This window comes from Carcharodon carcharias, assembly GCF_017639515.1.
Source record: "Carcharodon carcharias isolate sCarCar2 chromosome 35 unlocalized genomic scaffold, sCarCar2.pri SUPER_35_unloc_2, whole genome shotgun sequence".
Lineage (NCBI taxonomy): Eukaryota > Metazoa > Chordata > Chondrichthyes > Lamniformes > Lamnidae > Carcharodon > Carcharodon carcharias.
In genome coordinates this window covers 763247-904977 of record NW_024470712.1, presented here as the reverse complement: position 1 = coordinate 904977, position 141731 = coordinate 763247, and the positions used below count along the sequence as shown (strand labels likewise).

Sequence of the window (141731 nt, the reverse complement as noted above, 5' to 3'; positions counted from 1 at the left end):
GGATCCAACAAGGGATGGCGCATTGCTGGACCTAATTCTGGGGAATGAAGCCAGACAGGCGGCTGGGGTGGTGGTGGGGGAGCATTTTAGCAATAGTGACCACAACATGGCAGAATTTGAACTTGTTATGGACAAAGAAATAGACAAATTGCATTAAAATGTTTTGGATTGGAGGAGACCGGATTTTAGTAAAATAAGGCAGTCAAGGTAGACTGGGAACTGCTGCTTGTGGGGAAATCTACAGAGGAGCAGTGGGGGGTGTTCAAAAAGGAAATGAGGAGGGTACAGGCTCAACATGTTCCCTCTAGGGTGACAGGAATAAGTAACAAGCCCAGAGAACCATGGATGGCCAGGGATATTCAGGATAAGATGATAAAGAAAATAGAGGCTTTTAGCAGGTACAAGGGAAGCAAATCAGCAGAGGCATTAGTGGGGTACAGACAGTGCAGGGTGAAGCTTAAGAAAGAAATTAGGAGAGCAAAGAGGGGACAGGAGAAAGCTCTGGCTGGTAAAAGTAGGGAAGATCCCAAGATATTCTGTAAGTATATCAATGGGAAGAGGATAACCAGGGAAAGAGCAGGGCCCATTAGGGACCAAGGGGGCAACCTATGGGTGGAGCCAGAAGACATCGCTAGAGTGTTGAACGAATACTTCTTATCCATCTTCACCCAAGAGAATGGGGATGAAGGTGTCAAACTCAGGTTCTTGATATAGGGACTGACAAGGTATTGAAGGTGTTGGCAGGCTTAAAAGTGGACAAACGTCCAGGTCCAGATGATTTGTGTCCCAGACTGCTGAGGGAAGCAAGGGAGGAGGTCGCAGGGGCTCTGACCCAAATTTTAAATTCCTCTCTGGCCACGGGGGAGGTGCCAGAGGACTGGAGAACAGCTAATCTGGTTCTGTTATTTAAGAAGGGTTGTAGAGATAAGCCAGGGAACTACAGGCCAGTGACTCTCACGTCAGTTGTACGGAAACTATTGGAGAAAATCCTGAAGGAGAGAACCTACCTCCACTTGGAGAGGCAAGGTTTGATCAGGGATAGTCAGCATGGCTTTGTCAGAGGGAGGTCATGCCTAACAAATTTGATTGAATTTTTTGAGGAGGTGACGAGATATGTAGATGAGGGTAGTGCAGTTGATGTAGTTTATATGGATTTCAGCAAAGTCTTTGACAAGGTCCCACATGGGAGACTTATAAAGAAGGCAAATGCACATGGGATACAGGGTAACTTGATAAGGTGGATTCAAAATTGGCTTAGTTGTAGGAGACAGAGGTTGATGACAGAAGGATGCTTTTGTGTCTGGAAGCCAGTGTCCAGTGGTGTATCACAGGGATCTGTGCTGGGTCCCCTATTATTTGTCATTTATATAAACAACATAGATGACAATGTGAGGGGTAGGATTAGTTAGTTTGCAGATGACACAAAGATTGGTCGGGTGGTTAACAGTGAGGTTGAGTGTACAAAAGTAGGGAGGTCATGTTGGAGTTGTATAGAACCTTGGTGAGGCCACAGCTGGAGTACTGTGTGGAGTTCTGGTCGCCACATTATAGGAAGGATGTGATTGCACTGGGGTTGGGGTGGGGGGGGGGTGCGAGGGGGGTTTGCAGAGGAGATTGACCAGGATGTTGCCTGGGATGAAACATTTAAGTTATGAAGAGAGGTTGGATAGACTTGGATTGTTTTGGTTGGAACAGAGAAGGCTCAGGAGTGACCTGATGGAGGTGTACAAGATTATGAGGGGCATGGACAGGGTGGATAGGGAGCAGCTGTTCCCCTTAGTTGAAGGGCCAGTCACGAGGGGACATAAATTCAAGGTGGGGGCAGGAGGTTTAGGGGGGTGTAAGGAAAATCTTTTCACCCAGATGGTGGTGAGGGTCTGGAATGTGCTGCCTGGGAGGGTGGTGGAGGCGGGTTGCCTCACATCCTTTAAAAAGTACCTGGATGAGCACTTGGCACATCATAACATTCAAGGCTATGAGCCAAGTGCTGGTAAATGGGATTAGGTAGGTAGGTCAGGTGTTTTTCATGGGTCGGTGCAGACTCAATGGGCCGAAGGGCCTCTTCTGCACCGTGATTCAGTGTGGTGTGAAATCGGCAAGATGTGTAGTGAAATCAGTGCTGTGCTTTGTGAAGTCAGAGCAGTGTATAGTGAACTCAGAGCAGTATGATGTGAAACCAGAGTCTTGCTGTGTGAAATCTTGGTGTGGTCATGTGAAATCAAGGAAATGTGTGAAATCAGAGTAGTATGGTGCAAAACCAAAGCTGTTTGTTGTGAAATCAGAGCAGTGTGGTGTGAAGTCAGATTGGTGTGGTGTCTAATAACAGCAGAGTGGTGTGAAATCAGTGCAGCATGGTGTAAAATTGAGCAGTGTGGTGTAAAATCAAGCAGTGTAGTGTAAAATCAGAGCAGTGTGGTGTGAAATTGGCATGGTGTGTTGTGAAATCAGAGCAGTGTGTACTGAACTCAAAGCAGTATAATGTGAAATCAGAGTGGCGTGATGTGCAATCATAGTGGGGTGATGTGAAATCAGAGCACTGCAGTGTGAAATCAGGGCAATGCTTAGTGTATTCAAACAATGTGGTGTGAACTCAGAATAGTGTGGTGTGAAATCAGTGTGGTGTGAAACCAGAGTGGTGTGGTGTGAAATCAGAGTGGTGTGGTATGAAACCAGAGCGGTGTGGTGTGAAATCAGAGCAGTGTATTGTGAAATCAGAGCAGCATGGTATGAAATCAGAGCAGTGTGGTGTGAACTTGGTATGGTGTGTTGTGAAATCAGAGCAGTGTGTACTGAACTCAGAGCAGTATAATGTGAAATCAGAGTGGCGTGATGTGCAATCATAGTGGGGTGATGTGAAATCAGAGCACTGCAGTGTGAAATCAGGGCAATGCTTAGTGTATTCAAACAATGTGTTGTGAACTCAGAATAGTGTGGTGTGAAATCAGTGTGGTGTGAAATCAGAGTGGTGTGGTTTGAAATCAGAGTGGTGTGGTATGAAATCAGAGCGGTGTGGTGTGAAATCAGAGCAGTGTATTGTGAAATCAGAGCAGCATGGTATGAAATCAGAGCAGTGTGGTGTCAATTCAGAGCAGTGTGGTGTGAAATTGGCATGGTGTGCAGTGAAATCAGTGTAGTGTGTTGTGAAAGCAGAGCAGTGCGTAGCAAGCTCAGAGCAGTATGATGTGAAATCAGAGTGGTCTGGTGTGAAATTAGAGCAGATTGAAGTGAAATCAGAGCCATGCGGTGTGAAATCAGAGCAGTGGTTAGGTAAAGCAAACAATGTGGTGTGAAATCAGTGATGTGATATGACTTCAGCAGTGTGTAGTAAAATCAGAGTGGTGTGGTGTGAAATTAGAGCAGTGTGTATTGAAATCAAAGTGATTTAGTGTAAAAATCAGAGTCATCTGGTGTGAAATCAGAGGGGAGTGTACTTAAATCAGTATGGTGTGTTGGGAAATCAGAGCAGTGTGCATATAAATCAGTGCAGTAAGTAGTGAATTCACAGCAGTATTGTGTGAAATCAGAATGGTGTCATGTGAAATCAGACTGGGGTGATAGGAAATCAAAGCAGTTTTGTGTGAAATCAGAGCAGTTTTGTGTGAAATCAGAGCAGTGTGGTGTGAAATCAGAGCAATGTGGGTGAAATCAGTGCATTGTGGTATGAAATCATGGTGGTGGGTAGTGAAACCCGAGTGGTGTGAATTGAAAGCAGAGTGAAGTGTAGTGAAATCAGAGTTATGTGTAGTGAAACCAGAGTGGTGTATAGTGAAAGCAGAGAGGTATGGATTGAAATCAGAGTGGTCATGTGTGAAATGAGAACAGTGTGATATGAAATCAGAGTGGTATGTAGTGAAACCAGAGCAGAGCAGTATGAAATCAGAGAAAAGTGATGTGAAATCATAGTGCTGTGATGTGGAATCAAATTTAGGTCATGTGAAATCAGAGTGGTGTGCTGTGAAATCAGAGTGCTGTGGTGTGATATCAGAGCAGTGTGGCTTGAAATCAAAGCAGTGTGTTGTGTAATGAGAGCAGTGTGACGTGAAATCAGAGTGGTGTATAATGAAATCTGATTAGTGTGCTGTGAAATCAGAGGTGTATGGCGTGGCATCAGAATGGTGTGGTGTGAAATCACAGTGCTCTGATATGAAATCAGAGTGATGTGGTGTGAAATCAGAGAGGTAAATATTAGAATTCAGTGCTTCCAAAGTACAGTGCATTCTCGATTGTGGGAAGTCATGAGCACAGAGTCCATGTGTTACACAAGTTCCCGTTCCTCAGTTATGTTCTCTGTATACCCCGCTTCTGTGACCCACCTTGGATCTTATGCCTCTGGAACCATTGCCTCCTTTAACAACTCTATCCTTCTTGTCTCCCCTTTAAACTTCTCTTTCAGTGCCTCAGCCCAGCTTTCTCACTGTGGGGCCCTCCTTCTCCAACCCACCACATTGCCGATCCTCCATTTCTCCCTGATTCCGTTCCCCACCACCATTGCCATTACCCACTCTCCTCTGAGTTCAGTGTTGCCCCTAAGTACCTGTGACATCTCCCTGCACAGAAACCTCTCCTATTCTAGATAAAGAATCTCCAGTGATTCCTTCTCTCTACAAATGCAGCTGAGAGCGCCAGTCACTGAGGCCATGACTGAGACTTGGCTACAAGCTAGTCGGAATTGGGGATGAAATATCCCAGCTTACAATATCTTTAGAAAGGATGGAAAGAGAAGGTAATGAGGCAGCATTGCTGAGAGGTTAGCCTCATTGATTAAAGATACTGAAACAGCATTAGTGAGAAGGGGGAGAGGTGGGATAGGTAATGGAAAGTAGTGGAAAGATGCCATGGTTAGAACTGGGGAACGAGACTGGACTTAAAGCAGGAATGGGAATTGCTATCCTTCCCTCTGTTTGGAGCAATGGAGAGGCAGAATACAGAGATCGTAGCAAGAACAGAGATTCATGGCAGACTTTAATTGGGAAGGACAGAGTGGCAAGGGCTGGAGTGAAATCAGAGCAGTGTGGTGTGAAATTAAAATGGTGTGTAGTGAAATCAAGGCAATGTGGTGTGAAATCAAAGTGGCATGGTGTGAAAACAAAGCAGCGTGGTGTGAAATCAGAGAAGCATGGTGTGAAATCAGAGTGGTGTGCAGTGAAATCAGCAGTATAGTGTGAAATCAAAGTGGTGTGGTATGAAATAAATGCAGTGTGGTGTCAAATAAGAGCAGTGTGGTATGAAATCAGCAGTGTGTAGTGGAATCAGCACAGCATGCTGTGAAATCAGAGTGCTGTGTTGCGAAATCAGAGGTTCCAGGTGTCACTAAACGGCTGCATGGCATCCTGAAGGGGGAGGGTGATAAGGCCGAGTTCATGGTACATAACTAGAAAGAGGAATGAGATCTTGCATTAAGAATTCAGGGAGTTAAGCACATAGACTAAAAAGCAAGACCACTTGGGTTGTAATCTCTGGATTACTCCCAGTGCCACGTGCTAGTGAGCTCAGAAATAGGAGAAGAGCGCAGATGAATACATGGCTTAAGAGTTGGTGCAGGAGGGAGGGTTTTAGATTTCTGGATCACTGGAATCGTTTCTGGGGAAGGTGGGGCCTGTACAAGCGGAATGGTCTACATCTGAACAAGACCAGGACCAACATCCTTACGGACATATTTGCTAGTGCTGCTGAGAGGAGTTTTAATTAACTAATTCAGTGGGGGAGGGGGCACAGAATGTTAGCAGAATAGGGGCACATCACAATACAGTAAAACAATCAAGTCAGAGGGAGTACAGCTGCATCAAGTTTCAAGGGAGTAAGGCAAGGCTGGATGGCCTCTATTTTAATGCCAGGGGTATTACACATCAAATGGATGAGTTAAGGTTCAGGATTGACATGTGGAATTGTGATATAGTAGCCATCACTGAGACATGGTTGAGGGAGGGGCAGGATTGGCAGCTCAACATTCGGGATATAGAATCTTCAGGTGAGACAGGGGAGGGGGTAAAAGAGGAGGAGGCGTTGCATTATTAGTTAAAGAGTCAGTTACTACATTAAGGAGAGATGATATCGGAGGGGGCATCGAATGAAGATTTGTGGGTAGAGATTAGGAATAAAAAAGGGGCAGCCATATTGTTAGGTGTTTATTATAAACCCCCAGATAGTCAGCAGGAAATTGAGGAGCAAATATGTGCACAATTTGTGGAGGTGTGTAAAAACAATAACAATGGGGTAATTATATTAGGTGATTTAAACTTTCCCAACATTAATTGGGATGGACATAGTGTTAAGCGCTTGGATGGAGTGGATTTCTTGAAATGTGTACAGGAGAACATTTTATGTCAATATGTAGAGGATCCAACAAGGGATGGCGCATTGCTGGACCTAATTCTGGGGAATGAAGCCAGACAGGCGGCTGGGGTGGTGGTGGGGGAGCATTTTAGCAATAGTGACCACAACATGGCAGAATTTGAACTTGTTATGGACAAAGAAATAGACAAATTGCATTAAAATGTTTTGGATTGGAGGAGACCGGATTTTAGTAAAATAAGGCAGTCAAGGTAGACTGGGAACTGCTGCTTGTGGGGAAATCTACAGAGGAGCAGTGGGGGGTGTTCAAAAAGGAAATGAGGAGGGTACAGGCTCAACATGTTCCCTCTAGGGTGACAGGAATAAGTAACAAGCCCAGAGAACCATGGATGGCCAGGGATATTCAGGATAAGATGATAAAGAAAATAGAGGCTTTTAGCAGGTACAAGGGAAGCAAATCAGCAGAGGCATTAGTGGGGTACAGACAGTGCAGGGTGAAGCTTAAGAAAGAAATTAGGAGAGCAAAGAGGGGACAGGAGAAAGCTCTGGCTGGTAAAAGTAGGGAAGATCCCAAGATATTCTGTAAGTATATCAATGGGAAGAGGATAACCAGGGAAAGAGCAGGGCCCATTAGGGACCAAGGGGGCAACCTATGGGTGGAGCCAGAAGACATCGCTAGAGTGTTGAACGAATACTTCTTATCCATCTTCACCCAAGAGAATGGGGATGAAGGTGTCAAACTCAGGTTCTTGATATAGGGACTGACAAGGTATTGAAGGTGTTGGCAGGCTTAAAAGTGGACAAACGTCCAGGTCCAGATGATTTGTGTCCCAGACTGCTGAGGGAAGCAAGGGAGGAGGTCGCAGGGGCTCTGACCCAAATTTTAAATTCCTCTCTGGCCACGGGGGAGGTGCCAGAGGACTGGAGAACAGCTAATCTGGTTCTGTTATTTAAGAAGGGTTGTAGAGATAAGCCAGGGAACTACAGGCCAGTGACTCTCACGTCAGTTGTACGGAAACTATTGGAGAAAATCCTGAAGGAGAGAACCTACCTCCACTTGGAGAGGCAAGGTTTGATCAGGGATAGTCAGCATGGCTTTGTCAGAGGGAGGTCATGCCTAACAAATTTGATTGAATTTTTTGAGGAGGTGACGAGATATGTAGATGAGGGTAGTGCAGTTGATGTAGTTTATATGGATTTCAGCAAAGTCTTTGACAAGGTCCCACATGGGAGACTTATAAAGAAGGCAAATGCACATGGGATACAGGGTAACTTGATAAGGTGGATTCAAAATTGGCTTAGTTGTAGGAGACAGAGGTTGATGACAGAAGGATGCTTTTGTGTCTGGAAGCCAGTGTCCAGTGGTGTATCACAGGGATCTGTGCTGGGTCCCCTATTATTTGTCATTTATATAAACAACATAGATGACAATGTGAGGGGTAGGATTAGTTAGTTTGCAGATGACACAAAGATTGGTCGGGTGGTTAACAGTGAGGTTGAGTGTACAAAAGTAGGGAGGTCATGTTGGAGTTGTATAGAACCTTGGTGAGGCCACAGCTGGAGTACTGTGTGGAGTTCTGGTCGCCACATTATAGGAAGGATGTGATTGCACTGGGGTTGGGGTGGGGGGGGGGGTGCGAGGGGGGTTTGCAGAGGAGATTGACCAGGATGTTGCCTGGATGAAACATTTAAGTTATGAAGAGAGGTTGGATAGACTTGGATTGTTTTGGTTGGAACAGAGAAGGCTCAGGAGTGACCTGATGGAGGTGTACAAGATTATGAGGGGCATGGACAGGGTGGATAGGGAGCAGCTGTTCCCCTTAGTTGAAGGGCCAGTCACGAGGGGACATAAATTCAAGGTGGGGGCAGGAGGTTTAGGGGGGTGTAAGGAAAATCTTTTCACCCAGATGGTGGTGAGGGTCTGGAATGTGCTGCCTGGGAGGGTGGTGGAGGCGGGTTGCCTCACATCCTTTAAAAAGTACCTGGATGAGCACTTGGCACATCATAACATTCAAGGCTATGAGCCAAGTGCTGGTAAATGGGATTAGGTAGGTAGGTCAGGTGTTTTTCATGGGTCGGTGCAGACTCAATGGGCCGAAGGGCCTCTTCTGCACCGTGATTCAGTGTGGTGTGAAATCGGCAAGATGTGTAGTGAAATCAGTGCTGTGCTTTGTGAAGTCAGAGCAGTGTATAGTGAACTCAGAGCAGTATGATGTGAAACCAGAGTCTTGCTGTGTGAAATCTTGGTGTGGTCATGTGAAATCAAGGAAATGTGTGAAATCAGAGTAGTATGGTGCAAAACCAAAGCTGTTTGTTGTGAAATCAGAGCAGTGTGGTGTGAAGTCAGATTGGTGTGGTGTCTAATAACAGCAGAGTGGTGTGAAATCAGTGCAGCATGGTGTAAAATTGAGCAGTGTGGTGTAAAATCAAGCAGTGTAGTGTAAAATCAGAGCAGTGTGGTGTGAAATTGGCATGGTGTGTTGTGAAATCAGAGCAGTGTGTACTGAACTCAAAGCAGTATAATGTGAAATCAGAGTGGCGTGATGTGCAATCATAGTGGGGTGATGTGAAATCAGAGCACTGCAGTGTGAAATCAGGGCAATGCTTAGTGTATTCAAACAATGTGGTGTGAACTCAGAATAGTGTGGTGTGAAATCAGTGTGGTGTGAAACCAGAGTGGTGTGGTGTGAAATCAGAGTGGTGTGGTATGAAACCAGAGCGGTGTGGTGTGAAATCAGAGCAGTGTATTGTGAAATCAGAGCAGCATGGTATGAAATCAGAGCAGTGTGGTGTGAACTTGGTATGGTGTGTTGTGAAATCAGAGCAGTGTGTACTGAACTCAGAGCAGTATAATGTGAAATCAGAGTGGCGTGATGTGCAATCATAGTGGGGTGATGTGAAATCAGAGCACTGCAGTGTGAAATCAGGGCAATGCTTAGTGTATTCAAACAATGTGTTGTGAACTCAGAATAGTGTGGTGTGAAATCAGTGTGGTGTGAAATCAGAGTGGTGTGGTTTGAAATCAGAGTGGTGTGGTATGAAATCAGAGCGGTGTGGTGTGAAATCAGAGCAGTGTATTGTGAAATCAGAGCAGCATGGTATGAAATCAGAGCAGTGTGGTGTCAATTCAGAGCAGTGTGGTGTGAAATTGGCATGGTGTGCAGTGAAATCAGTGTAGTGTGTTGTGAAAGCAGAGCAGTGCGTAGCAAGCTCAGAGCAGTATGATGTGAAATCAGAGTGGTCTGGTGTGAAATTAGAGCAGATTGAAGTGAAATCAGAGCCATGCGGTGTGAAATCAGAGCAGTGGTTAGGTAAAGCAAACAATGTGGTGTGAAATCAGTGATGTGATATGACTTCAGCAGTGTGTAGTAAAATCAGAGTGGTGTGGTGTGAAATTAGAGCAGTGTGTATTGAAATCAAAGTGATTTAGTGTAAAAATCAGAGTCATCTGGTGTGAAATCAGAGGGGAGTGTACTTAAATCAGTATGGTGTGTTGGGAAATCAGAGCAGTGTGCATATAAATCAGTGCAGTAAGTAGTGAATTCACAGCAGTATTGTGTGAAATCAGAATGGTGTCATGTGAAATCAGACTGGGGTGATAGGAAATCAAAGCAGTTTTGTGTGAAATCAGAGCAGTTTTGTGTGAAATCAGAGCAGTGTGGTGTGAAATCAGAGCAATGTGGGTGAAATCAGTGCATTGTGGTATGAAATCATGGTGGTGGGTAGTGAAACCCGAGTGGTGTGAATTGAAAGCAGAGTGAAGTGTAGTGAAATCAGAGTTATGTGTAGTGAAACCAGAGTGGTGTATAGTGAAAGCAGAGAGGTATGGATTGAAATCAGAGTGGTCATGTGTGAAATGAGAACAGTGTGATATGAAATCAGAGTGGTATGTAGTGAAACCAGAGCAGAGCAGTATGAAATCAGAGAAAAGTGATGTGAAATCATAGTGCTGTGATGTGGAATCAAATTTAGGTCATGTGAAATCAGAGTGGTGTGCTGTGAAATCAGAGTGCTGTGGTGTGATATCAGAGCAGTGTGGCTTGAAATCAAAGCAGTGTGTTGTGTAATGAGAGCAGTGTGACGTGAAATCAGAGTGGTGTATAATGAAATCTGATTAGTGTGCTGTGAAATCAGAGGTGTATGGCGTGGCATCAGAATGGTGTGGTGTGAAATCACAGTGCTCTGATATGAAATCAGAGTGATGTGGTGTGAAATCAGAGAGGTAAATATTAGAATTCAGTGCTTCCAAAGTACAGTGCATTCTCGATTGTGGGAAGTCATGAGCACAGAGTCCATGTGTTACACAAGTTCCCGTTCCTCAGTTATGTTCTCTGTATACCCCGCTTCTGTGACCCACCTTGGATCTTATGCCTCTGGAACCATTGCCTCCTTTAACAACTCTATCCTTCTTGTCTCCCCTTTAAACTTCTCTTTCAGTGCCTCAGCCCAGCTTTCTCACTGTGGGGCCCTCCTTCTCCAACCCACCACATTGCCGATCCTCCATTTCTCCCTGATTCCGTTCCCCACCACCATTGCCATTACCCACTCTCCTCTGAGTTCAGTGTTGCCCCTAAGTACCTGTGACATCTCCCTGCACAGAAACCTCTCCTATTCTAGATAAAGAATCTCCAGTGATTCCTTCTCTCTACAAATGCAGCTGAGAGCGCCAGTCACTGAGGCCATGACTGAGACTTGGCTACAAGCTAGTCGGAATTGGGGATGAAATATCCCAGCTTACAATATCTTTAGAAAGGATGGAAAGAGAAGGTAATGAGGCAGCATTGCTGAGAGGTTAGCCTCATTGATTAAAGATACTGAAACAGCATTAGTGAGAAGGGGGAGAGGTGGGATAGGTAATGGAAAGTAGTGGAAAGATGCCATGGTTAGAACTGGGGAACGAGACTGGACTTAAAGCAGGAATGGGAATTGCTATCCTTCCCTCTGTTTGGAGCAATGGAGAGGCAGAATACAGAGATCGTAGCAAGAACAGAGATTCATGGCAGACTTTAATTGGGAAGGACAGAGTGGCAAGGCCAGGAAAATAATAAATTTCTTGAGTCAGGCCTTAGCAGATTTAGTAATGAGCTAGACTGAGCTAATAACTAACACTCTGGGAACATGTACCTATTGGTAATAAAAACACAATCAAATGCGAAGCTGGCTTTCAAAAGGAGAACCTAAACATTGACTAAGATTCTAGATTTTGGTGAGGCTAACTTTGATGGGATGAGATAAAGCACTAGATAACAAACTGGTCAAAATTTTAATGAGAAAAAATACAAAGGGTGACCCATCCCCTGAACCAAATGGTTTCTCACCCAGGGTTTTGAAGGGAGTAAGTGGGGAAATGGCAGATGCCCACACTATAATCTCCTAAAGTCCTTTTGGTTCCGGAATTGTCCATTCAGATTCAAAAATTGCATGTGTCACTCCATTACTGAAGGAAGGTGAGTCAGAAAAGTGGAGTATTTTCGACCTGTTAGTTTAACAACTATGAGGATGTTATTGAAATCTATCATAAAGGACAAAGTGACTGGCCACTTATTGAGCTGATTGGAGAGAGTCAACCTGGATTTGTAAAGGAAAGGTTATCCCTTGCAACCTAATTCAATCATTCAGGGAAGTAACCAGGTAGGGGAATGTCTAGCAATGTGGCTTAACAGAAAGCATCTGATAGGTTTGTGGGATAACTGCTCCCAGGGGCATTCTCCATGGCAAGGCCTTGACCAATCAGAGTCCAACTGCCAATCAGTCAGCATGCTTTTACTCATACAGTATAGAACATTGCTGCCTTTGAAATTCTGTGTTCTTGCATCTGTCCTGATGAGTGTGAGATGGAGAGTGTTGACAACGTTCCCCTTTGCTCACCAACACTCAAGCTCTGTATTACCAAAAGGCATTCAAGAAAGTTCCACATGAAAGTCTGTTAGCTAAAATTAACAAAGATTGAGGAACTGAAGGCTAATTGTTCATGTGCTTAAGAGATGAGTTAAGCTGATACTTGAACTGGATAATTTGCTCCATTTATACAACAGCCTAGTTAGATCACATCAGCAGTACTGTGTATAGTCCTGGGCTCCACAATTTAGAGATATCAGCCTTGGAAGGCGTGCAGTGATGTTTCCCAGAATTTTACCAAGGTTTCAAAGGTTACATCAAGTGGTGAGATTGCATAACCTGGGTTTGCCTTCCCCAGAGAACAGACAATTAAAGGGTGATTTGATTGGAGTTTTTACAATTTTGAAAGGAATTGACAGGGTAAATATAGGGAAGCTTAAACAGTTGGTGCAGGAAGTCTAGAATAAGAGGACATGCTCACTACAACTGTCCAGGGCATTGTCGAGACCACACCTAGAATACTGTGTACAGTACACTCTTGGTCACCTTACTTAAAGAGGGACATACTTGAACTGGAAGCAGTTCAGAGAAGGTTGACTCAGCTGATTCCTGGAATGAAGAGTTTGTCTAATGAGGAAAGGTTGAGTAGTTTGGGCCCATATCCATTGGAGATTAGAAGAATGAGAGGGGAGCTTATTGAAACATATCAGGTTCTGAGGGGGGTTGACATTTGGATGCTGAGAGGATGTTTCCCCTCATGGGGGAATCTAGAACTGGGGGCACAGTTTCAAAGTTAGGAGTCTCCCATCTGAGACAGAGACAAGGAGGAATTTCTACTTTCAGAGGGTCATTAGTCTGTGGAATTCTCTCCCTCAGAAAGCAGTGAAGACTGAGCTATTGAATATATTCAAGGCTGAGTTAGACAGAATTTTGATCAAAAATGGAGTCATGGGTTATGATGGACAAAGAGGGAAGTGGAGTTGAGACCACAACCTGATCGACCATGATCTTACTGACTGGTGGAGCGGGCTCGAGGGGCTGAAGGGCCTTCTCCTGTTACTGTGTAATAGGCTGGAGGGGCTGAATGACCACCTCCTGTTACTGTAACAGGCTCAAAGGGCTGAATGGCCTCCTCCTGTTCCTGTGTAAATGGCTCGAAAGGCTGAATGTCCACCTATTGGTGCTGTTTAACAAGCTCGAGGCATTGAATGGCCTCCTCCTGTTCCTGTATAACAGGCCCAAGGGGCTGAATGGCCTCCTCCTGTTCCTGTGTAACAGGCCCAAGGGGCTGAGTGGCCTCCTCCTGTTCCTGTGTAACAGGCCCAAGGGGCTGAATGGCCTCCTCCTTTTCCCATGTAGCAGACGCAAGAGGATGAATGGCTTCCACTTGTTCCTGTGCAATAGGCTTGAGAGAAGCTGAATGACCTCCTGCTGTTCCTGTGAAATAGGCTCAGGAGGGGCTGAATGGCCTCCTCCTGTTCCAGTGCATAGCAGGGGCTTGACCACACCATGTATAAACATAGTGACTGGGGGAAAGGATTCAATCATCTCTCAAAGTTGGACATTGAGTGCAGTGGCCACAGTGAGCTCCTGTTCCCTTGCTCCGTGTGGGAGAAGGGATTCACTTGCCCATGGCAGCTGTAAATTCATGCCGGAGAGAAGCCTGTCTTGTGAGTGCGAAGCAATCCATTCAGCCTTGCGAGCTGCTGAAGCATCTGCAGCTGCACAGCACAGAGAAGCTGTTTCATTGTCCTGTGCGTAGGGAGCGACTCATTCAGCATCCTAACCTCCTGAAGTATTGGTGAGCACAGAGAAGCTGTTTCATTGTCCTGTGTCTAGGGAGCAACTCATTCAGCATCCTAACCTCCTGAAGTGTTGGTGAGCACAGAGAAGCTGTTTCATTGTCCTGTGCCTAGGGAGCGACTCATTCAGCATCCTAACCTCCTGAAGTATTGGTGAGCACAGAGAAGCTGTTTCATTGTCCTGTGCCTCGGGAGCGACTCATTCAGCATCCTAACCTCCTGAAGTGTTGGTGAGCACAGAGAAGCTGTTTCATTGTCCTGTGCCTAGGGAGCGACTCATTCAGCATCCTAACTTCCTGAAGTGTTGGTGAGCACACAATGGAGAGCAGCCATTCACCTGCTCCGTGTATGTGGGAAGGGTCTTGATCATCCTTGTTAACCTGCTCAGGCATGAATGGGATGAAACCATTTCATTGTTCTGTGTATGAGGAAGGAGATTCGCTCAGTCTTGCCTTGTTCAAAAGAACAACCTGAGACAGGATTTGAGCCCGAGTCACTGCAGGAGACATGAGGGACGGGTGGTTGAAAGCTTGGTCAAAGAGGTTGGCCATCAGGAGCGGCTTAAAGCAGGAAATCAGGCTGGAGAAGATTGGGAGTGGGATCCCAGACCTTAGGTCCCAGCCAGCCAATGGAGGAGTAATAGGAATCGGGGGATGCTCTATAGGCCAGTATTGGAGGAGCGCAGAGATCTCAGAGGGTGGTAGGTGCTGCAGGAGTTTGCAGAGATAGGGAGGGTTGTAGGTGTTGGAGCATGTTACAGGGATAGACAGAGTAGTAGGGTCAAGGAAGTTAAAGGGATAGGGAGGGGTGTAGGGGCTGGAGCGGTTACAAAGATAGGGAGGGTTGTAGGGGCTAGTATAGGATACAGAGATAGTGTGAGTTGTAGGGGCTGGAGAAGGTTACCGAGACAGGGAGGAGTGTAGGGGCTGCAAAAATTTACAGAGATAGGGAGTGTTTTAGGTGCTGGAGGAGGTTACAGAAATCAGGGGTTTTATAGGGGCTGGAGGAGGTTACAGAGATAGGGAGGGTTGTAGGAACTGGAGGAGGTTACAGAGATAGGGAGTGGTGTAGGGACTGGAGGAGGTTACAGAGATGGGGAGGGTTGTAGGGGTTGGATGAGGTTACAGAGATAGGGAGTGGTGTAGGGGCTAGAGGAGGTTACAGAGATAGGGAGGGTAGTAAGGGCTGGAGGAGGTTACAGAGATAGGGAGGGTTGTAGGGGCTGGAGGAGGTTACAGAGATAGGGAGGGTTGTAGGGACTGGAGGAGGTTACAGAGATAGGGAGGGTTGTAGGAATTGGAGGAGGTTACAGAGATACAGAGAGGTGGAGGGGCTGGATGAGGTTACAGAGATAGGGAGGGTTGTAGGGGCTGGGGAAGGTTACAGAGATAGGGAGGGTTGTAGGGACTGGAGGAGGTTACAGAGATAGGGGGGGTTGTAGGGACTGGAGGAGGTTACAGAGATAGGGAGGGGTGTAGGGACTGGAGGAGGTTACAGAGATAGGGAGGGTTGTAGGGACTGGAGGAGGTTACAGAGATAGGGAGGGGTGTAGGGACTGGAGGAAGTTACAGAGATAGGGAGGGGTGTAGGGGCTGGAGGAGGTTACAGAGATAGGGAGGGTTGTAGGGATTGGAGGAGGTTACAGGGATAGGGAGGGTTGTAGGGATTGGAGGAGGTTACTCAGATACAGAGAGGTGGAGGGGCTGGAGGAAATTCCACGTTGTTTTTGCACTTGCAAAGTCGGGTTTGATTTTGTCAGTGAGATTGTGCTGCAGTCAGATCCAGAGAAACCATCCCCTCAATCTGCAATGTATCGGGATTTTAACTGCTCCACCTCAATGTCTTTGAATCTACCTGATATTGTTATTTAAATAGCAGTGCACAGTTCTTCAGGTCTCTGGGGTAAACTGGCTAATTCTTGACCTCAAATTTCAAAGCCATACAGTCATAGAGGTCTACAACACAGAAGAAGGCCCTTCGGCCCATCGAGTCTGCGCTGGTCAAACAAGTACCTAACTATTCTAATCCCGTTTTCCAGCACAAGACCTATAGTCTTGTATGCCAATGGCATCGCAAGTGCACATCCAAATACTTCTTAAATGTTATGACGGTTTCTGCCTCTATCACCCTTTCAGGCGGTAGGTTCCAGATTCCCACCACCCTCTGGGTGAAAAAATTCTCCCTCACGTCCCCTCTAAACCTTCTGCCCCTTACCTTAAATCTATGTCCCCTGGTTATTGATCCCTCCACCAAGGGGAAAAATTCCTTTCTGTCTACCCTATCTATGCCCATCATAATTTTATACACCTCAATCATGTCTCCCCCAATCTCCTCTGCTCCAGGGAAAATAACCCCAGTCTATCCAATCTCTCCTCATAACTAAAACTCTCCAGCCCCAGGCAACATCCTGGTAAATCTTCTCTGCACTCTCTCTAGTGCAATCACATCCTTCCTATAATGTGGATTCCAGAACTGCATGCAATACTCAAGCTGTGGCCTAACCAGCGTTTTATACAGTTCCAGCGTAACCTCCCTGCCCTTATATTCTATGCCTCGGCTAATAAAAGTAAGTATCCCATATGCCTTCTTAACCACCTTATCTACCTGTCTGACTACTTTAAGTGACCGGTGGACATGCACACCAAGGTCCCTCTGATCCTCGGTACTTCCCAGGGTCCGACCATCCATCATGTAGTCCCATGCCTTGCTTGTCCTGCCTAGTGCTTCACCTCACACTTATCTGGATTAAATTCCATTTGCCACTGATCAGCCCATCTGACCAGCCTGTCTATATCCTCCTGCAATCTAAGGCTAACATCCTCATTATTTACCACCCCACCAATTTTCGTGTTATCCACGAGCTCATTGATTAACCCTCCTACATTCAAGTCTAAATCATTTATATATACCACAAACAGCAAGGGACCCAACACCGATCCCTGTGGAACCCCACTGGACACAGGCTTCCAGTCACAAAAACACCCCTTGACCATCACCCTCTGCTTTCTGCCACTCAGCTAATTCTGGATCCAATTTGCCAAATTGCCTTGGATCCCATGGGCTCTTACCTTTGTTATCAGTGTCCCATGTGGGACCTTATCAAAAGCCTTGCTGAAGTCCAAGTAGACTACTTCAAATGTGTTGCCCTCATCTACACATCTGGTCACCTCTTTGAAAAATTCAATCAAATTGGTCAGCCATGCCCTCCCTTTAACAAAACCATGCTGACTGTCCTTGATTAACCCCTGCCTCTCCAAGTGTGGATTAATTCTGTCCCTCAGGATTGCTTCCAATAGCTTCCCCACCACTGAGGTCAGACTGACTGACCTGTAGTTCCCTGGTTCATCCCTTCCTCCCTTTGTGAATAAGGTGAAGATATATTAGAATTCGCAGCGCTTCCAATTTAAAATTATCATCTTTGCTTTAAAACCTTCCCTGGCCTCGTCCATTCCCTGTCTCTGTAACTTGCGAAACCGTCCAAGATCCCTGCGCTTCTCAAATTCCGGCATTCCTAATATCCACCAGATTCCATCGCTCCGCCAATTGTGGCCGTGCTTCCAGCTGCCTGAGCTCTGAGCTGAGGAATTCCATCCCTAACTCTCTCCACCGCTCTACAATTCTGCTCATAGGGCAGGATTTTATATCCCACCGGCCGGCGGGCGGGCGAGCACCTGACCCGATCGGGTGTAAAATAGCGCCCGATGATGTAGGGTGAGGGTCCTGGTGTCTTCGTGCACCCACACAATATTTCAGTCGGTGGGTGCTACGCGGGTGTGGGAGCTGCACCCACCATTAATTAAGAGGCCACTTAAAGCCCTCAAAAATCCAATTGACAGCGAGTTTGCGTTGCCCGTGTGATTTCACACTCGTCACACGGGCAAGACGGGCAGGCAGACAGTCAACAACCTCACAAACCTCACCCACAGTTAGATAAGGAAGGTCAGCAACATTGCCAGTGTCAGTAGTGGGGAGTTTGGTACATAGTTTGCTGCTGGTGACTTGTTAGTACTTGGCACCTTCATCTGTTTGCGAGACTTCATTGTTAGCTTTTCCAGGCTTCATTTCAATATTCATTGGTGTCTCCAAGGCCCACTAAAGACTTAGACCATGTGGACCCTTCCAGGTACCAGACAGCCCTTTGCTAGCCTGGTAATGGGGGTTGTGGTCTCCGCTGGTGGCACCTTCTCTGAGGAGGAAGAGGGGGCAGAAGGGACAGGAGGCCAGGTCTACCCATGCAGCTTCTAGGAGAGGGACCTGTGGGAGGTGAGGCGCAGGCACAAGGGGCGCAGGGTCAGCAGGTAGTCCAAGGCAGAAGGGGCTGCAGAAGACGCCACTACCCTGCTGCCAGGGTTTACAGGCGGTGATGTAGCTGCCTCAATATGTCTGAGGGGCAATGCCGAAGGAGACTCCGCCTCTCAAAGGAGACCATGACCTCCATTTTCCAGATGATTGGGCCTGAGATCAGCTCCGGCTGTATGGGTGGACACCCCATGTCAGTGGCTCTGAAGGTCACAGCGACCCTCAACTTCTATGCCTCCAGCTCCTTCCAGGGTTCAGTGGGGGATCTGTGTTGAGCCTCCCAATCAGCTGTCCACAGTTGCATCAAGCTGGTGACAGAAGCTCTGTTCAGGCAGGTATTGACTTTCATTCATTATCATATGGATGAGGCCAGCCAGGCTGAGCTATCCAGGGGCTTTGCAACGATAGCTGGCTTCCCCCGCATCCAGGGTGCAGTCAACTGCGCACATGTGGCCATCAAGGCACCAGCAGGTGAGCCCGGTGCCTTTGTCAACAGGAAGGGCTTCCATTCCATGAACGTGCAGATAGTGTGTGACCACAGGACGCTGATTCTACAAGTCTGTGCAAGGTACCCAGGCAGCTCCCACGATGCCTACATCATCAGACTCTCCCAGGGGCTTGGGCTCTTCAGTGCTCCAGCCCAGCTGAATGGATGGCTGCTGGGTGACAAGGGCTATCCCCTCAGAAGGTGTCTCATGGCGCCTCTCCCCCATCCAAGAACAGAGGCAGAGAGGCGTTATAATAGGAGTCATCCCTCCACAAGGGTGGTGGTAGAGAGGGCGATAGGTCTTCTCAAGATGCACTTCTGATGCTTGGATCATTCAGTGGGAGAATTACAATAACCCCCCCCCAGGCCGCAGAGAGAGTGTCACTGATCGCGCTTGCACGCTGCGCTCTCCAGAATCAGGCACGGGCGGGGGATGGGGACCCACTGGAGGAAGAGGATCTTGAAGCAGCTGCACAGACCACAGATGACGAATCCAGTAGTGAGTCCAAAGAGGAGCAGGATGAGGAGAATTCTGAGGGCTTGGAGGCACAGCTCAGTAACCCCCAGGGAGGCAGGGAAACCAGGGATGCCTTGATCCAACGATCCTTCAGCTAGGCTGCCAAAGATCAGCTTCAACCCTATGCCAGGGCTACACCTCCATCCGGAATGTCTGAAATGACCCTTTCATTTGCATCCAAAGTCCACTCAGTGATAAAGTATCCAGTCACTATTGTCCAGCATTACAGACTGGCATACCCTCCACCAGAAAGAAACAACGTGAAGCATACTCAGGCCATAAGAACCAAAGCAAATTTAATGTTATTGCCACATTGAAATCATGATGACATTACCATTAGTGGTGTTGATGTCCTCGCCAGCAGACATATAAACCAAACATAAATGAACAGAAAATCACCTGTGAACTGGCCCTCTCACACTCATGATGCCTTAAAATCACATTTGCAAGTCCTAGCTTTTGGTTAAAGTCACCACACTGTCAGTGCGCATGCCAGGCAGCCTGGTGAGACAAGGGAGATCAGCCATCGTCTTTCAGTGATCAATGGGGACTCTAGATTCGAGGCTCCCATCAGTGAAGGATATCTGTGCAATCCAAAGCTCTCACCTCTGTCACGCCCCGCCTCTCCACGCCCACTTGCAGGGCGAGCATGCCAGCTCTCCACGCCCACTTGCAGGGGGAGCATGCCGGCTCTCCACGCCCACTTGCAGGGGGAGCATGCCGGCTCTCCACGCCCACTTGCAGGGGGAGCATGCCGGCTCTCCACGCCCACTTGCAGGGCGAGCATGCCGGCTCTCCACGCCCACTTGCAGGGGGAGCATGCCGGCTCTCCACGCCCACTTGCAGGGGGAGCATGCCGGCTCTCCACGCCCACTTGCAGGGGGAGCATGCCGGCTCTCCACGCCCACTTGCAGGGGGAGCATGCCGGCTCTCCACGCCCACTTGCAGGGGGAGCATGCCGGCTCTCCACGCCCACTTGCAGGGCGAGCATGCCGGCTCTACACGCCCACTTGCAGGGCGAGCATGCCGGCTCTCCACGCCCACTTGCAGGGGGAGCATGCCGGCTCTCCACGCCCACTTGCAGGGGGAGCATGCCGGCTCTCCACGCCCACTTGCAGGGGGAGCATGCCGGCTCTCCACACCCACTTGCAGGGCGAGCATGCCGGCTCTCCACGCCCACTTGCAGGGGGAGCATGCCGGCTCTCCACGCCCACTTGCAGGGGGAGCATGCCGGCTCTCCACGCCCACTTGCAGGAGGAGCATGCCGGCTCTCCACGCCCACTTGCAGGGCGAGCATGCCGGCTCTCCACGCCCACTTGCAGGGCGAGCATGCCGGCTCTCCATGCCCACTTGCAGGGCGAGCATGCCGGCTCTCCAGCTCAAGGACATCTTGCTCGAACCCGCTGAGCGGCAAGAAGTTGGGCGGTCCCCTGCCTATTTGTGCCCTCTCTGCTTGGCTGTGGCTTGTCTTCTCCTGAAAGGACAGACTAGCATTGATTAGTGCACTTACTGTGTGCACCACTGCAGCCTGGTCAACCACATCTGAGCCACAAGGCACTCAGTCCAAGCAGCCAAAGCTCGGGCAGCTCCGGTGTCATTTACAGTTGGCACTCAGACTCTAACACCCCTGAGGTTCACAGGGGGGCAGCCACATCTTAAAACGTCAGCACACCGACCCATGCCAACCCTTCCTGAGTGCAGCAGGTCGTTGAGCTGCTTCCGGCACTGCTCCCAGGGGTGCCGCACCATGTCACATCTGCTCACCAAAGCTGCCACCTCTGCCCCCTGCTGTCTTTGTGAGGTGCGGCAGCCTCCTGCTCCCATCTCCGGGGACAAGGGTGTCCCTCCTGACAGCCACTTCCTCCAGCAGGAGCGCAAGGCACACATCCAAAAAGCGGATGACCGAGTGTCCACCGGACCTGCCCTCCCACTTGGCCTCTCCAGCTGCACTCGAATCAGTCAGGGCAGAGAGGAGCAGACGCCCCACCATGGCAGCCTTCCCGGGGGGGCTGCCTGGGCCATTATTAAACCAGCCGCCGGGTTGCCATTGGACCCAGCGGCCGGACAGTCCCCCACCCCTGCCCAGCCCTTCCTGACCAGTGAAGAGCCGTGTTTCATGCTGGGCAGCCATAATTGACCACCAGCGTGAAATCGCGGTCAGGGGCTGATCGCTGGTGGCCAGCTACTTCCCAGCCGCATCCGTTCCCCCATCCGTGCCCACCAGCCAACCTCAAAATTCAGCCCACAGGGTCTTTTCGCGTTACCCATTCAGTATCCCAAGGAGGGTGGTGACGTTTAGTGTAGAGAGGAAGGCATTCACTTTACTGTGTCCTCCTTCAAGACACTCCTTAAAAGCTACTTCATTGACCGAGATTTTGATCGCTTGGCCTAATATTTTATTACTGGGACTTAAGAAGTGGCTGTCCCCCTGTGAACCTCAGGGCTGTTAGAGTCTGAGTGCCAACTGTAAATGACCAGAGCTGCCCAAGGGGGTGAGCTTTGGCTGCTTGGACTGAGTGCCTTGTGGATCAGGGACCAGGACTCAGACGTGGTTGATCAGCTTGGAATGGTGCTGCATGTGTCAGGTTTTCTTTGATTTACAATCCTGAGAACAGAGGCATCTGGACTGTTTGTGCATTAAGCCTTTGTAAGTGGCAGGACAGCCAAATAAAGCAGTTAGTAGAGCATCTTGCCCTTTGCATCTTTCCAACAGGTGTGTGGCTGTGGCTGCCTAAGTGGGTGAGAGCTATTCAGGTAGGGGTGACTGAAAAGGAATGTAGTAATGATAGTGGGAAGTACAGTCAGGGGATCAATACTGTTCTCCGTATCCACAACAGGGAGCTCCAGAGGCCCTGTTGCCTGGCCGGTACCAGGGTTGGATACATCTCCTCACGGCTGAAGATAAATTTGGAGGAGGAGGAGGAGGAGGAGGTGGGGAGCCAGAACCACCCGTCACAGTCCATATAGAAACCAGCAATTTAGGTGGGTCCGGGAATGACATTCTACTGAGAGCGTTTGAGGGACTCGGGCCCAAGTCAAAAAGCAAATCACAATGGCAACCATCTCTGGATTGTTATCTGGGCCACGTACCAATTGGCATGGGCACCAACAGATCAGAGAGTTGAATGCATGGCTGAAGGAGCAGTGTGGGAATAAGAAATGGCAAGGATAAGAAAAGGCTAGTGGCATTAGGTTATAGACCCCTAACAATAGCTGCACCATTGGACAGAGCAGGAACCAAGAAACAAGAGGAGCTTGTAACAAGGGTAATTCAATAAGCATGTGGGGCTGTAATCTACACACAGATTGGGCAAATCAACTTGACAAAATTAGTTGGTACAATGCCTCACAACGGATTTGTGAGAGAAGTTAGAGCTCATAGAATAAAAGGGACAGCAGCAACATGGATACAGAATTGGCTGAGTGACAGGAAACAGACAGTAGTGGCTAATGGATGTTTTTCAGACTGGAGGAAGTTTCGTAGTGGAGTTTCCCTGGGGTCAGTGTTGTGACCCTTGCTCTCGAGTTTTGCTGAAAAATGGCGTGTTGAAGTTTTTTGTCTTGCACTCATCAGGACACTTTTCAAGAATACCAATATAGTGGAAAACATCAATTTATACCATATGTGAGGAGAGTATTAATTGGTTGGTGAGTGGACTCTGATTGGTGGAGGTATTGCCATGGATAATGCACCAATTGATGGTGACTGACAGTTAACTGCCAAGCATTGTCTCATCATTATGGAGACGCCCAAGGAGGTTCCCCCACAGCTGCTGCATGTGTGTCATATGAAGAGCCTTGTGACAGAAATTGTTTCTCAGTCATAGGTGCCAAGAAGGTGAAGGACAAAACCTGTGCAACCTTATTGGTGGCAGCCTCAGCAGCACCCTTGACTGTTGAAGCTGAGTTGGGGAATCTGAGCAGTGTGTAGCGTGAGCAGTGTGATGTCAAATTGGTGTGAAATCAGAGTGCAGTGTGAAATCAGAGTGGTGTGTAGTGAAATCAATGTGATGTGGTGTGAAATCAGAGCAGTGTATAGTGAAATCAAAGTGACGCGGTCTGAAATCGGAGCATTCTGGTGTGAAATCATAGCAGTGTGTAGTGAAATCAGTGTGTTGCGTTGTGAAATCAGAGCAGTGTGCAGAAAAATCAGAGCAGTGAGTAATGACATCAGAGCAGTGTGGTGTGAAATTAGCCCCGTGTGTTGAGAAATCAGAGCAGTGTGTAGTGAAATCAAAGCAATTTGGCATTAAATCGAGCATGTGGTGTGAAATCAAAGTGGTACGGTGTGAACTCAGTGCCATGTGGTGTGAAGTCAGAGGGGTGTGTACTGAAATCAGCATGGTATGTTGGGAAATCAAAGAAGTGTGCATGTAAGGCAGAGTGGTAAGTAGCAAATTCACAGCGGTATGGTGTGAAATTAGAGCAGTGTTGTGTGAAATCAGAGCAGTCTGGTGTGAAAGCAAAGCAGTGTGTAGGGAAGTCAGAGAGGTGTGATAGGAAATCAGAGCAATCTGGGTGAAATCAGCGCTTTATGGTGTGAAATGAGGGTGGTGTGTAGTGAAACCCCAGTGGTGTGTTGTGAAAGCTGAGTGGTGTGTAGTGAAATCAGTGCAGTGTGATGTGAAATCAGAATGGTGTGTAGTGAAATCAGAGAAATGTGATGTAAAATCAGAGCGATGTGATGTGAAATCTAGTTGTGGGGTGTGGTGTGAAATCAAAGCGGTGTATTGTATAATGAGAGCAGTGTGAGCAGTGTGAAATCAGAGTGGTTTATAATGAAACTGAGTGATGTGGTGTGAAATCAAAGAGGTGTGGTGTGAAATCAGGGTGTTGTGGTGTGAAGTCAGAGCAGTATGGTGTGAAATCAGAGTGGTGTGTGAAATCGGAGCACTGTAATATGTAATCAGTATGGTGTGATGTGAAATCAGAGTACTGTAATATGAAATCAGCATGGTGTGGTGTGTGAAATCAGAGCACTGTAATATGAAATCAGCGTGGTGTGGTGTGTGAAATCAGAGCGCTGTAATATGAAATCAGCGTGGTGTGGTGTGAAATCAGAGCACTGTAATATGAAATCAGCGTGGTGTGGTGTGAAATCAGAGCACTGTAATATGAAATCAGCGTGGTGTGGTGTGTGAAATCAGAGCACTGTAATATGAAATCAGCATGATGTGGTGTGTGAAATCAGAACACTGTAATATGCAATCAGCGTAGTGTGGTGTATGAAATCAGAGCACTGTAATATGAAATCAGCGTGGTGTGGTGTATGAAATCTGGGCACTGTAATATGCAATCAGCGTGGTGTGGTGTGTGAAATCAGAGCACTGTAATATGAAATCAGCACGGTGTGATGTGTGAAATCAGAGCACTGTAATATGAAATCAGCATGGTGTGGTGTGTGAAATCAGAGCACCGTAATATGAAATCAGCATGGTGTGGTGTGAAATCAGAGCACTGTAATATGAAATCAGCATGATGTGGTGTGTGAAATCAGAGCACTGTAATATGCAATCAGCGTGGTGTGGTGTATGAAGTCAGAGCACTGTAATATGAAATCAGCATGGTGTGGTGTGAAATCAGAGCACTGTAATATGAAATCAGCGTGGTGTGGTGTGTGAAATCAGAGCACTGTAATATGCAATCAGCGTGGTGTGGTGTATGAAATCTGGGCACTGTAATATGCAATCAGCGTGGTGTGGTGTGAAATCAGAGCACTGTAATATGAAATCAGCATGATGTGGTGTGTGAAATCAGAACACTGTAATATGCAATCAGCGTAGTGTGGTGTATGAAATCAGAGCACTGTAATATGAAATCAGCGTGGTGTGGTGTGAAATCAGAGCACTGTAATATGAAATCAGCGTGGTGTGGTGTGTGAAATCAGAGCACTGTAATATGAAATCAGCATGATGTGGTGTGTGAAATCAGAACACTGTAATATGCAATCAGCGTAGTGTGGTGTATGAAATCAGAGCACTGTAATATGAAATCAGCGTGGTGTGGTGTGAAATCAGAGCACTGTAATATGAAATCAGCGTGGTGTGGTGTGTGAAATCAGAGCACTGTAATATGCAATCAGCGTGGTGTGGTGTATGAAATCTGGGCACTGTAATATGCAATCAGCGTGGTGTGGTGTGTGAAATCAGAGCACTGTAATATGAAATCAGCGTGGTGTGGTGTGTGAAATCAGAGCACCGTAATATGAAATCAGCATGGTGTGGTGTGAAATCAGAGCACTGTAATATGAAATCAGCATGATGTGGTGTGTGAAATCAGAGGACTGTAATATGCAATCAGCGTGGTGTGGTGTATGAAGTCAGAGCACTGTAATATGAAATCAGCATGGTGTGGTGTGAAATCAGAGCACTGTAATATGAAATCAGCGTGGTGTGGTGTGTGAAATCAGAGCACTGTAATATGCAATCAGCGTGGTGTGGTGTATGAAATCTGGGCACTGTAATATGCAATCAGCGTGGTGTGGTGTGTGAAATCAGAGCACTGTAATATGAAATCAGCATGGTGTGGTGTGTGAAATCAGAGCACTGTAATATGAAATCAGCGTGATGTGATGTGTGAAATCAGAACACTGTAATATGCAATCAGCGTGGTGTGGTGTGTGAAATCAGAGCACTGTAATATGAAATCAGCATGGTGTGGTGTGTGAAATCAGAGCACTGTAATATGAAATCAGCGTGGTGTGGTGTGTGAAATCAGAGAGGTGGATGTGAGAATTATGTGCTTCCAAAGTAAAATGCATTCCCAATTGCAGGAAGTCATGAACACATTGTATATGTGTTACACAAGATCCCGTTCCTCAATTATATTCTCTGCATACTCCACTTGTATCCCACCTTGAGTCTTATGCCTCTGGAACCATCGCCTCCTTTAACAACCTCACTTTGTTCTATCCTTCTTGTCTCCCCTTTAAAACTCTCATCAGTGCCTCAGCCCAGCTTTCTCACTGTGGGGCCCTCCTTCTCCAACCCACTGCATTGCAAGTCTCCATTTCTCCCTGATTCCATTCCCCACCACCATTGCCATTACCCACTCTCCTCTCAGTTCAGTGTTGCCCCTAAGTACCCGTGACATCTCCCTGCACAGAAACCTCTCCTATTCTAGATAAAGAATCTCCAGTGATTCCTTCTCTCTGTAAATGCAGCTGAGAGTGCCAGTCACTGAGGCCATGACTGAGACTTGGCTACAAGCTAGTCAGGATTGGGGATGAAATATCCCAGTTTATAATATCTTTAGACAGGATAGAGAAGAGAAGGTAATGGGGCAGCATGGCTGAGAGGTTAGCCTCATTGATTAAAGCTGGTAAAATTAGGGAAGATCCCAAGATATTCTATAAGTATATCAATGGGAAGAGGATAACCAGGGAAATAGCAGGGCCCATAAGGGACCAAGGGGGAAATCTATGGGTGGAGCCAAAGGACATCGCTAGAGTGTTGAACAAATTCTTCACATCTGTCTTCACCCAGAGGATGTGGATGAAAGTATCAAACTCGGGGAGAGAGACTGTGAGGTTCTTGAGCAAATTGATATAGGGAGTGACAAGGTATTGGAGGTGTTGGCTTAAAAGTGGACAAATCTCCAGGTTCAGATGATTTGTTCCAGACTGTTGAGGGAGGCAAGGGAGGAGATCGCAAAGGGTCTAATCCAAATTTTTAATTCCTCTCTGGCAACGGGGAAAGTGCCAGAGGACTGGAGAACAGCTAATGTGGTTCCACTATTTAAGAAGGTTTGTAGAGATAAGCCGGGGAAATACAGGTCTGTGCGTCTCAAGTCAGTGGTAGGGAAACTTTGGAGAAATTTCTGAAGGAGAGAATGTATCTCCACTTGGAGAGGCAAGGTTTGATCAGGGATAGTCAGCATGGCTTTGTCAGAGGGAGGTCATGCCTAACACATTTGATTGAATTTTTTGAGGAGGTGACCAGCTGTGTAGATGAGGGTAGTGCAGTTGATGTAGTTTATATGGATTTCAGCAAAGCCTTTGACAAGGTCCCACATGGGAGACTTATAAAGAAGGCAAATGCACATGGGATACAGGGTAATTTGATAAGGTGGATTGAAAATGGGCTTAGTTGTAGGAGACAGAGGTTGATGACAGAAGGATGCTTTTGTGTCTGGAAGCCAGTGTCCAGTGGCGTACCACAGGGATCTGTGCTGGGTCCCCTATTATTTGTCATTTATATAAACAACATAGATGGCAGTGTGGGGGGTAGGATTAGTAAGTTTGCAGATGACACAAAGATTGGCCGGGTGGTTAACAGTGAGGTTGAGTGTCTTGGGCTACAGAAAGATATTAACAGGATGGTCAAATGGGCAGATAAGTGGCAGATGGAATTTAACCCTGAAAAGTGTGAGGTGATACACTTTGGAAGGAGTAATTTGACAAGGAAGTATTCAATGAACGGCATGACACTGGGAAGTTCTGAGGAACAAAGGGACCTTGGCGTGTGTGTCCATAGATCTCTGAAGGCAGAGGGGCATATTAGTGAGGTGGTGAAAAAGGCATATGGGACACTTGCCTTTATCAATCGAGGCATAGATTACAAAAGTAGGGAGGTCATGTTGGAGTTGTAGAGAACTTTGGTGAGGCCACAGCTGGAGTACTGTGTGCAGTTCTGGTCGCCACATTATAGGAAGGATGTGATTGCACTGGAGGGGGTGCAGAGGAGATTGACCAGGATGCTGCCTGGGATGAAATATTTAAGTTATGAAGAGAGGTTGGATAGACTTGGGTTGTTTTCGTTGGAGCAGAGAAGACTGAGGGGTGACCTGATCGAGGTGTACAAGATTATGAGGGTCATGGACAGGGTGGATAGGGAGCAGCTGTTCCCCTTAGTTGAAGGGTCAGTCACGAGGGGGCATAAGTTCAAGGTGAGGGGCAGGAGGTTTAGGGGGGATGTGAGGAAAAACCTGTTTACCCAGAGGATGGTGAGGGTCTGGAATGCGCTGCCTGGGAGGGTGGTGGAGGCGGGTTGCCTCACATCCTTTAAAAAGTACCTGGATGAGCACTTGGCACATCATAACATTCAAGGCTATGGGCCAAGTGCTGGTAAATGGGATTAGGTAGGTAGGTCAGGTGTTTCTCACGTGTCGGTGCAGACTCGATGGGCCGAAGAGCCTCTTCTGCACTGTGGGATTCTGTGATCTCGCAGCTGCCACACACTCACCCAGACAGGTCTGACCCTCCACCTTCCCCATTGCCCAATTGCTGCCTCCTGTACATGTGGCACCACAAAGTTATCACTTTGCTATGCAAGGAGGCACCAGCATGTGGATTGGTGCCCCACCAACTAGGAGCTCCCCTCCCAGCAAGTTAACACGCTGACTTCGACATGCCTCACAGCTCCAGCACTCTGCCTAGGTGCAGACCCTTGACTTTCAACCCCATTCTCTGGCTGTCAGTGTCACACATGCTGCGGATGCAGAACCCATCTTAGCGCAACCCTCTCAGGGTGAACTAGGCACGGGCAATCCCTGCTGGCCCACCCAGTGAGGGATACCTGCCGTGAGGGATTCAATGCCATTACTGTACTCAGAGTTGCTCGTGGGTGATGGGGGGGTTGGGGGGAAAGGGTAATGGCTGCATTAAGTGACTTGAGGCAACGTGGTACTCACCCTTCCCGAGCGCCGGAGATCATTGAACCCTTTGCGGCGCTGGAGCCATGTGCGCACCACCACACCGTGGGAGCTCTCACTCTCGGCCACCACCTCGCACACCGCCTCCCGTCGCTTGGAAGAAGGACCTCTCACCACGCTGCCTCCTCCTCCTCCAGGAGGGCAGCTAGGCACTCATCGGAAAAACCAGGGGCACCCTGCCCCACTGGCCTACCCTCCAGCCTGGCCTCTCCCAATGGCCCACCCACAGGACGTGCATCAGGCACATTGCCCATCTGATGTGCTTTTCTCCCAGCCATCGTGAGAAGCCTTTCCCAGGCTGCCGGGTCATCATTGGACCCGGTGGTGTGAGTGCGCCCGCCGTCTCCCGCCCACTCCCACTCCCACTCCGCAAGGGAGTCGTGAACCACACTGGGCAGGCCTTAATTGGCCCATCTGTGTAAAATGGCAGCACAGACCCAATCATGGGGGGGCGATCGGGTCCGCGCCTACTCCCACCCAACATGGGGAGAATTCTCTTCTGGATCCCTGGCTGCAACATACATTAGGGGAAATCAGCTTCAGGCTTCCGGGAAATGCCTCTGGTTGATATGGAAACGGAAACTAATTGGGACGTTGAATTTCAGCCTGTGGAGAGATACAGGAAGTGTGGAAAGTTCCATTGCTTCTCAGCAGAAAATAGAGCAACTCAGACACGCTCTATGTTAAGGCACAGCAGATGGTAAATGCTGAGCTGCTCAAACCCCAGAGGGAACCTTGAAACAGCTGCCACAACTGTTTTTGCAATTTGTATTTTTATTTCGAGTTGCGTGCCTTGAATTCAGTAGTAACAAGTCCACCGAATCTGAGAGATAGTTTACAAAACTAAATTAAACATTTATTAATAAAAGAAATGACTTTAAACACATACATAGGAATACAAATTACTACAAAGATAACTCCTAGCTCCCCTAATTAATCTAACCCCCTGTCACACCCCTGTTAAGGCAACAGAAAAAACAAATACATTTCAACAGATTTGGGCAAAGCACACAATACCCTGGAAAGTGATATTCACCATGAGTTTCCTTAGCTTTGATTCCTGTGGACAGCAACTTGATTGCTAAAGGCTGGAGTGCCTGGGGAGCCACTCATTCAGCATCCTAACCTCCTGAAGTGTTGGTGAGCACAGAGAAGCTGTTTCATTGTCCTGTGCCTCGGGAGCGACTCATTCAGCATCCTAACCTCCTGAAGTGTTGGTGAGCACAGAGAAGCTGTTTCATTGTCCTGTGCCTAGGGAGCGACTCATTCAGCATCCTAACCTCCTGAAGTGTTGGTGAGCACACAATGGAGAGCAGCCATTCACCTGCTCCGTGTATGTGGGAAGGGTCTTGATCATCCTTGTTAACCTGCTCAGGCATGAATGGGATGAAACCATTTCATTGTTCTGTGTATGAGGAAGGAGATTCGCTCAGTCTTGCCTTGTTCAAAAGAACAACCTGAGACAGGATTTGAGCCCGAGTCACTGCAGGAGACATGAGGGACGGGTGGTTGAAAGCTTGGTCAAAGAGGTTGGCCATCAGGAGCGGCTTAAAGCAGGAAATCAGGCTGGAGAAGATTGGGAGTGGGATCCCAGACCTTAGGTCCCAGCCAGCCAATGGAGGAGTAATAGGAATCGGGGGATGCTCTATAGGCCAGTATTGGAGGAGCGCAGAGATCTCAGAGGGTGGTAGGTGCTGCAGGAGTTTGCAGAGATAGGGAGGGTTGTAGGTGTTGGAGCATATTACAGGGATAGACAGAGTAGCAGGGTCAAGGAAGTTAAAGGGATAGGGAGGGTTGTAGGGACTGGAAGAGGTTACAGGGATAGGGAGGGTTGTAGGAACTGGAGGAGGTTATGGAGATATGGAGTGTTGTAGAGACTGGAGGAGGTTACTCAGATACAGAGAGGTGGAGGGACTGGAGGAGGTTACAGAGATAGGGAAGGGTGTAGGGGCTGGAGGAGGTTACAGAGATATGGAGGGTGTAGGGACTGGAGGAGGTTACTCAGATAGGGAGGGGTGTAGGGGTTGGAGGAGGTTACAGAGATTGGGAGGGGTGTAGGGGCTGGAGGAGGTTACAGAGATATGGAGGGTGTAGGGACTGGAGGAGGTTACTGAGATACAGAGAGGTGGAGGGACTGGAGGAGGTTACAGAGATAGGGAGGGTTGTAGGGGCTGGAGGAGGTTACATGGATAGGGAGGGTTGTAGGGACTGGAGGAGGTTACTGAGATACAGAGAGGTGGAGGGGCTGGAGGAAATTCCAAGTTGTTTTTGCACTTGCAAAGTCAGATTTGATTTTGTAGGTGAGATTGTGTTGCAGTCAGATCCAGCGCGATCATCCCCTCAATCTGCAATCTATCGGGACTTTAACTGCCCCACCTCAGTGTCTTTGAAGCTACCTGATATTGTTAATTAAATAGCAGTGCACAGTTCTTCAGGTCTCTTGGGTAAACTGGCTAATTCTTGGCCTCCAATTTTAAAGGTGAAGGTATATTAGAATTCGCAGCGCCTCCGATTTAAAATTATCATCTTTGCTTTAAAACCTTCCCTGGCCTCGTCCATTCCCTGTCTCTGTAACTTGCGAAACCGTCCAAGATCCCTGCGCTTCTCAAATTCCGGCATTCCTAATATCCACCAGATTCCATCGCTCCGCCAATTGTGGCCGTGCTTCCAGCTGCCTGAGCTCTGAGCTGAGGAATTCCATCCCTAACTCTCTCCACCACTCTACAATTCTGCTCATAGGGCAGGATTTTATATCCCACCGACGGGCGGGCGAGCACCTGACCCGATCGGGTGTAAAATAGCGCCCGATGATGTAGGGTGAAGGTCCTGGTGTCATTGCGCACCCACACAATATTTCAGTCGGTGGGTGCTACGCAGGTGTGGGAGCTGCACCCACCATTAATTAAGAGGCCACTTAAGGCCCTCAAAAATCCAATTGACAGCGAGGTTGCGTTGCCCGTGTGATTTCACACTCGTCGCACGGGCAAGACGGGCAGGCAGACAGTCAACAACCTCACAAACCTCACCCACGGGTGGGATAGAAAGGGTCAGCAACATTGCCAGCGCGAGGAGTGAGGAGTTAGGTAGATTTGGTACTTGGCAGCTTCACCTCTATTCGGGGCTTTATTGTTGGCGTTCCCAGGCTTCGTTTCACGACCCCTTGGTGTCTCCAGAGGATTCAGAGAGGGTGGACCCTTCCATGGTTTCACACAGCCTTCTGTTACCCTGGTAATGGGAATTGTGGTCTCCGCTGGTGGCACCTCCTCCTCAGAGGAGGAGGAAGAGAGGGGCAGAAGGGAGAGAAGGACAGGAGACCCTATGCAGTTTCTGAAGAGGAGCGTGGACACCAGGGATGCCTTGATCCAACGATCCTTCAGCTAGGCTACCAAAGATCAGCTTCAACCCCATGCCAGGGCTACACCTCCATCCCAAATGTCTGAAATGACCCTTTCATTTGCATCCAAAGTCCACTCAATGCCTGTGTGATAAAGTATCCAGTCACTATTGTCCAGCATTACAGACTGGCGTACCCTCCACCAGAAAGAAACAACGTGAAGCATACTCAGGCCATAAGAACCAAAGCAAATTTAATGTTATTGCCACATTGAAATCATGATGACATTACCATTAGTGGTGTTGATGTCCTCACCAGCAGACATATAAACCAAACATAAATGAACAGAAAATCACCTGTGAACTGGCCCTCTCACGCTCATGATGCCTCAAAATCACATTTGCGAGTGCTCTGTCTTGGTCCTGCCCTCACCCCAGCTGGCACCAGCACTAGAGGCAGCCCGCTGGCTCTGCGGCTTTGTTGGTCTTGATGACCACTGTCCAGTGGAGCCTGTGCTGGTCCCGCCTGGGAGGGAGCAGCCAATGCCACTGCTGGCATCTCCCCAGTCATTGCAGCTTCATCACATGCCACGGTCACTGACAGAGAGGCAAAGGAGCTGCTCCTGTCATCCAGATGCCCACTGAGGAGCCCGCAGTTCATGTGCCAAAGTGAGGTCACTCTGGACCTCTCTGCTCAGCATTGATGAGCGGGCACCTAGCTGGGATACTGGGCGCCTCATCCATCTCCCACACTGGCACTGACCACCTGAGGTCAGCGCCTGTGTGAGGTCTTGCAGGTTCGAGCACAACTCCAGGAACCCCTGATTCTGTCCTTGGAGCTGCCTCTCTATGAGAATCGCCACTCTCTCAATGGAGGAGACACTGCGCTCGGTCATGAGGGTCAATGCGGTGGTCATGTTCCGCATCATCTCCTCCATCATGGACACCATGGCACACAGGCCCTCCTGAATCTCCACCAGATCCTCCCGCCCATCTTGCTGGACATCCAGCAAATGCTGCCTAACGGACCACTCCAGAGGCCCATCCTCTGCCTTCAGCCAAGCATTGTCCTGGTCCTTTCCACCTCCACCTGCACCTCAAGCATGTGTGAGGTGCCGACACTCTAGCCACCAATCTAATGCCCACCAAAGTGCTGGCATCTGCGCTGGCGCCTGCTTCAGAGAGCAGGTGTGATGCAGGTGCCCAGAGAGCCTCCGGCATCAGGGGTGGCCCTCCGGGGTCCAGACAGCGAGCACGCGCTGGCGAACCTAAAGGGGAGAACACGGAGATGTCATTTAGTTTAAGTGTACACCCGTGTCACTGTGCGTGCCGGGCACCCTGGTGAGACAATGGAGATCTGCGTCACGGTGCCATCTCTCAACAATCAATGGGGACTCTCGATTCAAGGCTCCCGTCAATGAAGAGACTACACTAAGACGGTTGCCCAATCCGAGAGTCTCGCCTCTGTGCGCTGCGCTCTTACCTCTGTCTGGCACCCCCGCCTCTCCACGCCTGGTTGCATGGAGGCCATGCCAGCTCACCAGCTCCGGCATCTTGCTGCACCCGGTTGAGCAGCAGCAGGGTGGGCGGGCCTCTGCCTGTGTGTGACCTCTCTGCTGCTTTATGGCTCACCTTCTCCTCAGAGGACAGAGGACCATCGATTAGTCGGCCTGAGGAACACCTCCACAGGGCACCTCCGAGTTGTGGCCCTCGAACTGCAAAGCACTCAGTCCAAGCAACGAGGGCTCACCCCCTTGGCCAGCTTCAGCTGGTTCCCCCATCCGTGCCCACCAGCCAACCTCAAAATTCAGCCCACAAGGTCTTTTCACGTTACCCATTCAGTATCCCAAGGAGGGTGGTGACGTTTAGTGTAGAGAGGAAGGCATTCACTTTATTGTGACCTCCTTTAAGACGCTCCTTAAAAGCTACTTCATTGACCAAGCTTTTGGTCATCTGGCCTAATATTTTCTTACTTGGATTGGTGTCAGGTTTTCTTTGATTTACAATCCTGAGAACAGAGGCATCTGGACTGTTTGTGCATTAAGCCTTTGTAAGTGGCAGGACAGCCAAACAAAGCAGTTAGTAGAGCATATAATATCTTGCCCTTTGCATCTTTCCAACAGGTGTGTGGCTGTGGCTGCCTAAGTGGGGGAGAGTTATTCAGGTAGGGGTGACTGAAAAGGAATGTAGTAATGATAGTGGGAAGTACAGTCAGGGGATCAATACTGTTCTCCGCATCCACAACAGGGAGCTCCAGAGGCCCTGTTGCCTGGCCGGTACCAGGGTTGGATACATCTCCTCACGGCTGAAGATAAATTTGGAGGAGGAGGAGGAGGAGGAGGAGGAGGTGGGGAGCCGGAACCAGCCGTCATGGTCCATATAGAAACCAGCAATTTAGGTGGGTCCGGGAATGACATTCTACTGAGAGCGTTTGAGGGACTCGGGCCCAAGTCAAAAAGCAAATCACAATGGCAACCATCTCTGGATTGTTATCTGGGCCACGTACCAATTGGCATGGGCACCAACAGATCAGAGAGTTGAATGCATGGCTGAAGGAGCAGTGTGGGAATAAGAAATGGCAAGAATAAGAAAAGGCTAGTGGCATTAGGTTATAGACTGCTAACAATAGCTGTACCATTGGACAGAGCAGGAACCAAGAAACAAGAGGAGTTTGTAACAAAGGTAATTCAATAATCATGTGGGGCTGTAATCTACACACAGACTGGGCAAATCAACTTGACAAAATTAGTTCGTAAAATACCACACAACAGACTTGTGAGAAAAGTTAGAGCTCATGGAATAAAAGGGACAGCAGCAACATGGATACAGAATTGGCTGAGTGACTGGAAACAGACAGTAGTGGCTAATGGATGTTTTTCAGACTGGGGGAAGGTTTTCAGTGGAGTTCCCCTGGGGTCAGTGTTGTGACCCTTGTTCCTCCTGATATATATATGGTAACGGCCTCAACCTTTGGTGTACAGGGCTTAATCTCAAATGTTGTGGATGATACGGAACTTGGAAGTATAGTGACCTGTGAGGAGGATTGTGCAGTTCATCACAAGGAAATAGACAAGTTGGAGGTTGGCTGTTGAAATTTAGTGTAGAAAAGAGTGAAGTGTTTCATTTTGATGGGAGGAACGCAGAGAGACAACACAAAATACAGGGTATAATTCTAGAGGGGTTGCCGGAATAAAGGGTGTAGTTGTGCTAAGTCATTGAAGGTGGCAGGACAGATTGGGGGACTGGTTAATAAAGCATACAGTATCCTAGACTTTATCAATAGGGGTATAGAGTACAAGAGCAAGGAGGTTATGTTGAACTTTTATAAGACACTTGTTCAACCTGAGCTGGAGTATTGTATCCAGCTCTGGGCACTGTATTTTAGTAAAGATGTGAAGGCATTAGAGAGAGTGCAGAGAAGATTCATGAGAATGGCCCAGGAATGAGGAACTTCAGTTTTGTGGATAGATTGGAGAATCCGAGACTGTTCTCCTTGGAGAAGGGAAGCTTGAGAGGAGATTTGATCCAGGTGCTCAAAATGGTGAGGGGTCTGGGGCAGAGTGGATAGGGAGAAACTGTTCCCATGGGCAGAAGGATCGAGGATGAGAGGTTAACCAGAGAGCGGTGAGCCTGTGGAATTCATTACCACAGAGAGTAGTGGAGTCGAGGACATTGTATGTTTTCAAGAAGGAGTTAGATATAGCTCTTGGGATGAAAGGGATCAAAGGGTATGGGGAGAAAGCGGGAGCAGGCTATTGAGTTGGATGATCAGCCATGATCATAATGAATGGCGGAGCAGACTCAATGGGCTGAATGGCCTCTTCTGCACTGTGAGTCTGTAATTCCGATTCTGATTCTGTGATTGGCAAAAGAAGCAATGGAGGCATGAGGAGAAACTTTTTCACGCAGTGAATGGTTAGTACTTGGAATGTGCTGCCCTAGTGTGTGGTAGAGGCAGGTTCAATCCAGGCTTTCAAGAGGGAGTTGGATTATTATCTGAAAAGGAATCAAGTGCAGGATTCAAGGGGAGAAGGGGAGGGAATGGCACCAGTTGGGCTGCCCTTGCAGAAGGCTGGCACAGATATGATGGACCGAATGGTTTCCTTCTGTGCTGTAACCATTCAACGGCTGTCTGACTCGAGTTAGTTTGAAGGAAAAGTTAAAGGAAGGTGTTGGAAACATTCCTAGAAGAAGGTATAGTGGAGCAAACCATGGGAAAATGATCTTAGACCTTGTGTTGGGAAATAAGGGAAAGGGCTGATTGGTAATCTCAGAGCAAGCGATCACATGGGGAAGACCGATCTTAATATCAGGAATTTGGCATTGAGACTGAGGCCGGAATTTTCCGGCCCCTCCTGCTAGCGGGATCTTCCGGTCCCGCTGAAGCGAATGGCCCACCCCATCACCTGAGCGGATCCATCGCACCAAGGCCGCAAAATCCTGGCCTGAGTGCCATACATCGGTTTGAAACTAGTGTATTGAAATTAAATCCGGTTAGGCAGGTATGAGGGGGTGAGTTGCCTAAGGTAGACTGGGAAATTCGATAAAACGAAATAATGACAGGTAAGCAATGATAACATTTTTCATAATTCATTCCTCCCACATCCAGTTGTAAATGGTGGTGGATGATTAACCAACTCACTGGAGGAGGAGGTTCCACAGATATCCCCATCCTCAATGATGGAGGAGCCCAGCACATCAGTGCAAAAGATAAGGCTGAAGAATTCGCAACAATCTTCAGCCAGAAGTGCCGAGTGGATGATTCATCTCAGCCTCCTCCTGAGGTCCCCAGCATCACAGATGCCAGTCTCCAGCCTATTTGATTCACTCCCCATGATATTAAGAAACAGCTGAAGACACTGGATGCAGCAAAGGCTATGGGCCCTGACAATATTCCAGCAATAGTACTGAAGACGTGTGCTCCAGAACTTGCCACACCCCTAGCCAAGCTGTTCCAGTACAGCTACAACAGGGGCATCTACCCAGCTATGTGGAACAATGCCCAGGTATGTCCTGTACACAAAAAGCAGGTCAAATCCAACCCAGCCAATTACCACCCCATCAGTCTACTCTTACTCAAGCTTCAAATATCTGTCTTCTTTCTGCAGAGATACATTTAATTTCACCTTCAATAAATAAGATATTTCTTCCTATAGCCTCCTGCTTGATCTCTTGTTTAAACCATTTGTCTATTTGCCTGAGAAACTTATTTGAAAAGGTTCACTTGTCCCAGCTTTCAATAGTGGATTCTGCACTGTGCAATTTAAAACTTGCTCTCACTATTCAGTGAGTTTAACCGAACACTCATTAATCATCCAGTGATGGAAGGGGCATCGACAGTGCTAACAAGTGGCACTCACTCAACAATAACCTGCTCACTGACGCCCAGTCTGGATTCTACCAGGGCCACTCAGCTCCTGACCTCATTACAGCCTTAACTCAAACGTGGGCAAAAGAGCTGAACTCTCGAGGTGAGGTGAGAGCGACTGCCCCTTGACATCAAGGCCGCATTTGACCGAGTGTGGCATCAAGGAGCCCCAGTGAAACTGGAGTCAATGGGAATGGGAATCAGGGGGAAAACTCCCCACTGGTTGGAGTCATACCTAGTACAGAGGAAGATGGTTGTGGCTGTTGGCAGTCAGTCATCTCAGTCCTCGGACATCACTGCAGGATGATGTAAGGTCGTCTTCAGATTTCCGCTCCCCTTTGTGTGAAGATGTGCTTGTCCAGCCTGCAGCACCACCTACCACCACAAGGTGCCAGTGCTGCAACACAACGCTGAACGCTGAACCAAATTCTCTCCCCTCTGACTCTTTCCACCTTGAATCTGTGCCCTGGCTACCAACTCCTGCCAGTTCTATCCTTCTCTGACTGATATTTACACTTAACCATCAACCTGTTTACTTATAAAATTCAAGATAATTTGTAAAGGGACCAGAGGGGTCGAGGTGAGGAGGATTTAGATTTGAGACAGCCAGGTTTTTGTGATCTGGAAGGGCAGTGGAAGCAGATTCGGTAATAATTTTCAAAATGGAATTTGATAAGATCACATGGGTATTTTTTCTTTTCATTCATGGGATGTGGGCATCGCTGGCTGGGCCCAGCATTTATTACCCATCCCTAATTGCCCCTTGAGAAGGTGGGGGTGAGCTGCCTTCTTGAACCGCTGCAGTCCATGTGGTGTAGGTACACCCCCAGTGCTGTTAGGGAGGTAGTTCCAGGATTCTGACCCAGCGACAGTGAAGGAACGGCCGATATATTTCCAAGTCAGGATGGAATGTTATTTATTCATCACAGAATCCCCAACCTCTGACCTCTTGTAACCACAGTGCTTATTTGGCTGCTTCCAGTTCAGTTTCTGGGTCAATGGTAACCCCCAGGATGTTGACAGTGGGGGATTCAGTGATGGTAATGCCTCTGAATGTCAAGGGGTGATGGTTGGATTCTCCCTTGTTGGAGATGGTCATTGCCTGACACTTGTGTGGTGTGAATGTTATTTGCCACTTGTCAGCCCAAGTCTGGATATTGTCCAGGTCTTGCTGCGTTTGGACATGGACTGCTTCAGTATCTGAGGAGTCGCAAATGGTGCTGAACATTGTGCAATCATCAGTGAACATCCCTACTTCTGACCTTATGATGGAAGCAGGGGCCAGGAAGAGGAATCATGGGCCTTGGTGCTTTTCCTCTTTATGACCACTTGTTCCCCACAGCCCTGCCCCCACTTAACCCACCCTCTCAATCAAGCATGACATCTTCACCCTTTCAGGTTTCGCCAGTTAATTCATCAAACAATCACTGAAAGGTCCCAGTAAAATGGACAATACTCATTGTTGGCATCTGATTACAAATATTCTCCAATATATATGCAGCGTGGGTGATTAATATTCACAGCAGCAATGATATATAATGCAGTATTAGCTTGTGTACACCCTATAGGTGATCCCACTCTGCCTATTAAACAAATCAAAGAGTACAAATTTTACTTTAACAGCATCGTGTATTATTGTTAACTTGACAGGAATTTATCCCATTAGTTACTTATAAGACTGTGCAGACGATAACATTGATTTCAGTGATTGCCTCAGCCCTCGTGAACATGTTCCGCACATTGCACTGTATGGATACGGTGACAGTAAATTCATATTTGGGGGAAAGGTTCAATACTTTCAATGCAGATAAATTGCACAAGATCTTTTCCATTCTGTAGCAGTAGAAAATTTTGTGCTGCCTGGGTGCATCGTATTATTCAATATAATCATTTCATTCAAGAGATGTAATTAGATTCCATTTATCAGTAATCTCACAGGGTAGAAAGATCAAGTGGAATGATTGAACAGTATAGGTCGTCACTGTTGGTGAGAAGCATTGGAGCCTTCAGGTGTCTCTGTGCAATACAACGTTTAAAAAGACTGAATGGTTCACAATTGGATGTGTGTTTCTTGATCAGCAAGTCTGAAGACTCTGCTGATCATTGCTTCTCACTGCAATATATTTTCAATAGTAGTCATGGGGGTTAATAGTCATGGGGTAGTAGTCATGGGGGTCATAGACATGGGGGTTGGTAGTAATGGGTGGGTAGCAGTCTTGGGAGGTAATAGTCGTGGGGGATAATAGTCATGAGGTAGACATCACGGGGGTATCATAGGGTAGTTGTCTTTGAAGTAGTAGTCATGAGGTAGTAGTCATGGGTGTAGTAGTCATGGGGGTAGTAGCCATTAGGGCTAGTGGTCACAAAGGTAGTAGTTATGGGGGCATTAGTTCTCATGGGAGGTAGTTATCATGGGAGGTAGTAGTCCTGGCGGGTAGTAGTCATGGGGGTAGTAGTCATGGGGGTAGTAGTCATGGGGGTAGTAGTCACAGGGGTCATTATTACTCATTGGAGCCATTAGTAGTCATGGGGTTATAAATGTCATGGTTTAGTAACCCTGCGGGGGTTGTAGTCATGGAGATATTCATCATGGTGGTAGTAGAAATGAGGGCATTAGTAGTCATGGGGATAGTAGTCATGGAGTGTAGTAGTCATGGGGATAGTAGTCATGGGGGCATAATATTCATATGGATTGTAGTTATGGGGGCAATAGTAATGGGGTAGTGGTCATTATGGTGTAGTGGTCATGGGGGTAATAGTAATGGGGGTTAGTAGTCATGGAGATGTTAGTCATGGGGGAAGTTGTCATGGGGAGGAATAATCATGAGGGTAGAAGTCATGGGGTAATAGTCATGGGGTATAAGTAATGGGGTAATGGACATGAGGGGTAGTGGTCATGTGGGTATTAGTCATGGAGGCAGTAGTCATGGGGGAGTAGAAGTCATGGTGGCATAATAGTCATGGGGTAATTGTCATGGACATATAAGTAATGTGGGTTATAATCGTGGGGTAGTTGTCATTGGGGAAGTGGTCATGGGGATGGTATTCATGGGCAGTAATAGGTATGGGGGTAGTGGTCATTAGGGGGTAGTCATGGGGTAGCAGTTATGGGGGTAATATTTATTGGGTTGTAGTCATGGCAGTAGTGGCCATGGAGGTAGCAGGCATGGGGGGATAGTGGTATGGGAGTATGGTATTTGGAGGTAAAGGTCATGGTGGTAGTGGTAATGGGGGGGGGGGGAGGTTACTAGTCATGGGGGAAGTAGTCATGAGGGTGGATGTCATGGAGGGCTAATAGTCATGGAGCAATATTCATGGAGGTACAAGTAATGGGGTAATAGACATGGGGTAGTAGTCATTGAGGTAGTGGTTATGGGGTTAATAGTCATGGGTGGTAATAGTCATTGATAAATGTCATGGGGTAGTAACCATGGGGGGTAGTAGTCATGGAGATAGTCGTCATGGTGGTAGTAGAAATTAGGGCATTAGTAGTCATTGGGATAGTAGTCATGGAGTGTAGTAGTCATGGGGATAGTAGTCAGGGGGGCATAATATTCATATGGATTGTAGTTATGGGGGCAATAGTAATGGGGTAGTGGTCATTATGGTGTAGTGGTCATGGGGGTAATAGTAATGGGGGTTAGTAGTCATGGAGATGTTAGTCATGGGGGAAGTTGTCATGGGCAGTAATAATTATAAGGGTATAAGTGGTCATGGGGAAGCAGTCATGGGCAGTAGTAATCTTGGGGGTAGTAGTCATGGGTAGGGTAATAGGCATGGGAGTAATAGTCATGGACAGTAGTACCCATGGTGTGTGGTAGTCATGGGGGTAATAGACATGGGCAGTAGTAGTCATGGGGGTAGTAGTCATGGGGGCTAGTAGTCATTGGGATTAGTAGTCATCAGGGGTAGTAATCCTGAGCGTTAATAGTCATGGGGTAGTAGTCATAGGCGCTGGTACTCAAGTGGTTAATTGTCATGGGGTATTGGTCATGGGGGTACAATAATGGGGGTTACAGTCATTGGTGTAGTAGTCAATGGGGTAGTGGTCAGAGGGTAATAGTCATGTGAGGTAGTCATGGGGGTAGTGGTCATGGGGATAGTCATTATGGGGATTGTACTCATATGTGTAGTAATCTTGGGGGTCTTAGTGAAGGGATAATAGTTTTGGGGGTACAAATCATGGAGATAATAAACATGGGGGATCAAACTCATTGGAGTTGTACTCATGGGGGTAGTAGTCATGGGGGTCATCGTCATGGGTGATAGTCATGGGGGTACTGATTATGGGGGTAGTAGTCGGGGGGGTAGTCATCATGGGGGGTAGAAGTCATGGGTTGATTATCATGGGATTAGTAGTCATGGGGGTAATATTCATGGGGGTAATAGTTATCAGGGTACAAATAATGGGGGTAATATTCATGGGGTAATAGTTATCATGTACAAATAATGGGGGTAATATTCATGGGGTAATAGTTATCACGGTACAAATAATAGGGCTAATATTCATGGGGTAGTAGTAATTGGGTGTAGCAGTCTTGGGCAGTAGTAGTTATGGGGGTAGTGGTCATGAGGGTAATAGTCATGGGGGTAGTAGTTATAGGGGTAATATTCATGGAGCATAGTAATCATGGGGTTTGTAGTCATGGGGTAGTGGTCATGGGCGGCAGGAATCATGGGGGTAGTGGAATCAGGGAGTTATAGCCATGGGGTGTAGTAGTTATGGGAAGTAAAATGCATGGGGGTAGTGGGCATTGGCAGTAGTGGTCATTGGGGGTAGGGTTTATGGGAGGTAGTAGTCATGTGGGGTTAGTAGTCATGGGGGTAGAAGTCATGGAGTACAAGGCCTGGGAGTACCAGTAATGGGGCGAATAGTCATGGGTGTAATAGTCATTGGGGTTAGTGGTCATGGGGTAAGTAGGCATGGGCAGTAGTAGTCATTGAGGGTAGACTTCATGGGGTGTAGTGGTCATGGGAGTAGTGGAAATGGGGATAGTAGTCATGGGGGAAGTTGTCATGGGCAGTAGTAGTAGTCATGGGGAGTAGAAGTCATGGGAGGCTATTAGTCATGTGGGGATAATAGTCATGGGTGGGAGTAGTCATGGGGCTGGTAGTCATGGGGGTAGTAGTCATCGGGGTAGTAGTCATGTGGGTTAGTGGTATGGAGGCGTTACAGTCATGAGGGTAGCAGTTATGGGGGTAATAGTCATGGGGCTGGTGGTCATTGAGGGAGTGGTCATTGGGAGTAGAATTCATGGGGTGTAGTGGTCATTTTGGTAGCGGTGATGGGGTAGTAGTCATGGGGTGTAGTAGTAATATGGGCAGTAGCACATGGGTGATAGTAGTCATGGGGTTAGAAGTCATGGGGTCTATTAGTCATGGGGTTAATCATCATGGGGTAATGGTCATGGTAGTACAAGTAACGGGTGCAATAGTCATCGATGTACTCATTGAGGGTAGTGGTTATGGGGGCAGTAGTCAGCGGGGGTAGTAATCATGGGGGTTAATAATCATGGGGTAGTAATCATGGGGGTAGTAATCATGGAGGTAGTAGTTGTCTTCGGGGTGGTAGTAGTAATGTGCGATAGTAGTAATGGGGTAATAGTCATGCACAGTAGTAGTCATGAGGGTAATAGTCATGGGAGTAGTAGTTGTCTTCGGGGTGGTAGTCAACGGGGTAGTAGTCATTGGGGGTAGTAGACATGGGGGATAGCAACCATGTATGATAGTAGTCATGTGGTGTAGTGGTCAGGGTTGTAGTATTCATGAGGTTAATAATCCTGGGGATAGTCGTCTAGGGAGGTAATAGTCATGGGAGGTAGTCAACATGGGTGGTAGTAGTCATGGGCAGTAGCAGTCATGGGGGTAGTCATCATGGGTGTTGTAATCATGGGGGTAGCAGTCATAACAATAGTCATCATGGGGGTTGTAGTCATGTGGGTAATAGTCATAGGGTAATAGCTATGGGGGTACAAGTCATGGGGGTAGTGGTCACGGGGCCAATAGTCATGGGGTTAGTAGACATGGGGGGGTCGTAGACATGGGGGTAGTAATCATGGAGCTAGTAATCATGGGGCAAGTAATCATGGGAGTATCAATCATGGGGGCATTAGTACTCATGGGAGTCAATAGTAGTCACAGGGGGTTAGTTTACATGGGGTGTAGCAGTCATCAGGGGTAGTAGTCATGGTGGTAGTAGTCACGGGCCTAATAATCATGAGGTTAGACGACATAGGGGGGTGTCATAGGCATAGGGGGTAGTAATCATTGGGGCAATCATCATGGGTGATAGTCATCATGGGGGTGTAGTAGTCATGGGGGGGCTAGTAGTCAATGGGGTTAGTCATCATGGGGGATAGAAGTCATCGGGGTAGTATTCTTGGGGGTAGTTGTCAGGTGGGTAGTAGTCATAGGGGTAGTAGTCATGAGGATAGAAGTGATGGGGGTAATATTCATGGGATAACAGTCATCGGGGTACAATTAATGAGGGAAAGATTTAAGTTGGCTAGTAGTCATGTGTGATATTAGTCATGTTGGTAGTGATTTGGGGCGTAATAGTGATGGGGCAGTAGTTGGGGGTAATAGTCATAGTGGTCATTGGGGGTAAAGTTCATGGGGTGTAGAGGTCATGGGTATAGTGGTAATAGGGGTAGTAGTCATGTGGGAATTAGTCATGGGCAGTAGTAGTCATGGGGTAGTAATGATGGGGTCACAGAAGTCTTGGGGGCATTAGTCATGTGGTGATAGCCATGCGGGTACAAGTTATGGGGTAATAGTCATGGGTGTAGCAGCCATTGGAGGTATTGGCCATGGGGAGGTAGACATGGGCAGTTGTAATCATGGGGGTAGAAGTCATAGGGGATAATAGAAATGCGGTGATAGTCATGCAGGTACAAGTTATGGTGTAATAGTCATTGGGTAGTAGTCATTGGGGACATGGTGGGTGTAGTTGTTGTTTGGGGCAGTAGTCATGGGTGTAGTGGTGATGGGGGGTGGTAATAGGCATGGGGATAGTGGTTATAAGGATAATAGTCATGGGGGCTAGTAGTCATGGGGGGTTGTAGTCATGGCGGGTAGTAGTCATAGGTGTAGGGTATGGGGGAGTAATAGTCACGGAGGTGGTAGTTATGGGGGTAATGGCCATGACGGTAGGGTTAATGGGGTGCAGTGGTCATGGGGAGTAGTTGTCATGGGGGAAGAAGTCATGGGGTGTAGTAGTCATGGTATAGTTGTCATGGGGGTAGTAGTCATAGGGGTTTTAGTCATGGGGTAGTAGTCATGGGTGGTAGTAATCATAGGGGGGTAGTAGTCATGGGGGGGGAGTACTCATGGATGGAGTAGTAGTCATGGGGTTAATAGACATGGGCGGTAGCACTCATGGGTGATAGCAGTCACAGGGGGTAATAATCATGCGCGATACTAGTCATAGAGTAGTAGTTATGTGGGCTGTTAGTCATGGAAGTAGTAGTCATCCGTGGTAGTAATCATGGTGGGCAGTATTCATGGGGCGTAGAAGTCATGGGAGTTAGTGGTCATTGAGGGTAGTGGTCATGGGGGTAAAGTTCATGGGGTGTAGTAGTAATGGGGGAAGTAGTCATGGGCAGTAGTCATGGGGGTGTAGAAATAATGAGGGGCTATTAGTCATGGGGTAATCATTATGGGGGTACAAGGAATGGGGGTAATAGTCATGTGTGTAGTAGCCATTGGGGGTAGTGGTCATGGGTAGTATAAGTCATGCGGCACAGTATCCATGGGGGTAGTAGTCATAGGAGTAATATTCATCGGGTAATAGTCACGTGGGTGCAAGTAATGAAGTAATAATCATGGGGGTAGTACTAATGGGGGTTGTAGTCATGGCTGGTAGAAGTCATGGGGGTAGTAGGCATGGGAGGTAATATTTAAGGGTGGTAGTGCTCATGGGAGATAGTAGTCATGTGGGGCAAAAGTCATGGGTGGTAGTAGTCATGAGGGGTTTATTCATGAGGGCTAGTGGTTTTGGGGATAGTAGTCATTGGGGGTATTAATCATTGGGAATAAATTCTTGGAGGCAGTAGTCATGGGGGTCGTAGTCATGGGGGGATAGTAGTCATGGGGAGTTAGCATTCATGGGGGTTAGTAGTCATGGGGGTTAGTAGTCATGGGGGGGTAGTAGTCGGTGGGGTAGTAGTCATGGGGGTAGTAGTCATGGGGGTAGTAGTCATGGGGGTAGTAGTCATGGGGGTAGTAATCATGGGGGTAGTAATCATGGGGGTAGTAGTCATGGGGGTAGTAGTCATGGGGGTAGTAGTCATGGGGGTAGTAGTCATGGGGGTTAGTAGTCATGGGGGGGTTAGTAGTCAGGGGGGTAGTAGTCATGGGGGGTAGTAGTCGGGGGGGTAGTAGTCGGGGGGGGTAGTAGTCGGGGGGGGGTAGTAGTCGGGGGGGGGTAGTAGTCGGGGGGGGTAGTAGTCAGGGGGGTAGTAGCCAGTGGGGGGTAGCAGTCATGGGGGGGTTAGCAGTCATGGGGGGGTTAGTAGTCATGGGGGGTTAGTAGTCATGGGGGGTTAGTAGTCATGGGGGGGTTAGTAGTCATGGGGGGTTAGTAGTCATGGCTGTAGTAGTCATGGGGGGTTAGTAGTCATGGGGGGTTAGTAGTCATGGCTGTAGTAGTCATGGGGGGTTAGTAGTCATGGGGGGTTAGTAGTCATGGCTGTAGTTGTCATGGGGGGTTAGTAGTCATGGGGGGTTAGTAGTCATGGGGGGTTAGTAGTCATGGGGGGTTAGTAGTCATGGGGGGGTTAGTAGTCATGGGGGGGTTAGTAGTCATGGGGGGGTTAGTAGTCATGGAGGGTTAGTAGTCATGGAGGGTTAGTAGTCATGGGGGGTTAGTAGTCATGGGGGGGTAGCAGTCATGGGGGGGTTAGTAGTCATGGGGGGTTAGCAGTCATGGGGGGGTAGCAGTCATGGGGGGGTTAGTAGTCATGGGGGGTTAGTAGTCATGGGGGGTTAGTAGTCATGGGGGGGGGTAGCAGTCATGGGGGGGTTAGTAGTCATGGGGGGGTAGCAGTCATGGGGGGGTTAGTAGTCATGGGGGGTTAGCAGTCATGGGGGGGTTAGTAGTCATGGGGGGTTAGTAGTCATGGGGGGTTAGTAGTCATGAGGGGGTTAGTAGTCATGAGGGGGTTAGTAGTCATGAGGGGGTTAGTAGTCATGGGGGGTTAGTAGTCATGGGGGGGTAGCAGTCATGGGGGGGTTAGTAGTCATGGGGGTTAGTAGTCATGGGGGTTAGTAGTCATGGGGGGTTAGTAGTCATGGCTGTAGTAGTCTTGGGGGTCAGTAGTCTTAGGGGGTTAGTAGTCATGGGGGGTTAGTAGTCTTGGGGGTCAGTAGTCTTGGGGGTCAGTAGTCTTGGGGGTCAGTAGTCTTGGGGGTCAGTAGTCTTGGGGGTCAGTAGTCTTGGGGGTCAGTAGTCATGGGGGGTTAGTAGTCATGGGGGGTTAGTAGTCATGGGGGGTTAGTAGTCTTGGGGGTTAGTAGTCTTGGGGGTCAGTAGTCATGGGGGGTTAGTAGTCATGGGGGTTAGTAGTCATGGGGGGTTAGTAGTCATGGGGGGTTAGTAGTCATGGGGGTTAGTAGTCATGGGGGGTTAGTAGTCATGGGGGGTTAGTAGTCATGAGGGGGTTAGTATCATGAGGGTGTTAGTCATGAGGGGGTTAGTAGTCATGGGGGTTAGTAGTCATGGGGGGTTAGTAGTCATGGGGGTTAGTAGTCATGGGGGTTAGTAGTCATGGGGGGTTAGTAGTCATGGGGGTTAGTAGTCATGGGGGTTAGTAGTCATGGGGGTTAGTAGTCATGGGGGTTAGTAGTCATGGGGGGCTAGTAGTCATGAGGGGGCTAGTAGTCATGAGGGGGCTAGTAGTCATGAGGGGGTTAGTAGTCATGAGGGGGTTAGTAGTCATGGGGGGTTAGTAGTCATGGGGGGTTAGTAGTCATGGGGGGTTAGTAGTCATGGGGGTTAGTAGTCATGGGGGTTAGTAGTCATGGGGGTTAGTAATCATGGGGGGTTAGTAGTCATGGGGGGTTAGTAGTCATGAGGGGGTTAGTAGTCATGAGGGGGTTAGTCATGAGGGGGTTAGTAGTCATGGGGGGTTAGTAGTCATGGGGGGTTAGTAGTCATGGGGGGTTAGTAGTCATGGGGGGGTTAGTAGTCATGGGGGTAGTAGTCTTGGGGGTCGTAGTCTTGGGGGTATTAGTCATGAGGGGGTTAATAGTTATGGGGGTTAGTAGTTATGGGGGTCGTAGTCATGGGGGAGTGTAGTCGTCAATCTGAATTGATTTGAATCAGGAATTGACCAATGTCCTTTCGTGAAGGAAATCTGTTGTCCTTACCTGTCCTGTATGTGACTCCAGACCCACAGCAATATTGACTCTTAAATGCCCTCTAACAAAGGGCTATGTATTGTCCTCTCAATGGGCAATAATTGCTGGCCCAGTCATTGATGCACACATCCCATAAATGAAAATAAATAAAAGTAGACTTGGGGTCGATAGAGAGAAACTGTTTCCATTGGTCGAGGAGTCAAGGACTAGGGACAGAGTCTAAAAGCTCGAGGCAGATATTTGAGGGGTCAAACGAGGGAATGATTCTCCACAGAAAGGGTGGCAGGATTTGGAACTCTGTCCCACAAATGGCAATTGTTGCACATTGTTCGTTTTAAATCAGAGATTGATAGATTCTTGTTACCCAGAGGTATTAAGGGATATGGGGCAAAGGCAGGGGTATATGGTCAGAGATCAGCCATGATCTCACAAAATGGTGTAACAGGCTCGATAGGGCTGAATGGCCTCCTCCTGTTCCTGTGTAACAGGCTCGAGGAGGGGGCTGAATGGCCGCCTCCTGTTCCTGTGTAACAATCTGGAGGGGCTGAATGGCCTCCTCCTGTTTCTGTGTAACAGGCTCGAGGAGGGGGCTGAATGGCCTCCTGCTGTTTCTGTGTAACAGGCTTGAGGAGGGGGCTGAATGGCCTCCTCCTGTTTATGTGTAACAGGCTCGAGTAGGGGGCTGAATGGCCTCCTCCTGTTTCTGTGTAACAGGCTCGAGGAGGGGGCTGAATGGCCTCCTGCTGTTTCTGTGTAACAGGCTCGAGGGGCTGAATGGCCTCCTCCTGTTTCTGTGTAACAGGCTCGAGGGGCTGAATGGCCTCCTCCTGTTTCTGTGTAACAGGCTCGAGGAGGGGGCTGAATGGCCGCCTCCTGTTCCTGTGTAACAATCTGGAGGGGCTGAATGGCCTCCTCCTGTTTCTGTGTAACAGGCTCGAGGAGGGGGCTGAATGGCCTCCTCCTGTTTCTGTGTAACAGGCTCGAGGAGGGGGCTGAATGGCCTCCTCCTGTTTCTGTGTAACAGGCTCGAGGGGCTGAATGGCCTCCTCCTCTTCCTGTGTAACAGCATCAAGAGGCTGAATGGCCTCCTCCTGTTTCTGTGTAACAGGCTCGAGGGGCTGAATGGCCTCCTCCTGTTTCTGTGTAACAGGCTCGAGGGGCTGAATGGCCTCCTCCTGTTCCTGTGTAACAGCATCAAGAGGCTGAATGGCCTCCTCCTGTTTCTGTGTAACAGGCTCGAGGGGCTGAATGGCCTCCTCCTGTTTCTGTGTAACAGGCTCGAGGGGCTGAATGGCCTCCTCCTGTTTCTGTGTAACAGGCTCGAGGGGCTGAATGGCCTCCTCCTGTTTTTGTGTAACAGGCTCGAGGGGCTGAATGGCCTCCTCCTGTTCCTGTGTAACAGCATCAAGGGGCTGAATGGCCTCCTCCTGTTCCTGCGTAACAAGCTGGAGGGGCTGAATGGCCTCCCTCCTGTTCCTTTGTAAGTGCCTGGAGGGGCCGAACGGCCTCCCTCTGCTTCAGTGGCTTCACTCAGCCTTGGCTGGAGAGCTGAGGTTATGACATGGTGAAGTGAGCAAGGACTGTTCTCATTGGCTGCGTTCCCCACTGATGGATGAAACACACAAGAGATAGATTCGGAAAAAAAAAAATCATTTTTTATTACCTGATGAACCCTGTGGTGGGCCAGGCATTTGTTAAACTAACACGCAGCAAGCTTTGAGCCAAAAACCTGAATTGGACAAGACGATTCACTTGGAGCCTTTAAGGTGGCGATGCTTCTTGATCTTTGCTTGCTTCCCCGTGTCAGCCCACCCCATTCCCAGAATCTATTGCGGAGATCGGAGAGAGGCGGCCTCTCAGTACAAGGGAGATACCCCGATTTTCTGGTTTCCGGAGAAGGGAGTGGGAGGGAAGTAAATCTGCGCGCCTGTTTCAGGTGCTGCCAGTATCAGTGGCAGAAGCAGTGAAGTAAACTGAAATGCCCCGCAGTTGTTATTTCCAGCCAGCAGGGGAAGGTGTTGAGCCAAGGTGTACTCTTGTGGTGGCAGTATGATCCTTCTGAGGTCCTTGGTGAGTTAACAAAGAACGAGGCTTCCATTCTAGGGGTTGTCTCAGGGTGGAATCCCTGGCTACAATTGGCACAAAGCGTTAAGAGAAAAGAGAATTCCCCCTGATGCTTAGGAACAGAGATGCTTCATTGACAGGGCTTGACACCGGGATTACAGGAGTACAACCAGTGAACATACACCGACACACAAATACTGACTATATTACAACCAGTGAATTTATATCAGAAACAAAGCAATGAGACAACTGGAATCCCTTTGGGGTCCGGCAACCGGATGAAATGATTCAAGGACCAGAAATAGACGGCATGGTCAAAAACTCTCCAAGTAATCTTTTATTTCATCAATAAACTCCACCAAATCTCCTCTTAGCCTTCACACCTTTTGACCGTTCAGCTGATGCCCAAAGGAGGTTCCATCGCCTCAATCCACAAGATCCAAGCTCAATGCCAGTATTATGACCCTGCTTGACCCAGCAAATGAAATATTAAAATTAACCCACCCTCCCAAAAATACTAAGACACGACTGTTACCATTGAAGACATAGGAAATGATGAGACTTTCCAAAAGAAATGGAAGCCACTCGCATATTCTTGCTCTCTGTTAAGGCACTTTTGGAGTCACTGCCAAGGCTGGGCAAGTTCCATGTTCTTCCCCTCACCCTTTCTCCATCTTCTCTGAGTAATGGGGCAAGTGATCCAGAGGAAGAGGTTGCTCCCTGGCCAATGAGACACAAGGAGTGAGAGAAGGTGCTCAAATGCTGGATGGGGCGGGACAGTACAAGAGAGAAGAGCCATGAGGCTGATACTCTGGCCTCAGGATGGGGGCAGGGGTTGGAGACAGACTGGAGACCCACAGGGGATTTCCGAGCCAGAGGGAGACCGTGTGGAGGTGTTGCAAAGAAGCGGTTATGGCAAATCAGGAATGTTAATTGGAACTGGGTTGTGAGAATCAGGAAATGGTCACTGGGTCTAAGCCAGCATCATCAATCTCCTCTGAGACAAGTGGGCAGCAGCAACCAACCTTAAATCCCCATTGCAGCGACACTTTTAACATCAACAACCCTGTCCAACTGACACACCAAGCAAACTGGACTCTTACCCCTTTGCCAACACTCTGTATAATTTTACAGAAATTCGATTTAATTGCCAATTAGCCTGCTCCAATTGCGGTGGAAATATACCAACAATCTCTCACTTCTCCTTGTAACCATTAAGATTTTTGGTTCCAACGTAATCAAAATGGTTGGGGGGGGAGTGGTGGGGTAGGGGCGGTGGGGGCAGTGTTGGACTGGGGCCAGAAACACAGGCACCAGGGACCTCCGGCAGTCTGGCTCACATCATCATGATTTCATGGCTTAAAATTAAGCCCGCTCTATGACCAACAAACAGATGCTCATTTCTCATCTCTGACTGCCAAATTTAGTCCCTGGACCACTTCCACCCCAATCTCACATTGACTTTCTACACAAGCTGTCTCTAGGAGCAAGAATATTGTTGCTGCAGCAGCCCTTAGAAGAGTTGCAGCCTGTGACTGAATCAATCTCCTCGGGTTGGGTCTGGCCCTCAAATCCCCTCCCTCTTCCTCACAAACCTTCCTCTCCTCCGCTGTCACTCTCCCCCCTCCCCTGACCTCCCTCCCCCTTCCCAACATACCCTGCCACCATTGGTCCATCCCTACGGCCAATTGGAAAGGGGAACAGGCTCTTGGCTATCCAATTGGATTAATCTTGACCAGTTATTTTCCCACCATCTCTGATATTTTTGCAAGAAATAGTTGGGATGAATTTTTCCTGTGTCTTTGTTCCCATCCTAGAAGCTGTGGTCCAATCCTGGAGATTTGACAAACCATCTCCAGTTAACAAGGCCTCAAGGTGAGAGTGGGAACATGGCCAGAACTCCAACGTCCAGCTCCCCCTGAAAAGCTAATTTTATATAAATTAGGAACACTGTTTGCCTGATATTAAACGATATATAAATAAAAATATGAACTGGAGTGTAGGCCAAAGGGTCCATTCTCCAGGTGTACAGTGAAGGGACTACATTTCAAAGCAGGGAGGGCAGGGTGTTAGTCGAGTCCCAGGCTTCAAGTAATGTTAGGCCCAACAACTGGGACCAGTGCAGGCTTCGGAGAGTGAGTGGTAGAGGGTGAGAGCTTGGGACAGAGGGAAGGGAAATAAGGGGAGAGGGAGAGGGGAAAGGAATGGGGAGCAAGAGTGGGCGAGATTCAGGATGAATGGACAGGAAGAGTGGAGAGATGGAGGAGGAAGAGGTGCATGTGACAAGAGCGAGGGGAAAGGATTGGGGTAGGATGGGGTGAGAAACTGGCGAGGAAGGAGATTTGGAATTGGGGGACAGGGAAAGGCCGGATGGAAGGGTTTGAATGGGCGGGTGTGGGACAGAGGGGGAGTAGGAGAGGGATGGGCATCGGGATGAGGAGGGAAGGATTGGGATGGTGAGGGATCCAAAGGGGGAGGGGATGGGGATGGTGGGTATGGGGAGGGTGATGGGGATTGGGGATGGGATGGGGAGAGCGATAAGGATGGGGATGGGGATCAGGATGGGGAAGAGATGAGGATAAGGATGGGGACGGGATCAGAATCAGGTTAATACAGGGCTCTGGATGAGGAAAGACAGTGAGCTGATATCGGATATCTTCCTGGGTTTTCCATTTTGAGCTGTGCTGGGAATACAAAGCCAGATTCAGGTTCCACGACCATCTCTTCATCTCAAAGTCTCAGGTCCCCAAATTAGGGAGAATAATCGGGCGGAGCTGCAGACAAACAGAAAGAAACAAGAAAGTTAACATTCTGACAGTCCCTCAAAAACACCCCGGAAGCGGACCACAGTGCAGCTCCCCCGGCCTCTTCCTGACCAGCAGGTATCCAGGGGCAGGCAAATCACCCCCAACCCAATCTGTATACACGGAGCAAAGTGTCTGCTCCCTCAGTCAGAATTAACAAGTCATTATGGGTGTGCAACAGAAAAGCTCAACATGAGCATAAACTCTCTCAAGGTAAACAGGACAGCAATGGTCAAATCATCAACTCTCCAACAGCCAGGGAGCTGATCACAGGCAGGACTCGCAGAAAGCTCTCTCTACACCGTCCCCATCAAACACTCCCAGGACAGGTACAGCACGGGGTTAGATACAGAGTAAAGCTCTCTCTACACCGTCCCCATCAAACACTCCCAGGACAGGTACAGCACGGGTTAGATACAGAGTAAAGCTCTCTCTACACCGTCCCCATCAAACAGTCCCAGAACAGGTACAGCACGGGGTTAGATACAGATTAAAGCTCCCTCTACACCGTCCCTATCAAACACTCCCAGGATAGGTACAGCACGGGATTAGATACTCTCTCCACCCCTCCCTCACATCTTCCTCATCCCTCTTCCACCCTACTGCCAGCCATTTGCCCCCTCCCCAGCTCCCCAAGCGTAGTAGTTGGGTCTGATGCCCATGGGGTCACTGTGGGACTGAGTACAGTACCGGCCCCGGAGAAGGCACTGGACCCAGAGGCAGGGTCAGTCTAGAGATGGACCGAGACATGTAAAGACCAAGCACGGAGTCAGCTTCATGGCTATCCCCTCCGCCTGGGTACATGTTTACAGTGATGGGTTGTCCATAAAGACATGCGATAAATATACTTAGGACTCCGAACCCTGCTTCAGCAATGCCCACCCTGCCCGCTGTGCGATGACTTACCGGTGTCAGCGGGTACTTGCTGCCTCTTCTTCAGACTGGGGAATATGAGATAGGCATCATAGGCGAAGATTGCAGCCCCAATTAACCCAAAAACCTAGAGTAGAGAGGACAGGAATGAGACAGTGAGAGAGAAACAGACAGCGAGAGAGCGGGGGATGGAGAGAGAGAGAGAGATCGATAGAGGGAGAGAAAGAGAGACGAATGGAGAGAGAGAGGGGAGGTGCAGAGAGAGACAGGGATGGAGAGAGAAACAGAGAGAGAGAGATCGATCGAGCTAGAGAAAGAGAGAGGGGGCGGAGAGAAAGAGAGAGGGGGGCGGAGAGAGAGAGAGAGGGGGGCGGAGAGAGAGAGAGAGGGGGGCGGAGAGAGAGAGAGGGGGGCGGAGAGAGAGAGAGGGGGGCGGAGAGAGAGAGAGGGGGGCGGAGAGAGAGAGAGGGGGGCGGAGAGAGAGAGGGGGGGGGCGGAGAGAGAGAGGGGGGGGGGCGGAGAGAGAGAGAGGGGGGCGGAGAGAGAGAGAGGGGGGCGGAGAGAGAGAGAGGGGGGGATGGTGAGAGAGAGAGGGGGATGGTGAGAGAGAGGGGGATGGTGAGAGAGGGGGGGATGGTGAGAGAGGGGGGGATGGTGAGAGAGGGGGGGATGGTGAGAGAGGGGGATGGTGAGAGAGGGGGGATGAAGAGAGGGGGGATGGTGAGAGAGAGGGGGGGATGGTGAGAGAGGGGGGGATGGTGAGAGAGGGGGATGGTGAGAGAGGGGGGATGAAGAGAGGGGGGATGGTGAGAGAGAGGGGGGGATGGTGAGAGAGGGGGGGATGGTGAGAGAGGGGGGGATGAAGAGAGGGGGGGATGAAGAGAGGGGAGGATGAAGAGAGGGGGGGATGAAGAGAGGGGGGGATGAAGAGAGGGGAGGATGAAGAGAGGGGAGGATGAAGAGAGGGGAGGATGAAGAGAGGGGAGGATGAAGAGAGGGGAGGATGAAGAGAGGGGGGGATGAAGAGACTGGGGGATGAAGAGACGGGGGGATGAAGAGACGGGGGGATGAAGAGACGGGGGGATGAAGAGACGGGGGGATGAAGAGACGGGGGGATGAAGAGACGGGGGGATGAAGAGACGGGGGGATGAAGAGACGGGGGGATGAAGAGACGGGGGGATGAAGAGACGGGGGGATGAAGAGACGGGGGGATGAAGAGGGAGGGGGATGAAGAGGGAGGGGGATGAAGAGAGAGGGGGGATGAAGAGAGAGGGGGGATGAAGAGAGAGGGGGGATGAAGAGGGAGGGGGATGAAGAGGGAGGGGGATGAAGAGGGAGGGGGATGAAGAGAGAGGGGGGATGAAGAGAGAGGGGGGATGAAGAGAGAGGGGGGATGAAGAGAGAGGGGGGATGAAGAGAGAGGGGGGATGAAGAGGGAGGGGGATGAAGAGGGAGGGGGATGAAGAGGGAGGGGGATGAAGAGAGAGGGGGGATGAAGAGAGAGGGGGGATGAAGAGGGAGGGGGATGAAGAGGGAGGGGGATGAAGAGGGAGGGGGATGAAGAGGGAAGGGGATGATGAGGGAGGGAGATGAAGAGGGAGGGAGATGAAGAGGGAGGGAGATGAAGAGGGAGGGGGATGAAGAGGGAGGGGGATGAAGAGGGAGGGGGTGAAGAGGGAGGGGGTGAAGAGGGAGGGGGTGAAGAGGGAGGGGGTGGAGAGGGAGGGGGTGAGGAGGGAGGGGGATGAAGAGGGAGGGGGATGAAGAGGGAGGGGGATGAAGAGGGAGGGGGATGAAGAGGGAGGGGGATGAAGAGGGAGGGGGGATGAAGAGAGAGAGGGATGGATGGAGAGAGGGAGTTGGATGGAGAGAGGGAGTTGGATGGAGAGAGGGAGTTGGATGGAGAGAGGGGGATGGATGGAGAGAGGGGGATGGATGGAGAGAGGGGGATGGATGGAGAGAGGGGGATGGATGGAGAGAGGGGGATGGATGGAGAGAGGGGGATGGATGGAGAGAGGGGGATGGATGGAGAGAGGGGGATGGATGGAGAGAGGCGGATGGATGGAGAGAGGCGGATGGATGGAGAGAGGCGGATGGATGGAGAGAGGGGGATGGATGGAGAGAGGCGGATGGATGGAGAGAGGCGGATGGATGGAGAGTGGCGGATGGATGGAGAGTGGCGGATGGATGGAGAGTGGCGGATGGATGGAGAGTGGCGGATGGATGGAGAGAGGGGGATGGATGGAGAGAGGGGGATGGATGGTGAGAGATAGAGAGAAGGATAGAAACAGAGAAGGATGGAGAGAGAAAGGGATAGAGAGAGCGAGAAAGGGATAGCAAGAGGGAGAAAGAAAGAGATGGGGATAGAGGGAGAGGGATGTAGAAAGACAGAGAGAATGAAAGATAGAGAGAGAGCCATAGAGGGAGAGAAAGAGAAAGAGAAAGACAGAGAGAGGAATGGAGAAAGAAAGCGAGAGAGATAGGGAGATGGAGTGTGAGAGACACAGAAAGAGATGGGAATACAGACAGCGGAACACAGACAGAAAGAGAGAGGCAGAGAGAGAAAGATACAGTGAGAGAGAGATGGAGAGGGGGAGAGAGACAGAAAGAGAATGAGAGAGGGAGACAGAGAGGGACAGAGAGAGAGAGAGACAGACAGACAGTGAGAGAGAGAGACAGAGTGAGAGACACACAGAGAAAGAGTGAGAGAGTCACAGAGAGAGGGGGAGGCAGGTTGTGAGAGAGACATTTAGAGAGACAGAATGAGAGAGAGAGACATAGAGAGAGAGATTGAGAGGGAGCCAGATTGAGGGAGAGACGCAGAGGGACAGAGAGCGAGAGTCAGAGTGAGAGGGAGAGACAGAGAGAGGGAGAGAGACATTGAGAGAGAGAGACATTGAGAGAGAGACAGTAAAAGAGAGATAGTGTGAGAGAGATATAGTGAGAGAGAGAGAAAGAGAAGAAAGAGTGAAAGACAGAGAGACGTAGAGACAGGCAAAGAGAGAGACACAGAGAGAGCGACATAGTGTGAGAGAGACATTGAAAGAGAGACAGTGAGAGAGAGACAGAGAAAGAGACAGAGCGAGAGACACAGAGCGAGAGAGTGTGAGAGACATTGAGAGAAAGAGGCAGTAAGAAAGAGAGAGATTGAAAGACAGAGAGAGTCAGATTGAGAGAGACAGAGAGACAGAGAGAGAGTGTAAGAGAAACTGGGAGCAACAGAGAGAGACAGTGAGAGAGAATCAGAGAGAGACAGAGTAAGAGAGAGAGACACACACACACACACACACAAAGAGGCAGAATGAGAGAGACACAGAGAAAGAGAGAGAGACTGAGAGTGAGAGGGAGCTAGATTGAGAGAGGGACAGAGAGAGTGAGAGAGAGAGGGACAGAGAGAGATAGTGGAAGATAGAGAATGAGACAGAGTGAGAGAAACAGATTGAGAGAGAGAGACAGAGAGAAAGAGATAGTGAGAGAAAGAGGATGAGAGAGAGACAGACCAGATGTAGAGAGAGAGAAAGACAAAGTGGGACACAATGAGAGAAAGAGACAGTGAGGGAAAGACAGAGTAAGACAGAGAGAGACAGAGCGACACACAAACACAAACACACACACATACACACACACACACACACACACACACACACACACACACACAGAGTGCGAGAGACACAGAGAGAGATGGAGCCAGATTGAGGGAGAGACAGAGAGAGAGAGACAATGAGAGAGACAGAATGAAAGAGAGAGCGAGAGAGACAAAGTAAGAGAGACAGTGAGAGAAAGAGACAATGAGAGAGAAACAGAGAGAGAGAGAGACATTGAGACAGAGAGAAAGACAGAGACCGAAAGACAGAGAGAAAGAGGGAGCCAGATTGAGGGGGAGAGAGAGAGACGTTAAGAGAGAGAGAGAGACACACACACACAGAGGAAGAGAAAGACATAGAGAGAAAGAGATATATAGAGAGACAAGAGCAAGAGGCAGAGGCAGAGAGAGACAAATTGTGAGAGAGACAGTGACAGAGACAGAGGGACCCAGAAAGAGAGAGAGAGAGTGTGAGAGGCAGAATGAGAGAGAGAGTGAGAGACAGAGACAGAGGGAGAGAAACAGTGAGAGAAAGAGATGGTGAGAGAGAGACAGAATGAGAGGAATAGTGAGAGAGACAGAGTAGGAGACAGTGAGGGAGAGACAGAGTGAGACAGAGAGACAGTGAGAGAGACACAAAGAGAGAGAGAGAGAGTCTGAGTGAGTCATAGAGAGAGAGAGAGACAGTGAGAGAGAGACACACACACACTCAGAGACAGAATGAGAGAGACACAGAGAGGGAGAGAGAGAGAACCTGATTGAGGGAGAGACAGAGAGACGGACAGAGAGTGTGAGAGGGAGAGACAGAGTGAGAGAGAGACAAAGAGAGAGAGAGAGAGAGACAAAGAGAGAGAGACAGAGTAAGAGAGAGACAGAGACAGAGTAAGTGAGAGAGACAGAGTGTGAGAGAGAGACAGAGTGTGAGAGAGACATTGAGAGAGGCAGAATGAGAGTGAGAGTGACCGTGTAAAGGCGGAGACAGAGAGAGAGAGACAGATTGTGAGAGACATTGTCTCTCTCTCTCTCTCTGGCTCCCTCTCTTTGAGAGAGAGAGAGAGAGACAGAATGAGAGAGACAGAGTGAGAAACAGAGGCAGAGAGAGAGACAAGAGAAAGAGACAGAGAGAGAGACAGTGGATGAGATAGAATGAGAGAGAGTGAGAGACAGAGTGGGAGATGTGAGAGAAAGAGACAGTGAGAGAGACACAGAGAGAGAGAGACAGTGTGAGAGAGACTTTGAGAGAGAGAGACTTTGAGAGAGAGGGACAGTGAGAGAGAGAGAGTGAGGGAGACAGAGAGAGGGAGAAATACAGGGAGAGAAAGACAGAGAGAGACTCAGAGTGAGACACAGTGAGAGAGACAAAGAGAGAGAGTCAAAGAGATATACAGAGTGAAAGGGATAGAATGAGAGAAAGAAAGAGAGACAGTGGGAGAGACCGAATGAGGGAGAGAGTGAGACAGAATGAGAGACAGATACAAAGAGAGAGAGAGTGAGAGAAAGACAGTGAGAGAGAGACAGAGAGGAGGCAGAGTGAGAGAGAGAGAGACAGAATGTGAGAGAGACATTGAGAGAGGGAGAGAGAGTGAGATGGAGACAGAGTGAGAGAGACAGAGAGAGAGAAAGAGAGACACTGACAGAATGAGAGAGACACACAGAGAGGGAGAGAGACATTGACAGAGAGAGAGAGAGAGAGAGACAGAAAGAGAAAGACAGAGACAGAAAGATCGTGAATGAGACAGTGAGAGAGAGAGCCAGAGTGAGAGAGAGGAGACAGAGAGAGAGATACACACAGAGAGACAGGGTGAGAGAGAAACACAGAGCAACAAAGTGAGAGAGAGAGAGAGAGACAGAGAGAGAGAGAGAGAGAGACAGAGTGCGAGAGAGACAGAGGGAGAGAGAGAGACAGAGAGAGAGAGAGAGAGTGAGAGAGACAGAGTGCGAGAGAGACAGAGGGAGAGAGAGAGACAGAGAGAGAGAGAGACAGAGTGAGAGAGACAGACACAGAGAGAGAAGGAACTTGCAACAGAAACATTAAGCCCAATCTGAAAACTCAAGCTGCACATCTCCCTTTCCCTCTCCACCTCCCTCCGCCCCCTCCCTCTCCACCTCCCTCCGCCCCCTCCCTCTCCCCCTGCACTCCGCCCCCTCCCTCTCCCCCTGCACTCCGCCCCCTCCCTCTCCACCTCCCTCCGCCCCCTCCCTCTCCACCTCCCTCCGCCCCCTCCCTCTCCACCTCCCTCCGCCCCCTCCCTCTCCACCTCCCTCCGCCCCCTCCCTCTCCCCCTGCACTCCGCCCCCTCCCTCCGCCCCCTCCCTCCGCCCCCTCCCTCTCCACCTCCCTCCGCCCCCTCCCTCTCCACCTCCCTCCGCCCCCTCCCTCTCCACCTCCCTCCGCCCCCTCCCTCCGCCCCCTCCCTCTCCCCCTGTACTCCGCCCCCTCCCCCTCCCTCTGTACTCCGCCCCCTCCCCCTCCACCTGTACTCCGCCCCCTCCCTCTCCCCCTGTACTCCGCCCCCTCCCTCTCCCCCTGTACTCCGCCCCCTCCCTCCGCCCCCTCCCCCTCCCCCTGTACTCCGCCCCCTCCCTCTCCCCCTGTACTCCGCCCCCTCCCTCTCCCCCTGTACTCTGCCCCCTCCCCCTCCCTCTGTACTCCGCCCCCTCCCTCTCCCCCTGTACTCTGCCCCCTCCCCCTCCCCCTGTACTCTGCCCCCTCCCCCTCCCCCTGTACTCTGCCCCCTCCCCCTCCCTCTGTACTCCGCCTACTCCCTCTCCCCCTGTACTCCGCCCCCTCCCCCTCCCCCTGTACTCCGCCCCCTCCCCCTCCCTCTGTACTCCGCCCCCTCCCCCTCCCTCTGTACTCCGCCCCCTCCCCCTCCACCTGTGGGAGTGGGGGGTGGGAGTGGGGGGTGGGAGTGGGGGGTGGGAGTGGGGGGTGGGAGTGGGGGGTGGGAGCGAGGGTGGGAGTGGGGGGTGGGAGTGGGGGTGGGAGCGAGGGTGGGAGCGAGGGTGGGAGCGAGGGTGGGAGTGGGGGGTGGGAGTGGGGGTGGGAGCGAGGGTGGGAGTGGGGGGTGGGAGTGGGAGTGGGGGGTGGGAGCGAGGGTGGGAGTGGGGGTGGGAGCGAGGGTGGGAGTGGGGGGTGGGAGTGGGGGTGGGAGCGAGGGTGGGAGTGGGGGGTGGGAGTGGGAGTGGGGGGTGGGAGCGAGGGTGGGAGTGGGGGTGGGAGTGGGGAGTGGGAGTGGGGGGTGGGAGTGGGGGGGTGGGAGTGGGAGTGGGGAGTGGGAGTGGGGGTGGGAGTGGGGAGTGGGAGTGGGGAGTGAGAGTGGGGGGTGGGAGTGGGGGGTGGGAGTGGGGGGTGGGAGTGGGGGGTGGGAGTGGGGGGTGGGAGCGAGGGGGGTGGGAGTGGGGGGTGGGAGCGAGGGGGGTGGGAGTGGGGGGTGGGAGTGGAGGGTGGGAGTGGGGGGTGGGAGTGGAGGGTGGGAGTGGGGGGTGGGAGCGAGGGTGGGAGTGGGGGTGGGAGTGGGGGTGGGAGTGGGGGGTGGGAGTGGGGGGTGGGAGCGAGGGTGGGAGTGGGGGTGGGAGTGGGGGGTGGGAGTGGGGGGTGGGAGTGGGGGGTGGGAGTGGAGGGTGGGAGCGAGGGTGGGAGTGGGGGGTGGGAGTGGAGGGTGGGAGTGGGGGGTGGGAGCGAGGGTGGGAGTGGGGGGTGGGAGTGGAGGGTGGGAGCGAGGGTGGGAGCGAGGGTGGGAGTGGGGGGTGGGAGTGGAGGGTGGGAGTGGAGGGTGGGAGCGAGGGTGGGAGTGGGGGGTGGGAGTGGAGGGTGGGAGTGGGGGGTGGGAGCGAGGGTGGGAGTGGGGGGTGGGAGCGAGGGTGGGAGTGGGGGGTGGGAGTGGAGGGTGGGAGCGAGGGTGGGAGTGGGGGTGGGAGCGAGGGTGGGAGCGAGGGTGGGAGCGAGGGTGGGAGTGGAGGGTGGGAGCGAGGGTGGGAGTGGGGGTGGGAGCGAGGGTGGGAGCGAGGGTGGGAGCGAGGGTGGGAGTGGGGGGTGGGAGTGGAGGGTGGGAGCGAGGGTGGGAGTGGAGGGTGGGAGTGGAGGGTGGGAGCGAGGGTGGGAGTGGGGGTGGGAGCGAGGGTGGGAGCGAGGGTGGGAGCGAGGGTGGGAGTGGGGGGTGGGAGTGGAGGGTGGGAGCGAGGGTGGGAGTGGGGGGTGGGAGTGGGGGGTGGGAGCGAGGGTGGGAGTGGGGGGTGGGAGTGGGGGGTGGGAGTGGGGGGTGGGAGTGGAGGGTGGGAGTGGGGGGTGGGAGTGGGGGGTGGGAGTGGAGGGTGGGAGTGGGGGGTGGGAGTGGGGGGTGGGAGTGGGGAGTGGGAGTGGGGGGTGGGAGTGGGGGGTGGGAGTGGGGAGTGAGAGTGGGGGGTGGGAGTGGGGAGTGGGGGGTGGGAGTGGGAGTGGGGGGTGGGAGTGGAGGGTGGGAGTGGAGGGTGGGAGCGAGGGTGGGAGTGGGGGGTGGGAGTGGGGGGTGGGAGTGGGGGGTGGGAGTGGAGGGTGGGAGTGGGGAGTGGGAGTGGAGGGTGGGAGTGGGGGGTGGGAGTGGGGAGTGGGAGTGGAGGGTGGGAGTGGGGGGTGGGAGTGGGGGGTGGGAGTGGAGGGTGGGAGTGGGGGGTGGGAGTGGGGGGTGGGAGTGGGGGGTGGGAGTGGGGGGTGGGAGTGGGGGGTGGGAGTGGGGGGTGGGAGTGGGAGTGGGGGGTGGGAGTGGGGGGTGGGAGCGAGGGTGGGAGTGGGGGGTGGGAGTGGGGGTGGGAGTGGGAGGGGGAGTGGGAGTGGGGTTGGGGTTGGGGTTGGGAGTGGGAGTGGGAGTGGGAGGGGGAGTGGGGTTGGGGTTGGGGTTGGGAGTGGGAGTGGGAGTGGGAGTGGGAGTGGGGTTGGGGTTGGGGTTGGGAGTGGGAGTGGGAGTGGGAGTGGGAGTGGGAGTGGGAGTGGGGTTGGGAGTGGGAGTGGGGTTGGGGTTGGGGTTGGGAGTGGGAGTGGGAGTGGGAGTGGGAGTGGGGTTGGGGTTGGGGTTGGGAGTGGGAGTGGGAGTGGGAGTGGGGGCGGGAGTGGGAGTGGGAGTGGGAGTGGGGTTGGGGTTGGGGTTGGGAGTGGGAGTGGGAGTGGGAGTGGGAGTGGGGTTGGGGTTGGGGTTGGGAGTGGGAGTGGGAGTGGGAGTGGGAGTGGGAGTGGGGTTGGGAGTGGGAGTGGGAGTGGGAGTGGGAGTGGGAGTGGGAGTGGGAGTGGGAGTGGGGGCGGGGTTGGGAGTGGGAGTGGGGGCGGGGTTGGGAGTGGGGTTGGGGTTGGGGTTGGGAGTGGGAGTGGGAGTGGGAGTGGGAGTGGGAGTGGGAGTGGGGTTGGGAGTGGGAGTGGGAGTGGGAGTGGGAGTGGGAGTGGGAGTGGGAGTGGGAGTGGGGGCGGGGTTGGGAGTGGGAGTGGGAGTGGGAGTGGGGGCGGGGTTGGGAGTGGGAGTGGGGGCGGGGTTGGGAGTGGGAGTGGGAGTGGGGGCGGGGTTGGGAGTGGGAGTGGGGGCGGGGTTGGGAGTGGGAGTGGGAGTGGGAGTGGGAGTGGGGGTGGGAGTGGGAGTGGGAGTGGGAGTGGGGTTGGGAGTGGGAGTGGGAGTGGGGTTGGGAGTGGGAGTGGGAGTGGGGGCGGGGTTGGGAGTGGGAGTGGGAGTGGGAGTGGGGGCGGGGTTGGGAGTGGGAGTGGGAGTGGGGAAGGGGTTGGGAGTGGGAGTGGGAGTGGGAGTGGGGTTGGGAGTGGGAGTGGGGGCGGGGTTGGGAGTGGGGTTGGGAGTGGGAGTGGGAGTGGGAGTGGGGGCGGGGTTGGGAGTGGGAGTGGGGGCGGGGTTGGGAGTGGGAGTGGGAGTGGGAGTGGGAGTGGGGTTGGGAGTGGGAGTGGGGGTGGGGTTGGGAGTGGGAGTGGGAGTGGGGGTGGGAGTGGGAGTGGGAGTGGGAGTGGGGTTGGGGTTGGGAGTGGGGGTGGGGTTGGGAGTGGGAGTGGGGGTGGGGGTGGGAGTGGGAGTGGGAGTGGGGTTGGGGTTGGGAGTGGGAGTGGGAGTGGGAGTGGGAGTGGGAGTGGGAGTGGGAGTGGGAGTGGGGGCGGGGTTGGGAGTGGGAGTGGGAGTGGGAGTGGGGGCGGGGTTGGGAGTGGGAGTGGGAGTGGGAGTGGGGGTGGGAGTGGGAGTGGGAGTGGGAGTGGGGTTGGGAGTGGGAGTGGGAGTGGGAGTGGGAGTGGGAGTGGGAGTGGGGTTGGGAGTGGGAGTGGGAGTGGGGAAGGGGTTGGGAGTGGGAGTGGGAGTGGGAGTGGGGAAGGGGTTGGGAGTGGGAGTGGGAGTGGGAGTGGGGTTGGGAGTGGGAGTGGGGGCGGGGTTGGGAGTGGGGTTGGGAGTGGGAGTGGGAGTGGGAGTGGGAGTGGGGTTGGGAGTGGGAGTGGGGGCGGGGTTGGGAGTGGGAGTGGGGGTGGGAGTGGGAGTGGGAGTGGGAGTGGGGTTGGGGTTGGGAGTGGGGGTGGGGGTGGGGTTGGGAGTGGGAGTGGGAGTGGGAGTGGGAGTGGGGGTGGGGTTGGGAGTGGGAGTGGGGGTGGGGGTGGGAGTGGGAGTGGGAGTGGGGTTGGGGTTGGGAGTGGGGGTGGGGGTGGGGTTGGGAGTGGGAGTGGGGGCGGGAGTGGGAGTGGGGGCGGGAGTGGGAGTGGGAGTGGGAGTGGGGGCGGGGTTGGGAGTGGGAGTGGGAGTGGGGTTGGGAGGGGAGTGGGAGTGGGAGTGGGAGTGGGAGTGGGAGTGGGGTTGGGAGTGGGAGTGGGAGTGGGGAAGGGGTTGGGAGTGGGAGTGGGAGTGGGGAAGGGGTTGGGAGTGGGAGTGGGAGTGGGGGCGGGGTTGGGAGTGGGAGTGGGGGCGGGGTTGGGAGTGGGAGTGGGAGTGGGAGTGGGAGTGGGAGTGGGAGCGGGAGTGGGAGTGGGAGTGGGGTTGGGAGTGGGAGTGGGAGTGGGAGTGGGGGCGGGATTGGGGGTGGGAGTGGGGGCGGGGTTGGGAGTGGGAGTGGGAGTGGGAGTGGGAGTGGGAGTGGGAGTGGGAGTGGGAGTGGGGTTGGGAGTGGGAGTGGGAGTGGGGGCGGGGTTGGGAGTGGGAGGGGGAGTGGGGTTGGGAGTGGGAGTGGGAGTGGGAGTGGGGGCGGGATTGGGAGTGGGAGTGGGGGCGGGGTTGGGAGTGGGAGTGGGAGTGGGAGTGGGAGTGGGAGTGGGAGTGGGAGTGGGAGTGGGGTTGGGGTTGGGAGTGGGAGTGGGGGCGGGGTTGGGAGTGGGAGGGGGAGTGGGAGTGGGGGCGGGATTGGGAGTGGGAGTGGGGGCGGGGTTGGGAGTGGGAGTGGGAGTGGGAGTGGGAGTGGGAGTGGGAGTGGGAGTGGGGTTGGGAGTGGGAGTGGGAGTGGGAGTGGGGGCGGGGTTGGGAGTGGGAGTGGGAGTGGGGGCGGGGTTGGGAGTGGGAGTGGGAGTGGGAGTGGGAGTGGGAGTGGGAGTGGGAGTGGGAGTGGGAGTGGGAGTGGGGGCGGGGTTGGGAGTGGGAGTGGGAGTGGGAGTGGGAGTGGGAGTGGGAGTGGGAGTGGGAGTGGGAGTGGGAGTGGGGTTGGGAGTGGGAGTGGGGGCGGGGTTGGGAGTGGGAGTGGGAGTGGGAGTGGGGTTGGGAGTGGGAGTGGGGGCGGGGTTGGGAGTGGGAGTGGGAGTGGGGTTGGGAGTGGGAGTGGGAGTGGGGAAGGGGTTGGGAGTGGGAGTGGGAGTGGGGAAGGGGTTGGGAGTGGGAGTGGGAGTGGGAGTGGGGTTGGGAGTGGGAGTGGGGGCGGGGTTGGGAGTGGGGTTGGGAGTGGGAGTGGGAGTGGGAGTGGGAGTGGGGTTGGGAGTGGGAGTGGGGGCGGGGTTGGGAGTGGGAGTGGGGGTGGGAGTGGGAGTGGGAGTGGGAGTGGGGTTGGGGTTGGGAGTGGGGGGTGGGGGTGGGGTTGGGAGTGGGAGTGGGAGTGGGAGTGGGAGTGGGGGTGGGGTTGGGAGTGGGAGTGGGGGTGGGGGTGGGAGTGGGAGTGGGAGTGGGGTTGGGGTTGGGAGTGGGGGTGGGGGTGGGGTTGGGAGTGGGAGTGGGGGCGGGAGTGGGAGTGGGGGCGGGAGTGGGAGTGGGAGTGGGAGTGGGGGCGGGGTTGGGAGTGGGAGTGGGAGTGGGGTTGGGAGGGGGAGTGGGAGTGGGAGTGGGGTTGGGAGTGGGAGTGGGAGTGGGGGCGGGGTTGGGAGTGGGAGTGGGAGTGGGGGCGGGGTTGGGAGTGGGAGTGGGGGCGGGGTTGGGAGTGGGAGTGGGAGTGGGAGTGGGAGTGGGAGTGGGGGCGGGATTGGGGGTGGGAGTGGGGGCGGGGTTGGGAGTGGGAGTGGGAGTGGGAGTGGGGTTGGGGTTGGGAGTGGGAGTGGGGGCGGGGTTGGGAGTGGGAGGGGGAGTGGGGTTGGGAGTGGGAGTGGGAGTGGGAGTGGGGGCGGGATTGGGAGTGGGAGTGGGGGCGGGGTTGGGAGTGGGAGTGGGAGTGGGAGTGGGAGTGGAGTGGGAGTGGGAGTGGGAGTGGGGTTGGGAGTGGGAGTGGGAGTGGGAGTGGGGGCGGGGTTGGGAGTGGGAGTGGGAGTGGGAGTGGGAGTGGGAGTGGAGTGGGAGTGGGAGTGGGCGGGGTTGGGAGTGGGAGCTGGGGTGAGTGGGAGTGGGGAGTGGAGTGGGAGGAGTGTGGGAGTGGGAGTGGGAGTGGGGTTGGGAGTGGGAGTGGGAGTGGAGTGGGAGTGGGAGTGGGGTTGGGAGTGGGGAGTGGTGTAGGGGTTGGGGTTGGAGTGGGTGGGAGTGGGGTTGGGAGTGGAGGTGTGGGGAGTGGAGGTGAGGGAGTGGGAGTGGGGTGGGAGTGGGAGTGGGAGTGGGAGTGGGAGTGGGAGTGGGAGTGGGAGTGGGAGTGGGGTTGGGAGTGGGAGTGGGGGCGGGGTTGGGAGTGGGAGTGGGAGTGGGGTTGGGAGTGGGAGTGGGTGTGGGAGTGGGAGTGGGAGTGGGGTTGGGAGTGGGAGTGGGGGGGGGGGTTGGGAGTGGGAGTGGGAGTGGGGTTGGGGTGGGAGTGGGAGTGGGGGCGGGAGTGGGAGTGGGGCGGGGTTGGGTGGGGTGGGAGTTGGGAGTGGAGTTGGAGTGGGGCGGGGTTGGGAGTGGGAGTGGGGGCGGGGTTGGGAGTGGGGCGGGGTTGGGAGTGGGAGTGGGGGCGGGGTGGGAGTGGGAGTGGGGGCGGGGTTGGGAGTGGGAGTGGGGGCGGGGTTGGGAAGTGGGGGCGGGGTTGGGAGTGGGAGTGGGGGCGGGGGTTGGAGTGGGGGCGGGGTTGGGAGTGGGAGTGGGGGCGGGGGTTGGGAGTGGGGGCGGGGTTGGGAGTGGGAGTGGGGGCGGGGTTGGGAGTGGGGGCGGGGTTGGGAGTGGGGGCGGGGGTGGGGTTGGGAGTGGGAGTGGGGGCGGGGTTGGGAGTGGGAGTGGGGGTGGGGTTAGGAGTGGGGTTGGGAGTGGGAGTGGGAGTGGGGGCGGGGTTGGGAGTGGGAGTGGGGGCGGGGTTGGGAGTGGGGTGGGAGTGGGAGTGGGGGCGGGAGTGGGAGTGGGAGTGGGAGTGGGAGTGGGGGCGGGGTTGGGAGTGGGAGTGGGAGTGGGAGTGGGGGCGGGGTTGGGAGTGGGAGTGGGGGCGGGGTTGGGAGTGGGGTTGGGAGTGGGAGTGGGAGTGGGGGCGGGAGTGGGAGTGGGAGTGGGAGTGGGGTTGGGAGTGGGAGTGGGAGTGGGGTTGGGAGTGGGAGTGGGAGTGGGGGCGGGAGTGGGAGTGGGAGTGGGAGTGGGGTTGGGAGTGGGAGTGGGAGTGGGAGTGGGGGCGGGAGTGGGAGTGGGAGTGGGGTTGGGAGTGGGAGTGGGAGTGGGAGTGGGAGTGGGGTTGGGAGTGGGAGTGGGAGTGGGGTTGGGAGTGGGAGTGGGAGTGGGAGTGGGGTTGGGAGTGGGAGTGGGAGTGGGGTTGGGAGTGGGAGTGGGAGTGGGAGTGGGAGTGGGGGCGGGAGTGGGAGTGGGGGCGGGAGTGGGAGTGGGAGTGGGGTTGGGAGTGGGAGTGGGGTTGGGAGTGGGAGTGGGAGTGGGAGTGGGGGCGGGGTTGGGAGTGGGGGCGGGGTTGGGAGTGGGGGCGGGGTTGGGAGTGGGGGCGGGGTTGGGAGTGGGGGCGGGGTTGGGAGTGGGGGCGGGGTTGGGAGTGGGGGCGGGAGTGGGAGTGGGGGCGGGGTTGGGAGTGGGAGTGGGGGCGGGGTTGGGAGTGGGGGCGGGGTTGGGAGTGGGGGCGGGGTTGGGAGTGGGGGCGGGGTTGGGAGTGGGGGCGGGGTTGGGAGTGGGGGCGGGGTTGGGAGTGGGGGCGGGGTTGGGAGTGGGGGCGGGAGTGGGAGTGGGGGCGGGGTTGGGAGTGGGAGTGGGGGCGGGGTTGGGAGTGGGAGTGGGGGCGGGGTTGGGAGTGGGGGCGGGGTTGGGAGTGGGAGTGGGGAGTGGGAGTGGGAGTGGGGGCGGGGTTGGGAGTGGGAGTGGGAGTGGGAGTGGGAGTGGGGGCGGGAGTGGGGTTGGGAGTGGGAGTGGGAGTGGGAGTGGGGGCGGGGTTGGGAGTGGGGTTGGGAGTGGGAGTGGGAGTGGGAGTGGGAGTGGGGGCGGGAGTGGGAGTGGGAGTGGGAGTGGGAGTGGGAGTGGGAGTGGGAGTGGGAGTGGGGGCGGGGTTGGGAGTGGGGGCGGGGTTGGGAGTGGGGTTGGGAGTGGGAATGGGAGTGGGGTTGGGAGTGGGGTTGGGGTTGGGGTTGGGGTTGGGGTTGGGGTTGGGGTTGGGAGTGGGAGTGGGAGTGGGAGTGGGAGTGGGAGTGGGAGTGGGAGTGGGAGTGGGAGTGGGAGTGGGGGCGGGGTTGGGAGTGGGGTTGGGAGTGGGAGTGGGAGTGGGAGTGGGGGTGGGGGCGGGGTTGGGAGTGGGGTTGGGAGTGGGAGTGGGGGTGGGGGCGGGGTTGGGAGTGGGGTTGGGAGTGGGAGTGGGAGTGGGAGTGGGAGTGGGAGTGGGGGCGGGGTTGGGGTTGGGGTTGGGGTTGGGAGTGGGAGTGGGAGTGGGAGTGGGAGTGGGAGTGGGAGTGGGAGTGGGAGTGGGAGTGGGAGTGGGGGCGGGGTTGGGAGTGGGGTTGGGAGTGGGAGTGGGAGTGGGAGTGGGGGTGGGGGCGGGGTTGGGAGTGGGGTTGGGAGTGGGAGTGGGGGTGGGGGCGGGGTTGGGAGTGGGGTTGGGAGTGGGAGTGGGAGTGGGAGTGGGAGTGGGAGTGGGGGCGGGGTTGGGAGTGGGGTTGGGAGTGGGAGTGGGGGTGGGAGTGGGAGTGGGGGCGGGGTTGGGAGTGGGGGCGGGGTTGGGAGTGGGGTTGGGAGTGGGAGTGGGGGCGGGGTTGGGAGTGGGGGCGGGGTTGGGAGTGGGAGTGGGGGCGGGGTTGGGAGTGGGGGCGGGGTTGGGAGTGGGGGCGGGGTTGGGAGTGGGAGTGGGGGCGGGAGTGGGAGTGGGAGTGGGGTTGGGAGTGGGGGCGGGGTTGGGAGTGGGAGTGGGAGTGGGAGTGGGGGCGGGAGTGGGAGTGGGGTTGGGAGTCGGAGTGGGGGCGGGGTTGGGGTTGGGGTTGGGAGTGGGAGTGGGGGCGGGGTTGGGAGTGGGAGTGGGAGTGGGAGTGGGAGTGGGAGTGGGAGTCGGAGTGGGGGCGGGGTTGGGAGTGGGAGTGGGAGTGGGAGTGGGAGTGGGAGTGGGAGTGGGAGTGGGAGTGGGGGCGGGGTTGGGAGTGGGGTTGGGAGTGGGAGTGGGGGCGGGAGTGGGAGTGGGAGTGGGGTTGGGAGTGGGAGTGGGAGTGGGAGTGGGAGTGGGAGTGGGAGTGGGAGTGGGAGTGGGGTTGGGAGTGGGAGTGGGGGCGGGAGTGGGAGTGGGGTTGGGAGTGGGAGTGGGGGCGGGGTTGGGAGTGGGGTTGGGAGTGGGAGTGGGGGCGGGAGTGGGAGTGGGAGTGGGGTTGGGAGTGGGGGCGGGGTTGGGAGTGGGAGTGGGAGTGGGAGTGGGGGCGGGAGTGGGAGTGGGAGTGGGAGTGGGAGTGGGAGTGGGAGTGGGAGTGGGAGTGGGAGTGGGAGTGGGAGTGGGAGTGGGAGTGGGAGTGGGAGAGGGAGTGGGAGTGGGAGTGGGAGTGGGAGTGGGAGTGGGAGTGGGAGTGGGAGTGGGGTTGGGAGTGGGAGTGGGGGCGGGGTTGGGAGTGGGGTTGGGAGTGGGAGTGGGGGCGGGAGTGGGAGTGGGAGTGGGAGTGGGGGCGGGAGTGGGGTTGGGAGTGGGAGTGGGGGCGGGGTTGGGAGTGGGGGCAGGGTTGGGAGTGGGGGTGGGGTTGGGAGTGGGGGCGGGGTTGGGAGTGGGGTTGGGAGTGGGAGTGGGGGCGGGAGTGGGAGTGGGAGTGGGAGTGGGGGCGGGGTTGGGAGTGGGGTTGGGAGTGGGAGTGGGGGCGGGGTTGGGAGTGGGAGTGGGAGTGGGAGTGGGAGTGGGAGTGGGAGTGGGAGTGGGAGTGGGGGCAGGATCAGGGTTGGGGTGGGGGTGGAGTTCTCCCCCTGACCTGGGACAATATTTATCCTTTGAGCAACATGAGTGAAGAGGATGAACGCTCACACTGCTGCTTGTGAGGCTCTCGGCTTTCCCAGCAAACACTATCTGTCTGCCACATCCCCTCTCTGACCCTGAGCAGTAGTAAACCCAGCATTGTGAACCACACTCACCCCGCCAGCAATACGGGCTCCATAACCACTGGTAACAGCAATGATGGAAATAATGATGTAGATGATGACTGCAATCACACAGCGGATTAAATCCTGGAACATGGAAAGACACGTTGTTGAAGGGAGCAACACTGATACAGCCACTCAGACACACACACACTCACTGAAACTCAGACACACACAAACCCTCCCTCAGTGCAGCACTCTCTCAGTATTGACCCTCCCTGACATAGCCCTGCAGACACACACACACCCCTCCAGCAAACCCCCCCCACATACACACAGACACACACACACACCCCTCCAGCAACACCCCCCCCACATACACACAGACACACACACACACCCCTCCAGCAACACCCCCCCCACATACACACAGACACACACACACACCCCTCCAGCAACACCCCCCCCCACATACACACAGACACACACACACACCCCTCCAGCAACACCCCCCCCACATACACACAGACACACACACACACCCCTCCAGCAACACCCCCCCCCACATACACACAGACACACACACACACCCCTCCAGCAACACCCCCCCCCACATACACACAGACACACACACACACCCCTCCAGCAACACCCCCCCCACATACACACAGACACACACACACACCCCTCCAGCAACACCCCCCCCACATACACACAGACACACACACACACCCCTCCAGCAACACCCCCCCCCACATACACACAGACACACACACACACCCCTCCAGCAACACCCCCCCCCACATACACACAGACACACACACACACCCCTCCAGCAACACCCCCCCCACATACACACAGACACACACACACACCCCTCCAGCAAACCCCCCCCACATACACACAGACACACACACACACACACACCCCTCCAGCAAACCCCCCCCCACATACACACAGACACACACACACACCCCTCCAGCAAACCCCCCCCACATACACACAGACACACACACACACCCCTCCAGCAAACCCCCCCCACATACACACAGACACACACACACACCCCTCCAGCAACACCCCCCCCACATACACACAGACACACACACACACCCCTCCAGCAAACCCCCCCCACATACACACAGACACACACACACACCCCTCCAGCAAACCCCCCCCACATACACACAGACACACACACACACCCCTCCAGCAACACCCCCCCCCACATACACACAGACACACACACACACCCCTCCAGCAACACCCCCCCCCACATACACACAGACACACACACACACCCCTCCAGCAAACCCCCCCCCACATACACACAGACACACACACACCCCTCAGCAACACCCCCCCCACATACACACAGACACACACACACACCCCTCCAGCAACACCCCCCCCCACATACACACAGACACACACACACACACACACCCCTCCAGCAAACCCCCCCCCACATACACACAGACACACACACACACCCCTCCAGCAACACCCCCCCCCCACATACACACAGACACACACACACACCCCCTCCAGCAAACCCCCCCCACATACACACAGACACACACACACACCCCTCCAGCAACACCCCCCCCACATACACACAGACACACACACACACCCCCTCCAGCAAACCCCCCCCACATACACACAGACACACACACACACCCCTCCAGCAAACCCCCCCCACATACACACAGACACACACACACACCCCTCCAGCAACACCCCCCCCCACATACACACAGACACACACACACACCCCTCCAGCAAACCCCCCCCACATACACACAGACACACACACACACCCCTCCAGCAAACCCCCCCCCACATACACACAGACACACACACACACCCCTCCAGCAACACCCCCCCCCCCCACATACACACAGACACACACACACACCCCTCCAGCAACACCCCCCCACATACACACAGACACACACACACACCCCTCCAGCAAACCCCCCCCACATACACACAGACACACACACACCCCTCCAGCAACACCCCCCCCACATACACACAGACACACACACACACCCCTCCAGCAACACCCCCCCCCACATACACACAGACACACACACACACACACACCCCTCCAGCAAACCCCCCCCACATACACACAGACACACACACACACCCCTCCAGCAACACCCCCCCCCCACATACACACAGACACACACACACACCCCTCCAGCAAACCCCCCCCACATACACACAGACACACACACACACCCCTCCAGCAACACCCCCCCCACATACACACAGACACACACACACACCCCTCCAGCAAACCCCCCCCACATACACACAGACACACACACACACCCCTCCAGCAAACCCCCCCCACATACACACAGACACACACACACACCCCTCCAGCAACACCCCCCCCCCACATACACACAGACACACACACACACCCCTCCAGCAAACCCCCCCCACATACACACAGACACACACACACACCCCTCCAGCAACACCCCCCCCACATACACACAGACACACACACACACCCCTCCAGCAAACCCCCCCCACATACACACAGACACACACACACACCCCTCCAGCAAACCCCCCCCACATACACACAGACACACACACACACCCCTCCAGCAAACCCCCCCCACATACACACAGACACACACACACACCCCTCCAGCAACACCCCCCCCACATACACACAGACACACACACACACCCCTCCAGCAACACCCCCCCCACACACACACAGACACAGACACACACACACACCCCTCCAGCAAACCCCCCCCACATACACACAGACACACACACACAGACACACACACACCCCTCCAGCAAACCCCCCCCACATACACACAGACACACACACACAGACACACACACACACACCCCTCCAGCAACACCCTCCCCACATACACACAGACACACACACACACACAGACACCCCTCCAGCAACCCCCTCCCCACATACACACAGACACACACACACAGACACACACACACCCCTCCAGCAACCCCCCCCACATACACACAGACACACACACACAGACACACACACACACACACACCCCTCCAGCAACCCCCTCCCCACATACACACAGACACACACACACAGACACACACACACACACACAGACACACACACACAGACACCCCTCCAGCAACCCCCTCCCTACATACACACAGACACACACACACAGACACACACACACACACACACACACACACAGACACCCCTCCAGCAACCCCCTCCCTACATACACACAGACACACACACACAGACACACACACACACACACACAGACACCCCTCCAGCAACCCCCTCCCTACATACACACAGACACACACACACAGACACACACACACACACACACAGACACCCCTCCAGCAACCCCCTCCCCACATACACACAGACACACACACAGACACCCCTCCAGCAACCCCCTCCCCACATACACACAGGCACACACACACAGACACACACACACCCCTCCAGCAACCCCCCCCCACATACACACACACACAGACACACACACACACAGACACACACACACACAGACACACAGACACACATCCCTCCAGCAACACCCCCCACATACACACAGGCACACACACAGACACACACACACCCCTCCAGCAACCCCCCACACCCACATACACACACACACACACACCCCTCCAGCAACACCCCTACATACACACAGGCACACACAGACACACACAGACACACACACACATTGATACACAGACACACACACACACGCATACACACACACACACACACACTCAAAGACACACAGACACACACACACAGACACACACACACAGACACACACAAACATCCAAACACAGGTACACACATGAACGTAGACACACACTGATACAGAGGCAGACAGCCCCACCCAGAACCTACACACACACACACACACACACACACACACAGACGCACACACAGACGCACACATATCACATCCCACATTCCCACTGATGGACTGTCTCTGCCTGACCCTCAATTGCAGATATTAGGGGGTGTGCTCATTGAAAACCTCCGTCAACAATGGGAGTAGAGGACAATGGAGGAAGGAGGGAAGGAGACAGCAGAGTGAGAGAGAGATAGAGAGACAGCGACAACACTCAACCTACCGTCCAAGGCCAGTGAATGAAGGGCAGCGACTGGTCGAACTGATTCATGAAGATGATGAAGAAGATGGCACTGAAGATGAGTTCGATGATGGGGGCAACAGAATACCCACCCTGGACAGAGGCACAGAAACAGATGAAGACAACCAGACTGACCACCTGTGGGGAAGAAAGAGAGAGTGAGAGAGAGAGATAATCGCTCCATACCCCCGCGGGCTGCGACTGACCCACCAAAGGTGGCATCGCTAAATATCTCGTCCAGCCAAAATTCCAGAACTTGGACCCACTGAGTGACCAGGGCGAGGATCCTGGCTCCAACCGGACCAAGTACAGAGGCTGAGGGTCTCGGGGAAAGAAGCCCCTTTCACATATATGGACTGAGGGTGGATGTGGTGCTAGAATTAAAGCCCACGCAGCCAGGAGAGGAGGGAAGAGCTTCATCAAACCACTCGAAAGGGACAGCCAAAGAAGCTGACTATCCAAATCCTTCTAATTTTGGAAAATGTGGCGAACAATTTGCGCACAGCAAGACCCCACAACTGGCCACTTCATCAAATGGAGGATGTCCGCTTGCCCAACAACACTGGGGAGAACTCCACAACCTGGTGACTAGTGGAGTTCCGCAGGGGTCAGTGTTGGGACCATAACTTTTCACTTTATACATTAATGATCTAGATGCAGGAACTGAGGGCATTCTGGCTAAGTTTGCAGATGATACAAAGATAGATGGAGGGACAGGTAGTATTGAGGAGGCGGGGAGGCTGCAGAAGGATTTGGACAGGTTAGGAGAATGGGCAAAGAAGTGGCAGATGGAATACAATGTGGGGAAGTGTGAGGTCATGCACTTTGGTAGGCAGAATAGAGGCATAGACTATTTTTCTAAATGGGGAGAGAATTCAGAAATCTGGAGTGCAAAGGGACTTGGAAGTCCTAGTCCAGGATTCTATCGAGGTTAACTTGCAGGTTGAGTCGGTAATTAGGAAGGCAAATGCAATGTTGGCTTTTATTTCGAGAGGACTAGAATATAAAAGCTGGGATGTGCTGCTGAGGCTTTATAAGGCTCTGGTCAGACCACATTTAGAATATTGTGAGCAATTTTGGGCCCTCAGGAAGGATGTGCTGGCCCTGGAGACGGTCCAGAGGAGGTTCACGGGAATGATCCCAGGAATGAAAGGCTTAACATATGAGGAACATTTGAGGACTCTGGGTCTATACTCGATGGAGTTTAGAAGTACGAGGGGGGATCTGATTGAAACTTACAGAATACTGAAAGGCCTGGATAGAGTGGACATGGGGAAGATGTTTCCATTAGTAGGAGAGACTAGGACCTGAGGGCACAACCTCAGAGTAAAGGGAAGACCTTTTAGAACAGGGATGAGGAGAAACTTCTTTAGCCAGAGAGTGGTGAATCTATGGAATTCATTGCCACAAAGGGCTGCGGAGGCCAGGTCATTGAGTGTATTTAAGACCGAGATAGATAGGTTCTTGATTGGTAAGGGGGTCAAAGGTTACGGGGAGAAGGCGGGAGAATGGGGTTGAGAAACTTATCAGCCATGACTGAATGGCGGAGCAGACTTGATGGGCCGAATGGCCTGATTTCTGCTCCTATGTCTTATGGTATTATGGTCTAACTCCCTGCACTTCTTCAGGTTCTGGCCATGTTATTGTGTAAGCCCAGTTCGGGGACTTGGGGGGAGTGTCCCATCTGAATGACAGCCTGCTTGACAGTGCGGCACCCCCTCAGCATTGACCCTCTGACAGCGCAGCGCTCCCACAATACTGACCCTCCCACAGTGCAGCACTCCCTCAGCACTGACCCTCTGACAGTGCGGCGCTCCCTCAGCACTGACCCTCTGACAGTGCGGCACTCCCTCAGTACTGACCCTCCCACAGTGCGGCACTCCCTCAGTACTGACCCTCTGACAGCGCGGCACTCCCTCAGCACTGACCCTCCGACAGCGCGGCACTCCCTCAGCACTGACCCTCCGACAGCGCGGCACTCCCTCGGAGGTGGAGGGGTGAGAGACAGAGGGTGGGAGACAAGAGTGTAGCATCCCATTCAGCCTGTTGTCCATCAGTGCTGTACACTGAGGATGTGGCTGCCTGCACACTGATTCCGATCTCAGGTTTCCATGGGTTACCTGTTTGGCCCAGCCCAGGAAGCTGGTGGTTTCCTGTTGCAGCACAGCTCCAGTCACAGGCTGCCGGATGCCTGCTCACCACAGTTAGATCACAGAAATACCCTTTTCACACCAACAGGTACCTGCACCATGTCACAGAAAGCCAGGGCACTGAGTCTCACAGGCACCACCCACCCAGCGAGAGGTGGATGCCACATGTCATGGACAGAGAGGTAGGGGGAGAGAGAACAAGGGGTGGTGGGTGGGCAGAGAGAGACAGATAGAGGAAACAATGGAGAGAGAGAGAGAGGAGAGGGAGAAATTGAGAGGGAAGTGGGTGATGAAGAAATGTTGGTTCTATTCTTTCCACTTGCACTGCCTGGTTGGGCAATAGATTTCCAGCTGGAGTTGGCACACTCTGCAGTGACTATCCCACAGCAGTGCTGGTTTCACATACACACATCAGCCAGAAACAAAGAGCCCATTAATATCCCTGTCCAACCCCACTGCTCGCTGGACTGGTGCCAGCCGACTCATTTTACAGAAATAGAGAGAGAGAGATAAATATACCAGCTGGAAAAGCTGCTGGCTGGCACAGCTCAGGCACACAGTCACCCACAGAGGCAGCCGCACAGAATCAGGAAGATCCCACTGCAACTGGACTGGCTGAATATCACACAGAGACAGAGGGAGCTCAGGAAACCGCCAGGAGAGAGAGAGTGAGGGTGTGACAGACAGGGAGAGACAGAGAGGGTGAGAGAGAGACACACACACACAAAGGGAGAGGGGAAGGTGGAGAGAGGAGGGGGATGGAGAGAGAGAGAGGGAGAGAAGGGGAGAGGGAGACAGGGAAAGTGGGGAGGGAGAGAAAGGGGGAGGAGGGAGAGAGAGGGAGGGAGAGAGATGGAGTTGGACAGGGAGGAAGGGAGAGAGGAGAAAGAGGAAGGGAAGGAAAGAGACAGGGACACAGAGAGAGGCGGAGCAAGAGAAAGACAGAGAGAGAGAGAGAGACAGGAAGAGAGAGAAACAGAATGAAAGAGAGAGAGCGAAAGAGAGAGAGACCGAGAGAGAGAGACAGACAGTGAACACTTGTTGTTGCAGATCCTGGTACTTGTTGCCTGGATCTGTCCACCCATGTTGGCTATGGGCCAGGTAATCTCTCTCTCTCAGCAAAACAGAAGCCCATGGAATCCTAAACAAAAAACAGAGACAGAAATACCTGGAAAAACTCAGCAGGTCTGGCAGCATCGGTGGAGAAGAGCACAGTTGACGTTTCAAGTCCTCATGACCCTTCAACAGAACTAAGTAAAAATAGGAGAGGGGTGAAATATAAGCTGGTTTAAGGGGGGGAGGGGGGTGTTGTTGGGACAAGTAGCCAGTGATAGATGCAGATAACCAAAAGATGTCACAGACAAAAGAACAAAGAGGTGTTGAAGGTGGTGATATTATCTAAAGGGATGTGTTAATTAAGAGTAGAGAGCAGGAGAGCCAAAGTATAGATAGCTCTAGTGGGGGTGGGGGAACACCAAAAGGTAGAGATAAACAACGTATGGAAATACATTTAAAAATAATGGAAATAGGTGGGAAAAGAAAAATCTAGATAAATTATTGGAAAAAACAAAAGGAAGGGGGAAACAGAAAGGGGGTGGGGATGGAGGAGGGAGTTCAAGATCTAAAGTTGTTGGATCAATATTCAGTCCGGAAGGCTGTAAAGTGCCTTGTCGGAAGATGAGGTGCTGTTCCTCCAGTTTGCGTTGGGCTTCACTGAGACAATGCAGCAAGCCAAGGACAGACATGTGGGCAAGAGAGCAGGGTGGAGTGTTAAAATGGCAAGCGACAGGGAGGTTTGGGTCATTCTTGCGGACAGACCGCAAGTGTTCCATGGAATCCTATCAGGGCCCCGGGGTGACACACAGCATTCACTCAGCGCCCTTTATCTCTCACTCCCCTCCTGTCACCAATCTCACCCTCACTCTGTCTCTCTCGATCCTTCTCTCCATCTCTCTGTCTCCCTCTGCCCTTCTCTCCCTCACACCCTCTCTCTGTCTCTCTGCCCTTCTCTCCCTCACACCCTCTCTCTGTCTCTCTGCCCTTCTCTCCCTCACACCCTCTCTCTGTCTCTCTGCCCTTCTCTCCCTCACACCCTCTCTCTGTCTCTCTGCCCTTCTCTCCCTCACACCCTCTCTCTGTCTCTCTGCCCTTCTCTCCCTCACACCCTCTCTCTGTCTCTCTGCCCTTCTCTCCCTCACACCCTCTCTCTGTCTCTCTGCCCTTCTCTCCCTCACACCCTCTCTCTGTCTCTCTGCCCTTCTCTCCCTCACACCCTCTCTCTGTCTCTCTGCCCTTCTCTCCCTCACACCCTCCCTCTCTCTGTCTCTGCCCTTCTCTCCCTCACACCCTCCCTCTCTCTGTCTCTCTGCCCTTCTCTCCCTCACACCCTCCCTCTCTCTGTCTCTCTGCCCTTCTCTCCCTCACACCCTCTCTCTGCCCTTCTCTCCCTCACACCCTCTCTCTGCCCTTCTCTCCCTCACACCCTCCCTCTGTCTGTCTCTCTGCCCTTCTCTCCCTCACACCCTCCCTCTCTCTGTCTCTCTGCCCTTCTCTCCCTCACACCCTCCCTCTGTCTGTCTCTCTGCCCTTCTCTCCCTCACACCCTCCCTCTCTCTGTCTCTCTGCCCTTCTCTCCCTCACACCCTCCCTCTGTCTGTCTCTCTGCCCTTCTCTCCCTCACACCCTCCCTCTCTCTGTCTCTCTGCCCTTCTCTCCCTCACACCCTCCCTCTCTCTGTCTCTCTGCCCTTCTCTCCCTCACACCCTCCCTCTCTCTGTGTCTCTGCCCTTCTCTCCCTCACACCCTCCCTCTCTCTGTCTCCCTGCCCTTCTCTCCCTCACACCCTCTCTCTGTCTCTCTGCCCTTCTCTCCCTCACACCCTCCCTCTCTCTCCCTTCCTTCTCTTCCCTTCACCCTTGCTCTCTCCTTCTCGCCCTCTCACCCTTTGTCAGTCTCTCAATGCCCTTCTCATCTTCTCTGTCTCCCTCTGCCCTTCTGTCCATCTCGCTCTCCAGCCTTCCCACTCTGTCGTTCTCTGCCCTTCATTCCCTCTCTGTCTCTCTGCCCTTCTCTCCCATTCACACTCATTCTCTCACTCTCTAGCCTTCCCTACCTCTCTAGATCTCTGCACTGCTCTCCATCTCACACTGTCCATCTCTCTCTACCCTTCTCTCCCATTTTCTCTCTCTTTCCATCTGCCCTTCTCTCCCTGTCATTCTCTCACTCTGTAGTCTCTCTGTCAGCACTCCCCATCTTACTCGCTTGCTTGCCAGCTCCGTCCATCCCCTTCTCGCCCTCTCCACCCTCCACTCCAGCTCACCACTTCTCTCAGTGTCTTTCTCTCTCTTTTAGTCTTTCGCTCAACAGCTTGTTCCCGACCTTTCTCTCTCCCTTCCTACTGAGGGAGTGCTGCACTGTCAGAGGGTCAGTACTGAGGGAGTGCTGCACTGTCAGAGGGTCAGTGCTGAGGGAGTGCTGCACTGTCAGAGGGCCAGTACTGAGGGAGTGCTGCACTGTCAGAGGGTCAGTGCTGAGGGAGTGCTGCACTGTCAGAGGGTCAGTACTGAGGGAGTGCTGCACTGTCAGAGGGTCAGTACTGAGGGAGTGCTGCACTGTCAGAGGGTCAGTGCTGAGGGAGTGCTGCACTGTCAGAGGGTCAGTGCTGAGGGAGTGCTGCACTGTCAGAGGGTCAGTACTGAGGTAGTGCTGCACTGTGGGAGGGTCAGTGCTGAGGGAGTGCTGCACTGTCAGTGGGTCAGTACTGAGGGAGTGCTGCACTGTGGGAGGGTCAGTACTAAGGGAGTGCGCACTGTCGGAGGGTCAGTACTGAGGGAGTGCTGTACTGTCAGAGGGTCAGTACTGAGGGAGTGCTGCACTGTCAGAGGGTCAGTACTGAGGGAGTGCTGCACTGTCAGTGGGTCAGTACTGAGGCAGTGCTGCACTGTCGGAGGGTCAGTACTGAAGGAGTGCTGCACTGTCAGAGGGTCAGTACTGAGGGAGTGCTGCACTGTCAGAGGGTCAGTGCTGAGGGAGTGCTGCACTGTCAGAGGGTGAGTGCTGAGGGAGCGCCGCACTGTCGGAGGGTCAGTGCTGAGGGAGTACTGCACTGTAAGAGGGTCAGTGCTGAGGGAGTGCTGCACTGTCAGAGGGTGAGTGCTGAGGGAGCGCCGCACTGTCGGAGGGTCAGTGCTGAGGGAGTACTGCACTGTCAGAGGGTCAGTGCTGAGGGAGTACTGCACTGTCAGAGGGTCAGTGCTGAGGGAATGCTGCACTGTCGGAGGGACAGTACTGAGGGAGTGCCGCTATGTCAGAGGGTCAGTGCTGAGGGAGTGCTGCACTGTCGGATGGTCAGTACTGAGGGAGTGCTGCACTGTCAGAGGGTCAGTGCTGAGGGAGTGCTGCACTGTCAGAGGGTCAGTACTGAGGGAGTGCTGCACTGTCAGAGGGTCAGTGCTGAGGGAGTGCTGCACTGTCAGTGGGTCAGTACTGAGGCAGTGCTGCACTGTCGGAGGGTCAGTACTGAGGGAGTGCTGCCCTGTGAGAGGGTCAGTACTGAGGGAGTGCTGCACTGTTGAAGGGTCAGTACTGAGGGAGTGCTGCACTGTCAGAGGGTCAGTACTGAGGGAGTGCTGCACTGTCAGAGGGTCAGTACTGAGGGAGTGTTGCACTGTTGGAGGGTCAGTATTGAGGGAGTGCTGCACTATCAGAGGGTGAGTGCTGAGGGAGCGCCGCACTGTCGGAGGGTCAGTGCTGAGGGAGTACTGCACTGTCAGAGGGTCAGTGCTGAGGGAGTGCTGCACTGTCAGAGGGTGAGTGCTGAGGGAGCGCCGCACTGTCGGAGGGTCAGTGCTGAGGGAGTACTGCACTGTCAGAGGGTCAGTGCTGAGGGAGTACTGCACTGTCAGAGGGTCAGTGCTGAGGGAATGCTGCACTGTCGGAGGGTCAGTACTGAGGGAGTGCCGCACTGTCAGAGGGTCAGTGCTGAGGGAGTGCTGCACTGTCGGATGGTCAGTACTGAGGGAGTGCTGCACTGTCGGAGGGTCAGTGCTGAGGGAGTACTGCACTGTCAGAGGGTCAGTACTGAGGGAGTACTGCACTGTCAGAGGGTCAGTGATGAGGGAGCGCCGCACTGTGGGAGGGTCAGTGCTGAGGGAGTGCTGCAATGTCAGAGGGTCAGTACTGAGGGAGCGCTGCACTGTCAGAGGGTCAGTACTGAGGGAGTGCTGCACTGTCAGAGGGTCAGTACTGAGGGAGTGCTGCACTGTCGGAGGGTCAGTACTGAGGGAGTGCTGCACTGTCAGAGGGTCAGTACTGAGGGAGTGCTGCACTGTCGGAGGGTCAGTACTGAGGGAGTGCTGCACTGTCGGAGGGTCAGTGCTGAGGGAGTGCTGCACTGTCAGAGGGTCAGTGCTGAGGGAGCGCCACACTGTCAGAGGGTCAGTACTGAGGGAGCACCGCACTGTAGGAGGGTCAGTACTGAGGGAGTACTGCACTGTCGGAGGGTCAGTGCTGAGGGAGTACTGCACTGTCGGAGGGTCAGTGCTGAGGGAGTACTGCACTGTCGGAGGGTCAGTGCTGAGGGAGTGCTGCACTGTCGGAGGGTCAGTGCTGAGGGAGCGCCGCACTGTCAGAGGGTCAGTGCTGAGGGAGTACTGCACTGTCGGGGGGTCAGTACTGAGGGAGTGCTGCACTGTGGGAGGGTCAGTACTGAGGGAGTGCTGCACTGTCGGAGGGTCAGTGCTGAGGGAGCGCCACACTGTCAGTAGGTCAGTACTGAGGGAGTGCTGCACTGTCAGAGGGTCAGTGCTGAGGGAGTGCTGCACTGTCAGAGGGTCAGTACTGAGGGAGTGCTGCACTGTCGGAGGGTCAGTGCTGAGGGAGTGCTGCACTGTCGGAGGGTCAGTAGTGAGGGAGCGCCGCACTGTCGGAGGGTCAGTGCTGAGGGAGTGCTGCACTGTCAGAGGGTCAGTACTGAGGGAGTGCTGCACTGTCGGAGGGTAAATGCTGAGGGAGTACTGCACTGTCGGAGGGTCAGTATTGAGGGAGTGCCATACTGTCCGAGGGTCAGTGCTGAGGGAGTGCTGCACTGTCAGAGGGTCAGTACTGAGGGAGTGCTGCACTGTCGGAGGGTCAGTGCTGAGGGAGTGCTGCACTGTCAGAGGGTCAGTGCTGAGGAAGTACTGCACTGTCAGAGGGTCAGTGCTGAGGGAGCGCCGCAATGTCGGAGGGTCAGTACTGAGGGAGTACTGCACTGTCGGAGGGTCAGTGCTGAGGGAGTACTGCACTGTCAGAGGGTCAGTGCTGAGGGAGTGCTGCACTGTCAGAGGGTCAGTGCTGAGGGAGTGCTGCACTGTCAGAGGGTCAGTACTGAGGGAGTGCTGCACTGTCAGAGGGTCAGTGCTGAGGGAGTGCTGCACTGTCAGAGGGTCAGTACTGAGGGAGTGCTGCACTGTCAGAGGGTCAGTACTGAGGGAGTGCTGCACTGTCAGAGGGTCAGTGCTGAGGGAGTGCTGCACTGTCAGAGGGTCAGTACTGAGGGAGTGCTGCACTGTCAGAGGGTCAGTGCTGAGGGAGTGCTGCACTGTCAGAGGGTCAGTGCTGAGGGAGTGCTGCACTGTCAGAGGGTCAGTGCTGAGGGAGTGCTGCACTGTCAGAGGGTCAGTACTGAGGTAGTGCTGCACTGTGGGAGGGACAGTGCTGAGGGAGTGCTGCACTGTCAGTGGGTCAGTACTGAGGGAGTGCTGCACTGTGGGAGGGTCAGTACTAAGGGGGTGCGCACTGTCGGAGGGTCAGTACTGAGGGAGTGCTGTACTGTCAGAGGGTCAGTACTGAGGGAGTGCTGCACTGTCAGAGGGTCAGTACTGAGGGAGTGCTGCACTGTCAGTGGGTCAGTACTGAGGCAGTGCTGCACTGTCGGAGGGTCAGTACTGAAGGAGTGCTGCCCTGTGAGAGGGTCAGTACTGAGGGAGTGCTGCACTGTCAGAGGGTCAGTGCTGAGGGAGTGCTGCACTGTCAGAGGGTGAGTGCTGAGGGAGCGCCGCACTGTCGGAGGGTCAGTGCTGAGGGAGTACTGCACTGTCAGAGGGTCAGTGCTGAGGGAGTGCTGCACTGTCAGAGGGTGAGTGCTGAGGGAGCGCCGCACTGTCGGAGGGTCAGTGCTGAGGGAGTACTGCACTGTCAGAGGGTCAGTGCTGAGGGAATGCTGCACTGTCGGAGGGTCAGTACTGAGGGAGTGCCGCTATGTCAGAAGGTCAGTGCTGAGGGAGTGCTGCACTGTCGGATGGTCAGTACTGAGGGAGTGCTGCACTGTCAGAGGGTCAGTGCTGAGGGAGTGCTGCACTGTCAGAGGGTCAGTGCTGAGGGAGTGCTGCACTGTCAGAGGGTCAGTGCTGAGGGAGTGCTGCACTGTCAGAGGGTCAGTGCTGAGGGAGTGCTGCACTGTCAGAGGGTCAGTGCTGAGGGAGTGCTGCACTGTCAGAGGGTCAGTGCTGAGGGAGTGCTGCACTGTCGGAGGGTCAGTACTGAGGTAGTGCTGCACTGTGGGAGGGTCAGTGCTGAGGGACTGCTGCACTGTCAGTGGGTCAGTACTGAGGGAGTGCTGCACTGTGGGAGGGTCCGTACTGAGGCAGTACCGCACTGTCGGAGGGTCAGTACTGAGGGAGTGCTGTACTGTCAGAGGGTCAGTACTGAGGGAGTGCTGCACTGTCAGAGGGTCAATACTGAGGGAGTGCTGCACTGTCAGTGGGTCAGTACTGAGGCAGTGCTGCACTGTCGGAGGGTCAGTACTGAGGGAGTGCTGCCCTGTGAGAGGGTCAGTACTGAGGGAGTGCTGCACTGTTGAAGGGTCAGTACTGAGGGAGTGCTGCACTGTCAGAGTGTCAGTGCTGAGGGAGTACTGCACTGTCAGAGGGTCAGTGCTGAGGGAGCGCCGCACTGTCGGAGGGTCAGTACTGAGGGAGTACTGCACTGTCGGAGGGTCAGTGCTGAGGGAGTACTGCACTGTCGGAGGGTCAGTGCTGAGGGAGTGCTGCACTGTCAGAGGGTCAGTGCTGAGGGAGTGCTGCACTGTCAGAGGGTCAGTACTGAGGGAGTGCTGCACTGTCAGAGGTTCAGTGCTGAGGGAGTGCAGCACTGTCAGAGGGTCAGTACTGAGGGAGTGCTGCACTGTCAGAGGGTCAGTGCTGAGGGAGTGCTGCACTGTCAGAGGGTCAGTACTGAGGGAGTGCTGCACTGTCAGAGGGTCAGTGCTGAGGGAGTGCTGCACTGTCAGAGGGTCAGTGCTGAGGGAGTGCTGCACGGTCAGAGGGTCAGTACTGAGGTAGTGCTGCACTGTGGGAGGGACAGTGCTGAGGGAGTGCTGCACTGTCAGTGGGTCAGTACTGAGGGAGTGCTGCACTGTGGGAGGGTCAGTACTAAGGGAGTGCGCACTGTCGGAGGGTCAGTACTGAGGGAGTGCTGTACTGTCAGAGGGTCAGTACTGAGGGAGTGCTGCACTGTCAGAGGGTCAGTACTGAGGGAGTGCTGCACTGTCAGTGGGTCAGTACTGAGGCAGTGCTGCACTGTCGGAGGGTCAGTACTGAAGGAGTGCTGCCCTGTGAGAGGGTCAGTACTGAGGGAGTGCTGCACTGTCAGAGGGTCAGTGCTGAGGGAGTGCTGCACTGTCAGAGGGTGAGTGCTGAGGGAGCGCCGCACTGTCGGAGGGTCAGTGCTGAGGGAGTACTGCACTGTCAGAGGGTCAGTGCTGAGGGAGTGCTGCACTGTCAGAGGGTGAGTGCTGAGGGAGCGCCGCACTGTCTGAGGGTCAGTGCTGAGGGAGTACTGCACTGTCAGAGGGTCAGTGCTGAGGGAGTACTGCACTGTCAGAGGGTCAGTGCTGAGGGAATGCTGCACTGTCGGAGGGTCAGTACTGAGGGAGTGCCACTATGTCAGAAGGTCAGTGCTGAGGGAGTGCTGCACTGTCGGATGGTCAGTACTGAGGGAGTGCTGCACTGTCAGAGGGTCAGTGCTGAGGGAGTGCTGCACTGTCAGAGGGTCAGTACTGAGGGAGTGCTGCACTGTCAGAGGGTCAGTGCTGAGGGAGTGCTGCACTGTCAGAGGGTCAGTGCTGAGGGAGTGCTGCACTGTCAGAGGGTCAGTGCTGAGGGAGTGCTGCACTGTCGGAGGGTCAGTGCTGAGGGAGTGCTGCACTGTCGGAGGGTCAGTACTGAGGTAGTGCTGCACTGTGGGAGGGTCAGTGCTGAGGGAGTGCTGCACTGTCAGTGGGTCAGTACTGAGGGAGTGCTGCACTGTGGGAGGGTCCGTACTGAGGGAGTACCGCACTGTCGGAGGGTCAGTACTGAGGGAGAGCTGTACTGTCAGAGGGTCAGTACTGAGGGAGTGCTGCACTGTCAGAGGGTCAATACTGAGGGAGTGCTGCACTGTCAGTGGGTCAGTACAGAGGCAGTGCTGCACTGTCGGAGGGTCAGTACTGAGGGAGTGCTGCCCTGTGAGAGGGTCAGTACTGAGGGAGTGCTGCACTGTTGAAGGGTCAGTATTGAGGGAGTGCTGCACTGTCAGAGGGTCAGTACTGAGGGAGTGCTGCACTGTCAGAGGGTCAGTACTGAGGGAGTGCTGCACTGTTGAAGGGTCAGTACTGAGGGAGTGCTGCACTGTCAGAGGGTCAGTACTGAGGGAGTGCTGCACTGTCAGAGGGTCAGTACTGAGGGAGTGCTGCACTGTCAGAGGGTCAGTACTGAGGGAGTGCTGCACTGTCAGAGGGTCAGTACTGAGGGAGTGTTGCACTGTTGGAGGGTCAGTATTGAGGGAGTGCTGCACTGTCAGAGGGTCAGTACTGAGGGAGTGCTGCACTGTCAGAGGGTCAGTGGTGAGGGAGTGCTGCACTGTCAGAGGGTCAGTACTGAGGGAGTGCTGCACTGTCAGAGGGTCAGTACTGAGGGAGTGCTGCACTGTCAGTGGGTCAGTACTGAGGGAGTGCTGCACTGTCTGTGGGTCAGTGCTGAAGGAGTACTGCACTGTCAGAGGGTCAGTGCTGAAGGAGTACTGCACTGTCAGAGGGTCAGTGCTGAGGGAGTGCTGCACTGTCAGAGGGTGAGTGCTGAGGGAGCGCCGCACTGTCGGAGGGTCAGTGCTGAGGGAGTACTGCACTGTCAGAGGGTCAGTGTTGAGGGAGTGCTGCACTGTCAGAGGGTGAGTGCTGAGGGAGCGTGGCACTGTCGGAGGGTCAGTGCTGAGGGAGTACTGCACTGTCAGAGGGTCAGTGCTGAGGGAGTACTGCACTGTCAGAGGGTCAGTGCTGAGGCAGTGCTGCACTGTCGGATGGTCAGTACTGAGGGAGTGCTGCACTGTCGGAGGGTCAGTGCTGAGGGAGTACTGCACTGTGGGAGGGTCAGTACTGAGGGAATACTGCACTGTCAGAGGGTCAGTGATGAGGGAGCGCCGCACTGTGGGAGGGTCAGTGCTGAGGGAGTGCTGCACTGTCGGAGCGTCAGTACTGAGGGAGCGCTGCACTGTCAGAGGGTCAGTACTGAGGGAGTGCTGCACTGTCAGAGGGTCAGTACTGAGGGAGTGCTGCACTGTCGGAGGGTCAGTACTGAGGGAGTGCTGCACTGTCGGAGGGTCAGTACTGAGGGAGTGCTGCACTGTCGGAGGGTCAGTGCTGAGGGAGTGCTGCACTGTCAGAGGGTCAGTGCTGAGGGAGCGCCACACTGTCAGAGGGTCAGTGCTGAGGGAGTGCTGCACTGTCAGAGGGTCAGTGCTGAGGGAGCACCGCACTGTAGGAGGGTCAGTACTGAGGGTGTACTGCACTGTCGGAGGGTCAGTGCTGAGGGAGTACTGCACTGTCGGAGGCTCAATGCTGAGGGAGTACTGCACTGTCGGAGGGTCAGTGCTGAGGGAGTGCTGCACTGTCGGAGGGTCAGTGCTGAGGGAGCGCCACACTGTCAGAGGGTCAGTGCTGAGGGAGTACTGCACTGTCGGAGGGTCAGTACTGAGGGAGTGCTGCACTGTGGGAGGGTCAGTACTGAGGGAGTGCTGCACTGTCGGAGGGTCAGTGCTGAGGGAGCGCCACACTGTCAGTAGGTCAGTACTGAGGGAGTGCTGCACTGTCAGAGGGTCAGTGCTGAGGGAGTGCTGCACTGTCAGAGGGTCAGTACTGAGGGAGTGCTGCACTGTCGGAGGGTCAGTGCTGAGGGAGTGCTGCACTGTCGGAGGGTCAGTAGTGAGGGAGCGCCGCACTGTCGGAGGGTCAGTGCTGAGGGAGTGCTGCACTGTCAGAGGGTCAGTACTGAGGGAGTGCTGCACTGTGGGAGGGTAAGTGCTGAGGGAGTACTGCACTGTCGGAGGGTCAGTACTGAGGGAGTGCCATACTGTCCGAGGGTCAGTGCTTAGGGAGTGCTGCACTGTCAGAGGGTCAGTAGTGAGGGAGTGCTGCACTGTCGGAGGGTCAGTGCTGAGGGAGTACTGCACTGTCAGAGGGTCAGTGCTGAGGGAGTATTGCAATGTCAGAGGGTGAGTGCTGAGGGAGCGCCGCACTGTCGGAGGGTCAGTACTGAGGGAGTGCTGCACTGTCAGAGGGTCAGTACTGAGGGAGTGCTGCACTGTCAGTGGGTCAGTACTGAGGCAGTGCTGCACTGTCGGAGGGTCAGTACTGAAGGAGTGCTGCCCTGTGAGAGGGTCAGTACTGAGGGAGTGCTGCACTGTCAGAGGGTCAGTGCTGAGGGAGTGCTGCACTGTCAGAGGGTGAGTGCTGAGGGAGCGCCGCACTGTCGGAGGGTCAGTGCTGAGGGAGTACTGCACTGTCAGAGGGTCAGTGCTGAGGGAGTGCTGCACTGTCAGAGGGTCAGTGCTGAGGGAGTGCTGCACTGTCAGAGGGTGAGTGCTGAGGGAGCGCCGCACTGTCGGAGTGTCAGTGCTGAGGGATTACTGCACTGTCAGAGGGTCAGTGCTGAGGGAATGCTGCACTGTCGGAGGGTCAGTACTGAGGGAGTGCCGCTATGTCAGAAGGTCAGTGCTGAGGGAGTGCTGCACTGTCGGATGGTCAGTACTGAGGGAGTGCTGCACTGTCAGAGGGTCAGTGCTGAGGGAGTGCTGCACTGTCAGAGGGTCAGTACTGAGGGAGTGCTGCACTGTCAGAGGGTCAGTGCTGAGGGAGTGCTGCACTGTCAGAGGGTCAGTGCTGAGGGAGTGCTGCACTGTCAGAGGGTCAGTGCTGAGGGAGTGCTGCACTGTCAGAGGGTCAGTGCTGAGGGAGTGCTGCACTGTCGGAGGGTCAGTACTGAGGTAGTGCTGCACTGTGGGAGGGTCAGTGCTGAGGGAGTGCTGCACTGTCAGTGGGTCAGTACTGAGGGAGTGCTGCATTGTGGGAGGGTCCGTACTGAGGCAGTACCGCACTGTCGGAGGGTCAGTACTGAGGGAGTGCTGTACTGTCAGAGGGTCAGTACTGAGGGAGTGCTGCACTGTCAGAGGGTCAATACTGAGGGAGTGCTGCACTGTCAGTGGGTCAGTACTGAGGCAGTGCTGCACTGTCGGAGGGTCAGTACTGAGGGAGTGCTGCCCTGTGAGAGGGTCAGTACTGAGGGAGTGCTGCACTGTTGAAGGGTCAGTACTGAGGGAGTGCTGCACTGTCAGAGTGTCAGTGCTGAGGGAGTACTGCACTGTCAGAGGGACAGTGCTGAGGGAGCGCCGCACTGTCGGAGGGTCAGTACTGAGGGAGTACTGCACTGTCGGAGGGTCAGTGCTGAGGGAGTACTGCACTGTCGGAGGGTCAGTGCTGAGGGAGTGCTGCACTGTCAGAGGGTCAGTGCTGAGGGAGTGCTGCACTGTCAGAGGGTCAGTACTGAGGGAGTGCTGCACTTTCAGAGGGTCAGTGCTGAGGGAGTGCTGCACTGTCAGAGGGTCAGTACTGAGGGAGTGCTGCACTGTCAGAGGGTCAGTGCTGAGGGAGTGCTGCACTGTCAGAGGGTCAGTACTGAGGGAGTGCTGCACTGTCAGAGGGTCAGTGCTGAGGGAGTGCTGCACTGTCGGAGGGTCAGTGCTGAGGGAGTGCTGCACGGTCAGAGGGTCAGTACTGAGGTAGTGCTGCACTGTGGGAGGGACAGTGCTGAGGGAGTGCTGCACTGTCAGTGGGTCAGTACTGAGGGAGTGCTGCACTGTGGGAGGGTCAGTACTAAGGGAGTGCGCACTGTCGGAGGGTCAGTACTGAGGGAGTGCTGTACTGTCAGAGGGTCAGTACTGAGGGAGTGATGCACTGTCAGAGGGTCAGTACTGAGGGAGTGCTGCACTGTCAGTGGGTCAGTACTGAGGCAGTGCTGCACTGTCGGAGGGTCAGTACTGAAGGAGTGCTGCCCTGTGAGAGGGTCAGTACTGAGGGAGTGCTGCACTGTCAGAGGGTCAGTGCTGAGGGAGTGCTGCACTGTCAGAGGGTGAGTGCTGAGGGAGCGCCGCACTGTCGGAGGGTCAGTGCTGAGGGAGTACTGCACTGTCAGAGGGTCAGTGCTGAGGGAGTGCTGCACTGTCAGAGGGTGAGTGCTGAGGGAGCGCCGCACTGTCTGAGGGTCAGTGCTGAGGGAGTACTGCACTGTCAGAGGGTCAGTGCTGAGGGAGTACTGCACTGTCAGAGGGTCAGTGCTGAGGGAATGCTGCACTGTCGGAGGGTCAGTACTGAGGGAGTGCCGCTATGTCAGAAGGTCAGTGCTGAGGGAGTGCTGCACTGTCGGATGGTCAGTACTGAGGGAGTGCTGCACTGTCAGAGGGTCAGTGCTGAGGGAGTGCTGCACTGTCAGAGGGTCAGTACTGAGGGAGTGCTGCACTGTCAGAGGGTCAGTGCTGAGGGAGTGCTGCACTGTCAGAGGGTCAGTGCTGAGGGAGTGCTGCACTGTCAGAGGGTCAGTGCTGAGGGAGTGCTGCACTGTCAGAGGGTCAGTGCTGAGGGAGTGCTGCACTGTCGGAGGGTCAGTACTGAGGTAGTGCTGCACTGTGGGAGGGTCAGTGCTGAGGGAGTGCTGCACTGTCAGTGGGTCAGTACTGAGGGAGTGCTGCACTGTGGGAGGGTCCGTACTGAGGGAGTACCGCACTGTCGGAGGGTCAGTACTGAGGGAGTGCTGTACTGTCAGAGGGTCAGTACTGAGGGAGTGCTGCACTGTCAGAGGGTCAATACTGAGGGAGTGCTGCACTGTCAGAGGGTCAATACTGAGGGAGTGCTGCACTGTCAGTGGGTCAGTACTGAGGCAGTGCTGCACTGTCGGAGGGTCAGTACTGAGGGAGTGCTGCCCTGTGAGAGGGTCAGTACTGAGGGAGTGCTGCACTGTTGAAGGGTCAGTATTGAGGGAGTGCTGCACTGTCAGAGGGTCAGTACTGAGGGAGTGCTGCACTGTCAGAGGGTCAGTACTGAGGGAGTGCTGCACTGTTGAAGGGTCAGTACTGAGGGAGTGCTGCACTGTCAGAGGGTCAGTACTGAGGGAGTGCTACACTGTCAGAGGGTCAGTACTGAGGGAGTGCTGCACTGTCAGAGGGTCAGTACTGAGGGAGTGCTGCACTGTCAGAGGGTCAGTACTGAGGGAGTGCTGCACTGTCAGAGGGTCAGTGGTGAGGGAGTGCTGCACTGTCAGAGGGTCAGTACTGAGGGAGTGCTGCACTGTCAGAGGGTCAGTACTGAGGGAGTGCTGCACTGTCAGTGGGTCAGTACTGAGGGAGTGCTGCACTGTCTGTGGGTCAGTGCTGAGGGAGTACTGCACTGTCAGAGGGTCAGTGCTGAAGGAGTACTGCACTGTCAGAGGGTCAGTGCTGAGGGAGTGCTGCACTGTCAGAGGGTGAGTGCTGAGGGAGCGCCGCACTGTCGGAGGGTCAGTACTGAGGGAGTACTGCACTGTCAGAGGGTCAGTGTTGAGGGAGTGCTGCACTGTCAGAGGGTCAGTGCTGAGGGAGCGCCGCACTGTCGGAGGGTCAGTGCTGAGGGAGTACTGCACTGTCAGAGGGTCAGTGCTGAGGGAGTACTGCACTGTCAGAGGGTCAGTGCTGAGGGAGTGCTGCACTGTCGGATGGTCAGTACTGAGGGAGTGCTGCACTGTCGGAGGGTCAGTGCTGAGGGAGTACTGCACTGTGGGAGGGTCAGTACTGAGGGAATACTGCACTGTCAGAGGGTCAGTGATGAGGGAGCGCCGCACTGTGGGAGGGTCAGTGCTGAGGGAGTGCTGCACTGTCGGAGCGTCAGTACTGAGGGAGCGCTGCACTGTCAGAGGGTCAGTACTGAGGGAGTGCTGCACTGTCAGAGGGTCAGTACTGAGGGAGTGCTGCACTGTCGGAGGGACAGTACTGAGGGAGTGCTGCACTGTCGGAGGGTCAGTACTGAGGGAGTGCTGCACTGTCGGAGGGTCAGTGCTGAGGGAGTGCTGCACTGTCAGAGGGTCAGTGCTGAGGGAGCGCCACACTGTCAGAGGGTCAGTGCTGAAGGAGTGCTGCACTGTCAGAGGGTCAGTGCTGAGGGAGCACCGCACTGTAGGAGGGTCAGTACTGAGGGTGTACTGCACTGTCGGAGGGTCAGTGCTGAGGGAGTACTGCACTGTCGGAGGCTCAATGCTGAGGGAGTACTGCACTGTCGGAGGGTCAGTGCTGAGGGAGTGCTGCACTGTCGGAGGGTCAGTGCTGAGGGAGCGCCACACTGTCAGAGGGTCAGTGCTGAGGGAGTACTGCACTGTCGGAGGGTCAGTGCTGAGGGAGTGCTGCACTGTGGGAGGGTCAGTACTGAGGGAGTGCTGCACTGTCGGAGGGTCAGTGCTGAGGGAGCGCCACACTGTCAGTAGGTCAGTACTGAGGGAGTGCTGCACTGTCAGAGGGTCAGTGCTGAGGGAGTGCTGCACTGTCAGAGGGTCAGTACTGAGGGAGTGCTGCACTGTCGGAGGGTCAGTGCTGAGGGAGTGCTGCACTGTCGGAGGGTCAGTAGTGAGGGAGCGCCGCACTGTCGGAGGGTCAGTGCTGAGGGAGTGCTGCACTGTCAGAGGGTCAGTACTGAGGGAGTGCTGCACTGTGGGAGGGTAAGTGCTGAGGGAGTACTGCACTGTCGGAGGGTCAGTACTGAGGGAGTGCCATACTGTCCGAGGCTCAGTGCTTAGGGAGTGCTGCACTGTCAGAGGGTCAGTAGTGAGGGAGTGCTGCACTGTCGGAGGGTCAGTGCTGAGGGAGTACTGCACTGTCAGAGGGTCAGTGCTGAGGGAGTATTGCACTGTCAGAGGGTGAGTGCTGAGGGAGCGCCGCACTGTCGGAGGGTCAGTACTGAGGGAGTGCTGCACTGTCGGAGGGTCCGTGATGAGGGATTACTGCACTGTCAGAGGGTCAGTGCTGAGGGAGTACTGCTTTGTCAGAGGGTCAGTGCTGAGGGAGCGCCGCACTGTGGGAGGGTCAGTACTGAGGGAGTGCTGCACTGTCAGAGGGTCAGTACTGATGGTGTGCTGCACTGTCAGAGGGTCAGTACTGAGGGAGTGCTGCACTGTCAGAGGGTCAGTACTGAGGGAGTGCTGCACTGTCGGAGGGTCAGTACTGAAGGAGTGCTGCACTGTCGGAGGGTCAGTACTGAGGGAGTGCTGCACTGTCAGAGGGTCAGTGCTGAGGGAGTACTGCACTGTCAGACGGTCAGTGCTGAGGGAGCGCCGCACTGTCGGAGGGTCAGTACTGAGGGAGTACTGCACTGTCGGAGGGTCAGTGCTGAGGGAGTACTGCACTGTCGGAGGGTCAGTGCTGAGGGAGCGCCGCACTGTCGGAGGGTCAGTACTGAGGGAGTACTACACTGTCGGAGGGTCAGTGCTGAGGGAGTGCTGCACTTTCGGAGGGTCAGTGCTGAGGGAGCGCCGCACTGTCGGAGGGTCAGTGCTGAGGGAGCGCCGCACTGTCGGAGGGTCAGTACTGAGGGAGTGCTGCACTGTCGGAGGGTTAGTGCTGAGGGAGCACCGCACCGTCGGATGGTCAGTGCTGAGGGAGTACCGCACTGTCGGAGGGTCAGTGCTGAGGGAGCGCCGCACTGTCAGAGGGTCAGTGCTGAGGGAGCGCCGCACTGTCGGAGGGTCAGTGCTGAGGGAGCGCCGCACTGTCGGAGGGTCAGTACTGAGGGAGCGCCGCACTTTCGGAGGGTCAGTACTGAGGGAGTGCCGCACTGTCGGAGGGTCAGTGCTGAGGGAGCGCCGCACTGTGGGAGGGTCAGTGCTGAGGGAGTGCCGCGCTGTCAGAGGGTCAGTACTGAGGGAGTGCCGCACTGTCGGAGGGTCAGTACTGAGGGAGAGCCGCACTGTCAGAGGGTCAGTGCTGAGGGAGTGCCGCACTGTCAGAGGGTCAGTGCTGAGGGAGTGCCGCACTGTGGGAGGGTCAGTGCTGAGGGAGTGCCGCGCTGTCAGAGGGTCAGTACTGAGGGAGTGCTGCACTGTCAGAGGGTCAGTACTGAGGGAGTGCTGCACTGTCGGAGGGTCAGTACTGAGGGACTGCTGCACTGTCAGAGGGTCAGTACTGAGGGTGTGCTGCACTGTCAGAGGGTCAGTGCTGAGGGAGTGCTGCACTGTCAGAGGGTCAGTGCTGAGGGAGTGCTGCACTGTCAGAGGGTCAGTGCTGAGGGAGTGCTGCACTGTCAGAGGGTCAGTGCTGAGGGAGTGCTGCACTGTCGGAGGGTCAGTACTGAGGTAGTGCTGCACTGTGGGAGGGTCAGTGCTGAGGGAGTGCTGCACTGTCAGTGGGTCAGTACTGAGGGAGTGCTGCACTGTGGGAGGGTCCGTACTGAGGGAGTACCGCACTGTCGGAGGGTCAGTACTGAGGGAGTGCTGTACTGTCAGAGGGTCAGTACTGAGGGAGTGCTGCACTGTCAGAGGGTCAATACTGAGGGAGTGCTGCACTGTCAGTGGGTCAGTACTGAGGCAGTGCTGCACTGTCGGAGGGTCAGTACTGAGGGAGTGCTGCCCTGTGAGAGGGTCAGTACTGAGGGAGTGCTGCACTGTTGAAGGGTCAGTACTGAGGGAGTGCTGCACTGTCAGAGTGTCAGTGCTGAGGGAGTACTGCACTGTCAGAGGGTCAGTGCTGAGGGAGCGCCGCACTGTCGGAGGGTCAGTACTGAGGGAGTACTGCACTGTCGGAGGGTCAGTGCTGAGGGAGTACTGCACTGTCGGAGGGTCAGTGCTGAGGGAGTGCTGCACTGTCAGAGGGTCAGTGCTGAGGGAGTGCTGCACTGTCAGAGGGTCAGTACTGAGGGAGTGCTGCACTGTCAGAGGGTCAGTGCTGAGGGAGTGCTGCACTGTCAGAGGGTCAGTACTGAGGGAGTGCTGCACTGTCAGAGGGTCAGTGCTGAGGGAGTGCTGCACTGTCAGAGGGTCAGTACTGAGGGAGTGCTGCACTGTCAGAGGGTCAGTGCTGAGGGAGTGCTGCACTGTCAGAGGGTCAGTGCTGAGGGAGTGCTGCACGGTCAGAGGGTCAGTACTGAGGTAGTGCTGCACTGTGGGAGGGACAGTGCTGAGGGAGTGCTGCACTGTCAGTGGGTCAGTACTGAGGGAGTGCTGCACTGTGGGAGGGTCAGTACTAAGGGAGTGCTGTACTGTCAGAGGGTCAGTACTGAGGGAGTGCTGCACTGTCAGAGGGTCAGTACTGAGGGAGTGCTGCACTGTCAGTGGGTCAGTACTGAGGCAGTGCTGCACTGTCGGAGGGTCAGTACTGAAGGAGTGCTGCCCTGTGAGAGGGTCAGTACTGAGGGAGTGCCATACTGTCCGAGGCTCAGTGCTTAGGGAGTGCTGCACTGTCAGAGGGTCAGTAGTGAGGGAGTGCTGCACTGTCGGAGGGTCAGTGCTGAGGGAGTACTGCACTGTCAGAGGGTCAGTGCTGAGGGAGTATTGCACTGTCAGAGGGTGAGTGCTGAGGGAGCGCCGCACTGTCGGAGGGTCAGTACTGAGGGAGTGCTGCACTGTCGGAGGGTCCGTGATGAGGGATTACTGCACTGTCAGAGGGTCAGTGCTGAGGGAGTACTGCTTTGTCAGAGGGTCAGTGCTGAGGGAGCGCCGCACTGTGGGAGGGTCAGTACTGAGGGAGTGCTGCACTGTCAGAGGGTCAGTACTGATGGTGTGCTGCACTGTCAGAGGGTCAGTACTGAGGGAGTGCTGCACTGTCAGAGGGTCAGTACTGAGGGAGTGCTGCACTGTCGGAGGGTCAGTACTGAAGGAGTGCTGCACTGTCGGAGGGTCAGTACTGAGGGAGTGCTGCACTGTCAGAGGGTCAGTGCTGAGGGAGTACTGCACTGTCAGACGGTCAGTGCTGAGGGAGCGCCGCACTGTCGGAGGGTCAGTACTGAGGGAGTACTGCACTGTCGGAGGGTCAGTGCTGAGGGAGTACTGCACTGTCGGAGGGTCAGTGCTGAGGGAGCGCCGCACTGTCGGAGGGTCAGTACTGAGGGAGTACTACACTGTCGGAGGGTCAGTGCTGAGGGAGTGCTGCACTTTCGGAGGGTCAGTGCTGAGGGAGCGCCGCACTGTCGGAGGGTCAGTGCTGAGGGAGCGCCGCACTGTCGGAGGGTCAGTACTGAGGGAGTGCTGCACTGTCGGAGGGTTAGTGCTGAGGGAGCACCGCACCGTCGGATGGTCAGTGCTGAGGGAGTACCGCACTGTCGGAGGGTCAGTGCTGAGGGAGCGCCGCACTGTCAGAGGGTCAGTGCTGAGGGAGCGCCGCACTGTCGGAGGGTCAGTGCTGAGGGAGCGCCGCACTGTCGGAGGGTCAGTACTGAGGGAGCGCCGCACTTTCGGAGGGTCAGTACTGAGGGAGTGCCGCACTGTCGGAGGGTCAGTGCTGAGGGAGCGCCGCACTGTGGGAGGGTCAGTGCTGAGGGAGTGCCGCGCTGTCAGAGGGTCAGTACTGAGGGAGTGCCGCACTGTCGGAGGGTCAGTACTGAGGGAGAGCCGCACTGTCAGAGGGTCAGTGCTGAGGGAGTGCCGCACTGTCAGAGGGTCAGTGCTGAGGGAGTGCCGCACTGTGGGAGGGTCAGTGCTGAGGGAGTGCCGCGCTGTCAGAGGGTCAGTACTGAGGGAGTGCTGCACTGTCAGAGGGTCAGTACTGAGGGAGTGCTGCACTGTCGGAGGGTCAGTACTGAGGGACTGCTGCACTGTCAGAGGGTCAGTACTGAGGGTGTGCTGCACTGTCAGAGGGTCAGTGCTGAGGGAGTGCTGCACTGTCAGAGGGTCAGTGCTGAGGGAGTGCTGCACTGTCAGAGGGTCAGTGCTGAGGGAGTGCTGCACTGTCAGAGGGTCAGTGCTGAGGGAGTGCTGCACTGTCGGAGGGTCAGTACTGAGGTAGTGCTGCACTGTGGGAGGGTCAGTGCTGAGGGAGTGCTGCACTGTCAGTGGGTCAGTACTGAGGGAGTGCTGCACTGTGGGAGGGTCCGTACTGAGGGAGTACCGCACTGTCGGAGGGTCAGTACTGAGGGAGTGCTGTACTGTCAGAGGGTCAGTACTGAGGGAGTGCTGCACTGTCAGAGGGTCAATAATGAGGGAGTGCTGCACTGTCAGTGGGTCAGTACTGAGGCAGTGCTGCACTGTCGGAGGGTCAGTACTGAGGGAGTGCTGCCCTGTGAGAGGGTCAGTACTGAGGGAGTGCTGCACTGTTGAAGGGTCAGTACTGAGGGAGTGCTGCACTGTCAGAGGGTCAATAATGAGGGAGTGCTGCACTGTCAGTGGGTCAGTACTGAGGCAGTGCTGCACTGTCGGAGGGTCAGTACTGAGGGAGTGCTGCCCTGTGAGAGGGTCAGTACTGAGGGAGTGCTGCACTGTTGAAGGGTCAGTATTGAGGGAGTGCTGCACTGTCAGAGGGTCAGTACTGAGGGAGTGCTGCACTGTCAGAGGGTCAGTACTGAGGGAGTGCTGCACTGTTGAAGGGTCAGTACTGAGGGAGTGCTGCACTGTCAGAGGGTCAGTACTGAGGGAGTGCTGCACTGTCAGAGGGTCAGTACTGAGGGAGTGCTGCACTGTCAGAGGGTCAGTACTGAGGGAGTGTTGCACTGTTGGAGGGTCAGTATTGAGGCTGTGCTACACTGTCAGAAGGTCAGTACTGAGGGAGTGCTGCACTGTCAGAGGGTCAGTACTGAGGGAGTGCTGCACTGTCAGAGGGTCAGTACTGAGGGAGTGCTGCACTGTCGGAGGGACAGTGCTGAGGGATGTGCTGCACAATAGGTGGGTCAGTACTGAGGGAATGCTGCACTGTGGGAGGGTCAGTACTAAGGGAGTGCTGTACTGTCAGAGGGTCAGTACTGAGGGAGTGCTGCACTGTCAGAGGGTCAGTACTGAGGGAGTGCTGCACTGTCAGTGGGTCAGTACTGAGGCAGTGCTGCACTGTCGGAGGGTCAGTACTGAAGGAGTGCTGCCCTGTGAGAGGGTCAGTACTGAGGGAGTGCTGCACTGTCAGAGGGTCAGTGCTGAGGGAGTGCTGCACTGTCAGAGGGTGAGTGCTGAGGGAGCGCCGCACTGTCGGAGGGTCAGTGCTGAGGGAGTACTGCACTGTCAGAGGGTCAGTGCTGAGGGAGTGCTGCACTGTCAGAGGGTGAGTGCTGAGGGAGCGCCGCACTGTCGGAGGGTCAGTGCTGAGGGAGTACTGCACTGTCAGAGGGTCAGTGCTGAGGGAGTACTGCACTGTCAGAGGGTCAGTGCTGAGGGAATGCTGCACTGTCGGAGGGTCAGTACTGAGGGAGTGCCGCTATGTCAGAAGGTCAGTGCTGAGGGAGTGCTGCACTGTCGATGGTCAGTACTGAGGGAGTGCTGCACTGTCAGAGGGTCAGTGCTGAGGGAGTGCTGCACTGTCAGAGGGTCAGTACTGAGGGAGTGCTGCACTGTCAGAGGGTCAGTGCTGAGGGAGTGCTGCACTGTCAGAGGGTCAGTGCTGAGGGAGTGCTGCACTGTCAGAGGGTCAGTGCTGAGGGAGTGCTGCACTGTCAGAGGGTCAGTGCTGAGGGAGTGCTGCACTGTCAGAGGGTGAGTGCTGAGGGAGCGCCGCACTGTCGGAGGGTCAGTGCTGAGGGAGTACTGCACTGTCAGAGGGTCAGTGCTGAGGGAGTGCTGCACTGTCAGAGGGTGAGTGCTGAGGAAGCGCCGCACTGTCGGAGGGTCAGTGCTGAGGGAGTACTGCACTGTCAGAGGGTCAGTGCTGAGGGAGTACTGCACTGTCAGAGGGTCAGTGCTGAGGGAATGCTGCACTGTCGGAGGGTCAGTACTGAGGGAGTGCCGCTATGTCAGAAGGTCAGTGCTGAGGGAGTGCTGCACTGTCGGATGGTCAGTACTGAGGGAGTGCTGCACTGTCAGAGGGTCAGTGCTGAGGGAGTGCTGCACTGTCAGAGGGTCAGTACTGAGGGAGTGCTGCACTGTCAGAGGGTCAGTGCTGAGGGAGTGCTGCACTGTCAGAGGGTCAGTGCTGAGGGAGTGCTGCACTGTCAGAGGGTCAGTGCTGAGGGAGTGCTGCACTGTCAGAGGGTCAGTGCTGAGGGAGTGCTGCACTGTCGGAGGGTCAGTACTGAGGTAGTGCTGCACTGTCAGTGGGTCAGTACTGAGGGAGTGCTGCACTGTGGGAGGGTCCGTACTGAGGGAGTACCGCACTGTCGGAGGGTCAGTACTGAGGGAGTGCTGTACTGTCAGAGGGTCAGTACTGAGGGAGTGCTGCACTGTCAGAGGGTCAATACTGAGGGAGTGCTGCACTGTCAGTGGGTCAGTACTGAGGCAGTGCTGCACTGTCGGAGGGTCAGTACTGAGGGAGTGCTGCCCTGTGAGAGGGTCAGTACTGAGGGAGTGCTGCACTGTTGAAGGGTCAGTACTGAGGGAGTGCTGCACTGTCAGAGGGTCAGTACTGAGGGAGTGCTGCACTGTCAGAGGGTCAGTACTGAGGGAGTGCTGCACTGTTGAAGGGTCAGTACTGAGGGAGTGCTGCACTGTCAGAGAGTCAGTACTGAGGGAGTGCTGCACTGTCAGAGGGTCAGTACTGAGGGAGTGCTGCACTGTCAGAGGGTCAGTACTGAGGGAGTGTTGCACTGTTGGAGGGTCAGTATTGAGGGAGTGCTGCACTGTCAGAGGGTCAGTACTGAGGGAGTGCTGCACTGTCAGAGGGTCAGTGGTGAGGGAGTGCTGCACTGTCAGAGGGTCAGTGCTGAGGGAGTACTGCACTGTCGGAGGGTCAGTGCTGAGGGAGTATTGCACTGTCAGAGGGTCAGTGCTGAGGGAGTACTGCACTGTCAGACGGTCAGTGCTGAGGGAGCGCCGCACTGTCGGAGGGTCAGTACTGAGGGAGTACTGCACTGTCGGAGGGTCAGTGCTGAGGGAGTACTGCACTGTCGGAGGGTCAGTGCTGAGGGAGCGTCGCACTGTCGGAGGGTCAGTACTGAGGGAGTACTGCACTGTCGGAGGGTCAGTGCTGAGGGAGTGCTGCACTGTCGGAGGGTCAGTGCTGAGGGAGCGCCGCACTGTCGGAGGGTCAGTGCTGAGGGAGCGCCGCACTGTCGGAGGGTCAGTACTGAGGGAGTGCCTCACTGTCGGAGGGTTAGTGCTGAGGGAGCACCGCACCATCGGATGGTCAGTGCTGAGGGAGTACCGCACTGTCGGAGGGTCAGTGCTGAGGGAGCGCCGCACTGTCAGAGGGTCAGTGCTGAGGGAGCGCCGCACTGTCGGAGGGTCAGTGCTGAGGGAGCGCCGCACTGTCGGAGGGTCAGTACTGAGGGAGCGCCGCACTTTCGGAGGGTCAGTACTGAGGGAGTGCCGCACTGTCGGAGGGTCAGTGCTGAGGGAGCGCCGCACTGTCGGAGGGTCAGTGCTGAGGGAGAGCCGCAGTGTCAGAGGGTCAGTGCTGAGGGAGAGCCGCACTGTCAGAGGGTCAGTACTGAGGGAGTGCCGCACTGTCGGAGGGTCAGTACTGAGGGAGTGCCGCACTGTCAGAGGGTCAGTACTGAGGGAGTGCCGCACTGTGGGAGGGTCAGTGCTGAGGGAGTGCCGCGCTGTCAGAGGGTCAGTACTGAGGGAGTGCCGCACTGTCGGAGGGTCAGTACTGAGGGAGAGCCGCACTGTCAGAGGGTCAGTGCTGAGGGAGTGCCGCACTGTCAGAGGGTCAGTGCTGAGGGAGTGCCGCACTGTGGGAGGGTCAGTGCTGAGGGAGTGCCGCGCTGTCAGAGGGTCAGTACTGAGGGTGTGCTGCACTGTCAGAGGGTCAGTGCTGAGGGAGTGCTGCACTGTCAGAGGGTCAGTGCTGAGGGAGTGCTGCACTGTCAGAGGGTCAGTGCTGAGGGAGTGCTGCACTGTCAGAGGGTCAGTGCTGAGGGAGTGCTGCACTGTCGGAGGGTCAGTACTGAGGTAGTGCTGCACTGTGGGAGGGTCAGTGCTGAGGGAGTGCTGCACTGTCAGTGGGTCAGTACTGAGGGAGTGCTGCACTGTGGGAGGGTCCGTACTGAGGGAGTCCCGCACTGTCGGAGGGTCAGTACTGAGGGAGTGCTGTACTGTCAGAGGGTCAGTACTGAGGGAGTGCTGCACTGTCAGAGGGTCACTACTGAGGGAGTGCTGCACTGTCAGTGGGTCAGTACTGAGGCAGTGCTGCACTGTCGGAGGGTCAGTACTGAGGGAGTGCTGCCCTGTGAGAGGGTCAGTACTGAGGGAGTGCTGCACTGTTGAAGGGTCAGTACTGAGGGAGTGCTGCACTGTCAGAGTGTCAGTGCTGAGGGAGTACTGCACTGTCAGAGGGTCAGTGCTGAGGGAGCGCCGCACTGTCGGAGGGTCAGTACTGAGGGAGTACTGCACTGTCGGAGGGTCAGTGCTGAGGGAGTACTGCACTGTCGGAGGGTCATGCTGGCACTGAGGGTCAGTGCTGCTGCACTGTCAGAGGGTCAGTGCTGAGGGAGTGCTGCACTGTCAGAGGGTCAGTGCTGAGGGAGTGCTGCACTGTCAGAGGGTCAGTGCTGAGGGAGTGCTGCACTGTCAGAGGGTCAGTACTGAGGGAGTGCTGCACTGTCAGAGGGTCAGTGCTGAGGGAGTGCTGCACTGTCAGAGGGTCAGTGCTGAGGGAGTGCTGCACTGTCAGAGGGTCAGTGCTGAGGGAGTGCTGCACGGTCAGAGGGTCAGTACTGAGGTAGTGCTGCACTGTGGGAGGGACAGTGCTGAGGGAGTGCTGCACTGTCAGTGGGTCAGTACTGAGGGAGTGCTGCACTGTGGGAGGGTCAGTACTGAGGGAGTGCTGTACTGTCAGAGGGTCAGTACTGAGGGAGTGCTGCACTGTCAGAGGGTCAGTACTGAGGGAGTGCTGCACTGTCAGTGGGTCAGTACTGAGGCAGTGCTGCACTGTCGGAGGGTCAGTACTGAAGGAGTGCTGCCCTGTGAGAGGGTCAGTACTGAGGGAGTGCTGCACTGTCAGAGGGTCAGTGCTGAGGGAGTGCTGCACTGTCAGAGGGTGAGTGCTGAGGGAGCGCCGCACTGTCGGAGGGTCAGTGCTGAGGGAGTACTGCACTGTCAGAGGGTCAGTGCTGAGGGAGTGCTGCACTGTCAGAGGGTGAGTGCTGAGGGAGCGCCGCACTGTCGGAGGGTCAGTGCTGAGGGAGTACTGCACTGTCAGAGGGTCAGTGCTGAGGGAGTACTGCACTGTCAGAGGGTCAGTGCTGAGGGAATGCTGCACTGTCGGAGGGTCAGTACTGAGGGATTGCCGCAATGTCAGAGGGTCAGTACTGAGGGAGTGCTGCACTGTCGGAGCGTCAGTGCTGAGGGAGCGCTGCACTGTCGGAGGGTCAGTGCTCAGGGAGTGCTGCAGTGTGGGAGGGTCAGTACTGAGGGAGTGCTGCTGTGTCAGATTGTCAGTGCTGAGGGAGCGCTGCACTGTCAGAGGGTCCGGGCTGAGGGAGTGCTGCACTGTCAGTGGGTCAGTACTGAGGCAGTGCTGCACTGTCGGAGGGTCAGTACTGAAGGAGTGCTGCCCTGTGAGAGGGTCAGTACTGAGGGAGTGCTGCACTGTCAGAGGGTCAGTGCTGAGGGAGTGCTGCACTGTCAGAGGGTGAGTGCTGAGGGAGCGCCGCACTGTCGGAGGGTCAGTGCTGAGGGAGTACTGCACTGTCAGAGGGTCAGTGCTGAGGGAGTGCTGCACTGTCAGAGGGTGAGTGCTGAGGGAGCGCTGCAGTATCGGAGGGTCAGTGCTGAGGGAGTACTGCACTGTCAGAGGGTCAGTGCTGAGGGAGTACTGCACTGTCAGAGGGTCAGTGCTGAGGGAATGCTGCACTGTCGGAGGGTCAGTACTGAGGGAGTGCCGCTCTGTCAGAAGGTCAGTGCTGAGGGAGTGCTGCACTGTCGGATGGTCAGTACTGAGGGAGTGCTGCACTGTCAGAGGGTCAGTGCTGAGGGAGTGCTGCACTGTCAGAGGGTCAGTACTGAGGGAGTGCTGCACTGTCAGAGGGTCAGTGCTGAGGGAGTGCTGCACTGTCAGAGGGTCAGTGCTGAGGGAGTGCTGCACTGTCAGAGGGTCAGTGCTGAGGGAGTGCTGCCCTGTGAGAGGGTCAGTACTGAGGGAGTGCTGCACTGTTGAAGGGTCAGTACTGAGGGAGTGCTGCACTGTCAGAGGGTCAGTACTGAGGGAGTGCTGCACTGTCAGAGGGTCAGTACTGAGGGAGTGCTGCACTGTTGAAGGGTCAGTACTGAGGGAGTGCTGCACTGTCAGAGGGTCAGTACTGAGGGAGTGCTGCACTGTCAGAGGGTCAGTACTGAGGGAGTGCTGCACTGTCAGAGGGTCAGTACTGAGGGAGTGTTGCACTGTTGGAGGGTCAGTATTGAGGGAGTGCTGCACTGTCAGAGGGTCAGTACTGAGGGAGTGCTGCACTGTCAGAGGGTCAGTGGTGAGGGAGTGCTGCACTGTCAGAGGGTCAGTACTGAGGGAGTGCTGCACTGTCAGAGGGTCAGTACTGAGGGAGTGCTGCACTGTCAGTGGGTCAGTACTGAGGGAGTGCTGCACTGTCTGTGGGTCAGTGCTGAGGGAGTACTGCACTGTCAGAGGGTCAGTGCTGAAGGAGTACTGCACTGTCAGAGGGTCAGTGCTGAGGGAGTGCTGCACTGTCAGAGGGTCAGTGCTGAGGGAGCGCCGCACTGTCGGAGGGTCAGTGCTGAGGGAGTACTGCACTGTCAGAGGGTCAGTGTTGAGGGAGTGCTGCACTGTCAGAGGGTGAGTGCTGAGGGAGCGCCGCACTGTCGGAGGGTCAGTGCTGAGGGAGTACTGCACTGTCAGAGGGTCAGTGCTGAGGGAGTACTGCACTGTCAGAGGGTCAGTGCTGAGGGAGTGCTGCACTGTCGGATGGTCAGTACTGAGCGAGTGCTGCACTGTCGGAGGGTCAGTGCTGAGGGAGTACTGCACTGTGGGAGGGTCAGTACTGAGGGAATACTGCACTGTCAGAGGGTCAGTGATGAGGGAGCGCCGCACTGTGGGAGGGTCAGTGCTGAGGGAGTGCTGCACTGTCGGAGCGTCAGTACTGAGGGTGCGCTGCACTGTCAGAGGGTCAGTACTGAGGGAGTGCTGCACTGTCAGAGGGTCAGTACTGAGGGAGTGCTGCACTGTCGGAGGGTCAGTACTGAGGGAGTGCTGCACTGTCGGAGGGTCAGTACTGAGGGAGTGCTGCACTGTCGGAGGGTCAGTACTGAGGGAGTGCTGCACTGTCGGAGGGTCAGTGCTGAGGGAGTGCTGCACTGTCAGAGGGTCAGTGCTGAGGGAGCGCCACACTGTCAGAGGGTCAGTGCTGAGGGAGTGCTGCACTGTCAGAGGGTCAGTGCTGAGGGAGCACCCCACTGTAGGAGGGTCAGTACTGAGGGTGTACTGCACTGTCGGAGGGTCAGTGCTGAGGGAGTACTGCACTGTCGGAGGGTCAATGCTGAGGGAGTACTGCACTGTCGGAGGGTCAGTGCTGAGGGAGTGCTGCACTGTCGGAGGGTCAGTGCTGAGGGAGCGCCACACTGTCAGAGGGTCAGTGCTGAGGGAGTACTGCACTGTCGGAGGGTCAGTACTGAGGGAGTGCTGCACTGTGGGAGGGTCAGTACTGAGGGAGTGCTGCACTGTCGGAGGGTCAGTGCTGAGGGAGCGCCACACTGTCAGTAGGTCAGTACTGAGGGAGTGCTGCACTGTCAGAGGGTCAGTGCTGAGGGAGTGCTGCACTGTCAGAGGGTCAGTACTGAGGGAGTGCTGCACTGTCGGAGGGTCAGTGCTGAGGGAGTGCTGCACTGTCGGAGGGTCAGTAGTGAGGGAGCGCCGCACTGTCGGAGGGTCAGTGCTGAGGGAGTGCTGCACTGTCAGAGGGTCAGTACTGAGGGAGTGCTGCACTGTCGGAGGGTAAGTGCTGAGGGAGTACTGCACTGTCGGAGGGTCAGTACTGAGGGAGTGCCATACTGTCCGAGGGTCAGTGCTTAGGGAGTGCTGCACTGTCAGAGGGTCAGTACTGAGGGAGTGCTGCACTGTCGGAGGGTCAGTGCTGAGGGAGTACTGCACTGTCAGAGGGTCAGTGCTGAGGGAGTATTGCACTGTCAGAGGGTGAGTGCTGAGGGAGCGCCGCACTGTCGGAGGGTCAGTACTGAGGGAGTGCTGCACTGTCGGAGGGTCCGTGATGAGGGATTACTGCACTGTCAGAGGGTCAGTGCTGAGGGAGTACTGCTTTGTCAGAGGGTCAGTGCTGAGGGAGCGCCGCACTGTGGGAGGGTCAGTGCTGAGGGAGTACTGCACTGTCAGAGGGTCAGTGCTGAGGGAGTGCTGCACTGTCAGAGGGTCAGTACTGAGGGAGTGCTGCACTGTCGGAGGGTCAGTACTGAGGGAGTGCTGCACTGTCAGAGGGTCAGTACTGAGGGTGTGCTGCACTGTCAGAGGGTCAGTACTGAGGGAGTGCTGCACTGTCAGAGGGTCAGTACTGAGGGAGTGCTGCACTGTCGGAGGGTCAGTACTGAAGGAGTGCTGCACTGTCGGAGGGTCAGTACTGAGGGAGTGCTGCACTGTCAGAGGGTCAGTACGGAGGGAGTGCTGCACTGTCGGAGGGTTAGTGCTGAGGGAGCACCGCACCATCGGATGGTCAGTGCTGAGGGAGTACCGCACTGTCGGAGGGTCAGTGCTGAGGGAGCGCCGCACTGTCGGAGGGTCAGTGCTGAGGGAGCGCCGCACTGTCGGAGGGTCAGTGCTGAGGGAGCGCCGCACTGTCGGAGGGTCAGTACTGAGGGAGCGCCGCACTTTCGGAGGGTCAGTACTGAGGGAGTGCCGCACTGTCGGAGGGTCAGTGCTGAGGGAGCGCCGCACTGTCGGAGGGTCAGTGCTGAGGGAGAGCCGCAGTGTCAGAGGGTCAGTGCTGAGGGAGAGCCGCACTGTCAGAGGGTCAGTACTGAGGGAGTGCCGCACTGTCGGAGGGTCAGTACTGAGGGAGTGCCGCACTGTCAGAGGGTCAGTACTGAGGGAGTGCCGCACTGTCAGAGGGTCAGTACTGAGGGAGTGCCGCACTGTGGGAGGGTCAGTGCTGAGGGAGTGCCGCGCTGTCAGAGGGTCAGTACTGAGGGAGTGCCGCACTGTCGGAGGGTCACTACTGAGGGAGAGCCGCACTGTCAGAGGGTCAGTGCTGAGGGAGTGCCGCACTGTCAGAGGGTCAGTGCTGAGGGAGTGCCGCACTGTGGGAGGGTCAGTGCTGAGGGAGTGCCGCACTGTGGGAGGGTCAGTGCTGAGGGAGTGCCGCGCTGTCAGAGGGTCAGTACTGAGGGAGTGCCGCACTGTCGGAGGGTCAGTACTGAGGGAGAGCCGCACTGTCAGAGGGTCAGTGCTGAGGGAGCGCCGCACTGTGGGAGGGTCAGTGCTGAGGGAGTGCTGCACTGTCAGAGGGTCAGTGCTGAGGGCGTGCCGCACTGTTGGACATCCCTGTTTGTGACTGCGACATTATACCGAGACCCCAGTCTGCTTCAGAGGGATCTTGCTGTACATAAATCGGCTGCTATGTTTTTGACATTCCTTTCTTTTAAAATAAGTAGCATATACTCCCAGTGCTGAGTGGGACATGAGCTGAAATCCACCAGGATTCCTCCATGTAAGACAGGCCTGGTGAGGCCTGATACAGTGACTGGACCACTGGAAGAGTCCAGCCAGGCAATCAGGAGCTGATTGCACCTCCTCTGTCTGTGTCACCTTTTCTCTTTCATTTATTTCTCTCCTGAAGCCTCCACTGGTCTCCAGGCTGTTAGATAAGCTGCTGTTGTTAATCCTGAAGTACTTCAGAAACAAGGCCATTTCCTATTAACCTTCCTCAATCAGACAATTCCCTGGAGTGCTAAATCCCTCTGAATTTGGATGTCGAACACAGTAATGAGCCTTTGGGTTAACAGCGGGGGTGGGAACAGGCCACACGAGACTTCTCACTTCTCAATGCCCTGTTCTCCATCCTGCCCCCCCTCCCTCACTAACACAGCAAACCTGCTCTTGCTAGTGTAGCCTGCCGGCAGGGCAGAAAAAGCCACAGGGTCACAAACACCAATCGAAAGCTTTTCAAATGTGTGTGGATTCCTGGCTGACATAAACAACAGCGGAGAGAAGGGCCTTTAGCTAAATCCTTACAAAGCTCAAGATAGGTTCCAGCCAGGTGACAGCAGCTTATTCCACGCCCCACACTTCATGAACAGAGGGAGAGAAGATAGACATAAAGCCCCTCGAGGATCCTCCGCCAGTTAAAGACACCACCATCACTATCCCTGGGAATGTCCTGTCCCACCGGCAGGACAGACACAGCAGAGATGGCGACACAATCAGGAGGGAGTTCCCCCTGGGAGTCCGCAACATCGGCTCCGGACCCCATGAAGTCTCCTGGCATCAGGTCAAACATGGGCAAGGAAACCTCCTGCTGATCACCAAGTCCCTCCCTCCCTCAGCTGATGAATCAGTGCTTCCTCCATGTTGAACACCACTTGGAGGAAGCACTGGGGGTGGAAAAGGAGCAGAATGTACTCTGGGTGGGGGGACTTCAATGTCCATCTCCAAGGGCAGCTCGGTAGCACCACTACTGACCGAGTCCTAAAGGACATAGCTGCTAGACTGGGTCTGCAGCAGGTGGTGAGGGAACCAACAAGAGGGAGAAACATACTTGACCTCATCCTCACCAACCTGCCTGTCACAGATACATCTGTCCATGACAGTATCGGTAGGAGTGACCACCGCACAGTCATTGTGGAGACAAAGTCCCAGATTCACTGAGGAGACCCTCCATCGTGTTGTGTGGCACTACCAGCATGCTAAATGGGATAGATTTCAAACAGATCTAGCAACTCAAGACTGGGCATCCATGAGGTGCTGTGGGCCATCAGCAGCAGCAGAATTGTACTCGAGCACACTCTGTAACTTCATGGCCCAGCATATCCCCCACTCTACCATTACCATCAAGCCAGGGATCAACCCTGGTTCAATGAAGAGTGCAGGAGGACATGCCAGGAGCAGCACCAGGTACACCTAAAAATGAGGTGCCAACCTGGTGAAGCTATAACACAGGACTACTTGTGTGCCAAACAGCAGAAGCAGCAAGTGATAGACAGAGATAAGCAATCCCACAACCAACTGATCAGATCTAAGCTCTGCAGTCCTGTCACATCCATTCATGACAATTAAACAAATCACTGGAGGAGGAGACTCCACAAATATCCCCATCCTCAATGATGGGGGAGCCCAGCAGCTCAGTGCAAAAGATAAGGCTGAAGGATTTGCAACAATCTTCAGCCTGAAGTGCCAAGTGGATGATCCATCTCAGCCTCCTCCGGAGGTCCCCAGCATCACAGATGCCAGTCTTCAGACTATTCAATTCACTCCACGTGATATCAAGAAACAGCTGAAGGCACTGGATACAGCAAAGGCTATGGGCCCTGATAATATTCCGGCGATAGTACTGAAGACTTGTGCTCCAGAACTTGCCACACCCCTAGCCAAGCTGTTCCAGTACAGCTACAACACTGGCATCTACCCAGCTATGTGGAAAATTGCCCAGGTTTGTCCAGTATACAAAAAGCAGGTCAAATCCAACCCGGCCAATTACTGCCCCATCAGCCTACTCTCCATCATCAGTAAAGTAATGGAAGGGGTCATCAACAGTGCTATCAAGCGGCACTTGTTTAGCAATAACCTGCTCACTGATGCCCAGTCTGGGTTCTGCCAGGGTCACTCAGCTCCTGACCTCATTACAGCCTTGGTTCAAACATGGACAAAAGAGCTGAACTCCCCGAGGTGAGGTGAGAGGGACTGCCCTTGACATCAAGGCCGCATTTGACTGAGTGTGGCATCAAGGAGCCCCAGCTAAACTAGAGTCAGTGGGAATCAGGGGGAAAACTCTCCGCTGGTTGGAGTCATACCTAGCACAAAGGAAGATGGTTGTGGTTGTTGGAGGTCGGTCATCTCAGCTCCAGGACATCACTGCAGGAGTTCCTCAGGGTAGTGTCCTCGGCCCAACCATCTTCAGCTGCTTCATCAATGACTTTTTCTCTAGTGAGAACAATCCGAGTTTCTCCAACCTCTCCTCATAGCTAATAACCTCCAGACCAGGCAGCATCCTGGTAAACCTCCACTGCACCCTCTCCAATGCCTCCATATCCTTCTGGTAATGTGGTGACCAGAATTGCACGCAATATTCCAAGTGTGGCCTAACCAAGGTTCTATACAGCTGCAGCATGACTTCCCAGCTTTTCTACTCAATACCCCTGCCAATGAAGGCAAGCATGCCATATGCCTTCCTGACTGCCTTATCCACCTGCGTTGCCACTTTCAGTGACCTCTGGACCTATACACCCAGATCCCTCTGCCCGTCAATGCACTTAAGGGTTCCGCCATTTACTGTATAATTCCTACCTCCATTAGACCTTCCAAAATGCATTACCTTGCATTTGTCCAGATTAAACTCCACCTGCCATTTCTCCGCCCAAGTCTCCAACCGATCTATATCCCATTGTATCCTTTGACAATCCTCTTCACTATCTGCAACTCCTCCAACCTTAGTGTCTTCTCAAACTTACTAATTAGCCCAGTTACATTTCCCTCCAAATCATTTATGTATACCGCAAACAACAAAGGTCCCAGCACTGATCCTTGCAGAACTCCACCAGTCACAGCTCTCCATTCAGAAAAGCACCCTTCCACTGCTACCCTCTGTCTTCTGTATCCATCTTGCCAGCTCACCCCTGATCCCGTGCGACTTTACCTTCTGTACCAGTCTGCCATGAGGGACCTTGTCAAAGGCCTGACTGAAATCCATGTAGATAACATCCACTGCCCTTCCATCGTTGATCATCTTTGTCACTTCCTCGAAAAACTCGATCAAGTTATTGAGACACAACCTCCCCTTCACAAAACCATGCTGCCTCTCACTAATATGCCCGTTTGCTTCCAAATGGTAGTAAATCCTGTCACGAAGAATCTTCTCCAATAATTTCCCTACCACTGACGTAAGGCTCACCGGCCTATAATTTCCTGGATTATCCCTGCTACCCTTCTTAAACAATGGAACAACATTGGCCATTCTCCAGTCCTCTGGGACCTCACGTAGCCAGTGAGGATACAAAGATTTCTGTCAAGGCCCCAGCAATCTCCTCCCTTGCCTCCCTCACTACTCTGGGGTAGATCCCATCTGGACCTGGGGACTTATCCACCTTAATATTCTTCAAGACGCCTAACATCTCTTTTTTTTTTGATCTCAACATGATCCAGGCTATCTACACACTCTTCCCTAGATAAATCGACCGCTAGGTCCTTCTCTTGGGTGAATACTGATGAGAAGTATTCATTTAGTATCTCTAATCTGACCTGAGAGAAAGGTGCCAAATCTGAAGACTTCAGTAAGACAGTTGGAAATCACCAGAGCAGCGGCGTAGAAGACAAGGAGGCTGAGAGGCAGAGAGACAAGTCAACTGTTCGGCTTACTGAGGGCCGCACCATAGCATGGGGAGGTCTGTGGGAAATCCTGACCTGGCAGCAGAGTCAAAGAGCTTAGCGATGATTGAGGAAGGGCGAGCAAACATTCACAAAGTCTCAAAACCTTCAGATGAAGGCTGCCATTAGCAGCAGCACTGGGCAAGTTGAGCGCAGGTTTCCCTGCACCCTGGGTCTGAGGTCCACACCATTACACCTGGCAATCGCGAGGCAGCAATTGAAACAAAAAGGTTAACTGCTTCAAATGATATCCCAGTGGGAGGAGAGCAGTGAAGTAAGATTACTAACAATTCATTTCAAAATTCCAACCAGTTTAGGAACTGATACCAAAAGGGGTCAGTGACCATGATGTGGCACCTATCAATGACAGGCTGATCATGGGAAAACCCCATGACTGCAACAGACGTTTAAGCTTAAAGAAGCGACGGATTCCAAATTCACCACGCCAGACCAATTTGGGCGTACGGACGAGTCAAATCACACACGGAATGGAGAGCTACCGAAGAAGTGATTTTTAAGATCCTGACTTGCTTCCAGATTAAACAATAAAGCCAGAGGCTGAACAGGTCAACACAGTATTATACAAAACAAAAATAAAAATAGCTGGAAAAGCTCAGCAGGTCTGACAGCATCTGCGGAGAGGAACACAGTTAACGTTTCGAGTCCGTATGACTCTTTAACAGAACTATACACTGTTGGAGCAATTGCTGATGATGTTATAACAAGACAGGGCATTAAGGAAACATCAGATAAGTTCAAAGAGGGCGTAAAAGCCTTTAATAATTAATTTATGGGGCAACAAGATACTAGAAAGAGCTAAGTTCAACAAAAGGGTGCAGAAACCAGGAGAACTGGTAGATGCCTTTATCAATGACTGGCTGAAGGTTGCAAATATGATTTTTTTTTATTATTCACTCACTGGATGTGGGGCTTCACTGGCTGGGCCCAGCATTTATTGCCCATCCCTTAGTGCCCCTTGAGAAGGTGGGGGTGAGCTGCCTTCTTGAACCGCTGCAGTCTATGTGGTGTAGGTACACCCACAGAGCTGTTAAGGAGGGAGTTCCAGGATTTTGACCCAGCGACAGTGAAGGAACGGCCAATATATTTCCAAGTCAGGATGGTGAGTGACTTGGAGGGGAACTTCTAGGTGGTGGTGTTCCCATATGTCTGCTGCCCTTGTCCTTCTAGATGGTAGTGGCCGTGGGTTTGGAAGGTGCTGTCAAAGGAGGCTTGGTGAGTTCCTGCAGTGCATCTTGTAGATGGTACACACACTGCTGTTACTGTGCGTCGGTGGTGGAGGGAGTGAATGTTTGTGGATGGGGTGCCGATCAAGTGGGCTGCTTTGTCCTGGACGGTGTCAAGGTGATCTTAAAACTGAGCTGATACAAGACCACATCCAAGCCGGTGTTACCGAAGGAACCCTATGTGACTGTGCAGAAATCCAAAGTCTTCATTTTGGAAAAGGTGAGACAAACAGAGGTTCGTAAACAAAACGGAGCCACACTGAGAGGAGGTGACAAGACCTGGTTAGGAAAACCCTCGATGACAGTACAACTGCATAAAGAAAAGCATGTCAAAGGCTCTCCAAGGAACAAAACACCTTGGGGAACAAAGGCTAAGGCACCATTAACCCAATACCAGCCTAAAAGCCCCACAGGCTGAACACTGGCCTGCAAACACTGCAGGATACTTTCATTGTAAAAGGAAAGATGCACAGAGCTAAAACCTCTAAGTACACAGAGGAAAATGAGAGAATCTTCACCCACACAACCATCCGCGAAATTGAGGAATCTCAACAAGGAGAGGAAGTACAATGCTTCCTGGTGGGATCAAACCCCCAGTGTACTCATTCTGGAGGGCGGACCTGTGTGTGAACGGATATATCACTGGTTTCGAACTGGATACAGGAACACGTGTAACAATCTTGTCCGACAGAGCCGTGGCTGGTAACACAAAGAATGAAGGCATCTACGCCCAGTTATATGGTCCAGGAGGGATCAAACTGCAAATCATAGGCGTGTTACCTGCACCGCTCCCAAACAGGAACCGACAGATCCTGGGAACGCTACAAGTTCTTCCCAACCATGGATTTTCTCTTCTGACCTGAAACTACTGTGTCAGCCCCAACCTCACCCAGAGATCTCAGTCAACAGACCATCAATCGATGGTACTGAATCTGAACGCTGGAACTGTCCAAATGCACTGAAGAGCTGGATCGGGTCATCAGCAGTGACTTTTTGACACTGAGACCGATGGTCCAGCCCCTTTCTCCCCACATTCATAAGAACATAAGAAATTTGAACAGGAGTAGGTCATTCGGCTCCACCATTCAGTAAGATCATGACTGATCAGCCCCAGGCCTCAACTCCTCTTTCGTGTCAGCTCCTCATAGCCCTCAACCCCCCGATATTTCAAAAATCTACCTACCTCCTCTTTAAATCCTTCCAGTGATCTAGCGTCCACAACTCTCTGGGGTAGAGAATTCCAGACATTCACTACCCTCTGAGAGAAGAAATTCCTTCACATCTCAGTTTTAAATGGGTGCCCCCTTATTCTGTAACTACGTCCCCCAGTTTGAGGTTCCCACACTCGTGGAAACATCTTCTCAATATCTACCCTGTCAAGCCCCCTGCAGAATCTTGCACGTTTCAATAAGATCACCCCTCATTCTCCTAAACTCTAATGAATAAAGGCCTAACCTGTTTAGCCGTTCTTGATAAATCAACCCCTTCATCCCAGGAATCAGCCTAGTGAATCTCTTTTTGAACTGCCTCCAATGCCAATATATCCTTTCTTAGATATATCCTTTCATCTAACAGTGGTGACCCCCACCATGTAAGTGTGTCCACACCTAACCCATCCACCACAAATGGTAGTCCAGGTTGCAAGCAGTCCAACAAGTGCAGTGATATTGTCACTGGACTAATATTCCAGAGACCCAGGGTAATGCTCTGGGGACCCGGGTTCAAACCCCACCATGGCAGCTGGTGGAATTTGAATTCAATAAAATATCTGGAATGAAAAACCTAATGAAAGACCATGAAACCATTGCTGATTGTTGCAAAACCCCATCTGGTTCACTAATGCCCCTTCAGGGAAAGAAATCTGCTGTCCTTACCTGGTCTGGCCTACATGTGACTCCAGACCCACAGCAATGTGGGCTGGCTCTTAAAAATGCCCCTCTGAACAAGGGCAATTAGGGATGGGCAATAAAAATGCTGGCCTAGCCAGCGACCCCCACGTCCTGTGAGTGAATAAATAAACAAAAATGTCGACGACTAGAGACAGAACTGAACCCCGAACGTCCACCCTCTTCCACGATGGAAGTCACTGACCTTCCGGCTATACTGGAGCTGATAGAATTTGACAGAAAGCAAGATGTTGATCAAGTGCCTTTCTCCCAGCTTCCTGTCTGCCCAGACAATTATGCCTGGAGGCAACAGGCCAAGATTACTCACCAGCTCACAAACAAAAGGCTACAAGGAGCCACCACTGTAGGAGGAGGACAGAGCTGTTCAAAGGAACCAGGCGGAACTCAGTGAACAAGGATAGGGAACCTATCAAATGCACAGAGAGGGATGAACCCACAAAATCCAATCGATCACACTCTCATCCAGCACCTGATCTCGCTCACCACAACTCTCCTTTCACTTTTGATTTAGACAGCATGGTGGTGATTCAGTTTTGCATTTGCTCCCCTCTCCGTTCCCCACCCCAGTCACCCATTTCCTTTCCCCCATCACTGTTGACCCCCCTGGCATCACCTTCCACCTCCCCTCTACTAGCCACAATCCTTTACCTTCGGGGATGACCAGGTGAATGTTCCCTTCCTTCCCAAAAATCCCACCCCCATCTGCATTAACCTCCCCAATCTCCTCCTTCCCACCCCAAGGATCTGTGCCTGCCTCCAAGTCCCCATTAATCACCCTCACCATCCATTCTACTACCTTCGAACCCTCACCCTCCCACCCTATTGCCTCACTCTGCCCTCGGTCATTCTAGCCATTCCCTCGAACCACACTCACCCTCAGTTCGCTCCCGAGGAGGCAGTCTTGGCCTCATCAGAGCTCTCCCTTGAACATTCACCTGGACACCCGCACCCTCTGAACCCCTTCCCCCCCTCCGGACCCCTTCCGGACACCTTCCCCCTGGAACCCTAACCCCCAAAACCCCTTAGTCCTTCCCCCTTCTTGACTCATTCAGACACCCTCACTTCTTCTGCCGTCCTTAGTCCTTCCCCCTTCCTGACTCCCCCTCAGAGCCCCTTACTCCTTCCTTTCCACGGCCTCCCTCCCCTCTCCGCTCTCCGTCCTCCCCCTATACTCCCTTCCCCTCTCTGCACTCCTTCACCTCCCAAAAACCCCTCCCCTTACACCTTCCACCCACCTTATACCTGCCTCCACAGTTGCCATCTTCCCCCCATTACCCCTCCTCTCCACATACTCCCTTCCCCCATCTCCATTCCCTTACTCCTCACAACCTCCGCCCCCCCAAACATCTTCAGCCCCCCCTCCCAACTTCATCCCCCTGCGACACCTCTTCCTCTCCCCGTTGATCCTAGTCCTTCCTCTCCCAGACCCTCAACCATCATCCAGCAGTGACTTTCCAACTTCTGTGAACTGCTTCACAGCAGAGCCATGTCCATGAGGACCCACCCAGCAGAGCCATGTCCAACAGAACCCACCCAGCAGAGCCATGTCCATGAGAATCCACCCAGCAGAGCCATGTCCAACAGAACCCACCCAGCAGAGCCATGTCCATGAGGACCCACCCAGCAGAGCCGTGTCCATGAGGACCCACCCAGCAGAGCCGTGTCCATGAGGACCCACCCAGCAGAGCCATGTCCATGAGGACCTACCCAGCAGAGCCATGTCCATGAGGACCCACCCAGCAGAGCCATGTCCATGAGGAGACACCCAGCAGAGCCATGTCCATGAGGACCCACCCAGCAGAGCCATGTCCATGAGAATCCACCCAGCACAGCCATGTCCATGAGAACCCACCCAGCAGAGCCATGTCCATGAGGACCCACCCAGCAGAGCCATGTCCATGAGAATCCAACCAGCAGAGCCATGTCCATGAGGACCCACCCAGCAGAGCCATGTCCATGAGGACCCACCCAGCAGAGCCATGTCCATGAGAATCCAACCAGCAGAGGTATGTCCATGAGAATCCACCCAGCAGAGCCATGTCCATGAGAACCCACCCAGCAGAGCCATGTCCATGAGAATCCAACCAGCAGAGCCATGTCCATGAGAATCCAACCAGCAGAGCCATGTCCATGAGGACCCACCCAGCAGAGCCATGTCCATGAGGACCCACCCAGCAGAGCCATGTCCATGAGGACCCACCCAGCAGAGCCATGTCCATGAGAATCCACCCAGCAGAGCCATGTCCATGAGAACCCACCCAGCAGAGCCATGTCCATGAGGACCCACCCAGCAGAGCCATGTCCATGAGGACCCACCCAGCAGAGCCATGTCCATGAGGACCCACCCAGCAGAGCCATGTCCATGAGGATCCACCCAGCAGAGCCGTGTCCATGAGGATCCACCCAGCAGAGCCACGTCCATGAGGACCCACCCAGCAGAGCCACGTCCATGAGGACCCACCCAGCAGAGCCATGTCCATGAGAATCCACCCAGCAGAGCCATGTCCATGAGAATCCATGAGACAGGTTGACTGGTGCATTCAGGATACAAGGTGTGAAGCCACTGGAGAGAGGCTACTGCAAAGATTCACCAGAACAGCCCAGGGTGGGGAACCTCAGCTATGAGGATAGATCGGAGAAGCTGGGACTGTTTCCCTTGGGGAAGAGAAGGTTGAGAGGAGATTTGATAGACGTGTTCAAAACCATCAGGGCTCTGGACACAGCAGATAGGGAGAAACTCATCCCATTGTTGGCAAGGTTGAGAATCACAGGCTACAGGTTTGAGATGATTAGCAAGAGAACCAGTGAAACACTGAAAAACAGCAAATGCTCCCAATATGGAAAGCACAGCCTTGAGGGTGTGCGAGAGGGCAATTCAATGGTGCAAGGAGGAGCAGGCACGATGGGTTGAGTGGCCTCCTCCTGCTCCTATGTCCCTGTGTTCCTACACCAATATTAAAGAAGAGCAGAACAAAGGATAAATATCTGATGAGAAAAATGCAGGGAGAAAGGTGGGAGGATGGGAAAGGTTAACAGCATCCGCATGGGGTCAGCAGAGACAAAATGGGCTGAATATTCTCCTCCTGTGCTGTAAACATTGTATTATGTTAAAGATGGGACCCTCAAAATGTCAGCGCTCCCTCAGTACTGACCCTCCGACAGTGCAACACTCCCTCAGTACTGACCCTCCGACAGTGCAACACTCCCTCAGTACTGACCCTGACAGTGCAGCACTCCCTCAGTACTGACCCTCCGACAGTGCAACACTCCCTCAGCACTGACCCTCCGACAGTGAGGCGCTCCCTCAGCACTGACCCTCCGACAGTGCGGCGCTCCCTCAGCGCTGACCCTCCCACAGTGAGGCGCTCCCTCAGCCCTGACCCTGCAACAGTGCAGCACTCCCTCAGCACTGACTATCCCACAGTGAGGCGGTCCCTCAGCCCTGACCCTCCGACTTGAGTGGGATTGAAACTCAGTATGTTCTGACTGGAGGTGAGAGGGCGAGACTCACTGTCTGATGGCTGTCTGATGGCTGTCTGATGGCTGACTGTGATTTCAGTCACTGTTTCCCAAGGAGCCTCTTTGCTTTTCAGACAGTGTCCCTGAGGGATTTAAATCTTTCTATTTTGACTCCAAATGTCCCTTCCTGACTCCGTTGTTGAATGTGCAAGGAAGTGATAGCTACAGTATTCATGAGGTTACAGTGGGGCTGCCACTGTTTAGGAGAGTTGTCACCGGGGTCAGACTGCAGTCGGCCATGAACATGTGTGAGGGTTTGTGAGGCTAGTAACACAGGTCACATTGCATGAGGCTCAGTAGCAGAGGTTAAGGGTGAGTGAGATTTGTAACTGGGATGTTCACTGATGATTGCACAATGTTCAGCACCATTCGTGACCCCTCAGATACTGAAGCAGTCCATGTCCAAATGCAGCAAGACCTGGACAATATCCACTGACAAGTGGCAAGTAACATTCACACCACACAAGTGCCAGGCAATGATCATCTCCAACAGGAAAGACTATCCACGGCACCTTGATGTTCAATGGCATTACCATCACTGAATCCCACACTATCAACATCTTGGGGGTTACCACTGACCAGAAACTGAAATGGACCAGCCAGCCAAGTGGGAATGGTTGTTGTGAGGAAAATGTAAAGATCAAGAGGATTTGGACAGACTTTGTGAGTGGGTGAGAACATGTCAGATGGAATATAATATGGAAAAATGTGAGGTTATCCACATTGGTTGCAGGAACAGAGGAACAGAGCATTTCCTAAATGATAAGAGATTAGAAAGTGTAGGTGTACAAAGGGACCTGGGTGTCCTTGTCCATAAGTGACTGAACATGCAGGTGCAGCAGGCAGTTAGGAAGGCTAATGGTGTGTTAGCCTTTATTGCAAGAGGATTTGAGTCCAGGAGAAGTGAAGTCTTACTTCAATTGTATAGAAGCTTAGTTAGACCGCACCTGGAGTACTGTGCGCAGTTTTGGTTCCCTTACCTTAGGAAGGATATTATTGCCATAGAGGGAGCAAAGGTTCACCAGACTTGTTCCTGAATGGCGGGATTGTCCTATGAAGAGAGATCGGGGAAACTGGGCCTGTATTCTCTAGAGTTTCGAAGAAGAGAGGTGATCTCATTGAAACCTACAAAATACTTAAAGGAATAGACAGGGTAGATGCAGGTGAGATGTTCCCCCTGGTTGGGGAATCTAGAACCAAGGGACACTATTTCAAAATAAGGGGGAAGCCACTTAGGACAGAGATGAGGAGAATTTCTTTACTCAGAGGGTTGTGAATCTTTGGAATTTGCTACCCCAGAGGGCTGTGAAAGCTCAGTGATTGAGTATGTTAAAGCAGAAATTGACAGATTTCTAAATGCCAATGACATAAAGGGATATGGGGATGGTGTGGGAAAAAGGCATTGGAGTGGATGATCAGCTAGGATCGTACTGAATGGAGGAGCAGGCACGATGGGCTGAGTGGCCTCCTCCTGCTCCTATGTCCCTGTGTTCCTACACCAATATTAAAGAGGAGCAGGTCAGAGGCTGGGAATTTTGGGGAATTTTGTGCAACGTAACTCATTGGAACATGCATATTAGGAGTAGGCCACTCAGCCCCTTGAACCTGCTCAGCTGTTCAATACGATCATGGCTGATCTGCGAGTAACCTCAACCCCAGAGTCACACCCACTCCAGCTTTCAGGTCATACTTTTATATTTCTATTTGCGCTATCAGTTCATCTGTTTTGTTTTGAGTGCTACGTGCATTTAACGAACAAAGAACAAAGAAAAGTACAGCACAGGAACAGGCCCTTCGGCCCTCCAAGACTGCGCCGATCATATTGCCCGTCAACTAAAACACTTTGCACTTCCGGGGTCCGTATTCCTCTATTCCCATCCTATTCATGTATTTGTCAAGCAGCCTCTTAAACAGCACTATCGTACCTGCTTCCACCACCTCCTCTGGCAGCGAATTCCAGACACTCACTACCCTCTGTGTAAAAAACTTGCCCCGCACATCTCCTCTATAGTTTTCTCCTCTCACCTTAAATCTATGTCCCCTAGTAATTGACTCTTCCACCCTGGGAAAAAGCTTCTGACTATCTACTCTGTCAATGCCACTCATAACTTTGTAAATTTCTATCAAGTCGCCCCTCAATCTCCGTCGCTCTAGTGAGAACAATCCGAGTTTCTCCAACCTCTCCTCATAGCTACTAACCTCCAGACCAGGCAGCATCCTGGTAAACCTCATCTGCACCCTCTCCAGAAACAGCTTTTAGCTTTGTCTTTGTATTATTTTTGTTGCCTTATCTGCTAATTTAATCTTCAATCTGTACTCTCTCTCCCTTCCTGTCACAGTCTGTTTCTCACTTCTCATATTGATACCTTTCTCGCTTACCTTGTCTCTACTCTTTGGTTTGTCAAGTTACCCCAAGCTGAAGGAGGTGAGTGAGAGAAGGGCAGAGAGAGAGGAAGGGGCAGAAAGAGAGAGAGAGAGAGGAAGGGGCAGAAAGAGAGAGAGAGAGAGAGGAAGGGGCAGAGAGAGAGAGAGGAAGGGGCAGAGAGAGAGAGAGGAAGGGGCAGAGAGAGAGAGAGGAAGGGGCAGAGAGAGAGAGAGGAAGGGGCAGAGAGAGAGAGAGGAAGGGGCAGAGAGAGAGAGAGGAAGGGGCAGAGAGAGAGAGGAAGGGGCAGAGAGAGAGAGGAAGGGGCAGAGAGAGAGAGGAAGGGGCAGAGAGAGAGAGGAAGGGGCAGAGAGAGAGAGGAAGGGGCAGAGAGAGAGAGGAAGGGGCAGAGAGAGAGAGGAAGGGGCAGAGAGAGAGAGGAAGGGGCAGAGAGAGAGAGGAAGGGGCAGAGAGAGAGAGGAAGGGCCAGAGAGAGAGAGGAAGGGGCAGAGAGAGAGAGGAAGGGCCAGAGAGAGAGAGGAAGGGCCAGAGAGAGAGAGGAAGGGGCAGAGAGAGAGAGGAAGGGGCAGAGAGAGAGAGGAAGGGGCAGAGAGAGAGAGGAAGGGGCAGAGAGAGAGAGGAAGGGGCAGAGAGAGAGAGGAAGGGGCAGAGAGAGAGAGGAAGGGGCAGAGAGAGAGAGGAAGGGGCAGAGAGAGAGAGGAAGGGGCAGAGAGAGAGAGGAAGGGGCAGAGAGAGAGAGGAAGGGGCAGAGAGAGAGAGGAAGGGGCAGAGAGAGAGAGGAAGGGGCAGAGAGAGAGAGGAAGGGGCAGAGAGAGAGAGGAAGGGGCAGAGAGAGAGAGGAAGGGGCAGAGAGAGAGAGGAAGGGGCAGAGAGAGAGAGGAAGGGGCAGAGAGAGAGAGGAAGGGGCAGAGAGAGAGAGGAAGGGGCAGAGAGAGAGAGGAAGGGGCAGAGAGAGAGAGGAAGGGGCAGAGAGAGAGAGGAAGGGGCAGAGAGAGAGAGGAAGGGGCAGAGAGAGAGAGGAAGGGGCAGAGAGAGAGAGGAAGGGGCAGAGAGAGAGAGGAAGGGGCAGAGAGAGAGAGGAAGGGGCAGAGAGAGAGAGGAAGGGGCAGAGAGAGAGAGGAAGGGGCAGAGAGAGAGAGACGGGGGGCAGAGAGAGAGACGGGGGGCAGAGAGAGAGACGGGGGGCAGAGAGAGAGACGGGGGGCAGAGAGAGAGACGGGGGGCAGAGAGAGAGACGGGGGGCAGAGAGAGAGACGGGGGGGCAGAGAGAGAGACGGGGGGCAGAGAGAGAGACGGGGGGGCAGAGAGAGAGACGGGGGGCAGAGAGAGAGACGGGGGGGCAGAGAGAGAGACGGGGGGGCAGAGAGAGAGACGGGGGGGCAGAGAGAGAGACGGGGGGGCAGAGAGAGAGACGGGGGGGCAGAGAGAGAGACGGGGGGGCAGAGAGAGAGACGGGGGGGCAGAGAGAGAGACGGGGGGGCAGAGAGAGAGACGGGGGGGCAGAGAGAGAGACGGGGGGGCAGAGAGAGAGACGGGGGGGCAGAGAGAGAGACGGGGGGGCAGAGAGAGAGACGGGGGGGCAGAGAGAGAGACGGGGGGGCAGAGAGAGAGACGGGGGGGCAGAGAGAGAGACGGGGGGGCAGAGAGAGAGACGGGGGGGGCAGAGAGAGAGACGGGGGGGGGCAGAGAGAGAGACGGGGGGGGGGCAGAGAGAGAGACGGGGGGGGCAGAGAGAGAGACGGGGGGGGCAGAGAGAGAGACGGGGGGGGGCAGAGAGAGAGACGGGGGGGGGCAGAGAGAGAGACGGGGGGGGGCAGAGAGAGAGACGGGGGGGGCAGAGAGAGAAGGGGGGCAGAGAGAGAAGGGGGGCAGAGAGAGAAGGGGGGCAGAGAGAGAAGGGGGGCAGAGAGAGAAGGGGGGCAGAGAGAGAAGGGGGGCAGAGAGAGAAGGGGGGCAGAGAGAGAAGGGGGGCAGAGAGAGAAGGGGGGCAGAGAGAGAGGGGGGGGCAGAGAGAGAGGGGGGGGCAGAGAGAGAGGGGGGGGGGCAGAGAGAGAGAGGAAGGGGCAGAGAGAGAGAGAGAGAGAGAGAGAGAGAGGGGGGCAGAGAGAGAGAGGGGGGGCAGAGAGAGAGAGAGAGGAAGGGGCAGAGAGAGAGAGAGAGAGAGAGAGAGAGAGAGGGGGGGGGCAGAGAGAGAGAGAGAGAGAGAGGGGGGGGGCAGAGAGAGAGAGGAAGGGGCAGAGAGAGAGAGAGAGAGAGAGAGAGAGGGGGGCAGAGAGAGAGAGGGGGGGCAGAGAGAGAGAGAGAGGAAGGGGCAGAGAGAGAGAGGAAGGGGCAGAGAGAGAGAGGAAGGGGCAGAGAGAGAGAGAGAGAGAGAGAGAGAGAGAGGGGGGCAGAGAGAGAGAGAGAGAGAGAGAGGGGGGGGCAGAGAGAGCGAGGAAGGGGCAGAGAGAGAGAGAGAGAGAGAGAGGGGGGCAGAGAGAGAGAGAGAGAGAGGGGGGGGGGCAGAGAGAGAGAGGAAGGGGCAGAGAGAGAGAGAGAGAGGAAGGGGCAGAGAGAGAGAGAGAGAGAGGGGGGGGGCAGAGAGAGAGAGAGAGAATGAAGGGCAGAGAGAGAGAGACAGAATGAAGGGCAGAGAGTCAAGGGCAGAGAGTGAGATGTGCAGAGTGAGGGGGGAGACTGAGGGGGAGAGTGACAGGAGTGAGATGAGAGTGACAGGTAGCTGTTGGAGTGCAAGCAGGATGTGAGCAGTCCTTGTACACCCACTGATAACACAAGTTACAGAGAACAGCAAGAGTCTTTCATAGGAGCAACCAGCCAGGAGCACAGTGAGATGGAGGAACACAGGGTAGAGACAACCAGCCAGGAGCACAGTGAGATGGAGGAACACAGGGTAGAGACAACCAGCAAGGAACACAGTGAGATGGAGGAACACAGGGTAGAGACAACCAGCCAGGAGCACAGTGAGATGGAGGAACACAGGGTAGAGACAACCAGCCAGGAGCACAGTGAGATGGAGGAACACAGGGTAGAGACAACCAGCCAGGAGCACAGTGAGATGGAGGAACACAGGGTAGAGACAACCAGCCAGGAGCACAGTGAGATGGAGGAACACAGGGTAGAGACAACCAGCCAGGAGCACAGTGAGATGGAGGAACACAGGGTAGAGACAACCAGCCAGGAGCACAGTGAGATGGAGGAACACAGGGTAGAGACAACCAGCCAGGAGCACAGTGAGATGGAGGAACACAGGGTAGAGACAACCAGCCAGGAGCACAGTGAGATGGAGGAACACAGGGTAGAGACAACCAGCCAGGAGCACAGTGAGATGGAGGAACACAGGGTAGAGACAACCAGCCAGGAGCACAGTGAGATGGAGGAACACAGGGTAGAGACAACCAGCCAGGAGCACAGTGAGATGGAGGAACACAGGGTAGAGACAACCAGCCAGGAGCACAGTGAGATGGAGGAACACAGGGTAGAGACAACCAGCCAGGAACACAGTGAGATGGAGGAACACAGGGTAGAGACAACCAGCCAGGAGCACAGTGAGATGGAGGAACACAGGGTAGAGACAACCAGCCAGGAGCACAGTGAGATGGAGGAACACAGGGTAGATACAACCAGCCAGGAGCACAGCGAGATGGAGGAACACAGGGTAGGGGGGTGTGAAAGGGCCTGGGTGAAAAAAGGGACAGAGTGGCAGCAGAAGGAGGGACAGAGAGTGACCAATGGGGGTGGGACAGAGAGTCACCATGGGGGTGGGACAGAGAGTGACCAATGGAGGAGGGACAGAGAGTCACCATGGGGGTGGGACAGAGAGTCACCATGGGGGTGGGACAGAGAGTCACCATGGGGGTGGGACAGAGAGTGACCAATGGAGGAGGGACAGAGAGTCACCATGGGGGTGGGACAGAGAGTGACCATGGGGGTGGGACAGAGAGTGACCAATGGAGGAGGGACAGAGAGTGACCAATGGAGGAGGGACAAAGAGTCACCATGGGGGTGGGACAGAGATTCACCATGGGGGTGGGACAGAGAGTCACCATGGGGGTGGGACAGAGAGTCACCATGGGGGTGGGACAGAGAGTCACCATGGGGGTGGGACAGAGAGTCACCATGGGGGTGGGACAGAGAGTCACCATGGGGGTGGGACAGAGAGTCACCATGGGGGTGGGACAGAGAGTCACCATGGGGGTGGGACAGAGAGTCACCATGGGGGTGGGACAGAGAGTCACCATGGGGGTGGGACAGAGATTCACCATGGGGGTGGGACAGAGATTCACCATGGGGGTGGGACAGAGATTCACCATGGGGGTGGGACAGAGAGTCACCATGGGGGTGGGACAGAGAGTCACCATGGGGGTGGGACAGAGAGTCACCATGGGGGTGGGACAGAGAGTCACCATGGGGGTGGGACAGAGAGTCACCATGGGGGAGGGACAGACAGTCACCATGGGGGTGGGACAGACAGTCACCATGGGGGTGGGACAGACAGTCACCATGGGGGTGGGACAGAGAGTCACCATGGGGGTGGGACAGAGAGTCACCATGGGGGTGGGACAGAGAGTCACCATGGGGGTGGGACAGAGAGTCACCATGGGGGTGGGACAGAGAGTCACCATGGGGGTGGGACAGAGAGTCACCATGGGGGTGGGACAGAGAGTGACCAATGGAGGAGGGACAGAGAGTCACCATGGGGGTGGGACAGAGAGTGACCAATGGAGGAGGGACAGAGAGTGACCAATGGAGGAGGGACAGAGAGTCACCATGGGGGTGGGACAGAGAGACACCATGGGGGTGGGACAGAGAGTCACCATGGGGGTGGGACAGAGAGTCACCATGGGGGTGGGACAGAGAGTCACCATGGGGGTGGGACAGAGAGTCACCATGGGGGTGGGACAGAGAGTGACCAATGGAGGAGGGACAGAGAGTCACCATGGGGGTGGGACAGAGAGTCACCATGGGGGTGGGCCAGAGAGTCACCATGGGGGTGGGACAGAGAGTCACCATGGGGGTGGGACAGAGAGTGACCAATGGAGGAGGGACAAAGAGTCACCATGGGGGTGGGACAGAGAGTGACCAATGGAGGAGGGACAAAGAGTCACCATGGGGGTGGGACAGAGAGTCACCATGGGGGTGGGACAGAGAGTCACCATGGGGGTGGGACAGAGAGTCACCATGGGGGTGGGACAGAGAGTCACCATGGGGGTGGGACAGAGAGTCACCATGGGGGTGGGACAGAGAGTCACCATGGGGGTGGGACAGACAGTCACCATGGGGGTGGGACAGACAGTCACCATGGGGGTGGGACAGAGAGTCACCATGGGGGTGGGACAGAGAGTCACCATGGGGGTGGGACAGAGAGTCACCATGGGGGTGGGACAGAGAGTCACCATGGGGGTGGGACAGAGAGTGACCAATGGAGGAGGGACAAAGAGTCACCATGGGGGTGGGACAGAGAGTCACCATGGGGGTGGGACAGAGAGTCACCATGGGGGTGGGACAGAGAGTCACCATGGGGGTGGGACAGAGAGTCACCATGGGGGTGGGACAGAGAGTCACCATGGGGGTGGGACAGACAGTCACCATGGGGGAGGGACAGAGAGTCACCATGGGGGTGGGACAGACAGTCACCATGGGGGAGGGACAGAGAGTCACCATGGGGGTGGGACAGAGAGTCACCATGGGGGTGGGACAGACAGTCACCATGGGGGTGGGACAGACAGTCACCATGGGGGTGGGACAGACAGTCACCATGGGGGTGGGACAGAGAGTCACCATGGGGGTGGGACAGAGAGTCACCATGGGGGTGGGACAGAGAGTCACCATGGGGGTGGGACAGTGAGTGACCAATGGAGGAGGGACAGAGAGTCACCATGGGGGTGGGACAGAGAGTCACCATGGGGGTGGGACAGAGAGTCACCATGGGGGTGGGACAGAGAGTCACCATGGGGGTGGGACAGAGAGTGACCAATGGAGGAGGGACAGAGAGTCACCATGGGGGTGGGACAGAGAGTGACCAATGGAGGAGGGACAGAGAGTGACCAATGGAGGAGGGACAGAGAGTCACCATGGGGGTGGGACAGAGAGACACCATGGGGGTGGGACAGAGAGTCACCATGGGGGTGGGACAGACAGTCACCATGGGGGTGGGACAGACAGTCACCATGGGGGTGGGACAGACAGTCACCATGGGGGTGGGACAGACAGTCACCATGGGGGTGGGACAGAGAGTCACCATGGGGGTGGGACAGAGAGTCACCATGGGGGTGGGACAGAGAGTCACCATGGGGGTGGGACAGTGAGTGACCAATGGAGGAGGGACAGAGAGTCACCATGGGGGTGGGACAGAGAGTCACCATGGGGGTGGGACAGAGAGTCACCATGGGGGTGGGACAGACAGTCACCATGGGGGTGGGACAGACAGTCACCATGGGGGTGGGACAGAGAGTCACCATGGGGGTGGGACAGAGAGTCACCATGGGGGTGGGACAGAGAGTCACCATGGGGGTGGGACAGAGAGTGACCAATGGAGGAGGGACAAAGAGTCACCATGGGGGTGGGACAGAGAGTCAACATGGGGGTGGGACAGAGAGTCACCATGGGGGTGGGACAGAGAGTCACCATGGGGGTGGGACAGAGAGTCACCATGGGGGTGGGACAGAGAGTGACCATGGGGGTGGGACAGAGAGTCACCATGGGGGTGGGACAGAGAGTAACATTGAGGGGGGATAGAGAATGATTGAGTCTGATAGTGGGAGGTGGAGATAGAGAGTGAGTAAGAGTTAGAGAGGGAGGGGAAGATAGTAAGTAACAGTGGGAGGGGAGATGGAGAGTGAATGACAGGGGAGGGGGGACAGAGTGAGTGACAGTGAGAATGGGAGGGGATGTTGGGGATGTGAGAGTGAGGGGGGGAGAAAGAGCGTGAGTGACAATGGGGGAGGGATGAGGAGAGTGAGTGAGTGTGGGAGGGGGAGAGAGAGGATGAGTGAGTGGGAGGGGGAGAGAGCGAGTGAGTGAGAATGAGACAGGAAGGGGAGATAGTGAATGACAGTGAGGGGGAGGCGGAGTGAGACACAGTGATAGTGAGAGTGACGGGGAGATAGAGTGAGTGACAGTGGGATTGGGATGGGGAGAGAGAGTGGGTCAGAGGAGGAGAGTGAGAGTGAAAGTAGGAGGGGGGAGAGAGTGAGTGAGTGTGGGAGGAGGAGAGTGAGTGAGTGAGTGTGGGAGGAGAGTGAGTGAGTGACAGTGAGAGAGGAGGGGGAGATAGAGAGTGAGAGGAGGGGGAGAAAGAGAGAGTGAGAGAGAGAAGGAGGAACACAGGAACAGGAGTGGGCCATTCAGCCCATCGAGCCTGCTCTGCTGTTGAATTTAATAATAATCTACTTTACCGCCACTCTCCCACACTATCCCCATTTCCCATGATGTCACTCATTTACAGGAAGCTATCAATCTCAGTCTGGAACATGCTCAGTGACTGACCCTCCACAGCCCTCTCCCTCTCAGTCCTAGACCTCCCCTTACTCTGAGGCTGTGACCCTTGGTTCTAGACTCCTCAGTCTGGGGTGACACCCTCCCCACATCCACCCTGTCAGAATGCTGTAAGTTTCAGTGAGATCCCCTCTCATTCATCAACATGGCAGTGAATACAGGCCCAGTCTCCTCAATCTCTCCTCATTCGACAATCTCGCCATCCCAGGATTCAGTCTGGTGAGCCTTCACTGCACACCCTCTATGGCAAGTATATCCTTTCTTAGGTAAGGAGACCAATACTGTACACAATACTCAAGGTGTGGTCTCACCAAGACCCTGTATAATTGCATTAAGACATCTTTACTCCTGTACTCAAATTCCCTCATAATGACCAACATACCAGTTGCCTTCCCACTCTCTTGCTGTACCTGCATGCTATATTTTAGTGACTCATGAAAAAGGAGAGCCAAGTCCCTTTGGAAACTGACATTTCCCAGCCTCTCCCCATGTCAGAAATACTCTGCCTATCTGTCCTGCCTACCAAAGTCAACACATTCAGGCTTATTCACATTATATTCTAGCTGCCATGTCCTTGCTCACTCAACCTGTCCAAATCCTCTTTGGAGGGAGGGGGAGATGGAGAGGGAGTGAGAGTGAGGGAGGGGGAGATGGAAAGTGAGCGAGAGTCAAGAGAGGGAGGGGGGAGATGGAGAGTGAGCGAGAGTCAAGAGAGGGAGGGGGGAGATGGAGAGTGAGCGAGAGTCAAGAGAGGGAGGGGGGAGATGGAGAGAGAGCGAGAGTCAAGAGAGGGAGGGGGGAGATGGAGAGTGAGCGAGTGTCAAGAGAGGGAGGGGGGAGATGGAGAGTGAGCGAGAGTCAAGAGAGGGAGGGGGGAGATGGAGAGTGAGCGAGAGTGAGGGAGGGGGAGATGGAGAGTGAGCGAGAGTCAAGAGAGGGAGGGGGAGATGGAGAGTGAGCGAGAGTCAAGAGAGGGAGGGGGGAGATGGAGAGGGAGCGAGAGTCAAGAGAGGGAGGGGGGAGATGGAGAGTGAGCGAGAGTCAAGAGAGGGAGGGGGGAGATGGAGAGGGAGTGAGAGTGAGGGAGGGGGAGATGGAAAGTGAACGAGAGTGAGGGAGGGGCGAGATGGAGAGTGAGCGAGAGTCAAGAGAGGGAGGGGGGAGATGGAGAGTGAGCGAGAGTGAGGGAGAGGGAGATGGAGAGTGAGCGAGAGTCAAGAGAGGGAGGGGGGAGATGGAGAGTGAGCGAGAGTCAAGAGAGGGAGGGGGGAGATGGAGAGTGAGCGAGAGTCAAGAGAGGGAGGGGGGAGATGGAGAGTGAGCGAGAGTCAAGAGAGGGAGGGGGGAGATGGAGAGTGAGCGAGAGTCAAGAGAGGGAGGGGGGAGATGGAGAGTGAGCGAGAGTCAAGAGAGGGAGGGGGGAGATGGAGAGTGAGCGAGAGTCAAGAGAGGGAGGGGGGAGATGGAGAGGGAGCGAGAGTCAAGAGAGGGAGGGGGGAGATGGAGAGGGTGCGAGAGTCAAGAGAGGGAGGGGGGAGATGGAGAGGGAGCGAGAGTCAAGAGAGGGAGGGGGGAGATGGAGAGTGAGCGAGAGTCAAGAGAGGGAGGGGGGAGATGGAGAGTGAGCGAGAGTCAAGAGAGGGAGGGGGGAGATGGAGAGTGAGCGAGAGTCAAGAGAGGGAGGGGGGAGATGGAGAGAGAGCGAGAGTCAAGAGAGGGAGGGGGGAGATGGAGAGTGAGCGAGAGTCAAGAGAGGGAGGGGGGAGATGGAGAGTGAGCGAGGGAGGGGGGAGATGGAGAGTGAGCGAGGGAGGGGGGAGATGGAGAGTGAGAGAGGGAGGGGGAGATGGAGAGTGAGAGAGGGAGGGGGAGATGGAGAGTGAGAGAGGGAGGGGGAGATGGAGAGTGAGAGAGGGAGGGGGAGATGGAGAGTGAGAGAGGGAGGGGGAGATGGAGAGTGAGAGAGGGAGGGGGAGATGGAGAGTGAGAGAGGGACGGGGAGATGGAGAGTGAGAGAAGGAGGGGGAGATGGAGAGTGAGAGAGGGTGGGGGAGATGGAGAGTGAGAGAGGGAGGGGGAGATGGAGAGTGAGAGAGGGAGGGGGAGATGGAGAGTGAGGGAGGTCGGGAGTGAGTGAGAGAGGGAGGTCGGGAGTGAGTGAGAGAGGGAGGTCGGGAGTGAGTGAGAGAGGGAGGTCGGGAGTGAGTGAGAGAGGGAGGTCGGGAGTGAGTGAGAGAGGGAGGTCGGGAGTGAGTGAGAGAGGGAGGGGTAGATGGAGAGTGAGAGAGGGAGGTCGGGAGTGAGTGAGAGAGGGAGGTCGGGAGTGAGTGAGAGAGGGAGGTCGGGAGTGAGTGAGAGAGGGAGGTCGGGAGTGAGTGAGAGAGGGAGGTCGGGAGTGAGTGAGAGAGGGAGGTCGGGAGTGAGTGAGAGAGGGAGGTCGGGAGTGAGTGAGAGAGGGAGGTCGGGAGTGAGTGAGAGAGGGAGGTCGGGAGTGAGTGAGAGAGGGAGGTCGGGAGTGAGTGAGAGAGGGAGGTCGGGAGTGAGTGAGAGAGGGAGGTCGGGAGTGAGTGAGAGAGGGAGGTCGGGAGTGAGTGAGATTGGGAGTGAGTGAGATTGGGAGTGAGTGAGAGAGGGAGATTGGGAGTGAGTGAAAGGGAGATTGGGAGTGAGTGAAAGGGAGATTGGGAGTGAGTGAGAGTGAGGGGGGGTGGGAGATTGGGAGTGAGTGTGTGAGTGAGAGAGATTGGGAGTGAGTGAGAGGAAGATTGGGAATGAGTGAAAGGGAGATTGGGAGTGAGTGAGAGTGAGGGGGGGGTGGGAGATTGGGAGTGAGTGTGTGAGTGAGAGAGATTGGGAATGAGTGAGAGTGAGGGGGAGTGGGAGATTGGGAGTGAGTGAGTGAGTGAGTCAGAGAGATTGGGAGTGAGTGAGAGGGAGATTGGGAATGAGTGAGAGTGAGGGGGAGTGGGAGATTGGGAGTGAGTGAGTGAGTGAGTCAGAGAGATTGGGAGTGAGTGAGAGGGAGATTGGGAATGAGTGAGAGTGAGGGGGAGTGGGAGATTGGGAGTGAGTGAGTGAGTGAGTCAGAGAGATTGGGAGTGAGTGAGAGGGAGATTGGGAATGAGTGAGAGTGAGATTGGGAATGAGTGAGAGTGAGGGGGAGTGGGAGATAGTGAGTGAGTGAGTGAGAGAGAGAGAGTTTGGGAGTGAGTGAGAGAGTGAGATTGGGAGTGAGTGACAGAGTGAGATTGGGAGTGAGTGACAGAGTGAGATTGGGAGTGAGTGAGAGAGTGAGATTGGGAGTGAGTGACAGAGTGAGATTGGGAGTGAGTGACAGAGTGAGATTGGGAGTGAGTGACAGAGTGAGATTGGGAGTGAGTGACAGAGTGAGATTGGGAGTGAGTGAGGGAGGGAGATTGGGAGTGAGTGAGGGAGGGAGATTGGGAGTGAGTGAGGGACGGAGATTGGGAGTGAGTGAGGGAGGGATATTTGGAGTGAGTGAATGAGTGAGAGAGATTGGAGTGAGTGAGAGAGGGAGGGAGGGAGATTTGGAGTGAGTGAGGGAGTTTGGAAGTGAGAAAGGGAGGGAGATTGGGAGTGTGTGAGTGAGTGAGAGAGACTGGGAGTGAGTGAGAGAGACTGGGAGTGAGTGAGAGAGACTGGGAGTGAGTGAGAGAGACTGGGAGTGAGGGAGAGAGACTGGGAGTGAGGGAGAGAGATTGGGAGTGAGTGAGAGTGAGATTGGGAATGAGTGAGAGTGAGGGGGAGTGGGAGATAGTGAGTGAGTGAGTGAGAGAGAGAGAGTTTGGGAGTGAGTGAGAGAGTGAGATTGGGAGTGAGTGAGAGAGTGAGATTGGGAGTGAGTGACAGAGTGAGATTGGGAGTGAGTGACAGAGTGAGATTGGGAGTGAGTGACAGAGTGAGATTGGGAGTGAGTGACAGAGTGAGATTGGGAGTGAGTGAGGGAGTGAGATTGGGAGTGAGTGAGGGAGGGAGATTGGGAGTGAGTGAGGGACGGAGATTGGGAGTGAGTGAGGGAGGGATATTTGGAGTGAGTGAATGAGTGAGAGAGATTGGAGTGAGTGAGAGAGGGAGGGAGGGAGATTTGGAGTGAGTGAGGGAGTTTGGAAGTGAGAAAGGGAGGGAGATTGGGAGTGTGTGAGTGAGTGAGAGAGATTGGGAGTGAGTGAGAGAGACTGGGAGTGAGTGAGAGAGACTGGGAGTGAGGGAGAGAGACTGGGAGTGAGTGAGAGAGACTGGGAGTGAGTGAGAGAGACTGGGAGTGAGGGAGAGAGACTGGGAGTGAGGGAGAGAGACTGGGAGTGAGGGAGAGAGACTGGGAGTGAGGGAGAGAGATTGGGAGTGAGTGAGGGAGGGAGATTGGGAGTGAGTGAGGGAGTGAGGGAGGGAGTGAGGGAGTGAGTGAGTGAGGGAGGGAGACTGGGAGTGAGTGAGGGAGGGAGATTGGGAGTGAGAAAGGGAGGGAGATTGGGAGTGTGTGAGTGAGTGAGAGAGATTGGGAGTGAGTGAGAGAGACTGGGAGTGAGTGAGAGAGACTGGGAGTGAGGGAGAGAGACTGGGAGTGAGGGAGAGAGACTGGGAGTGAGGGAGAGAGATTGGGAGTGAGTGAGGGAGGGAGATTGGGAGTGAGTGAGGGAGTGAGGGAGTGAGGGAGGGAGTGAGGGAGGGAGACTGGGAGTGAGTGAGGGAGGGAGATTGGGAGTGAGTGAGGGAGATTGGGAGTGAGTGAGGGAGGGAGATTGGGAGTGAGTGAGTGAGAGAGACTGGGAGTGAGTGAGAGAGACTGGGAGTGAGTGAGGGAGGGAGATTGGGAGTGAGTGAGGGAGTGAGGGAGTGAGGGAGGGAGTGAGGGAGTGAGGGAGGGAGACTGGGAGTGAGTGAGGGAGGGAGATTGGGAGTGAGTGAGGGAGATTGGGAGTGAGTGAGGGAGGGAGATTGGGAGTGAGTGAGTGAGAGAGACTGGGAGTGAGTGAGAGAGACTGGGAGTGAGTGAGGGAGGGAGATTGGGAGTGAGTGAGTGAGAGAGACTGGGAGTGAGTGAGAGAGACTGGGAGTGAGGGAGAGAGATTGGGAGTGAGTGAGGGAGGGAGATTGGGAGTGAGTGAGTGAGGGAGGGAGACTGGGAGTGAGTGAGGGAGGGAGATTGGGAGTGAGTGAGGGAGGGAGATTGGGAGTGAGGGAGGGAGATTGGGAGTGAGTGAGGGAGGGAGATTGGGAGTGAGGGAGGGAAGAGCGGAGCAGGTTTCACACAGCGCAGTGACTGAGTTTGCACTCAGAGTTGAAGTGGGAGTGCCGGATATAAATAGCAGCTGGTGTATGTGAGAGATTACTCACGCCTGTTTAAACATGCAGCCAAAAGGAGCTGAGCTCCGAGAGAGCGAGAGGGAGTCTGGAAAAAGAGAGCTTGATCCTAGTTAGCTGCAGGGGAGTGAGATCCTATTAAATCAGGAATGACAGGGACCGGGAGAGAGAGGGAGGGAGGGCTCAATGCAGCCTGTCTAACTTCCCAAAGTTAGCCCTTAGCAAAGTGAGAGGAAGGGCAGGTCCCTGACATCTCTCCTAAGTCTCTCTTACCATCTCTGCGAGTAAGACCAAGCCTTTTCTGGTGTGCGCGAAGTTCGTGAAGCGAGCGAAGATCCCATCGCTCTCCTGGGCAGAGGTGTAATGTTCCTCACTGGACATCTCGTCAGCCTGGAGGTCCACACAGCGTGTGCTCTGTCTTCTACCGACTCCTCTCTCAGAGAACTGCTTCCGAGAGGTGCAGCGACTCTCTCTCTCTCCCTGAGGAGGGAGGATCCGTTAAAGGGGAAGGGCAGCCTCGCCCTCTTCTTCCTCCTGCTTTCTCTCTGACATTTCACATTCGCACTGTCTCACTCACACGGACCAGCTCTCTCATTCATTCCCTCCCTTATTCCAGATCATATTAAAGGCCCATTGTCCTCTCAGTCACTCTGACTGATTCACAGACAGGCTGTGTGTAACTCAGTGCGAGAAGGACTAACTGCATCTGCTCGAGGATTTCAGCATAAGACCAACTGCACGCATTGATTCCCACACCCCTCTCTATCAATCCAAACTAATTCCACTGCCCCGCTCTCTCCCCATAACCCTGTATCAATCCCAAATTAATCCCACTGCCCCGCTCTCTCCCAATAGCCCTGTATCAATCCCAAATTAATCCCACTGCCCCGCTCTCTCCCCATAGCCCTGTATCAATCCCACACTAATCCCACTGCCCTGCTCTCTCCCCATAGCCCTGTATCAATCCCACACTAATCCCACTGCCCTGCTCTCTCCCCATAGCCCTGTATCAATCCCACACTAATCCCACTGCCCTGCTCTCTCCCCATAGCCCTGTATCAATCCCAAACTAATCCCACTTCCCGATCTCTCCCCATAGCCCTGTATCAATCCCAAACTAATCCCACTGCCCCGCTCTCTCCCCATAGCCCTGTATCAATCCCAAACTAATCCCACTTCCCGATCTCTCCCCATAGCCCTGTATCAATCCCAAACTAATCCCACTGCCCTGCTCTCTCCCCATAGCCCTGTATCAATCCCAAACTAATCCCACTGCCCCATCCTCTTCCTATAGCCGTGTATAAATCCCCAACTAATTCCACTGCCCCACTCTTCCCCGTAGCCCTGTATCAATCCCAAACTAATCCCACTTCCCCGCTCCCTCCCCATAGCCCTGTATCAATCCCAAACTAATCCCACTGCCCCGCTCCCTCCCCATAGCCCTGAATCAATCCCAAACTAATCCCACTTCCCCACAATCTCCCCATAGCCCTGTATCAATCCAAAACTAATCCCACTGCCCCGCTCTCTCCCCATAGCCCTGTATCAATCGAAAAGTCATCCCACTGTCCCGCTCTCTCCTCATAGCGCTGTATCAAACACAAGTTAATCCCACTGCTCCGCTCTCTTCCCATAGCCCTGCATAAATCCCAAACTAATCCCACTGCCCCGCCCTCTCGCCATAGCCCTGCATCAATCCCAAATTAATCCCACTTCTCCGCTCTCTCCCCATAGCCCTGTATCAAACCCAAACTAATCCCACTGCCGCGAACTCTCCCCATAGCCCTGTATCAATACCAAACTGAGCACACTGCCCTGCTCTCTCCTCATAGCCCTGAATCAATCCCAAACTAATCCCACTGCCCCATTCTCTCCCAATAGCCCTGTATCAATCCCCAAACTAATCCCACTGCCCTGCTCTCTCCCCATAGCCCTGTATCAATCCCCAAACTATACCCACTGCCCTGCTCTCTCCCCATAGCCCTCTGTCAATCCCCAAACTAATCCCACTGCACTGCTCCCTCCCCATAGCCCTGTATCAATACCAAACTAATCCCATTGCCCCGCTCTCTCCTAATAGCCCTGTATCAATCCCAAACTAATCCCACTGCACCCCTCTCTCCCCTTAGCCCTGTATCAATCCTGATCTAATCCCACTGCCCCGCTCTCTCCCCATAGCCCTGTATAAATCACAAACTAATCCCACTACCCCACTCGTTCCCCACAGCCCTGTATCAATCCCTAAACTGAACCCACTGCCCCACTCTCTCCCCATATCCCTGTATCAATCCCAAACTAATCCCACTGCCCCTCTCTCTCCATAGCCCTGTATAAATCCTGAACTAATCCCACTGCCTCGCTTTCGCCCCGTAGCCCTGTATCAATCCCAAAATAATCCCACTACACCTCTCTCTCCATAGCACTGTATCAATCCCAAACAAATCCCACTGCACTGCTCACTGCCCATAGCCGGGTATCAATCCTAAACTAATCCCACTGCCCCACTCTCACCCCATAGCCCTGTATAACTCCCAAACTAATCCCACTGCCCCGCTCTCACCCCATAGCCCGGTATCAATCCCAAAATAATCCCACTGCCCCACTCTCTCGCCACAGCCCTGTATCAATCCGAAATTAATCCCACTGTCCCGCTCTCTCCCCATAGCCCTGTATCAATCCCACACTCATCCCACTGCCCCACTCTCTCCCCATAGCCCTGTATCAATCCCACACTCATCCCACTGCCCCACTCTCTCCCTATAGCCCTGTATCAATCCCCAAATTAATCCCACTGCCCCGCTCCCTCACCATAGCCCTGTATCAATCCCAAACTAATCCCACTTCCCCACAATCTCCGCATAGCCCTGTATCAATCCAACAAATAATCCCACTGCCGCGCTCTCCCCATAGCCCTCTATCAATCCCAAACTAATCCCACAGTCCCACTCTCTCCCCATAGCCCTGTATCAGTCCGAAATTAATCCCACTGCCCCACTCACTCCCCATAGCCCTGTATCAATCCCAAACTAATCCCACTGCCCCACTCTCTCCCCATAGCCCTGTATCAATCCCAAACTAATCCCACTGCCCCACTCTCTCCCCATAGCCCTCTATCAATCCCCAAACAAATCCCACTGCCCCACTCTCTCCCCATAGCCCAGTATCAATCCCAAACTAATCCCACTGCCCCACTCTCTCCCCACAGCCCTGTATCAATCCTCAAACTAATCCCACTGTCCCACTCTCTCCCCATAGCCCTGTATCAATCCCAAACTAATGCCACTGCACCGCTCTCTCCCCATAGCCCTGTATCAATCCCAAATTCATCCCACTGCCCCGCTCCCTCCACATAGCCCTGTATCAATCCCAAACTAATCCCACTGCCCCCCTCTCTTCCCACAGCCCCTGTATCAATCCCGAAACTAATCCCACTGCCCCATCCTCTTCCTATAGCCGTGTATAAATCCCCAACTAATTCCACTGCCCCACTCTTCCCCGTAGCCCTGTATCAATCCCAAACTAATCCCACTTCCCCGCTCCCTCCCCATAGCCCTGTATCAATCCCAAACTAATCCCACTTCCCCACAATCACCTCATAGCCCTGTATCAATCCTGAACTAATCCCACTGCCCCGCTCTCTCCCCATAGCCCTGTATCAATCCAAAACTAATCCCACTGCCCCGCTCTCTCCCCATAGCCCTGTATCAATCGAAAAGTCATCCCACTGTCCCGCTCTCTCCTCATAGCGCTGTATCAAACACAAGTTAATCCCACTGCTCCGCTCTCTTCCCATAGCCCTGCATAAATCCCAAACTAATCCCACTGCCCCGCCCTCTCGCCATAGCCCTGCATCAATCCCAAATTAAACCCACTTCTCCGCTCTCTCCCCATAGCCCTGTATCAAACCCAAACTAATCCCACTGCCGCGAACTCTACCCATAGCCCTGTATCAATACCAAACTGATCACACTGCCCTGCTCTCTCCTCATAGCCCTGAATCAATCCCAAACTAATCCCACTGCCCCATTCTCTCCCAATAGCCATGTATCAATCCCCAAACTAATCCCACTGCCCTGCTCTCTCCCCATAGCCCTGTATCAATCCCCAAACTATACCCACTGCCCCACTCTCTCCCCATAGCCCTGTATCAATCCCAAACTATACCCACTGACCCGCTATCTCCCCATAGCCCTGTATCCATCCCCAAACTAATCCCACTGGTCCGCACTCTCTCCATAGCCCTGTATCAAACCCAAACTAATCCCACTGCCCCGCTCTCTCCCCATAGCCCTGTATCAATCCCAAATTAATCCCACTGCCCTGAACTCTCCCCATAGCCCTGTATCAAGACCAAACTAATCACACTGCCCTGCTCTCTACCCATAGCCCTGCATCAATCCCCAAACTATTCCCAATGCCCAACTCTCTTCCCAAAGCGCAGTATCAATCCCAAACTAATTCCACTGCCCCACTCTCTCCCCATAGCCCTGTATCAATCCCAAACTAATTCCACTGCCCCACTCTCTCCCCATAGCCCTGTATCAATCCCAAACTAATCCCACTTCCCGATCTCTCCCCATAGCCCTGTATCAATCCCAAACTAATCCCACTGCCCTGCTCTCTCCCCATAGCCCTGTATCAATCCCAAACTAATCCCACTGCCCCATCCTCTTCCTATAGCCGTGTATAAATCCCCAACTAATTCCACTGCCCCACTCTTCCCCGTAGCCCTGTATCAATCCCAAACTAATCCCACTTCCCCGCTCCCTCCCCGTAGCCCTGTATCAATCCCAAACTAATCCCACTGCCCCGCTCCCTCCCCATAGCCCTGAATCAATCCCAAACTAATCCCACTTCCCCACAATCTCCCCATAGCCCTGTATCAATCCAAAACTAATCCCACTGCCCCGCTCTTTCCCCATAGCCCTGTATCAATCGAAAAGTCATCCCACTGTCCCGCTCTCTCCTCATAGCGCTGTATCAAACACAAGTTAATCCCACTGCTCCGCTCTCTTCCCATAGCCCTGCATAAATCCCAAACTAATCCCACTGCCCCGCCCTCTCGCCATAGCCCTGCATCAATCCCAAATTAATCCCACTTCTCCGCTCTCTCCCCATAGCCCTGTATCAAACCCAAACTAATCCCACTGCCGCGAACTCTCCCCATAGCCCTGTATCAATACCAAACTGAGCACACTGCCCTGCTCTCTCCTCATAGCCCTGAATCAATTCCAAACTAATCCCACTGCCCCATTCTCTCCCAATAGCCCTGTATCAATCCCCAAACTAATCCCACTGCCCTGCTCTCTCCCCATAGCCCTGTATCAATCCCCAAACTATACCCACTGCCCTGCTCTCTCCCCATAGCCCTCTGTCAATCCCCAAACTAATCCCACTGCACTGCTCCCTCCCCATAGCCCTGTATCAATACCAAACTAATCCCATTGCCCCGCTCTCTCCTAATAGCCCTGTATCAATCCCAAACTAATCCCACTGCACCCCTCTCTCCCCTTAGCCCTGTATCAATCCTGATCTAATCCCACTGCCCCGCTCTCTCCCCATAGCCCTGTATAAATCACAAACTAATCCCACTACCCCACTCGTTCCCCACAGCCCTGTATCAATCCCTAAACTGAACCCACTGCCCCACTCTCTCCCCATATCCCTGTATCAATCCCAAACTAATCCCACTGCCCCTCTCTCTCCATAGCCCTGTATAAATCCTGAACTAATCCCACTGCCTCGCTTTCGCCCCGTAGCCCTGTATCAATCCCAAAATAATCCCACTACACCTCTCTCTCCATAGCACTGTATCAATCCCAAACAAATCCCACTGCACTGCTCACTGCCCATAGCCGGGTATCAATCCTAAACTAATCCCACTGCCCCACTCTCACCCCATAGCCCTGTATAACTCCCAAACTAATCTCACTGCCCCGCTCTCACCCCATAGCCCGGTATCAATCCCAAAATAATCCCACTGCCCCACTCTCTCGCCACAGCCCTGTATCAATCCGAAATTAATCCCACTGTCCCGCTCTCTCCCCATAGCCCTGTATCAATCCCACACTCATCCCACTGCCCCACTCTCTCCCCATAGCCCTGTATCAATCCCACACTCATCCCACTGCCCCACTCTCTCCCTATAGCCCTGTATCAATCCCCAAATTAATCCCACTGCCCCGCTCCCTCACCATAGCCCTGTATCAATCCCAAACTAATCCCACTTCCCCACAATCTCCGCATAGCCCTGTATCAATCCAACAAATAATCCCACTGCCGCGCTCTCCCCATAGCCCTCTATCAATCCCAAACTAATCCCACAGTCCCACTCTCTCCCCATAGCCCTGTATCGATCCCAAACTAATCTCACTGCCCCGCTGTCTCCCCATAGCCCTCTATCAATCCCAAACTAATCCCACAGTCCCACTCTCTCCCCATAGGCCTGTATCGATCCCAAACTAATCCCACAGTCCCACTCTCTCCCCATAGCCCTGTATCGATCCCAAACTAATCCCACAGTCCCACTCTCTCCCCATAGCCCTGTATCGATCCCAAACTAATCCCACTGCCCCATGCTCTCCCCATAGCCCTGTATCAACACCAAACTAATCCCACTTTCACACTCCCTCCCCATAGCCCTGTATCAAACCCAAACTAATCCCACTGCCCTGTTCTCTCCCCATCACCCTGTATCAGTCCGAAATTAATCCCACTGCCCCACTCACTCCCCATAGCCCTGTATCAATCCCAAACTAATCCCACTGCCCCACTCTCTCCCCATAGCCCTGTATCAATCCCAAACTAATCCCACTGCCCCACTCTCTCCCCATAGCCCTCTATCAATCCCCAAACAAATCCCACTGCCCCACTCTCTCCCCATAGCCCAGTATCAATCCCAAACTAATCCCACTGCCCCACTCTCTCCCCACAGCCCTGTATCAATCCTCAAACTAATCCCACTGTCCCACTCTCTCCCCATAGCCCTGTATCAATCCCAAACTAATGCCACTGCACCGCTCTCTCCCCATAGCCCTGTATCAATCCCAAATTCATCCCACTGCCCCGCTCCCTCCACATAGCCCTGTATCAATCCCAAACTAATCCCACTGCCCCCCTCTCTTCCCACAGCCCCTGTATCAATCCCGAAACTAATCCCACTGCCCCATCCTCTTCCTATAGCCGTGTATAAATCCCCAACTAATTCCACTGCCCCACTCTTCCCCGTAGCCCTGTATCAATCCCAAACTAATCCCACTTCCCCGCTCCCTCCCCATAGCCCTGTATCAATCCCAAACTAATCCCACTTCCCCACAATCACCTCATAGCCCTGTATCAATCCTGAACTAATCCCACTGCCCCGCTCTCTCCCCATAGCCCTGTATCAATCCAAAACTAATCCCACTGCCCCGCTCTCTCCCCATAGCCCTGTATCAATCGAAAAGTCATCCCACTGTCCCGCTCTCTCCTCATAGCGCTGTATCAAACACAAGTTAATCCCACTGCTCCGCTCTCTTCCCATAGCCCTGCATAAATCCCAAACTAATCCCACTGCCCCGCCCTCTCGCCATAGCCCTGCATCAATCCCAAATTAAACCCACTTCTCCGCTCTCTCCCCATAGCCCTGTATCAAACCCAAACTAATCCCACTGCCGCGAACTCTACCCATAGCCCTGTATCAATACCAAACTGATCACACTGCCCTGCTCTCTCCTCATAGCCCTGAATCAATCCCAAACTAATCCCACTGCCCCATTCTCTCCCAATAGCCATGTATCAATCCCCAAACTAATCCCACTGCCCTGCTCTCTCCCCATAGCCCTGTATCAATCCCCAAACTATACCCACTGCCCCACTCTCTCCCCATAGCCCTGTATCAATCCCAAACTATACCCACTGACCCGCTATCTCCCCATAGCCCTGTATCCATCCCCAAACTAATCCCACTGGTCCGCACTCTCTCCATAGCCCTGTATCAAACCCAAACTAATCCCACTGCCCCGCTCTCTCCCCATAGCCCTGTATCAATCCCAAATTAATCCCACTGCCCTGAACTCTCCCCATAGCCCTGTATCAAGACCAAACTAATCACACTGCCCTGCTCTCTACCCATAGCCCTGCATCAATCCCCAAACTATTCCCAATGCCCAACTCTCTTCCCAAAGCGCAGTATCAATCCCAAACTAATTCCACTGCCCCACTCTCTCCCCATAGCCCTGTATCAATCCCAAACTAATCCCACTGCCCCACTCTCTCCCCATAGCCCTGTATCAATCCCAAACTATACCCAGTGCCCCGCTATCTCCCCATAGCCCTTTATCAATCCCAAAATATACCCACTGAACCGCTCTCTCCCCATAGCACTGTATAAATCCGCAAACTAATCCCACTGCCACACTCTTTCCCCATAACCCTGTATCCATCCCCAAACTAATCCCACTGCCCCGCCCTCTCCCCAAGGCACTGTATCAATCCGCAAACTAATCCCACTGCCCCACTCTTTCCCCAATAACCCTGTATCAATCCCAAACTAATCCCTCTGCCCCGATCTATCCCCATATCTATGTATCAGTCCCCAAACTAATCCCACTGACCCGCTCCCTCCCCATAGCACTGTATCAATAAACAAAGTAATCCTACTGCCCCGCTCCCTCCCCATAGCCCTGTATCAATCCCCAAACTAATCCCACTGCCCAGCTCTCTCCCCATAGCCCTGTATCAAACCCCAAACTAATCCCACTGCCCAGCTCTCTCCCCATAGCCCTGTAGAAATAACAAACTGATCCCACTGCCCCGCTATCTCCTCATAGCCCTGTATCAGTCCGAAACTAATCCCACTGTCCCACTCACTCCCCATAGCCATGTATCAATCCCAAAAAAATCCCACTGCCCGGCTCTCTCCACAGTGCCCTGTATCAATCCTCAAACTAATCCCACTGCCCCGCTCACTCCCCATAGCCCTGCATCAATGGAAAACTAATCCCAATGCCCCGCTCTCTCCTAATGTCCTGTATCAATCCCAAACTAATCCCACTGCCCTGCTCTCTCCCCATAGCCCTCTATCAAGCCCAAACTAATCCCACTGCTCCGCTATATCCCCATAGCCCTGTATCAATCCCAAACTAATCCCACTGTCCCACTCTCTCCCCATAGCATTGAATCAATCCCCAAAATAATCCAACTGCCCTGCTCTCTCCCCATAGCCCTGTTCAATCTCAAAATATAAGACTGACCTGCTCTCTCCCCATAGCCCTGTATCAATCCTCAAACAAATCCCACTGTTCCGATAACTCCCCATAGCCATGTATCAATCCCAAAAAAATCCCACTGCCCGGCTCTCTCCACAGTGCCCTGTATCAATCCTCAAACTAATCCCACTGCCCCGCTCACTCCCCATAGCCCTGCATCAATGGAAAACTAATCCCAATGCCCCGCTCTCTCCTAATGTCCTGTATCAATCCCAAACTAATCCCACTGCCCCGCTCTCTCCCCATAGCCCTCTATCAAGCCCAAACTAATCCCACTGCTCCGCTATATCCCCATAGCCCTGTATCAATCCCAAACTAATCCCACTGTCCCACTCTCTCTCCATAGCATTGAATCAATCCCCAAAAT

The 141731-nt window shown here is 54.2% G+C and overlaps 1 protein-coding gene across 1 annotated transcript; it reads right to left on the bottom strand.

The window, feature by feature from the left end:
• Positions 1-49578: 49578 nt before the first annotated feature.
• LOC121274205 (proteolipid protein 2-like) lies at positions 49579-132627 on the bottom strand. The gene is made up of 5 exons (XM_041181405.1): positions 132390-132627; positions 74180-74335; positions 70088-70180; positions 53720-53813; positions 49579-52783 (listed from the first exon to the last, which is right to left on the bottom strand). The coding sequence occupies exons 1-5, from the start codon at positions 132495-132497 to the stop codon at positions 52761-52763; spliced, it is 474 nt and encodes a 157-aa protein (XP_041037339.1). The 5' UTR covers positions 132498-132627; the 3' UTR covers positions 49579-52760.
• Between the last annotated feature and the right edge of the window lie 9104 nt (positions 132628-141731).

Bases quoted from the DNA above. Each gene is read 5' to 3' on its own strand.
- LOC121274205 (XM_041181405.1), bottom strand. From the start codon at position 132,497: ATGTCCAGTGAGGAACATTACACCTCTGCCCAGGAGAGCGATGGGATC. The intron at 74,336-132,389 runs GTAAGAGAGACT...TCTTCCCCACAG, and splicing joins TGGTCTTACTCGCAGAGATG to GTGGTCAGTCTGGTTGTCTT. The intron at 53,814-70,087 runs GTGAGTGTGGTT...TCTCTACTCTAG, and splicing joins GAGCCCGTATTGCTGGCGGG to GTTTTTGGGTTAATTGGGGC.